General features: G+C 31.9%; 4 protein-coding genes and 1 non-coding gene across 8 annotated transcripts; 1 reads left to right on the top strand and 4 right to left on the bottom strand.

Moving 5' to 3' along the window:
• The first annotated feature begins 7,657 nt into the window (after positions 1–7,657).
• LOC137929970 (dehydrogenase/reductase SDR family member 9) lies at positions 7,658–70,248 on the top strand. The gene is made up of 6 exons (XM_068773136.1): positions 7,658–7,892; positions 63,016–63,221; positions 65,394–65,619; positions 67,310–67,483; positions 68,421–68,655; positions 69,798–70,248. The coding sequence occupies exons 2-6, from the start codon at positions 63,051–63,053 to the stop codon at positions 70,018–70,020; spliced, it is 1,029 nt and encodes a 342-aa protein (XP_068629237.1). The 5' UTR covers positions 7,658–7,892; positions 63,016–63,050; the 3' UTR covers positions 70,021–70,248.
• On the bottom strand, positions 65,994–66,064 carry TRNAG-CCC (transfer RNA glycine (anticodon CCC)). Its single transcript has one exon. It is a non-coding gene; the product is annotated as a tRNA-Gly (tRNA).
• Positions 70,249–72,661: 2,413 nt separating the features above from the next.
• Positions 72,662–77,824, bottom strand: LOC137929319 (plancitoxin-1-like). Of its 2 annotated transcripts, none has more exons than XM_068772204.1 (6): positions 77,663–77,824; positions 76,371–76,530; positions 75,476–75,611; positions 74,222–74,420; positions 73,424–73,609; positions 72,662–72,923 (listed from the first exon to the last, which is right to left on the bottom strand). In XM_068772204.1, the coding sequence occupies exons 1-6, from the start codon at positions 77,815–77,817 to the stop codon at positions 72,662–72,664; spliced, it is 1,098 nt and encodes a 365-aa protein (XP_068628305.1). In that variant the 5' UTR covers positions 77,818–77,824. The 2 variants fall into 2 exon arrangements, with proteins under 2 accessions (XP_068628305.1, XP_068628315.1); XM_068772214.1 differs by having other exon boundaries at positions 74,222–74,417.
• Positions 77,825–78,998: 1,174 nt separating this feature from the next.
• On the bottom strand, positions 78,999–86,192 carry LOC137929305 (deoxyribonuclease-2-alpha-like). 2 transcript variants are annotated; one of them, XM_068772184.1, is made up of 8 exons: positions 85,854–86,192; positions 85,044–85,218; positions 84,793–84,898; positions 84,193–84,408; positions 82,983–83,208; positions 81,520–81,702; positions 80,688–80,850; positions 78,999–79,934 (listed from the first exon to the last, which is right to left on the bottom strand). In XM_068772184.1, the coding sequence occupies exons 1-8, from the start codon at positions 85,952–85,954 to the stop codon at positions 79,833–79,835; spliced, it is 1,272 nt and encodes a 423-aa protein (XP_068628285.1). In that variant the 5' UTR covers positions 85,955–86,192; the 3' UTR covers positions 78,999–79,832. The 2 variants fall into 2 exon arrangements, with proteins under 2 accessions (XP_068628285.1, XP_068628293.1); XM_068772192.1 differs by having other exon boundaries at positions 85,971–86,192.
• A 1,431-nt stretch (positions 86,193–87,623) lies between these two features.
• LOC137928923 (probable methylmalonate-semialdehyde/malonate-semialdehyde dehydrogenase [acylating], mitochondrial) lies at positions 87,624–93,863 on the bottom strand. 2 transcript variants are annotated; one of them, XM_068771936.1, is made up of 10 exons: positions 93,756–93,863; positions 93,139–93,275; positions 92,086–92,196; positions 91,051–91,157; positions 90,391–90,504; positions 90,111–90,277; positions 89,708–89,828; positions 89,003–89,152; positions 88,774–88,914; positions 87,624–88,272 (listed from the first exon to the last, which is right to left on the bottom strand). In XM_068771936.1, exons 1-10 carry the CDS (start codon positions 93,777–93,779, stop codon positions 87,788–87,790), a joined length of 1,557 nt encoding a protein of 518 aa, XP_068628037.1. In that variant the 5' UTR covers positions 93,780–93,863; the 3' UTR covers positions 87,624–87,787. The 2 variants fall into 2 exon arrangements, with proteins under 2 accessions (XP_068628037.1, XP_068628031.1); XM_068771930.1 differs by lacking the exon at positions 93,756–93,863 and adding an exon at positions 93,476–93,549.
• Positions 93,864–120,256: the final 26,393 nt, after the last annotated feature.

Here is a 120,256-nt window from a genome sequence, read left to right as displayed (position 1 = left end):
GGTGGCTTTGGGATATCCCAAAAATACAGATCAGTTTTTCGGGGAAAGCTTTCCGAAGCAAATTTATCATCGCTTTGACCGTATGTCTAGCACCATACTGTCGGAACCACATGTATGGTGAGTACGATGAATAAGCTAGCAGGGTCGGCAAAAAGGTTTCCATAATCTTGCGTCAATAATTCTCACTACTGACATACGTGGCTGTACCTCCAACATTTCCGAAAAAAAAGTGGTGTGATTATCCCATTCGTGGTTAAGGCATACCAAACCTCTTTTCCATTTCAAAAGTAGTGGATTTTCACGTAAAATGTTAAAAGTTTTGAGAAGAAAAAGCTTAATTTTATTTTTCTCATTTTACTTTTTTTTTTTGAAAAGCTAATCATGATTTAGAAATGGGACAATGTCTAAATAAACTCTTACTGTAAAAGGTGTCATTTCGAAAATGTTTATCCAGACAACGTTTTCTACTGCACCCTATTTTCTACTCTCTTCGTAGATCCATGTAATTTTTTTTCTTATTATCCTAATATATAATATATCCGGCGATGCATCCTTTCTTTTCGCCGTCTTTCGTTTCTACATCACATGGTATTGAATCACTTTCATGGATTTCAATGTAATATATAAAATATATAAAGATAACATAGTTTTTGTTTACAACCAAAAAGATTTTAATGAAATGATAGAAATAGATTTCTTTATTTATAAAGTCTAAATTAAGAAGTCCACCTATTTTAACTTGATGTTCATTTGTACAGTTTTATATTTAATAAACTTATTGAATATTGTTGGTAAAATTAACTATAACTTAATAATCTGATAAACTCATTAAAAAAATTAAGCCATTACGTCGGAAAACCTCTCAAATACACCTTAAATACGTGAATAATAATTTTAATGGATTATTTCAGTACTAATTGGATTTAAAGAGTTTTGGAGAAATATTGCTATAAATTTTTTATTAACAGGGTTTTGTCAAATTTAGATCATAGTTTACTCTCTTTTCAAGTGAGGTAAGTGTTTTAGTGTGATGGACAATAATTATCAAAGCTGACAAACAATAAGGCCGTCATGCTTATTGTATGGTAAATATTGTTTTACCAAACAATAAGAAATACCAAATATGTACACGTAATCATCTGCCTAATTTCAGGGCGTATTAGAATCACAATAACATCGTTTGCATGCGAGATTGATAGATAGCAAATAATTATTACCTTTTAATCGCCTTATTTACTAATTGTTTTTTTTTTAAAGAATCTTTATCAGAGTTGGGCGAAGACCATGTTGAGTCGAGTACTATGATTTAAATTATATATAAAAAAACTAAAAAAATTAGAAAACGTTACATTCCACTGTAAGTGTCATATTATATGTCTATTATTCATACGAAAATGAAAAAAAACACGGTTGCTAAGTGAGGGGATACCGTCTTTTTCCTTTAACCTTTCCTGTCATATTTTTACTGATGATAGAAGTATTTTGCCAAAAGTAGTATCTATATTAAATCCAACAACAAAAATATAAATGAAATCAATTCAAAGCGCTGGTGTACTAAATTTTTTCTCATTTTTCCGATGCTTAATGTGGCTATAAATACCGCTATAATTAAAAATAAACAAATTTTACTTTTGAATTTACAGTCTGTCATTTTTATATGATTGTACATTTTGTTTTCTTATATTCGCGTATAAAGTGTAACGTAGGCATTTTCCGACTTTATTGATGATTTGGTGTTAGCTTTGAAGGAGTGTCCAAGTCATATTTTGCGAAACAGGTATCAAACCTTGAGAATGCAGTAGAATCACTTAAAAACACCATATTCAATAACCAAGAATAGTCCTTTTAGCAAGACGGCGCTGTCTCATAAAATTAGATCCACCCAATTACGGTAAGAAACGAACGTTCCAGACTTTATCAGAGCCGAAGACTGGCCTTCATCTAGTCCTGACTAAATTCACTGAATTATGATATATGGTCAGTTCTAGAGTATAAGCCTTGATATTAACGCCATGACAATTTTGAGTCTTTAAAACACTTGACATTGAAAGATTTTCTCAGAGAAATGGTATCATTGCTGTTTATAACTGGCCGTTTAAAGGACTGTATTAATTATATTAAAACTATTAAATTTATTTACATGATATTAAATATATAATTTGAACTAAATGTTACTAAGTACATATAAAGTATTGTACAGAAATATTTTGATCAGTATATTACCATTCTAACTAAATTCGTTTTGCAATAAGTACTCGAAATATAATACAATGAAACGTTTCGGTTAGAGCATTAAAACAAACGATGAACAATGCTTCGCACGAGCGTGTCGTGTAAAAATAAATGCTTGTAGCAGAAGTCTATAAAGCAGTTTTAGCGTCCGTTTTACTGTTACCTTAATTTAAGTTTACATTTTACGGCAGCTAAAGCGCCCCTTGCTAATATTATCAATGTCAAGTGAATTAGTATCACATAAATCCGGTTTCCATAAGAGTCTTACAATATTTAATAGATTTATAATAGGGTGTTTAACATTTAAACAGCCATTTATTTACTTTACAGTTCTAATCTTTATAGATCTAATCGCGTTTACTTCTTTTATACCGTGTTTTTATTACACAGATTCACAATCACTTATTAGGATTTGAATTAGTTTTATATCAATCTTATTATCTATTGAACTCATATAGATATTTACTATTTGATGAATGTTGTATATTTTTAAATAATCTAGTAAAATAAATTTTACCTATTTCTGAAACAAATTATCTAAATTAAAAATATAAGCTATGCTAAATTTTTTTTTACACTATGTGGGCGACGAAATTGCTTAATGCAGGCAACGGTAATTGTGCGATCTCTGGAGGAGGCCTATCACTTGCAATGAGCGTCTATTGAGTGTCAAAAATTAATTAATTAATTATTTCTTTATTTATATTTCCTCCAAAAAAATCCAGAAGATTAAATAATAATTACATGTTCTTTTAAATTTTATTTATCTATTACATTTGTTAAAGCAATCTTGATGTTAGTAAACCATTTTAATGCACCAATATTTATGTTTACCCATCCGGTAATAATACTGTCATCGTCTGATGGAGATTCATAATATAGTAAAGGGACTAGCAAGTTTTTATGCATCCATGTATTGACATATATTTAATCGTTGTATGGTCTAATTTTAAAGGCTGTAGAGTTTTTAAACATTATTACCTATAAAACTCTATCGTTTATTTCGATGTAATATAGTAACGATGGCATTACATATATTTTATTAAAAAAATTAATTACCGCGTATATCTTAAGCAATTGATTTTTAAAAAATGACGCTAAAATTTCGTCTATTGCAATGGCCATACATGGGTAAATAGATTAGCTAAGAGCTATTTCCATATGTTACATTATTTTTTTTCTAGCTTCTGGCAGTCCACAGATATATATTCCAGTGATAGATATTCGACAATATTTATTTTTAATACGTATTAATTCGAATTTAAACACCGCTTTTTCTTGCTATATTATCATTGGCTTATTTATTATTTTTGGACCTGTTTAATTTTAGACAGTGTGTATCAATTAATAATTAACAGAAAATGCACTACAAAGTTTATACACCTACTTGTATTAGTCACTCGGTGTAGGCATTTTACATAATAATTTGTAATTTTTTACTATACTGTAGACTGTAGTATAATTGTTATTGTTTTTGAAAACATATATCGACATTCAATAACCTAATCTCCCGCTCAACCTTGCTTCTTAGACCACAACCAATAGCGTGCTTCGCTTGATATATTATCAGTATCCGATTTGCATGGTGTATGTCGAAGGCACGAACTAACGGACCCCATATTGGAATAACGCTATTTGACGTTAAGTAACTGTTGTTGACGTTTTACGATCCATTGAATATACAAAACGATTATTATTTGTAATTTTTTTGCCGCACACATACACAGTTAAAAACTTCTTTTTATGATGGAATAAAAAATAATTACAAGAGTATAAATGCTATATCTATTTTATGACTATAAAAATATAAAGTTACATAAATGCTTGCTAAACAAGCCCAATAGATCGATACATCTGTAGCTGGTAATCTCAAAATCATTTATATTTACTGCAAAATCATTACAACATTTGAACATTAATAGATATTAAAAAAATAGTAAATAATTTCAATTTAGGTAAAAATCACTGTTTTCCATTTATCACCATCATCGCCATAACAGCTTATAGTTGCCTACTGAAAGGAATAGACGTCCCTGGAGGATTCCCTTAATGACCGCAACTGCGCTGTCTTCATCCATCGACTTTCCGCGAGCGTTATCTCTCATAAAAAAAAAATTGTGCAATAATTTGTTGCTTTACGTAATCTACATTTCTTTTTCATGAAAATAAACTTAACAACGAAGACATTCTCGGCCAATTAACATTTGTGACGTGCAGAGATAATGAAGTCAGTAGGAAAAATATCAGAAAATAATACAATTAAAAAAATATGTACATAAGTATATGTAGTATAAGTACGAAAGACGAACTAATAAAAAATAAAATAAATTATATAATAATAATATAAGTAAACTTGTAATATGGACAAGATTTTCCAATTGTTATGATGATTCCGGCAGCCTGTCAAGCAACAACAATCGAACTTTCGCTTTGTGTGCGTTCTCTGTCATTCGCAATGACTATTTTATAATTTTTCTTATTTATTTAATAGTACTTAAACGGTGGTAATTCGCTCGTTCATCACCTTTGTTTAGTTTTACTGTGACATATATGGACTAAGTCCGTTTAGTAAATCTTCGCTTGATGGCACGCAGCCAAGTTAAAGGCTCGGAATGGGGTGTAAAAGAAGTGAAGTCGCATTTATGGCACTTCATAAGTTGTACAAAACGTTTGCTTAAATATTTAACAGGCGACAGTTGTGGTACAACCAATAATATTATTATCAATAAGAGTTTTTTCCAAAGGTTTGTACTCTGCTAAAATATCTCAAATGAGAGAGTTGTTTGCAATGTACATAATAACCGCAACACGAATAACTAGACCACACCAAGGGCTCGCAAAGATGAATCTTCTTAACTGATGAAAAAGGTTTTCACTTTAAGTAGTCATATCTAACTTGTATGATGGTAGAAGAAAAGATGACGAATCACCTACAAACCACTATTCTGGTATTTTGGAACTTGCCGTCGATCCATTTACTCAAATATTATTTTCCAATAGACCTTCAAATTTTCAGCAAGATATAATCCTAGCAAAGAGGTCCGCATTTCTTGTTAAAGAATTATTATTGTGGTTTATCGCCTCCGAATGTTGGCTTTCAAAATATCTCAATCGTAAACCACTGGACTACCAACTTTAGACAGTTTTATTGGAATACAAATGCCTGACCAAAGCCAAACCACAATATTGCGACTTTAAGGGTGTCAGCGTTAGCTTTGATCTCAATGGAAACGTGCGTATGGTGATAGACAAGTGGCCAGATCGATTGAAGATTTGAAGCGATAAGGATCATTAAATAAGTCGCGGAGGTATTTACAAAAATTTAAAATTAAGTATTTCATTTTGTTTATTTTTGTTAGAGTAAGATTATTAATATAAGATATAAATTAATTATATACATTATGATTATTTTACATGTTTGTTAATAAGAGTTAGTCTTCGTTATTTGTTCGTCTTTTTATATCTTCGTTATATCTCTCAAAGGCGAAATTAATGACTAGATTAGATCTAGGTCGCAAAAAGTATTTGTAATGGATCAGGCAAACGATCGATTCGTGGTACAGCTTCTTATGGCACCCTTAAAAAGGAATGCTGAATGCAAATCGAGGAATTAGCAAGCGCGGTCTTTCCCCAACTGCCCGCACTGGAACGCACGAGAAAGCCCTCGAGCGTAACTAAGCTATACAGGGGTCAAATCAGTCAGTCATAAGTTGACAAAAAAAGTGCAAAAGATTGACAGTGTTTAGGTCAGATTAATTGCACGTCTATCTCTACGGTTGTTCATAAATAAACAACAAGACATACATAAACAAACATACGCACCAACAACCACACACACACACGCATAATTTTCGCATAATGCTTTCGTAGGCATAAGAAGCTGAAAACCAATGCTGGCTACCATAATCTGAACCTCCTGAGAAGAGGTGTCCTTTTGTCTTTGTGATATCCCGTACAATTGAATAATCTGTTTTTATATGTGCATTATATTTCATTATTTATTAATTGTCATTTTGTGGCATGACTAACCCAGTCACCCTTTTGCTACCAAAAATGTAAATACGTAACCAAGTGAGTTTTTAGATATTACGAAATTGCTTACAAAGTTCATTCACTGTAGACACTTTCTAATACATCATCATTACATAAACATGGTAGGTTGGCTTTTTTCACTTAAATTACTAATTGAATTGCATTTCACACAGGCACTTACCATTTTTATTTTTATCTGACCACTAGGTTTGAGTATAAAAAAGTGTGACGAGACTAAATTATTTGTTATTGATTGAGTGGATAAATAATATGTGGTTTTCGTATCTTTTTCGCAATGAATTATTTGGAGATATACCTTACCTTAAAAGACAAAAGTGAATAATAATAGGCAACATAAATATTTTTAGTTCGGTACAGTTCGGGTATAAGTCTATGTAAGAATAGGCCTCCCTGAAAGATCTCCTCTGTGACTGGACTTGTGTTGCCTGCATCCTGCAAACGACCTTGATTATGTCGTCGGTCCCCCTAGCTTTATTCATACTCACTAGTATACTTTTCCACACTGAAATGAAACTATTGAAATTTTATTTTCTGGTAAAAGAGAATTACTATAAGTATTTATACACGCCACTAATACGTATATCCTGCTAATGTTTCACCCGGCCTAGCCCGGTGTGAAAATGGTAAGAATAAAATGCATTTTCAGTAAGACATTTATCGTTTAAAAAAAAAGAAATATATAATATAATATTAAACGATTGGTAATTTCATTTGCAATTGAAGGTTTACAGATATAGAACAAATATTTGTTAATTTAATCATAATAATTATAATAACACTATGTAAAATTCTAAATTTTAATCAATATTTTAAATATATGAAATTCAATTATTGTTTACTAGGAATATCTAAAAAAAATATTTAACACAATGGTGATTTTAACGATTTAATAATTAATAGTTATTACAGTAACAATATAATTACTACGACACCTGAATTTATTTTTCATTTATTTATTTATAAAGACATAACAAACAAATGGTTTTAATAAACACTATTGCGTGTTATAAGCAATTAAAATTCTGATTTAAATGTGTAAAACATTCCGAATATTTATAATATAATAACGACAAGAAATTTGTAAATTTTATATTTTAACAAATTTTTAACTTTTCTTTTGTGGACATCAAACCGGAGTTTTTGCTTTGTATTAATATACAAATTAAAATCAACATTTTGTTTAATTACAAAAATACTTTCAAAAACTTTCTGATCACTTTTTGCTCAATCCCGAATTCCAGTTTTTATATAGGGAAAATAAACCAAAGTCTGAGGTTGTAGCTCTGCATTCCAAACAAACTATAAGGCGTGCTGTATATTCCTTCGCTTCACGATTCCGATTCGGAGAATCTCGAGTTAGTTCGAAAGTAGACGTACGTCTGTTTGGACGTGTCTCAGCGCGTTGTAAAGTACTTGCGCAGTCTTCGACAACGGTGGCAAGCATTTTCAAATCGAATAACGTCTCTAAAATAATTTGTCCTAATACTTTGACAGTTGACACGGAAGTGCGCCAGTGCTAATTGAATTTAGAATCGCTTCGACTTGTGTATCCGACGGAACTGAACACCGTAAACTTTTTGGAAGGCGACATTTGGATTGTTGACAAAGTAAGTTTATTGACAGGAAGGAGGATACATTATCCGCCTTTTAAGTGTGCAGAGAAGAAATATCATCGTAAAGTAACCCATAGTTTTTATGTTTGTTATGAAATAGTATTTCAAACAAGGAAAAGGACGTAAATATCAATCATCTGCATTCAATCTTACATAAACAAAATTTAAACCAGAGGTGAACTAATAAACCGTTAAAAGTAAAAAATGTATATGAACGTGCCTGTCTATTTGCTTTTGAATTACGTATTTTTTCATCCAACTTTGTAACATTCCTCTTGAACATACATTATTTCAGAAACAAATAATGATGGCCGAAGAATGATAATCATTATTTTAAATTATAAGTTATAAATAATGATAAGCGAAGATTAGTTATCATTATATTATTTTCAGTAAAGGCTTCGTGAAAAGTAAGGTTTCTTAATTACAAAAGCAATCCGTACAGCGGAAACTCAATTATTCTTTTTTGTATCGATGTGCCTATTATCAGTTGATTTATTGTGATTCTTCTGCATGTCTTTTCTCGGCACATTCGTACCGTAAAGAATTATGCGAATATGATTTCCAGAAGCATTTTCACCCACATTCCCGCAGCAGTTTTGCATGAGGATTAAACGTGTTTACAGAACGATTTCTCGCGGGCCGCGGTTGCCAATCGGCCTACATGCGGTTTGTGTGTACAAGTGTGAAAATTTAACTGGAAAATTGTATAGATAGAATTGAGTTTTAATGTACTGAACAAATTGCAATGTATGCCGCCGGTTTGATTTAAAGAACTTTTTATGACTTTGTGTTTATAATTTTTTCTTAATGTACAATTTAAACCGAAGGTTGTGATAGTAAGTAGTCCAGGTGGACCTCCAGATGTTTACGGAAGACTCGACGGGAGTTCACAATTCGTTAGCGGAGTTTACAAGAATTTATCTGCTTTCAGTAGCAAAGAACACAAATGTTGACTTTATATCAATGAAGGCAGGTAATTTAAGACCCTCAACGTTTTTGTAACTTCTAAAAACTTAAATATTTCATATTCAGTAGCTGCACGAGGTACACCGAAACCAGTTAAAGTTTTAAAGTGCTATATGGGAAAAAAATCTGAGAACCTCTGGTTAAAAAAACTTCTCTTAGTTTCTGTATTAATTGTAGTGTTATGATTAAAACTTAATACTTAATAAACTAATTTTAATACTTATTTAAGTCTAAAAGTGAAACGCCCACGCGCCAACGTAGTATGTTTTACGATATATCTGTTGTAAAATTTCAGCGGAAGGTCTTATTAAGTGGCTTTTCGTTTGTCATTATATAAAGATGTCTCGCCGGATTTAACAGGTCATTGACCTCTAGTCTTTATGATATTCATCTCACAATCTTATCAATTCAAAACTAGTGAAAATGTATATTAGTGTAATATTAACATACAATTATTATTATCATAGTTACGTTGTAGCTTAGTAATTATTGATGTAGTTTTATATCATAAAGTGAAAATTCTTAATGCGATTAATTTCATTATGCTGCATTATTATTAGTTCTCTGCATTATTTCGGTTTTAATAAATTTAATTTAACCAAAATCTTTTTAAATTTTCATTTGGCCATTAATTACAATATGGGAATAGAGCATAAAAATAATTTTTTAAATACCTTAAAATAAAGGCAGTATTACACAAATTTTATAACGTAAAATATATTCTGCCGGTATCTTTAAGTGAAACGCCGCTTACGTTCGTTTCGTCTTAATGATAAAAATCAAAACAACGTATTAAAAAAACAAGTTGAGAAATGTTACAGTAACTCACGCACAGTCCGTACGCATTTGTGGTTAAGAAACTCATACTTTTACACAATTACGTATAATAATAATTATACACTTTCATATGTGTTATTATTTTATTACTACACATTATTGATTCGTAATGATACATTATAAGCAAAGTGTAGTAAGACCTGATACACTCATATATCGGCCGAGTATTATCGATATCTGTTAAAATATGCAATGAATCGTGTGTAATTATTACTGAATTTCCAAATTAACTTAAGGAGTGAATTAAGAATTATAGAACTAATGTAACGTTCTATTCTATGCCTCAGGGGTAAGTGGGAAGGTTATATCTTTTTAGTCACACAAACAACATTTGAAAAAAAATTGTATTAATAGCTTCACCGGACTTATAGAGGTTAGTTTAGGATCGGACTCCTGAGAGAGACGTCGACGCGATTGTTTATCGAAATATATTTAGCTTCCTCTTTTGGAGGTGTCTAAGTGAGCCGAACGACTTGGTAGCTGCTATCGGAAAGATATTGTTTTACAGGCGATATTGCATATTCACTGTTATGCACTTGTATTATTTAACACAAGCTGAACGCCGGGCGTACCTTAGCTCACTTTTTTTCTTTAAAAATAAAAATAATAATTATTTAACATTAAAATATACTTCTTTACTCAGAAATAATAATTGTACGTGCAGTTTTCCAAAGAAAAAATTAAAAAAGTGTGATCCGCTATGTTGAATTGCGTAATAGCATCGTCATGAATGTAATAATTTAAATAGGAAATACTGTCATCCGGTGTAAGGTTTGCAGTGGAAGCTTTTCTAATTGCTTATGCATTACTCTTTCTATTTACATTTTTCGCTTGTTTAAAGAAATTCGTACTTTTTAGGTTTTCGTATATGTTTAAAAAATGTTATTTACAAATGTATTTAAGGTCGTTCTAAATAAATACTAAAATATTCAAACGGATTTAAGTCTTCTAATATTATATAAATTAAACGATATTGTATTAAATTTTGTAATTTAAAAAAAAGGATTCTTTTTTGTCATGCTAAAGTTAATGGAATGTTGAAGTAGGCTTCTTTTGCCCGAATGTCTGTATTAATATTATCGTGATGTTTATTTCTGCGCTTCTAGAATTCTGCTAATAAAAGCACTACTAAGTTCGCTTAGCAGTGAAATCACTTAATTTGAAGCAAATCAATGGGCAAGATGATTGTAGTCCTTATTATAATTTCAGTCATAAGACTTCCACCGCGGACTAAGGGCTCTCCCCTTGCCCCCCCCCCCACTCTCCTTTTCCAATAGGACCGGTTGAAAGCGGCCGAACATAAATAAATTAAAAACTGTGCTCGTCAAGCGTGTCGACACATTCCCCGTGTATGATAGATTGTGGTGATCGTAAATATTTGCAAAGAAATTTAAATGCGCCTTTACATACGGCCTTTTTTAAATACATTAATTATTTTTACATACAATTCAAAATGGTATTGTCTACTTCACTATCAGTTATAAGTTAATTAATAATAAATTTATCCGTAATAGTTCCTATATTATTACGCTGCTTAGTATTAATTCTATGTTTTATTTCTTCTTCCCAGCATTTTTCATTTCCGATGACTCGATTCATATTTTTTTTCATTCACTTCACTCGGTCTTGTTTGTCTTTGTGTGAGAGACCGCTAGTTTCCATGTCTTTCGATACAGCTCTAACCAACGGCAGCTTTGCTTTTCATCCGTGTAGTTTACTGGTTAAGTCAAAGTTAAATGTCTGTGCTTATGTACTAGGGTGCCCTTCTTTTGATCGATCCGTACCATCGCAGCCGGTTTTCTAAGAGCTTGATACATCGTACATGCCGAAGCTACAACACATGTACTCGTTTCGGACTCGTTTACTCCGCACATCCATTTGAGCCTTTTTATCAAAGCTACTTGCATGGTTGTCCCATGTTTCTGCGTCCGGGCCTAATTCTCTCTTTCCCATACGAAGACAGGACGTATTATACTCTCTTGTAATGAATATACGCTAGTCGCAAATTACTCAGGCAACTTCACACCAATTACACCATCCGACAGATACACAACGCTCTATGTTAATGATTACTAGATTTCCTGGTCAATGCAGTCATTCCTCGATTATTCTGGATTAATCAATAATTTAAAATTATCTCTCTATTTCATAAAAGGTGGCCTATACTTGGCATAATTTTGACGACTTGTCAACAAACGACTATTGAATCGGTTTGACTTCATACATTTTTGTTTTTGTGACCTCCACAATAAATATCAATTTGAATAAAAATCGCAATGCGTGTCAACGCATCGTTAGCTCGTTAATACTAACTTATAAGAAGTTTTTTTTTTATCATTAATTGCTTTCGGTTAATACAATGTAGTGAAATTATTTAATAATGGCAATTGGTATTAACTACGTTTTCGTTTCGCCATTTATGTTGTAGGAAAAATATCTATCAAATTACGCTACAAAAGCGTAACTAAACAGTACATTCTCCTAAGAGTAAAATTACGTGAGCGAAAGGCAATCGTTACATGTCAGTATATAATAAAAAAATAGTGTACCCGAGCCAGATACTAATTATAATATTAAATTAGAAAAAAAATAATTATAATTGGACCAAGAGAGCGGTTATCAAATTAATTAAAGCAAAGCACGGTAAGATTTTGCTTTCTGTACATAATTAGTCGCGTTTATGTCGACGAGGTATATTTAGTGAGTAGCGGCCCAATAGCTTACAGAAAGTGGTTTCCAATTAAGTTATGCGGAACGTACTCGTCATGCGGAATGTACGCGAGCGCTGTATATTATTAGCTATTTGTTTAGGTATTGACATAACTGTATTAGGCATTGTTCTAGTTCAGGTCTCGGCAACCTGCGGCACTTTGGATGTGAAGCTGCAACTCTAGTTCCATATACAATTATATTATAATAATATGAAATAAAGCGATGTTTTACATGAATATAATAAATTCAAAGTAAGAAGGCACCTTGAACATTACGAGTAGTGTTTAAAATTTAAAGCAAATTGTGATCTAAATATATCCAACATTTCTTAAGCCTGTGTTGTAAGTAAATCTTTAATTGTCTTCACTATTTACTTAAATAGTAAGAGATTATTTATTAAAACTATATGTATGTTGTCTAATTTAATTTTAAAAATACTACATGTATACGGATAAATAGATTATTTTCATCAAAATACAAAATAATAATATAATTTATTCGAAATTTCTCTAGTCCTTTAAAAATATTGAAAATTTGAAAATTGTAATTTTGACTCTTCCTACTCCAAAGCTTACTGACCCAAGTTCTAGTTCCTAATTTTTATCGAGTACCTTTATTTTGAATAATTTTAAATCACAATATGGCCAGTCCAATCCAAGCCAATTTTCATCCAATCCCATCTTAGCCAGTGAATTTACTGATATAATAACAATTACATTGTTAGTTAAAAGTTGAGAATAGGGCTAATGCCCTCAACTCTCAACCTATAACTATAACATATGTAATCATATGATGTTTAAGGCTACAAAAAAACTGTAATTTTAAAATGACGACTGTATGTGCTATGCTGCATTAGGTGTACGGTAAGTGGTTTTCAATGTTGTCGAGGATTTAACATACTATTGCTGGAGGCCTGAGTCATGTTCCTGTTTATGTTGCCGTTATTATTATACTAATATGCTAGTTTAACTAGCCACAGACATAATTAAATTCTGTTTGTTTAGAAGACCCAGGTTCGACCGGGAAAAATTCTTAGAAATTAGTTGCTGCCATTGTAACCGTTACTATAGTAAATGAAAAAATATATTTTAAACATTGTTGGAATTCATGACAACTCGGGCCATTTTGCTAAAAAATGTATACAGCGATCATCGCGTGATACGTAATAATATAAGCTAGGCGTTAAAAACAATGACTCAAACAACTCTATAAAATTCAATGTTAAATAAAATACAGTAAATTTCGCACGCAATTCCACGTGAAAACATTTTAAAACATTTTTGCGGCTACAACAGCGACAAATTGCAACTCGATCCAACCGAGGCAATTCAGAACGTGACCGTATATATCGCGGTACAGTCGAGTGGAAGCACTTGACGTTCATTACAAGCTTATTCCCACTTCATTATGTTGTGACTCGGTTGTATATCGTATAAACATGACCTCAGAGAGCCATACTTACAACTGACAAATTTATAGTGTATTGTCTGTGCACAAATCCAGAGTTTATAACTCGATGAGATCACACAACTAGCACGTGTTGTAGTAGCTATAATTAAATGATTTTGATATAAGTTCCTTGTTTTACTTTGGTTTCGAATTTCAAATTCTTGTTAACATTTCCTTTCGATATTTACGAAAGATAAGGTTAATCATTTAATTTTATCAATTATCTAACGCTAACTGCTTTTATTGTGTTATGCTCTCGCGAAGTAATTTTAATACCGTATTTTTAACTTATCAAATATAAAACCGGGGATGTGCAGCTAAATGAAATTATGAATACTTTACTTTTCAGCATTAATTAAGGTAATTACCTGAATTCATGAATAAGAAATCATAACTTTAACAAAAACAAATAATTAAAATAATTGCATTCTTCCAAATATTTTGATAAAAACATACTTTTCATCAAGTTTCATCATTATAATTAGCTTAATAAAATGTTTATTTAGACAGTTACTGCATAACCTTACGAGTTATTTTCGTAATTAATTATAACAGTTTGTTACTGAAAGGGTACCATACAAATAAGGTATCTAACTGGTGCTGAACAGTAATCAATTATTTACATAGTTATTTTTACACAAATAAAAATTAATAATAGATATGAATCCATAATTAAAAACGAATCATCTAATGTGGTAATCGCAAAACTTGAAAACTACTCACGACAATTAGTCGAGACTTTTTATTTTGGCCATCTAATTTTTTTTATGTTTTAAATAATGAATAATAAAAAAGTTCTTTTCCCAATCAAACTACAGGCGTTTTAGAATGTAATGCAATAAAAAATATCGTGCACCATGAAGATTTATGTATTATTACATTATTACTAAATTCCGGCAGTATACGAATAACATAATTTATTTTTAAATGTATTTTTAATTTATTATAAAGACATTCAATTATTAAATGAAGCGATCACTTCAAAATATGATTTTTTAATGAGAGGTCAATAACTTTTAACAGTACGAAGTCTGTCGTTGAGGTTATAAATATAAAAAAGAATATTTAAACGACTTGAAACTATTAATTTGATTTAGTCAAATATAAGAAAATAGAAAGAAAAGACATATTTTTTAACTTTATCCACAGAAGTAGTTGAAATACTGAGTAAAATTGGAGACCGTCGCAGGCCGTCGCCAGTAAGCAAACATTTTAATCATCAGGCAAGCATTTCGCAAGTCAACATCAATCCGCACCGGCTTGTAAGTTAACACGGCAATATCTTACGTAAATACAGATTTCCTACCACTCCTATTACGTAAACATGTAATTAAACTCACATTGCCTTGGGGAGCTTCAAAACTCGACTGCTAATTAATTGTTAGATCCTAAAGTGAGCTTGTTTGAAAATATGATTAATTGTAATAAAGTATTATAGCACTATGAATATTAAATAAAATGTCACACCATCTAGTAAAGTTTCTTTTAATATTAATATCACTATTTGTTTTATCCACCAGCCTTCTATTTATGTAGTAAATATTTTGCGAAAACTAATCATGTTTTTATCTTTATTAAGAATGTGTATAATAAGCTTAGGATCTTAATAAGTTTTTGTTACAAGATATAATTTCCATCTTAAATATTTTGTAACCTTTATTATGTTATAGTATTGAGTTTAATGTTGAAATATATTGTAGATTATATTATTAAAATTCCATAGAGCGTACGTCTTCCGTTATCAAAAGATTGGTGGTCTCACAATCTGTGAAAAAAATCGACTCAATCTGTGGTTTCCGAGAAAGTCTTCAACCACAGTAACGGCCAAGATTAAAACTCAATCCAGCTCAGCTATTACCTAGTGGAGTAGCCACGATAACGGTGGGAGTGCTAAAAATCTCCAGCGGTCGCTAAATTTTACGTTCAGTTTTCGCTAATAGTTGCTTCGATATTTTGCAAATCGGAACACACGCTTCTATTTAATGACAAAAACATGGTCACAAAACAGAAAAACATTGTCACTATCGTGATATTTGCTTAGATTACTAAAAGTAATATTCATGGTAGGTTCTTAGAAAATAGTAAACTATAAATTTGGTACGCTGTAATCATAGTGAACCTTTGTATAGCAAAAATCGTAATTTATAAAACGCTTGCAGGCACGGCGTATACTCATCTCAATCTACAAAACTGTGACTTATTGATTTTATTTCGAAAATAGGTGATTTGTAGACCGTATTATTCAGTAGTAATGGAATCAGCCACGTTCCGGCCTTATTTCACCATAACGAGTACTTGTATTACTTCAAGTCATAGACCGGCTTCTAACACTTTTTATCGTGTGGACCGTAATACCTTAACAGGATATACATACTTACATGTTTTTTACACGTAAACATAATTTGTTTATAAGTATTTATTAACTGGTCCTATTGGATATTTATGGGGTGCGCCTATGTATATCAGTGGACGTACAACGGCTGAAATCATGACAATAAAGATGACTTAAGATTTACTATTTTTATATACAACTAGTCATTGAGGTTTTTTAGAATATAAACAAAACTTCCATGTAAATATACGCGTGAGTATTAAAGCCCCAACTAAATATAAATATAATGCATAATGGTCACATTAAATTAATACAGATGACTTTACTCTTTGTTGTTTTATATTATTAAATTTCATAAGGATACACAATGTTATAATGTCAATAGCGATGTGGATAATAACATTATCTCGCACTTAAAGTAACATGTTTCACTGAATTATCTGTCTGTTCGGGCTTTTCTGCCTTTTCCACTTCATTACTCTCTTCGGAGAAAATTAAACGTGAACGCTTTATAACCGTGTGTAAGTCAGACGTAAACTATGCTCGTACGAACAAACGTACAAACTTCATGAGAATTTAAACAGTTAATTCTGTTATATTGCTACGACTTTGTTAATTACGAAACATACAACTTTAACGAGTAAAAAAATTAACGATTGCATTATAATTACATTTTGTGACAACTTAAACGACTATTGTTGTTTAAATGCAATGTTGTCTATTTAATTTGCAAATTTGATTTTAAATACAATTGACTTTAAATTGCCTAATTATGTCATCTTGGGTTCAAAGTTCAAGATCAAACATTCATGTGAATGAACCACAAAGACGCCGTGCGAAACTGCGATTAAAGAGATGACTTCAGCGATAAAAAACAATATCAAGGCCACGGATCTTTTGTCTATAGCGCTACTCGCTTGACGAATTTGTTTGATGTCGATTTAGAAAGTACAGTATACTACTATACTGTATTTAGTAATACTGGTTTTTGTAAGCGTTTATACAGTGCGGAAGTTTTTGTATGATAATGAGTAGCCGTTAGCTAAGTAGCGGTTATGACTTATTTTTTAACGGGGAAAACTAGTCTTGCTGATGATTGTATTTGTGGCGTCTGATAATACGTACAAGCTTTAAAATAGTTACTTTATATTTGTACTCACTAAAGAACCTAAATATACATGTATTTTTAAAAGTTAACGAATGACTAACACAATGCATTTAGAAAACATAAAATTTACATTTGAAATGTTGTGTTTAGTGTTAATTGTTATAATTTTTCCAGTTTGATATAGACATCTTTTTAGGTGTAAGCCTCTTCCAATTGATTTAATATAACCCTGCCTTTTCCAAACGGTCTTTTCGCGTAATTTCAAGAATATTCCACCTTCTACCCGTCACTATTGTTATTACCTCTGATCTTTTATTTTTATCCATTCATTTATACAGCCCATCGACAATTCAATATCAGAGCTTGGGTGAGAGCGTCGTAAATGTTAGCAATGAATCTCACGTCTCAATTTCTGATTTTCTGTTCGGTTCACTTTATCCCGGCTATGTTCCTCGCTCCCGGTGCGTACCCTACGTTTAATTTTATCGGCGATAGATCATATTTGGTAACCATAGAGACTGGGTAGCATGCATAAAAGTTGTGCTATCGAAGTAGAAATAAAAATGTCAAGTGTGCTTAAAAGTTTTTTAAAGTAAATAAATTTCATTTGACCTGAATTATCCTCAAAACTAATTACCTCTATTAAGCAAAATCTACAAACGATTGTAAAACCGAATTATTTTTTCATTATTAATTTATTTCAAAAACTAACACACTTTATTATTTTTAAACAAATTGCCAAGTAAAACATATAAGAATACGATGCTATAACAGAAGCGATTAATCTTCAAACATTGGAGCAATATACTTCTGTTAGTAAACGAGAAAGCGGAAAAGTTGGCATTTTCCGCGCGTCAGAGACTACGGCGATTTCTGGACGTGATGTTATTATTGTAGGTTTGCCATGTCATATCAATATCAAGGACATTCCGATTAAAATATATAAAGTATTGTATTTAATATTTTTCAATTTATTATTAGATTATAAACGTTCCTCTCCGAAAAATCATTCTTAAAAATAAAATATTTTATTAAATTTAAAATAGTAATATCTATTTTATAGTATAATAATATTTATTAGTCATATATTTTAACTAGATCCAGAGATTTAGTTTTTCTGCCTATTAAATTAACATAAAATTATCCATCGTTTTGTCAACAATTGGATATTAAATTGATTACTGCGAAATATTTGCGGTTAAGTTATTGGCGAATAGTAGCAATACAGATTTACTGTAACTTTGAAAGTTTTCAACCTTATATTGAATATTGTAATACCATTCCTATAAAATGATTTTTATATTAATTGGTAACCCTACAAAGCGATCTAATTATATGACAATTCGCAGCCCCGTAGCGACCGCATCAAGAGATGATGTCAATTGCTTTTTTAGGAGGAAGTATTGAGGTAAATAGCGCATTTCGCTGTTTGTGTTGTTTGCGCCTATCAAAATATCAAATCTCTCTATGAAAAGCTGTTTTGTTCTTTTAAAGATTTCCTTTGAAGTCAATTTTCATTTCATTGATAATTATAAGTCTCAGACATTTTTTGCTAAGCGAAATCATTAGTCATTAATTTCATATTTCATTGGACATTAGGCGATACTATATTTTTCGTTACTCTTAAATAGTACATACAATTTAATGAGTATTTTATATTAAATAAAATCGTTTCACGCTCCGGAAATAATTAAGGATGTTATTTTGTACGTATGAAACAAGAATATAACCTTTAAACAACGATTAAGCAAAAATTATTGCTAATGGTATTAAACTACACATACACAATGTTATAATGTCAAGCTATACATCTACACTAAATGACTATCTGTATATTTCATAAAATACCTGTATTTTTTACTATGCACTAACTCAGTTTACTTTTAGCTTATTGACCTAAACCCTTTAGAAGTAACTACATAAGGTTCGAAGGCTTAATCAGCATCTTCGACTCGAGCGATTGCATAATTACATCAGTCTACAAACCCGCCAAACTTTTAGGCGGCTAAGGAAAACGTCTTTTAGAATACTTGCGCGTAATGACCGGCAAGAGGAGACTTCCGCTTGGGCTGCCACTGGATACGCATTTAGTATTCCGAGAGGGCCGAACTATTCGACCAATTGATAAAATCGGATTAAAATTTTCTTTTTTCTATTCTGAAATTACGAGTATTCCATCATTGTTCCAGTTTAAAAAAATTCGTAATTGTGATCGTCTTTTCAGCCGGATGATGTCCAGGGCTGGACGTAGGCCATCCTCATAGATTTTCATAGAGATCCGTGGTTTTACTTTAAGGGACTAATGGCTATCTATACTGTGCGCTATGTGGAATGCCCACTGCTACTTCAAAGCGCTACTACTACTTGCCATTTCGCTGGCTACGTGGGTAATTTTCTTTTTTCTACGGTTCTCTTCTTTCCTGAACCTCAAATAATTCATTTTACAGTAATTGGGAAACATATTCAAAATTTCAAATGTATAACAAATATTTGCTTTAAAATACTATAATATTACATGACATTATTGTAATATATGAAAACTTTATAAATAAAAGAAATAAGCACAAAATTAAAAAAAAGCTTAATCAATTTGGTTATTTTTAAATTTCATTAAGACACGACAAAATTTGATGAAAAGGAAAAACATAATGATTCCGCGGAAAACAGCGAAAACAATGCTTTTCCTTTTATACAAATCAAAGAGTAAATTAAAATATTAGATGAAAAATCGAAATCAAAAATGGCGCTTTAGAATTATATCAAAAAAATATAGTTTACTAAAATGATAATGAAATTTCAATCGCATTATTAAAATATCACCGTGTATGAAATAGAAAACTAATTTTAGGAAGTAAACCATTGTTAGTTATTAAGACATTAAATCAACATATAAAGTGATCACACTTAAATATGTCTCTTTTATTCATTTATTCTATTGGTCTATAACAGGCAAGACATTTTTCAAAGTATGAAGTCTGTAAAGGCAGTTAGTTTTTACTACAACTATTCGGTTTGTAAATCTTTGAAACCGAGCAACGTGTTCTATTGATTATACGGAATCCGCCGCCAGTGCAATTTCTTTAGCGATCACTTTAAAAATAAAAGCACGACCCGAGGAATGGAAGAGACAAACTGCCGGGCTTCTCGTTATACGTGACCGCAATGAATATAAAGTAAGTACACGCAGCACTTAACGTCCGTACAGCGTAGTCTGCACTACGATGAATAGTAAAAAGGCTGTTTAAACATGGACTTTGAATGTGTAGTTTCGTATAGCACACGTAACACACCTCACTACCGTTTATATATGGATGATATTTAAAAATAAATCTTATTTATTTTAGAAACTTGTGGACGGGCATATTGCTTGACGACATGTGATTTATTATCACAAGTGTCTTTAGGAAAAAAAAAATAGAAATAAAATATTAACTGTTGCTTCTCAATAGGTGTAAGTAAACATACTATTTGTCCACAAAAACATTATCTATTTAGCCAGGAATTATGATATACATAATATGAATACTGAAAATGTGGTGCAGGAGATGAAAACTCAGATCCCATTGGCGGACCGAAACTTTCGATCGCCAAAGAACTAATAAATGTAAATACGAATTTTCAAGTTCTTTGGACATGTCATCCGTAATGAGAACTCAATGGAACGTTTGGTGGTGCAAAGCAAAGTGGAAGAAAGCGATCTCGTGGATACTCTCTTACGGATAGATTTTATTAAAACTGCTACTAAAAATTCAATAAGTAAATGCTCTCACTCCACCAAGCACCGACATGCATGGCGGGAGCAGCGGGGATACCAGAACCGACCGGGTATGCCCACGACCACTTTGAGGAGGAAGAAGAAATACTAGTAGCTAAACAAAATTTATGAACCAAGGACTCTATTACTAAATAAAAAAAAATTGTTAATGACTCAATAAAAGATAGGCACACCTTGAGAATCATGTGTTCACCTCCAGACTATTTTAATATTAATTCGATGTTTCAGTCCCTCGACCCCTACTGTAAGGTATAGCCCTCGCCCATAGATATCTATGGAGGCATATATTATAATCGCCGCGTTTGGCAGGCGGGTTGACGGTAGCAGTGTGACATTATGGTACGGAGAAGACGCTGTATTGTCTATCTTCTGGAAACACGTGTGAGCAATGGATATATAATTAATGTATAAAATGTGAATTCTGAAAAATTGTATCCCGGGAATCGAGCCCGCGACCTACGATCATAAGTCTTCGTCCTCTATCGCTAGGCTACCACAGCGCGAATGTTAATGAAATGTGTTATATTACATTCTTTATAAAAACGCATAGTCGTAGTTTCCTTCGCTTGTTCTTCTCGGCTTTGAATCATTTATTATTCGAACAAGTAGACCCATCTTTACTTCAATAAAAGATGTAATTTATCATATGCTGAATAAAGATTTTTTGAATTTAAATTTGACCTTATTTGAAATTGAAATTTTGCATCCAAACAAAATAAAATCCTAAGCTACATTATGAAACAAATGATGAAATGAATGTATCGAAAAATAATTTACATAAATATTACAATTATTATAAGATAATGAATTTCGTATTTTAGAAAATCCCAATAATATACTATTTATTTAATAAATGTAACTGTGTAGATGTTTCTTCCAAATATTTTGATAAGAAATAAAAAAACAGTATATAATAAGATGGATATAGTGTATAATAAACTCGCTCTTTAGCAACCCGATAAGTTTATTAAGTTATTAAGTTTATTCTTTTCTCAGATACGTATTAAACTAAAGATGTGCGTTGCTTCGCCTACGTTCGTTCTCTATGCACTAGTGATTAATATTCCAGTGAGTCATCTACTGTTATCATCCGGTTTAAATCATTACTAAAGTTTTAATTGCAATGTAGGTATTAATTTATTTGCTATAAGCATGGTTAGGTTAAGAAAATAAAATTCATTAGATTTATCGAATTGAAAGATAACTGTTTTTTTGAATTGCATCGCCTGATTTTGCTGCCAAAAAGCGGTGGGCAAGCTTTGGAAAAACTGGTCGCTAGGGCAATCAAATTTACGTGAGCGCGTTGAATTTAGAATTGTATAAGCTTTTCAGTTTTTGTTTTTGTTTGTTTGATTAAATGCATAAATTTGTTAGAATAAAATAGAAATGCCTCTTAATGTCTCTTTTAATTTAGGCGATTATTGGTCATTGTAATAAAACTATTTCTTACGATTTATATGGCTTAGCTTTATGTTAATTTTTCTGAAGTTTTACTGAGGACTGAAGATAGCAGACTGTTGGACATCCGTTTGTCATAGATACGTAAGACCACAAAATCTATGAAATTTTGAGGTACCTCAGAAAACTATGACTTCTTGACATCTAGCTTCTTTCGTATTAATCCATAAATTATTTTTTTTCCAACTGTCTCCTATGCTTTATTTGTTCTTTAAAATGAAGATATTATTAACAGGGCATTTGTCAGTCGATAAATAAGCAGACAGAGACTCAAAATATAATGATTCAATATGTAAGCAACTTAAGAAGTAAGTTACATCAACATATGTAAGTATATAATAGTATCGTTTTCATCCTAAATAAATATTTTAATGATGAATATTAAGACTTTCTCTTGCTTAAAAAATTACAATATTCAATGTGCTGTGAATGTTATTATTTTTTTAAAATATTACACAAGAAAGTTTTTATGCAATATCGCAGTTATACTTAATATATGTAGCAGATATTATAAATTAATTTAATGTAGGTACAGTAAAGTCGAATTAAGAATGATTCGTATATAAACGAAAGCAACGGACATTGTCTAGCAAATTGGCAAGTTGAATTAGGAGTAAGCTGGCATTGCAGATCCTATGGGTTCTTGAGTGGTGACCACGGACTGGCAAGCGTAGCGTACGACGTCCACCTACAAGATGGACAGACGACATTGTTAAGGTCGACATTCCAACCAGTCCCGTTGGAAATGTCTGGGAGAGGCTTATTTACAACAGTCTTACGGCTTAACTAATAAATTATGACAGTCAAAACGCTACATATGAATAGGTACACCGATTTTAATAATAAAATATTTACTTGGAAGGACAACAATTTATTTACCATTTTTTGGCAATAATATCACATAATTTACAGTTAAATATGGAAAGCACGTACAATGTATCTTTGAATATTTTTAGATAATTGAAAATTCCAAAGACAATTAAAAGGTGACCGGTATAATGTGTTGACGGGCGCGGTGGCGTCATGCTGTCGTGTACCTGAGAAACGACCTTGACTCACCCGTTACGCTCCGAAGGTCGGAGGTGTTGGAATTTTTTCGTAGTTTATTTTTTCTCGGACATTAATCGTGTGAATTATTTCCTTTATTTTGTAATGTAAACATCGTGAAAAATAAAAATACGCGAAGTACTTAGAAAGGTTTCAACTTTGGACTCAATGAAAAAATTTAATTTCTGTCTACACTGATACCAACTTTAAAAACGTGGTATTAGGACTTTTTTATAGTTTCATTTCAGATCCTAGACGCCCGTTGTATTAGGCATAATGCATAGGCCTCCTCCAAATATATCTATAGGGTTGGCGATCGCATTTGGAGTTATGGTACGCAGTGGTCGCTGTTGCCTATTCTCTGGAAACTCAGTTTCTGTGTCAATACATAGGATTACCATTGCTCAGAAACTGAGTTTCTTCAGTGAAATTATCACACAAATTGTGAACTATGAACTGTGCAATGCATTTTGAATATATAGCATTATAAATAATAACTATGGATTTTATTTTCGATGTAGTATCAAAATACAATATTTTTCCGAAACATTTATTAAACATACAACATACCTAAGTATTAGAGCAAATCATTCCCAATGTTGATCATGACTAAAAAATAGATATGGTCGTTTGTTAATTACGTAATAATAATCCTTTATAAATGAATTAGTATTGTAGAAGAAAACGGCTGATTATTTCATGATGAACAAAAGTCATTCAAATGCAAAAACTCACTCGTAATTCTACTTTAAATCAAATATGACAGACAATACTTAGCCAACGCCATGCTATTAACATATGATAAATAGTCTATCAATATCGCAACTATACAAAAATGTGCAATCATTTCATAATGAAGTCAGACTGAATACCGAGCGAATGCGAAAATATTTCTGAATTATTTATTGCAAGCCGGTTTGTATCATTGCGTGTAAATAAAAACATTTTTAAAAGTACTGGTATCATTAAATTAGGGAAACAATATATTATCACTACAGTAAATTTATTTCAACATTATTGTTGCATAGTTTACGTAATAAATGTTAAAGTTTTTACATAGCCTTGGTCATGCTATTATGTTATAAATGTAAATTCGAAGTTGATGTAATAATTTAAAGTAACCGTTATGCAGTTTTGATGCATAAAAACACACTAGCAGAAGAAACACTATGATTATCGAGGAATAAATCACTGTTTGCGATAAGACAGCGCTTTGTACTTTTTTTCTTTTCTTTTTTGCCTTGTTGATGTAATAAATACTTATTAAATAAACAAATAAAATGAGTAATTGCACATTTGTTTTGTTTCTTATGTGTTATTAATAGCAAATATAAAGTGATATCTAATATTTGGTTAAGAAACATATATGTTTTCTAATCCACAACAATTGAATATATAAAAGTTTTATTATCTTGTACGTTATTTAATAACAAGTATTGCGTGCTTAACCCGGCGGAAGCTACATGCTTTTAAGTAATATACCGTGATTTGCTTTACTGTAACTATTTGACTAATTGTTTACGTATTCCGATTAATGTTAATGACTGTAAAACATTTTAAATTAAAGTTTTTCAATAATAATTTAATATTAATGATAAAGAACTTTAGTAGTACTAACTCTAAATGAAAGAACGATAAATTACAGATTTTTTATTTATGTTTTAATTATAAGAAAAACATCATTTTTAAGCTCCTTAGGATACCAAGATTATTTAAATTAATAATGGTACTTAAAGAAGAAAATTTAAATTACATAAAACGAATGTAAAAATATATATTGAAGATAATCATTCTTGAAATAAAGGTGATTATTATTCTCAATCAAGAATTAGAAGTATAGGTAACTCAACGGTAAAGGACTGGGATTTGCGATAGGAGGTCGTGGGTTTGACTCCTGGGATATAATCTTATATAAATCACGTTGTATGCATGAATTGTATAGGATTGCCACTGCTTACAAACAAGTTTCCAGAGAATCTTCTGTGTATCATAATGCTACACCGCGATTGCCAACCCGCCTGCTAAGCATAGCGATTACGGTATATCCCTCCAACTGATATCTTCAGGGGAGGTTTATGCCTTGCAGTGGACATCTATAGGCCGAAACGAACGATATATAAGTTAATTTATATGAAAATAATTAAAATTGTAATGATTATTCATTATCTTTGATTTATTATAACGTTATACATGTATAGTATATTTCCAATTTCTTGATGTATGCGTTAGCTATTCAATCTTTTTTGTATCACTCCAGATAGGAATTATTAAAAACTATATGTCTAATTCCAATCAGTTACTGATGTTATTTACTAACAGAGTTATATTTAGCTGATTATCTGTTGGATACTTCTAGTTGTAAAAGCAGTTACCCTTTATACATAAAAAAAAACCATTCTTCCAATTTAGAGCATAACACGAGCCAGGGAGACGGCTATGATCGATATTTTTCTACGAGATAGAATTAGGAATGTAGAAAAATGTAAACGAATCAAAATAACCGTCAGCACAGAGGATTGATAATTAAAATAGTAATGGGCAGGCCACATAGCCCACATTACAGATGCCCGCTCGGGCATTAAGATTCTGGAGCGGAGACCACAAAATGGAAGAAGAACGTCTACCCACGAGGTGAAAAGACGACCTGTTAAAGTCGTCAGAAGGCACTGGAAGCAGGCCGCTTTCAACTGATGCTGTTAGAAATCTATAAGAGAAGCCAATATCCAGTCATTGACACCCTACGGCTGAAACAATGATGATGACGAAGATGAAAGCAAAAGAGTTACGTTGTTCCAAAAAAATAAAATAATATTAAAATAAAACGAATTAATGCGTATGCAACAAAACAGTTCTTTGACACTTCTAAAACGAATCATTTTTGATCGGTCACATTAGTTCCGTCCTACTAAAAAAGACTGTCCCAATTTGAGGTCATAGTTTTTAATTTTCTTTTATTCGCATACCCATGTTTTAAATTTATTTTATCGCAATTTTTGTTAATCAAACATTATTTCTAATTTAAAATAACATCAAAAAAGTGAAATAGATAAAAGATTCTCCCAATCGATAAAAATTCACGCTAGTTACAGAATTTCTTAGAATTACTGGCAGACACGCTCCGTAAATTTTAATGAACGCCCGCATTACAGCGTAAGAATTACGAAATGAAGATGTGTGAAAGATACTGCGTAATGCCGAATTAGTTATGTAGTTCGATTATACACGTAAACGCGTTAGGCTCAAGTCAAGAGATCTGAGCTTGATAGCTTGTAAGTGGAGATGAAACGATACCGCTGAAGTAATAATATTTTAATTAGATACTATATTAATAAAATTCAAAATATCTATATGTAAGTTGACATTTGCACACACTTTTGAATCATCGATTATTTCAACATTATAAGTAGTAAGAGTAGCTGTTGAGAAGAGCCGGCGAGAAACTTATTTGATGCTCTTTTTAAAATAAATATAACAATGTTTGATATACATTATAATATCAACGAGTCAATAAACCAAGTTACATTTATTTCGATTTACTTAAAACTCTCGTATGTTATCAGATTTATTTAAAATGATTCTTCTAATTTTATTTTTACAATTAAAAAAAGGAAGGTTTAGGAAATGTTGTGGAACTGTATTATATATGCACACCCTCAGACCCATAAAGGGTTTGTTAACTATTTGAAGACAAAATTTAGGCGTTACCAGTTTATTTTTATTTATTGTATTTTTATACATAGATCGTAAAATATTGATGTTTACTCGCATCGAAACTTTTTTAGTAAATTTTGAATAAAATAAATATAAATTATATCAAATATTTGTTTTAGCTATGCTCCCCATAAATATTAGTTTATTTTATATTATTTATTATAAATATAATTTTATTTTATAATGTGGTTAAATGTTAAATTAAATAAATAAATAATTTAAAGTTTGCTTGTTAGACGATTTCTGGATGTAACAGTCACTGTTATGACATCGTTGGAAAAAAGTCTTCCGCAAGGTACAGAGGTAACGACAAAACCAAAAACCGATTTTAAACAATCTCTTAAAAATACGATGCAATTATGTAAGTATCGATCAAGATCAAAAGACGATAGAAAAAGTATTTGGTATGATAAGGAAAGTATCGAGAAAGTACTTGTGTTGTTTAATCTATATTTGTAAGTCATCTATATCGACCAATTTAAGTGCCACATGTTCTTTAATCACATTAAATTGACTACAGTAACTAACCATAGTAATTATTGTGGCCCATTGACTGGTAAACTGATTAAAGAATCAAGCGGCATTTAAACTTAAAATTAACCTTCGAGTACCTTACCGTAGAATGAGACCAATGTCACATAAAGTAACTATCGTAAATAATAATTAATTTAAATTTATCCATTGCATAAAACGATACGTCAAATTGTTGCATTATCACACATAAATTACTTAGATGTTGTAACAAAACCTAATGTTTAACAATATATTCGATGTTATAGTAAATTGTTTCTTCACGAAACCGGTAATTGTAACGTTATTATATATGTATTATGCAAATAACCAGCAATAACATTCAGGTATAACACTCAATGCATTTGGTTGTAACATTACGTAAAAATAAAACATAAAAGTATTCTAATCTATTGATTTTCATGTATTTAAATGCTCCTTGATATTAATGTCTTCTGAACATTGTGATAATAACGTTACGATGATTACTTCTACCAATGTCTAATTATAGTAAAAATTTAACTAGCGTGTTAAACTGCCGCTCTCTCGTTTTAACTTAATTAACACAAGGTTAAGTGTAGATTGGTTTCGCCATGTCTTTCTACATTTAACATATTAAATATTTAAGATTGCGTTGCATCTTTCAAAACGTCAGTATTTACATATAATTTCTCGCAAACAATATAAAACTCTAACTCGAATCGGTTAATATTTTATGGAATATAATATTTTATTATCAAGTATAATGGAGAAAGTGCAACAATTTTGTTTGTAAACACGGTGTGTCCGTCAATAAAGACTGACCCACATTGCCGACTGTACATTACTTCGAACCCTATTGCTATTCACAGATCACTTTATAATATATCCTATGTATTCTTATTACGAAGCCAGATTTTCAAGTTTATTCAATTATATTAATATATTTGTTGTCAATAGCAGTTGTTGTTTTTTTATACTTTGCCTTAATAACCAAATGATTAACATTTTATTTAATGAAAATTGTAACTTCGTCATCTAATGGTTGATTTAATTTACGCGTATAACACATTTTTCATTACTTGTGATACAGACTATTCGGTATATACGTAACTGGTTTTCCAATTATTTCATTATGATATTTTTATTGTTTAATTTATTAGAATTATAATAGACATATCTAATAACTAATACATTATTACGCAATTGCAAACAGAATAATTTTGTAATAAGTTCAAATTGCTATTTTTATATTTGTTATAGACCAAAGCTGTTCATCTTTGGTATTTATAGGTTTATCGAGTTTAAGGTGACTGAGCGCTAAAGGATCTAAAAAGATTTAGTATTTTCTTATTATTATGTTAGGGAGTTATAATAATACTTATCTTTACTTGGTATGAAGATACAGAACCATGTTTTAGGACTCCATCAGGAACCTCGACTGTGGCTAAATTATTACCTTTATCGTGGTAGGCCGTAAGTGTTTTATGCTACTTAGATAGATAAAATGTAGTAACTGGATGCTATATAACACAGCTTGGGCTGTCAATTGAAACTCGTTTTGCTTTGAATCGGAGGTACGCATAAGGGGCGAAATTCGACTTAATCGGTAATTATAATTTGTCTTACATTGATATATTTATGAGTTTGCAAAAGTAAATTATAATTTTACGTTGTTAAAATTTTATTTAGTTAATTAAACTTCTTTTCTAAAACCATAATAATTTGGCTTTTGTTTCTTATTACTACTGCAATGATATACGCTTAACGTGTTACGAAATACGAGCTTTATTAAGGATGAATCCATTCGCAATACTCATGCACTGATACAAATCATTGTGCAAATGTTACGTTACAATTGAGTAATAAAGCAACTATTATTCTTAAACAGTATAACTATATAACAGTAACAAAAGTATAAATTTATAAACAAGCAGAACTTTAATACTCTCCCGTAATAATATAAACCGGTAAAAGTTGTACTATTTTTAGCAATCATGGTATTTACGTTAAAACAAGTCTAATTCTAGACATTTACCAGAGATTAGGTTTCTTGGTTTCTCTAGTCACTTTTCACTTATGGGGATTGTAGTCTCTTCTGACTCTCTCAACAAGCTGTCTCTATCAGTTGTTTTCCGATTACATTTCTGCAGTACCACGGACGCTTGAGGGTGGGGCAAAAGCTTGGGATGCTTTTAGCATTCCACTTAACGCTTTTATAATTCCGATAGACTGATCTTCATCTTGGTTAATTACTAGTACCAGGATAGCATTATTACCACTTCGGAAAGTGTTTGCGGGAGATAAAGTGGCAAAAGAAAGACCAGCAAGGCTTCTGTCGATAATAGTTTGTCGTTTTTGTACGAGCCAACATCTCTGACGGTAAGGGCTCTTTCTTGACTGGCTGCGAATTATATTATGTTTTACTTGACTTATTGTTTCCGCATTGTCCTTAAAGTCGATAGTATGTTTTGGTCTCATGACGATGTCTACTATAAAGGCCTAGGATGCCTTATTGTAGGGCCCCAACGAAAATACAAAGTACATTAAAAGAACTAATCAGTAGTTAAAGAGATAATAAAACATAACGTTTATATGATAAGTAAATTTAACCCTATAATTTATATCATTTACATTATTGTGGCGATTTTTGGGTACTCCTTTACCTAGCAGTGGGCGTCGGCTGATATGGAAGAATGAATGAATTTATATTATATCCTTTCATTACATGTATGTGATGGTCTGCCAGTGTCTCGCCGAATTTGAATAAGTTCGCGAACTTTAACATTACGATCTTTATAGGCTCGAACGCCTGTTACCTGTGTGAAGTTAGTGCTTCCTCTGTAACATCGTACTAAAGTAGGTCGTATCACATACCATCTGGAGAATGCCGTGATCTTATCACTTTGTGATATAAAAAGTATTAAGTTAATATATTAAAATTTTATTGTAAACTAGTATGATAAAAGCTTAAACTATATGCATTTTCTAGATGTAAAGACTCACTAATATTCGAAAATAAATGTAGTTTTACTTACGTAAAAAATCGTTTATTCTGGGAAAATTATTTTGACTCCCGTTTCACTCTTTACTTTGTGTCCTTATGTAGACTTTCAAAAATAACCAACACTCGTTATTAATAGGATTGGGGTACTACAAACGTTTTAGAAACTCTTTATACATGTGTATAAAAATACTTACATGAATTCATTAATTTTTGCCTATAAGAAAATGTTAGGACCATTATTCACGACGATATTCAATTCTCGTGACATTATAACCAGCTTCAAATCGTAGACTATTTAAAGATGACACGCCAGTTTACCTTGGCTGGCACTTTGCGGATTGTCACGACCTACCCAATCACTTTACGAATATTAAAGTTTATGTACTCAGTAGAACTCACTTGAAATCTGCATTATTTTATAAAATATCTGTTTAGCTTTTTCAAGAACATAATTGAATAATAACATAATCAAATATATATATTTTGTATTGAAAAATGCCTTTAATATTGCCTATATATTGTAGGCAATATTATAAGAAATAATACAAAACAAACAAAACATGTTTTGTTTCTAGGTACTGCTCATTTACAACTGTATTTTCTGTGGTACCGTGTACATCAATTTTTATACACCTTAATATCATAATGTTAAAAAAATACATGGATTGAATATATTAGTTTTTTTTTTTTTGGTTTGTAGTTAGTGTAGGTATGTAAGTTCAGTTAGTTGTTATATTCCTGTGACTGGACTTTCATTTCTGCTCATTAGCAGATTGGGGGACAGAGTGTAGACTGCGCTTAGCCTAGAACCTCTTTTAAAGTAGCGAAGCCCGGGGGAGCCCAGGCTCAGGCCACTATACTCTATTATTTCACTAGATCGAGAGACCGCTCAAATGTTATATCGCTTCGGCGGAGGCTCCATAGATTAACTAGAGAGGCTCAGGAAACCCCGAGAAGACCACAGCCTGGGCACCCGTCAATTATTCCCTTTTAACTAAGAGGGCTACTATTAGTGTATAAGCTTTATATTTTATTAAATTGTAACAACTGTCATCATTATCATCATCTTTCAGCCATAAGACGTCCACTGCTGGACATAGGCCTTGTAACAACTGTAGTATGCAGAACTTATTTTATGGAATCAAATAAAAATTATTATAAATTTTAATAGTCATTAATGGCCATCACATCTCGTTTTTTTATTTTATATTATTATTATATTTTATATTTATTTACTTTCAATTTATTTATGGATACCAATGAATATTAAAAGATTGCACAGAGACATATCTGCCGCCAATTCAACCCGTGTGAATAAAAGCATGTTTTCACACTGCAATCCAGTCTCTATCGCCGTTACTAGCTGTACAAAATGATAAACTTGACTTAGTACCTTTAATATTATTACCATAACCGACCTGTCAAGTATACACATTTGTGCTTCCTGCTTCTAGTTGTGCTTAGTGCTTTAGCATTGCTGTTTTAATCACTAGTTTACAATTTATAATACATTGTGTACTTGTACAACTATGTAAATTACTTTACAGAACTACCATTTTGTATTTCTTACAATGCATGGTGTTTTGAATAATATAATCACATAATACTTTGATCATCTCCGACACTACTGCAAAATCTTTTGATCTGGCCCGGAATATTGTTTTGAAACTTAATACATTTAACGGCCTGTAGCGCTTGGGCAGCAACTTCAGAAAAAAGTATGAGAAATATATTGTAGCATTTAGTAATAAACATGAATTATCCACATACATAAATTTTAACTGTATTTACCCCATAAGGGAAATTGTGTGTAATAAAAGGCTGTCGCATGACTAGCAGCTGAGAGTAGAAAGATTCGTATCAGATAGCGCGTAAACGCGTAAAAATAGATTGTAAACAAAACACTCTAGCAATAAAAATTATAATTAACAAAAAACTATATATGAAATTAATTCAACAGTATAAAATATCCATTATTGCTTTAATATTAACCTTTTAACTTAGACAAATATGCTTATTAGCTATAAGGAGTAGATAGACATCGTGATCGCCTCGAGACATAAATTCTAAACATTCCATGGATGTTCCTCGCGGGTGCCGGGTCCTTCGCGTTTTGGAACAAGGGGCCCGGTGCTCGGAGCTGTAAACCAGCGTAGCAGGTTGAGCGACTCCTTCTTGGCGTTCACCTTCACCGACCAAACTCTTCTCCCTGTTTAACCAAATTTTAAATGATTGAAAGTCCCTTGTACTTTGATAGGCCGTTCTAAAACTTATCTGTTATATTACATATTTATAACTTAATAAAGATTTCGCTGTAACATCATGTTAATTGTTTATTGCCGAACATTACACATACATAAGAATAAAAAATGTAGCCAACACTTGTCTAATTATCAAGTGAATACTGAATACAATATTTATCTTTAATTGCGCTATACATTGACCCCTTTAAAGCTTTTACAATTTTATTATTTTTAAATACATCACGCCTCTCTCTCTCTAGTTGTTATAGACTGACTAGTAAAGTAGACTGTCCATTAAATAACAATAAGTCGAGTCTATAATCACGTTGCATAAGTGTTGAATAAATCACGGCGCAATCATAATTATTGCAAGGCACCGAAATTACAATTCGAAGGGTGCGTCATGTGGCAAGAAATAACACCGCAACGGCCGACCTTGCTTCCGTACGTATAATTACGCGTCACGCTCTCCCACGAGCTTATTTCATAGCAGCTGTATTATAATGCGTTAAGATTACTGATGCTGTGATAACTTTTGCATCAATGATACCAATCTATATTTAAGAATAAAGTATAAGAGTTTCGATACTTTTATAAAAATCAATATCAATAAATCACATAAAAATTAGATGCTTTTTCACGCATATAAGTTATACGTATAGATTTGTTATAAGTGTAAAAAAAATGCTGACAATTAATGTATGGTGCACTCTGTTTAAAATTCAATTGTTTAAGAAATAATAGATAGCGAAATTATAATACAGTGAGAAAAGGCGTTTACAAAATCAAATTACTGCATATTGAAGTTAATTATTGTTTACAATCTGTCCCTACTATAAGTATGCCGATAATTAAAAAAAACGATTTGTACTACTAAATCACATTTAGAAATTATGATCAACTCTAATATACAAACCGCTACAAGATTTATAGAATATAGAAAATTATACTTTTATGATTTCTAGTACCATATTACACCTGGATCTTGAGTGAAGACCACTGATAGGCAAGTGCAGCGTAAAATGTATACCTACAAGGACGGATATCCTTGTTAAGGTCGTCCGTCTTTGTATACGTATTACGCAGTAAATGACGACGATATTGGCTAAAAAGAAATATTGACTCGCGGTCACCTACTTCGTTAAATTATTACTTATCAAAATATACTGTTTTTAACAATTTTTAATTACATTTGTAACCTGATTTCGAGAAACTAATGATATACTTCAATCAATAAACACAGATTATTATAAAAAACGGTAAAACATAATGATACAAAATTATCGACTGTTTTGCTATAAGAGGTTATCTTTAGATTTCACATCGACGTACTAGTCCTGCATATCACAGTCGCCCATTATGGTTTTTATTGCTCTAAGCAGTTTATGTTCCTCACTCACCTAAAATGGCGGCTAACGGACCGACCGGAATACACACCATTTAAGTATTTACTACTATTTTCGCTTAGTTTCACTTCGGTTTCCTATTATTTACGCATTAATCGTTAAAATTGTAGTTGGAAGATATAATAACTTTTGTGTTTAGTTTTTCTTTTTAATATAAGTATTTTATTTTTCAAATAAGCATGTGTATATTTCATCTGGTTCATAACCAACAAACTTATTCTTCATAATTACTTCCACCGTAAGACATCAACTACAGGAACTATGTCCTAAAGCCTATGTCTCGCCTAGAGAGCAGCCTCTTCCGACGACTTTAATAAGGTCGTCTGTCCATATCGTGAGTGGATGTCCTCCGCTGTGCTTGCCGGACTTATTAATGGTGTAAATATAGACAATTATTTCAATGTGGGAAATATTACATACATTTTTATAAAAATAATTATTATTTAATTTTAATATGCAATAACAATAACTAACTAATATTACGTACGTCTAAATGTCATATAATTTTAAAGTGATTATTTAAAAGAGCAAATAACATAAAAATTGTTATAATTAAATTAACTGTGTAATTATAGAAAACATTTTATAATATATAAAATAACTATAATCTTTATTTTATGCTGCAGAAGTTAATTGTTTCCGTAACTACAAAATTAAAATCAATCGTATCACTTGTAATGTAAATTAGAAATCATAAATTTTAATTACAAATACGATATTATTGGTTGAAGCGTTCGTCTGTTTTAATCATGATCCCTCTATTTAATGCTTTGTTCAATAGTTATTGTTATTTCATTGTAATAAATGTAGCGCACGTAACTGTTGCATCAATAGTATTTTGTTTATATAACATTGAATATGTTCATAATTTCTCAACATTTATTAGTTACATTGACAAATGTGCTTTGAATAACTTGTATACAAAATATTATATTGTAACGAACCTATTTTTTTAACTGTTAACGTAATTTTCATTTTGCGCAATATCCTTATTTTTATTGTAAGTAAATAGTTTTGTAGAAAGAATTCACTGCGAAGATTAAAGACGAACATTTATCTCTTTTATTGTTCCATGGTTGAATTCAAAACACACTTGTGAAATAATCTCTAAATGACGTCACTGTCAATCCGCAAAATCATTTATGTAACAGAAGTTTATGTTTAGACAGTTTTAAATTCAATGATTATTCATTCATTCCCTTTAAGGATTTTTTATATTAGCGTGGCTCAAACGAAAAATCTCTCACAGTGTCAAATATGAATGAACAATATGAAAGCGAACCTTGTTTCCCTTTTTTATTTTCATTAAAATTACTGTTTGTATTAATATTAATAATGTTAAATTAGTTTCAATAAATAATTAGAACAACAAATTTTGTTGATTCCCTTCAAAACTAAAAAGGGTTATTAGTTACAGTTGAGCCCCGCTAACGAAAGACTACCGATATTTACTTTTATTAATTACCAATACTCTAAAGATGTCATTCATAAGTATTAACATGCTATTACTAACTAAAATTGAAATATATTGGAATATTAAGATTTAGATAATCTTTGCTATGTGTTAATAATGTTTGCTTGTACCTCAATTTTAATGCTTTTTTTATATTTTAAAAGTCAATGACACGTAGTAATAAACGCCTTGTCCGCTTGTCGTATACTAAAGTACGCAAACTACTACGGTACTGCCTTCCGTCCCGTGCGCAGAGTGCTTTCGCGATAACAAAAATTGTACTTTCTAAACATTGTCAAACCGGCCACGCGCGAGTTCAACTAACGCAGGTGGTTCGTGAACGTGACCACATCAAATGATGTTAGCTTAAACCGACAGTTTCAAGATTGAAACTAGAATAGAAAACTCTTCCAGTTTTATTGGCTAGTTGAAAATTGAACAAGTATTTATTGATTAGAGAAAAAATGTTAAATTTTAAAGATTTAGAAGAAGATCCGTAGGCGAACGAAAGTTAGCAACATAGCCCAGCGGATTGGCAACTCGAAATGGCACATAATAGATGGCCGCTGATACCTAAAGGTTATGGAGGGTCTCTACTCAAACTAGCAAGTGCAACATAGGACGTCTGCAGGGTGGAAACATGGCCTTCCTATAACGATGGTCGGAAAACGCTTCCAATCGATCTTATTGGAAATCTTAGGAACGGGCCCCAGTCCAGCAGTATATGTCGTGTGGCTGAAATGATAATGATGATAAATTATTAACATATTCGATTTTGCGCTCGAATTTACGACTTGAACACAAAAGAAGTATGTAGTCGTTTAGTCAATATATAGTTTCTTTATACCAATCGTTGCTAATAATATCATTTATGTATCTTCAGTAACCATAACACAAGTTAATTCTAACCATGTACACGGGGATTAACAATTATTTTATCTATTCACGGTTATGCCAATTTATTTATAAAATCGAAATCAATGTCTTGACAATTATAATTATTAATATATTATTAAAAAATTATTACGTCACATCGCAGTGTGCACGACTTTCACTCATTATCAAAGTCGTTCAAACTGTATTCATAATAATTGTAACAGAAATTATTACATAAAAATAGCTGTTACAAAGATATTAGAATTTCGATATACTTGCGTCATGAGTAATTTTTATTTACATTTAAGTTGCTAAAATAACTTTACATCTCATGTAAACTATTGTGAACCTCATTGTGAATAAAAATTTACGACATCTCTGTTGATGCGATTGATTACAAACAACTGAATATTTTTTAATAATAATTCTGATAATGCTAACTCCGTCTTTACCTCTACGTAAAAGTCGTCTCCATAGAACTTCCAACGCAGAACGTATTAATTATTTACATTATAATAATGTTATCTACTCATTATAAACTTTATTTATTCGCCTATTTAAAAAAACGATATTCAGCAGCTGCTGTTAAATAATTAATTTAAATTTTGATTTACTTAATTAATTAATTGACGCAATATACCATATTTAAATTTCTTTTAATTTCACGCATTTTTAAAACTCGAATAATTTACCAATTGCATATCACTTAAGCCTTAACTGATTCATATTAAAAATATTAGCCATTTTAACTGGTATCCTATAAAATATTGACCATTAAAGTAAATCTAATCATCTGTATGCAGTCTATAAGAGTGAATAAGACACATTAACATTTACTCCATTGGGCACCTTTAAACATGTTTTTATGCCGCATATGCATGCATGCGTTTCTAATTAAAAGTGTGTACCATCTAAAAGGCAAAGGCGAATAGGTTGTGCAATATCTGCATACCATTTTTCTGGTGTACATTTTCTTTGATTTTTTGATTAATATATCGTAGTGAATTTTTGTATTAAATTTCAATTCAAATTGTAATGTTCCTAACGCTATAGAGCCTACTTCCATTATTATTTATTTTTTGGTCGTCCACTACTAGAGACAACTCTAAAATTAGAGGAGAAGAGGCTTATGCCTCCTTAATAGTTTTTCCAATAATGTCGGTTAGAAAGGACCTGCATGCAGCGTCTTCCGACGACCTTAAAGAGGTATTCTATCCTACTCATGGCGTGGACATCCTAGGCTGCGTTTGGCGTTCTGTAGTCTCCATTCCAGAAACTTAAGGACCAAGCATATGTATGTTCTGCGCGATATGACCTCTCCACTACTACGTCAACTTATCGACGCGCTAGGCTCTGATATTTTCATTGATTTATGAATCCCAACATTCCTTATTGGAGCTCGCTGACAAATTCCAAGTTAATCGGCAATTTTTTTTCCACTTATCTATTTTTTTATTTAATAATTATATGGTTATGTATTTTAAGACTTTACCAACCAGATCTTGTATCGCAGTTCTCAAGCAGTAACGACTATCTAAAAATACGAAATACTCAGTCTCTAACTGAAAATAAACGATGTAGTATAGGTTAATCTGTACAAAGCTTAGTATAGGTCGCATTGTTGGCACTCTTATAAATTTTCGCTAGTATTGAATAAAATCAAGTCAAAAATTAAAATCTCCTTTCATTTTAATATTACAATCGGATTATTAAAGTGTAATATATATATATACATATACATATATATATATATATATATGTGTGTATATATATATATATGTTTATATATATATGTATATATATATATATATATATATATATATTGTGGTAGTTTTTAAGACTACAAACACAGCCTTGTAAAACTGGTAACTAGCACAGTATTATTCTTTACATGCTACACGTTGGTTATTTACGTTGAGTTGAAATGTGTGACAGTCGACGGAATGTATGGGAGTGGCCGAAGGTAGGCAGGCTTTACGAAAGACAACTTTACATATGTAACGTATTTTTAACAAACATAAATCACGATCCACATCTGTGTATACATATATAAATGAGATTTTCATCTGTCTACTGACTCATCACGATATGTCCGGAAACTTAAGGCTTGGAGACTTGAAATTAGATAGGAATTTTTTCGCCCATTAGAGACCCATTAAAATCGTTTTATTTTAAAATGGAATTTACGAAATTACTCTTATAGGTAAAAAAACTTTGTATGCCGGCGTGGAAAAGTTACATATTACAAAAACTAATTATGTAGTTTTCATTTAACAATTATAGACAAACTAAACTTCATTTAATCAGATATCGTTGATCTGTAGTCTATATATATAATTCATTATTATCTATTAAGACGTCCAATGTGCGATGACTTACGGCAGCGAAACGTGATCTATCGTTTGAAGCCTGATTGGCAAGATAACAATCGCTCGACGAACCATGAAGAGGGCTATGCTTTGGATTTCTCTGTGCAATCGAATCTGAAATGAGGAGATTCGTAAACGAACAATAGTAACCGATGTAGTCCAGTGGATTGGCGGGTTAAATGGTCGGCTATATAGAGAGCTTAATTTTTTTGAACAAACACCACGGACCGGAAAACGCAGCAAATTATATACTAAAGTAGACAGAGGACCTTGATAAGGGACTCGGAGGGCGTTGAATACTTACCTTGATATAGCAGTGGATGTCCTATGGCTAAAATAATAATAAAATCATTACTAATATATATTTTGGCTAATGGCTTATTTTTTTGTATAAGATACTACATACTAGGCGGTCATTTGGTAGTAAAAGCTGCCTACATTCTAAGTTAAAGAGTTACTACACAGTAATTTACTTTTAAAATACAACAAAGTTTTGTTCATACTTTTCTGATAAATCACTTGTAATTAACATGTAAAGTTGTAATTTCATTTCAACTTCTGTTAATTTCATCCTATTTATTTCGAAACCATACGGTTCACCGACAGTAAAATAGAAATCAATGGAACGAGTTGTTATATATTAATTGTTCCTTAACATGTTAAGCTGAAACTAACATTTATACATTAGATATAATAATAAAAAGAATATGATTCTCAAGATCAAAGTTATATCGATGCTCGCCTTCCTGGTTCCAAAAACACATTTATTTTAACTGTAAATATTTTTGTATTATAATCATAACCAAAAAACTAAAGATTACAATGTGTAAACAAAATTTCTTGTAATATAGTAAATGTTAGTTCAGAAGCCAGTGCCTCACAAATTTTTGTACCAATTTTTTTTTAAAAAATTACGATAAATATTTATATAAAAAATAATGTTAAAATATGGAATAACAAACCCTGAAGTGAGCTCTATTTTACAATAGTAGGATTGGAAAAAACATTTTTATATCTTTTGCGGTGTTGAATTATTCTAAACATAAAACATTTTCACGATAGTTATAAGAATAATCCTTTCGTACGTTTTTAAAAGGCTACAAAGATATACAAGAATGATTACCCGGTATTTGAGCTCATGAAAGCGTAGTCAATAACACTTTGTGCTTCGATTTCTAGAGATTTCTTTAACCTTTTTCTGTATTTTCTGATATAAATATACTTAGTCAAAATTACAAGCAATAATTGATTCAAATATTTAAAATACATTAATACTAGAATATTCGTTGCGAAATTTGTACAACATTCTACATTAAAAGGATTTAAAAAAAAAAAAACAGAAAAAATACTTTTTATTCTGTAGTAATGTCGCATAGGGATTACTATATTTTTATTTAGATACAGTAACTGGCTTAAAAATATGTTTCAAGAATTAAGATATCACGCATTATATATGTATGTTAATTTATTTTATTGTTATGCTGCAAAAGAGTAACAAATTAAAGTTAATATTGTCCGGTGACACACGATGAGACAAATGGTTAAATACTATTTGATCAGAAACACCAAATCATAGTATAAATATTAATACAATACTGTATATCAAAATCTACATTTTTAAAACACTTTAAAAGTTCGATTGTCATAGTCAATCTCTGCATCAGTTTCTGAAATAAATCAATTACCCTTAAATTGCTTTTATCTATTTGCAGACATTTTATTTCAGAAGCGTATTTTCACTATAATCATAAATAGGCAAGAAAATTACACCCGGACGAAGTATTCCTTGTAAGTTTGTGTTTTTAATGGAGGAACTTATATTTAAAATCAGATTTAATATAGAAACTTATACGTATGACGACATGAAGATCAATTTAACAAATAAGTACAAAGATTAATAAATCTTTTACGTATTTTTAAATTTGCGTCAGGTGATTTGGAAGACGTTGAAATTTTGTAACGATTTTAAAGATATAATAATAAAACGTGATCTAATAATGGAACACAATAGGTATTTGTATCGAAAGTAATCATCAAATTACAATATCCAGACTCGTTTCCTCTCATTCTTCGTGCCCCACCCACACTTGGAGAGGACGATTACCTCAAGGTCAACGTTCTGAATAACCAAGTACTCTGGAGGACACTGTATTTATCACGTAAGGTTGGGTTAGGCTTTAAGATTTACTTTAAGTCAAATCGTTGACTTTACTTCTAGATTATTAATTTTTTAGGTATAAAGTCAACTATTTTACTTTCTATTTCCAAGTATCATAATATCATTCGTTGTGATTATACAAAAGTGAACACTATTTATATTATAATATGTACATAAAATTTTCTTAACCTATTAATCTTTAAAAATGGTAAAATATAACAAAATTAAGTTTTAATTTTTCAATTTCATATTATGTGAGAGGAGTGAAACAGGAAATACAGTAGGCAATCATATAATGGTTGTTCTTTTTCGATATAAATTTTCTTATAAATTAAATTGACGTCTAAGAGTCTAAATAAGAATTACAAATAAATCAACATTAAATTTTATTGTATAAATGTTATGTCGAACTTTTATCCGTTTATTAATAAATACTTTTTAACCCTTTATTGATTATTATCAAGTACAAACATCAAAAATAGCAAAAAATTTAAATATTTGCACAAATATATTCGAAACGTTGTTTCAGTTGTCTGATCTTTGCCATGTTAACAAAACAGACATTTCTCGCTCTATTTACATGTGCATTCCTTTTCTATTGGCAACGGTGTCGCAAGCGTAAAAACGAATCAATGATTAAATATTACAAAATTAATATTATTATTACACGTTTAATGCAAAATTCATTATTATTGCTATAATTTTTAACAGTGCTAAATTTTCTCAACAATGTTATTTTCTTAAAATTTTAATATTTAACAGACAATTTTTTTGAAACTGGACTAAGAGGATAGATGCCAGAAGAAATACAATAATACAATCATTATCATTTGCATTCATTGTAGCAAGAAGCCGGTGGTAAGCACTTTGTCGTCGTTGTGGTAATTTCAACCGTTAAACAAACTTACTAAAAAAATGTTATCTTATGTCAGTGAAGTGCACAAACGCAACGTGAGTGATTTTATAAAAGACAAGCTTTAAACTCCACGTCGTTTTGAATATAGTCTATACACTTTAAGTTATAATAAATAGAAAGAGTGTCATCAATTACTTATAAGCGTTATGCTTTGTAAAACAGTGCTACCGAAACCGCGTGGCGTGACAGGGGAGTTTCAACTGCTCCGTTCCGTCAGTCGTCCGCAAAGTTCGCGGCGGCGGTGCTCATGCGTTTTCTTCAGCCTTCACCTCGCCGCAATATTCTAAGGCACGGTACAGCAGTTTCGGTAACACTATAACTCGGTTCGTTATTAAATGTTATCGAAGTATTCAAATCTATATTTAAATATATATATAAGTACTAATATTGTCCGTTAATATTGACCAGATTGTTTTTTTACAAATATGGCATTAAATTTGTGATTTTCATTAAATAAATTATATAGATTACAATTACCAAATAATCTGTTTTATGGCTCCAAATTTTAATATAATGGTAGACTGAAGACGTGCGTACAAAATGAGAAAGCGCAAAATCTCAGGACCGTAGAATTTTTTTCTCAATACGAATCACCGTTTTTATATAAATTTTTACTACTGGTTTCATCGGCAAACTGCATAATTTCACGTTCATTAAAAAATACTATAAAACTGAAATTAATTATCAAAAAAAATTTACATCAACGCCAAAACAATCAGAAATCGATAATTGGTTCGTTTTAGTATAACACTTACCATTAAATAGCGAATTTGATAATATCCACATCTAAACAAATTGCTTAATTTACCGCTCGGAATAGCGATACGTTAATCAGCTTAATCTGAAACTATCAAAGTTAATTCGTTGGACACGTATAATAAAAAACCTCATTATTAATTTTATTTCCCCTTAAATTATTTTATTGTAATTGGTGTATATAATTTTTACATAATTAATAAGCTATATCTGCGAGTCATTGTGGAAGAAGGCGGCCAATAAAGCGTTATGTCTCATTGAGTGTAGGTGGCTCATTCGAGTGACCAATAGAAATCAAGTGGTCCTTCACTTTCGCGACTTTCACCGGGTCGACTGCGACGGAACACCGACGCACCTATTGCTCCAAACAAACAATAGAAGCTGTTACGACACCATCGCCATTCTCCCGTAATTTTCAATAATCAGTTTTTAACGTCGTATATTTTGATGAAAGACATCTCCCGCCCATTCAAAGAATTCACGGACATAAAAAACTTCCGGAGACACAGCAGATGTTGTCTGTTTAGTTTATGGCCGGCTCGTTTTTGTAGATCAACATTCTGAGCCGGTGATAGCTTACTACTTATAATGTTAAAATAATTGACAATTCAAAAGTACGTGTAAATGAATACTTTGATGAAGATATTTTGAAATTGAACTTGTAAAAGATACCCACGGAACCCGCCAATATGTATGCTATTTGAATTTCGAACCAAGCAACAACATATATTTGGCATGCATTAAAAGAAAAAATGTTATAATACAATAGCAATAATTATCTTACCACACTATGGACAAGCCATTGCAACATCTGATATATATTTTTTTTAATTTAGCCATAATACTTTAATTTTAACTTTATCAACGAAAGGGTAATTAAAAATTTAGAAAGACGTGTAATTATAAAAAAAGTTATGGCCAGTTAACACGAACAGAGATTAACTGTTTGGACTTTAGTTAATTGCATGACACTCAAAATATTTAGAGAAGGTAAGTGAATACAATTAACACTATTTTTCAACGTTGTGATGTAAATAATGATTCAGAAATTATGTACAATGCACAGCAAGTAATTTCACTTTCCATTTATGAATAAAAGTGCCTTTTACAATAATCTTTTAACAATAATTTAACTAAATATTTTAAATTTATTTACAGAGAGAGACTTAGTTTTCGGGAAGTCTAATAAAATATCAAATTTCTTCATCATAACCGAAATATATGCAATATAATTTATCTTGCTCATTTATTAGATGATAAAAATAAACATGTTCTTACAAATCGAAAACATTGTAAATAATAATGAATACGTTAAAGTATATTGCAGTTGCACGTCTTACATCATAGGACGTAGTTTGAAAGTGTGGTTGGCTGTCTGCGATCGGCAGATGTTAGTGACTCAACTTAGGTGTGTTAAAAAATCTTGTTAGAAGAGATTGGGTATTCAAATTCAAATATATACTTATGGTTATTGTTTTACTAATAACCAATGGAAGTTTTCCAATCACCCGTATAATGTGATAACTTTAAAATATGTTACATTAATTTTTTTTTCTATTATAATACGTCAGGCTAATAACTTCTCGTAGTACAAAGTCTGCAAGGACAGAGAATAAACATTACTTAATTTTAATATCCGAATTTTGAAAACGCTTTTTCTTACTATATTATCGTTACGATAATTATTATTTCTGAAACATTTGTTTTTTCGATAGGACATACATACATAAACAATAACTGATAATATGAGTTCACTCCTTTAAAACTCTTAAACATATTTTTAGCAGACCCGATTATTTTTAAATATACATTCCATTAATATTAAATAAGAAATTGATCTGTGCACGAGAAAAAAGTACAATGGAAAGAAGAACACGCAGTAGATGTTGTGCCGTTATAAAAAGAAGAAAAATATATGTATTTATAATAAAAATGGGTAGTAGTAGATGGCGACAAAAAAAGCACACAAAGAAAAATATATATGTATTTAATTATTTAACTAAGGGTAGTGGGCAGAAGGCCTGGTCTAATTTTGCACCGCAGTTCGGTACTCCCCTGATGGTGGTGGTAGGCAGCTGCACGATCTCCCAGGACTGGTCAGGCGGCAGCAAGTCGAGAGCAGGGAGCGCCGGTAGGTTGCAGTATGTGTCGGTTCCGGTGCACGGTGATATAATTCCAACGGTGTAAAACTTGCAGTGTAAAACTTGCAGTCTAAAACTTGTAGTATAAACTTTGCAGCATCAAAACTTGCAGTCTAAAGGTCGCAGTATAAAACTCGAAGCATTAAACTCGCACCTGTGAATTAATGTCACAGTTATGATATACATATATAAGAATATGTACATTTTGCTCCGCTGACAGTAAACCCGGAGATGGCTTGCGATGAAGTAAGGGCAGAAACCGAAAGCAGTTGATGTGATTGTTTACTGTCAGAACGGAGTTACAAAATGTAAAGCATGTAAAATAAAAATAGAAGAGATAAATAAATAAACAATTGGAAAGTAATAATGAATACATAATGATGGAACTATGGACACAGACAAAATGTTGAGCTCTAACTTATAGATAAATGCTACTTAATAATGATGTCTTTATAATATTTGTTCAACACTTACCCCTTTGGGGTGCGAGGCGATGTAAAGATTGTGGCGTGAACTAAATGATGCCCGGAGAATGAATAGGACCAAGGCGTGAATTTATAATGTAAATTCTAATTGGCCCCGGCGCGTATGAAGACACATAGCTGGTGAACGCAACCGACACAAAGAGTGTGCGTCGGTGCGTGAGACGACACCTAGCTAGTGAACGCGACCGAGGCCTGGATCCTTCTCCCGAGCACTGGTGTAAACTGCTGTGTGCTGGTGCGCGGGCGCATTGGAATTTTTGTTATAAAAACAAAGATCCGTTAAACCAATAGCATGCTCCCACGACCCCACGCCACTTGAGACGTACCGTTACCCGCTAAGGGTTGAACAATTTTTTGCTGTATTGAGATTTATGAGACGTTTCTCGTGATTATATTTTTTTGGTTAAAATTTTAACTAAGATTTATGGGACGTTAACTTGCAACGTTACAATGTAACGGTGTCAAAATATAAACATAATTGGCACAAAACGTAAAGATCTTCACCTAACGATTTAATATTATCAGTCCAACAATGAAATGATTTGGTGCTAAACAAGTGCTATTCAATAACAATGTCATCAATATTTGTTACGTTCATTATACTCTGTGTATCGCTTTTTTATATTTTTATTTCTTTATATTTACATAACCAGAACAAGTGACTACATTTATTTATAATTCTTAGTGCGCTGCTGTAACGAATGTTAAGTAATAGTTTACTTAAGCGATTCGATTAGTTAAAAAAATATTTTACACAAACAAGTTATGCCAGTCGACGGTGAGATATCACCGTCTTATTATGCGGCTTACTGGATTCATTCGCAATTTGAATACATTTCAAACAATTTTACATCATATAATTATTAATGAATAGGGTAATAAATTTCGTGTCTAGTTTATTCCGAGAAAGATTTAAAACTCACTAATATGGATAGCCTCCACATAGTCCGCTGATTATATAAATCCGAACTAAAATTCCGCCTTATCAAACGGTACCTTAGATATTCCACCAGATTTGAAGGTCGCCCAGCTCCTAAATTATTTAGCTGGACTGCGACTGAACCACTGAAATTAGCATTGCCCGAGTAAGTATACCCGAAAAAGCCCTAACAAGTCTCGATCAATTACTGCTAGTGGATTATCGGGAGAATTTCTAAAGCAACATTACTATAGTACGACCAAAACCGCTACGCTAATGTACGGTGCATTAAGTATGTGCGTGACAAGACGAAAGGGAGTATTGGCTACCCCGTTCCTTCAATCTGCCGGCACCTTCGCAGGAGCGGTACTCTTACTGTCTCTTTCTCGGCACTCACATTGCTGCGCTTTACTTATGAGCGATACAGTGGAATCTGTAGCAATATACCACTACGAAGTGTGTTACTGTGAAGTGTGAATAAGTAGCTAATAAAAAATCTTCTACCATTATCACCGCCACGTTATATATTGTCATCATGTTAAAACGCCCTGTGCTTGTTTTTTGTTGTATGATTTCATGCGCAAAAAAACTATTTATGCATAAGAAGCAACGAATTGACTACTAATTTTATACAAAGAATAATTAATTACGACTTAAAGTATTATCTAAATTTGTATTTTATGTTACACTAGACTTACAAAATTTTTATCCATAATTGTTACAGTTATAAATATTTGTTATGTAAAAGTATAATAACTATTAAAGCCTTAAATTAATAATACGAGTAACAATATCTTGTTAGTAACAAGAAGTGTATTTTAACTCCAAGTAACTTTATACGTCCACGAGTGAACACCAATTTAAAGTTCGCAGGAGAACTGTTTGTCTTGGCAAGTAACCTGCAAAGAGCGCACAACAAACTGAACCGTACACAAAGATCAACTGAACAACTATTTTCAATAAAACTTTCGTAGTTGTTGAGTTAAATCCATTTTAAAACAATTGCATTTAAACTTTTAATTGTCATAAAAAACATAAATAGAATTTAACATTTTAATACTGTTGACGATCGTTTTTATTCACAACATGTTTTCCGCAATCATGTAAATGTTTGCTGCAGACAATTTTACACGGTAATCTTTGGTCGGCGTATTAGTTGTAAACTTTCACGTAAGCATAACATCAGCCTATTGCGTAAAAATAAAAAGTTGTTCCCAAAACACAACCACTTTGGTTCTACTGTTGTGAAACAGCTTTTCGTTGGTTCAACAGTTGAGAGATCTTGTGAATTATGGCCCGAGGCGACAGATTTTGAGGACAGATGTTAAAAGTTGTAGTTCTATATCTATGTGTTAAGTTAATAGATGCAATCTTAATTTTATTACGGTTAGCTGACGAAACTGGATAATAGCCCTTGTCTAAATCGGAAACTAAAAAAATGTATGTTCCACATAACACTTTTCTCAGATGTTTAGCCCTAAGTTTAACCCTTAACACTTAACATATTAGTTCAAGCTTGGCGACTATTAAAACCTGTAACTAAAAGTGCATATAACACTAATCATTGATGAAGTTAGAAAAATATCGATAAAATTATAGTTTTAGAATATATAATTCCAAGTAGATGTCATAGGCCTCCAATTTCACATTAAATAAAACAATATATCACCATCATCACTCAAGCCTGTTTCCTGCCGATCCTAAGCCGCTTCAAAGATTTTCAGTAGGACCGATAAGAAGCGGTCTGCACTCGGCGTCTTCCGATGTCTTTAATTAGATCATCTGTCCATTTTGTAAGTACTATTAAAATAAAAAATAATAGTAGTATATTGTAATTAATTAGCATATTTTAGTAGTGTAACGTGAAAATTAGCTAATCGTAATATTCACATGAACAACAAAAAGTTGCTTAACAATTTGGCCTCTTAGTTAAGGACAACACGGTAGAAACGATATGTAATTACAACGAAGTGTCATACGCTCGAAAATATTTCGATACGTGCGTGATAGCGGCAATCGCAAACGCGTGGGCACTGGAACCATGCACCGTGCATATTAATAACTGACAAGCCGTCGATTCGTGTGTCCTAAGTGATAGGAGGAGGTTTTCACTTCGAATGAACAAAGAACTTTACCAATTTTGATTGGAAGCCTTCTAGATGAATAGGAATGAGAAATGTATGTCTGTCTACTTGAACACTAAAGTTTTAAATTAGGAGTTTCGCTGCGAGATCGAATCAGAAATTATGAGATCCGCTGACGAACTAAGATACCCGACTTTAGCTCTAAGCATTGTTTGTTGGAAGTGATAGTGGGCGGGCATATAACTCTTGCAACCGGCTTTCATTGTCGATCGAAAGGTACTCGTGAGGCAACCACGAGCCGGTAGACGTAGTGTGGCCGCTGGATGCGGGTAGCGAAGACATGTCGTACCTATCGTACTTATCTTTGGGGAAAATTAAGCCTTGAGTGGGTATCTATCTGCTGACTGATGATGATGAACACTAAAACTCTGTTAAACATTGTGAAATTCATGCAAATTAAGCGGAGAATATACTATTGTGAAAAAAATGTAATGTAAAAATTTCAAAAACTTCCTGAATAAAATGTCCAATGGTTCAATTTTTTTAAACGATATATCATAAAATAAATTGTTATTGTAATAGTTTCGTTAAGCACAGACTTACGTTTTTTTTATTTTAGCGTAGAAAAAACTGATTACTACTGGTAGGTATAAGAATAAAAATTCTCTGTTAACCACTGATTAAAAGCGGTAAATGACTTAAGTTAACTTAAGTTTTTAGGCTCGGATACGAACAACAAAAGAAACGAACCGTCGGCTGCGGACCTATTTTCGTAAATAAACGGATACTGTTTCCATTGTTTTGTTACTCGTTACAAATTAAGTGTATTTTGCTGTTAAAGGAAATACGTAATTAGTAGCGCATAAGTAAAAATGAAAAACAGCGTAGAAAGAAATTTTACTTAGTCTTACCAACCAATAGTGTATATTAATAGTATTTTATTTATGTAATAGACCCCTTTTAAAATGTAAATTTTAGTTTAAATTCCGGTAATATATCCTTGTAACTTCGTCTATAATTATACAAAGTTTATTATGTAATATTATTATTATTATTGTTAGAATTTTAATAATAATTAACCTTTTTTAATAATTCTTCATTCCTGCTACAAAATTCCATGGTAATAAGTTATAGAGAATGATTGGCTATAGATGCCTTAATGAATAAATGAATAGGTCATTTGCTGTAATTTGATGTACGGTAACCTTATCCGAAATTAAAAGGTTACGGAAATAATAACTAAATTAAGTAAGAAACAGCATTTTCAAAATTAGAATGACTACAGATTAAAATTAATTATTGTTTACTATCTGTATCTGCCGACTTTGTACTGCCAGAAGTTATTGACCTGTGGTTACATTTGTTTATTTTTTCAATTGAAATACCGTGTGATTGGTCACTTTATAGCAATTGATTGGAAATAGGTGTAAAAGTTTTAGCGTTTTTTGCTGAAAAATGAGTTATACATTCTCTCTTTAAAGCTTTTACATCTGTAACTAATCGTCCTGTATGTCTGTAACGAATTCTGAGACTGTTCAAAACTTTACACCATTCATGTACAAATTCCTATAACTTGTACTAGAGACGTAGGCTCGCTAGTATTAATCTTGGGCAACGGTAATTTGTCTCAAACGAAGCGGTCCGCAGCGCTCGGCGAGTCTGCAATAATTACACACGGCCGTGTAACGCCGACGATTGGTTATGCCTGTGCACTCTAGATACAGCTAACTACTGCCCATTTAATGGATTTCAGTCATGGATGTTTAAGTCTTTATTTTAACGTTCAATAACAATTAATCTGACAATTAACTTAATTTTCAAGGTTTAAAAATCAAGGATATTTATGAAACTACCGAATTATTTTTCTATTTTATAGTTTATAACGGAGCACGTGTTTTGATATTAATTTATTGATTCATTCACTTTTTGTTCAATTCCATCATTTATAGTAATGTTTGAGCCTGGCAATTGATTTGGCACGTCCGAAATATTAAATTAGAGTAATGAAAACCGCCTGTGTTTATAAATGATTAATATTTCGGACGAAATTTATTTATGACGTGCCAGATTAAATGTCAGGTACTAAACGTCAAGGAATATACCGAAAGAGCAGTATTTAAGAGAAACTAGTATTAAATTGACCTCCCCTGTAATTAAATTCCATCAAAAATAAAAAATAAAACATATAATATTATTGTTTTATAATACGTTATTGTTACAAAAACAACACTCGGCGAAAATAATGACGTATTGTGTAAGTGAATCAAAAAAACAATAAGACAAGCTATTTATATAACCTGAATATATATAATGAATATAGGAGAAAAAAAGAGTACTCTTGGTTAAAGTTACAATTTTGAACTTGATAAAACATGTACCTATTATTACGACAAATATTATTAAAATATCGCTTCATCTTCCTATGCCGTGCTAATTTTAAAGGACAATTACATTTATTTGCAAGATTCAACTAAAAGTTAAATTGCGTCTTTGCAGATATATTCAGTCTATATTTAAACATTTCAACGTTAAAAGAATTTCCTGTAAATTTTTTACCACAATTATAAATTATAGGTCACATTAGATAATGGTACAGAATGAATAGATCATTAATTTTTCTGACGCATTTCTAATTATTTATCATATCAATAGTGTACCTGTTCCACAATTAGTGTAGTACGTGTTCAAATGTAGCACGAGCAATTTTTAACATCTTACTGTTTGCGTCTCGGTCGCAGTTCCTTAAAGTTTTTATTAAAGATAAATTTCTTTTTAGATCTATTTTACAAGCCTCAATTTGTCAACTCGTTTGCTATAAGTATCTTAAATTCGCATCCCGATAGAGTTGAATATTAGAAACACATTATAACGAAATATTATTATGACATAAATTAAGCTACATTGTTATTTAGTTTCTAAAACGTGTCTATGTTCTAATTTTCTACTCATATATGTTATTTTTTATACCCATATTCATCCAAGTTATACATTTTTAAACTAACTTACATTTTATACTGCTACAGGAGTTTTTCACCATCCCTAAAACCATTAGGATAAAACACTGGAAACTTGATAAGGATATTTCTCCTTCTTTCTTCCTTTCTTCGTATAGAGGTCTGCAATGGAGTTTAAAAGGGCGTTCGCCTAACTGTAGTCTATAAAACATGGCCAGGATATCTCTATATTAAAAGTTTCCAAGAATAACATTGCCGGCTACGCGGAGCGGGCGGGCAATGTTATCAATGCATATAATATATAAATTCTGCGATATCAATAAAATTAATTATATACAGTTTATTTTCGTTTCGTTATTATTTTCATTTTTAGTTTATATTTTTATAAAGTTAGAAAAAGATATCGAACTACAAATTACTAAATCTAAATTACACAAACGACTCCTCTTCCTTCTCCACTTCCTTGGGTCGTATCCCTCACTATTCCGTCACCGGAACAATAGGTTGAAGGTGGCCACGAGACCGCAGGTCCATTCGATCTGGTCCGAACTACGCTTGATCGTTTTGCTTCGACTACTGTGAAGCCATACACATCGCCGAAGATTACCACAGATGGCGTAACATATCTGGCAACATGCTTTCCAAAAAGAGTCACAATCCACAGTAGATTTACGCCACATACTATGAAATAGATACAATATTTCTAAAAAATATGTTAGATAGGTATAAGTATAAAAGTCAACATCATAAAATCCAGGAGGACAGTACGATGCAACGGTCGCAAAGTTACGTTGTTAATTTTAGCGCATCACTATGTTCGTTTTACTGCGTTTTATTGCCTCGCTCGCATTGTGCTGATTAGCCAGCGCTTGCAGTCGGTTTAGCACTTTGCAGCGTGGTGGCACATCGCTAGTTCCTCATTACAGTCTGACGGTGAGTGCAGACTTTCACACGTATTACACAACACGCTCTGTTACAACTTCGCCTGCAACATGTTACGAATAAAAACAAAGTAAATTAATACAAATACTTTGTTTTTATATGGTTTCTTAAGCTTTGTAGTATATGAATTATATTTTTTTTTGTAAAGTTTTATCACTTTAAATATGATAAAGCATCAAGATAAAATTATTTATATTTAATTCATATATTGTTAGTTTTGAACGTTGTGTGTGATCTCGGACTTGGGATTATTTGTTGAGAAATAGATAACAAAGTCATTGCAATCAATCTTTATTTTGATATATGAATATTCAAATCACTTATAATCCTCACAAAAAAAAATTTATAAACTTTTTTTTGTGCGCTCAGGCGTTATAGTTTACAAATATCACAATTAGTTGTAATCCATTTTTAACTGTGCGTAACATAACTGTCTGTAAATCGATAGGAATTCGAATATGAAATAACTCAAGGAGTATTATTACAAGTGAATGTTCACGACATACGACACGCTCCTCGGTCAATGATCTCGTCTCGATCAAAATAAATGATTTCTGTCGCACCGGTCCATTTCAGAAACTGAAACAAAATAGAATAAATCAACCGTATTATGATTCAATTTATTACAAACTTAATTGTGTTACTTTAGGAACCATCTTGCAGTGTCCTTGATTTAAATTAAAATGATGTGATTTTTGTGGACTCATTTAAATATCATTATATTAATACTATAGTGTATATAACAAACGTTGGTAAATTTCATATTAAAGAGCAACTGTTAAGTTTCCGATTGGCTCTTCTCTGCACATGAACTATCTTCTTCGAGCTGGTGGATAATACTACTTAAATTAAAATAATTGATCGTTCCAAAGTGCGTGTAAAGTAAATTTAAATTTAAAGTAACTCTTATTTTAACACATATCTTTATAAGTGTAAAGGTTTTTATATTAGACACAGGTTAGATACTTAACTAAAAGGTTTGAGTATTTAAAGTATACTTATCAACTGCCATGCGATCGCATCGGTCAAAAATAGTGATAAAGCTTGCCGTTTAAGGAAAGGTGACAATACGGTGTCGCACGCGCTCCCGCTGATATATCTCACATAGATGTCGAGTTCTGATAGTAACCGGAAAATTGAGTCGTGATTGAAATCAAGAAGGAATATGTCAATCATAAATCAATCTGAATAATACTTAACTGATAAACAATCACTATTATTTATCCTTAAAATGTATTGCTTCCACTTTCTTGTCACATATGTACTACCTATATTTGGTGGACCGGAAGGTAATGTCGTTTCTGTCGTCATATTTTCTAAAAAAAACTTATTGACTTTTATCGTTCCGGCATTGAAAATTTGTAAACTAGATGGCAAAGGGTTGTTGATAACGTAGATAAATATATTGTTTATTAGAATTAAATGCCTGTTAAAATGTAATCGTGTGATTTTAACATAAGAAAGCGACATAACTTTTCGGTCCCCCTAATACATAGGTAGTAAGCATGTACATTGTTTCGTTATTTTCATACTGAAACATTTCTTTCTTAATAGCTCCTGGTTTGTTTGGCTATTATATTAATTGTTTACATTTGCAAATATTCAAAAAGTATCTATTTTTAAGTAACCTAAAATTTTATCCTAAAATCACAATTAATAACTTCAGTAGCACACACTCTATTTTAAACTGAAACGTGAAATCTGTGTCGAATGCCTAAATATTGGGCTACCGTAGTTTTAAATACATATGCTGGAGGAACGTAAACCGTGGAAAATTTAAAAGCTACGCGTGAATAAATAGGAATTGGTTTACCGTATTGACCTACATATTTGTACGTGCTGAAAATGAAGCGTTTACGAAAATAGTTTTTGTATGTCCAATACTGAACATGGGGTTCACTTAAAAGTTACAGCTTACAAGCTGTAACTTTTAAGTGTGTTTTTAAATTTGTAATGATTTAAAAGTCTAGTGAATCAATATCTCGTTACAGTCGCCATTAGCAATAGGTCATTGGTCCTCACGGGTAATCATATAACTAGTAAAACATCTCCGATCATACTAAATAGTAGAGTTGTTGGAATTTCTTCTGCCACTTCTTCTTCTATCGCTAACTCTTTCGAAGTGGTAATAGTATTATTATCGAAACAATCGCGACCTTGTCTTCGAATGTTAGGCGGATACTTCCGAAGAGTGTCACCTCAAGCCGAGGTCCTCTCGTGTTGCCTTGTCTTAGGCTAAGTGCCCTCTGCGTTCTGACTCCTCGACGCCCAAGCTTTCAATCTGTAAATGCCTTTTGGGCAACAGTAAGAGTCTGGACCATACCAAAAAAAATATTACATAGTATTGCAATAAATATTATTTAACAATCTCTATAATAACATAGACGTATATTAACATAGATAATGGAAGTTTATCTATGACAATCTCATAATTTACTATTACCGTTATTGCTTTTATGTGTTTTTGTGAGAGTGAATTAAATATATACAGACAGGCTTATCAATCTTAATACGTGCAGATGTACAAAAACGTGGGAGTGTCACTCGCGATGCAGATAACGAGGCGAGATCAAGGTCGTTGTACGAGATTTGTACATATCGTTGCTAATTAACTTATAATTGCTTTAAATTATAATTTCATCGAAGATATTTTAATAACACAATACTGTGTAATGCAGTTTTAAAATTTATCCAATGGCTTTTTACTGTTTAAGAGGACGTAGTCATAAAAAGAATTTCTAATTTATATTAATATTTTTTGTCTTTTGTAAAAGAGTTTTATCATTTTATTCAATGTAAACACTTTTTGTATTTTTTTTCCTTATGAATTTATGTTATTGAATACGAGTATAAGTAAAAGATGAATTAGTTGACCCATATTTTAGTAAAAAAAGTTATTTCGTCATAAAGATAGATAATGATAGATAGATTAGAAACTTTTACCAGAACACTTATTGACCGTTAACTTATTATCTATTTATTTTTTTGACTCTGCTTCACAAGGCATTATTGTTGTGGAGAAGTAGCAAGTAACTCCACAACAACACGTCTTATAATAAAGTTTAACACATATTTATACCTATACACTTTATCGGATATAGTCTAAATGAAATGAAAATAATTAGGCGACATCACAGCTAAGGATTATTATCATTTAAATATTCGTTTAATTAATAAAAAGCTTTTTTGGTCAATTTTTTTATATCATGATTTTTTTGAATTTTATTAATGGTAGTCCAATAATATTTTGCGGCGTTTTATTAAAAAAATATATATTTCCGATTATTACAAATGAATGAAAGACTTTGCAATCGAAACTTTTCACGGTGCCTTGTAAATACCTCACGGACGGCCCCTATTTTTAAATTTATTATAATTATTGTATATGTAAAAAATATTACTATACATTGGCAATATTATTTAAAAGATAATGGGACCATCATATCTTCTAATTTTTGAATATTGTGAGAAGATTGTTATTGAGTGTTAAAATAAGAAAACACTAAAATTGTAAGATAATTGGCGACTAAGTAACGTCCAAATCACGTACAACGACCTTGATCTCGCCTCGTTATCTGCGTTGCGAGTGCCACTCCCACGTTTTTGTTTATCTGCACGTATTAACAATGTGCACTATCGCGACGGTAATGATCTTAGTAAACAATTCAATAACTTACACCGCAAGAACATCGCTGTTGCACGTCATACTATAAGCAATCCTTTTTGTAACTTTATGATAAAACAAAATGATTATGATATAAAATATTAATTATTTATTTATTCTTCCAAATCAATTTTATCCCCTTCAAATTAATGTCTGTCCGATAAACTATACTTTTACCAGCGCTTTTTCCAATCTTGGAAACAGTCGGAATAGTCTGAGTCCGGCCTTCAAGACCTTCGATTCCATTTTTATCTCCTCTATCGTGTCAATACGGCGTCTCCGCATTGCCCTCTTGAGTTTACTGAATAGCCAGAAATCGCACTGAGCTAAAACAGGCGAAGACGGTGCATGCGAAACGATATGACGGGTTTGAAAAAATTGTAAGGTTTGACAGAAACACGCACAGAGCCAATTAAACTTTTTGACAAACAGACGCTTAACAAATGTTAAATACAGTCCTACCAACTAAGTAAAAAAAATGATCTACCTATCTGATGCACGGGAGTTTTTAAATTACAATTTAAGCTTAATTTTTTATCACAGTAGTATACAAATTCTTCTTTTAATACAGGTATACAGTAAGGTTTCTTTTATGCAGTGGATACGTTCTTAAGGAAAGCGCATATAAAAAATTCGCATTAAATAAACTACTAGCCTGGAAAAAGTTTACTTAAAATTAACTTAAAATCTCGTACAAAGATTGTAAAAATTAAAAGAAACAGGGTAATAAGTATTTCGAATATCTGAAACAAATTCATATAACATCTGAATAAAGTTGTATTCGAATTCATTTTGTTTCATTTTATTAAAAAGTAATATTGTTTTACATTTTTTAATTATTAACGCTATATGACGAATTGCTGTGAAGTGGTTTCAAATCACCTTCAACAACAGAAGAGACTGTCTTTGCAATAGATATTTGCGGTAAGGGCTATATATGTTCATAAACTTTATTCTCGTTATATGCGCTTTCTTTTCTGACAATTTGTTAGTTATTTTTAATTTGCGCTGATAATCTTACTATCTCTGTTACATCAATTTATACGTGGACTTACTTAAAAAACCTATATGTATGTTTCTCCAAAAAAATTCGGTAAAATAAAGATAATCAGCCTAAAAATAGACCTTACAGTATTTATTTAACTGTGTTTTTCAAATACACACACGTTGCAATAGCGGATTTGATGCAGTATATACATTCTCTATCCGTCAACCCAAGTTGGTGCAGAGATAACAAATAGCCAGGTTTGTAAATGTTACAGAAAACTTACTAATAATTTTTATATTTCTCTCGCTTTATTATAAACCTGTCAAAATTACTGCACAACCGGAATCATTTACTAAATATTTTTTTCCTGTCTGGAATCTGTTTTACTCATACAAAATGCCGGACGACACAAGACGAAAATATCAAAAATGTATCAATTATATTAGGTATAGTTTCTTACTTTTTTTTTAAATACCATATCTTGGAAAGTAAATTCAATATAACAATTTTATTTACATTAACATGTTACATTCTCCACGCTTTACAGGGTTGGGGTTTTAAATAGAGTATTCGGATAAATTATGTCAATTTAAAAAAAAATATAAATTTATTATATTTCAAGTGACTTCATGATTTAAATTCGTTATAAATTTATATCATTGAATATAAGTATTTACGTTGCGAAAGCGAATAAGAGATAAATTTCCAAGTGATCAGAGCAGAATAATTCACGACAACAGAATTGTTACTTACGAATATCAGCTTTTATGCGCTTTGTACGACCGAGAGGGCCGTGACTCGTAAACAAGCAATAAACCCTACATCAAAGACGACACAGGGATATAAACTATTAGCTCAATAAACTTCAGTACAAAAATAGGGTATCACATAGTTGACGAATAGAAATGGTAATTGAGCCATGACGGCTCGAAAAAAGAAGTTATCTAATAGTCTGTAGTTTAGTTATATACGAGTATATAATGCATTCGCTATAATATTTGAATACAATGAATTATTATTCTTCGTCGCTCTATAAACTTCCGGTAACTAAGTAATTGTTTCTAATAAGAAAGTCAAATTCACAATGATCAGTTGAAGGAATACTTCCGAACGTTGCAGCAAACGGAATATGCATTACCTATATTTTAAAATTAAATATTCTTAAAATTAAAAAGTTTTAAACACAACTTCAGAATTTATATGATTTCAATCATTAATAGTTGTTTAAAAAGAAATGTGTTTCTTAATTGAACGTAACTGTAACAGTTATTCGCAACGAAGCGTTATAAAATAAACCGGTCTAAATTATTGCACAACCCGAAACATTCACGGTACATTATTTTCCCGCCTGGAATCTGCTTTAGCTATGCCAAATGTCAGACGGCACAACACGAACAGATGGTACTTCTTATCATTAACAAAAGCAAAAATGTAAAACTAATAAGTAAGACAATCTTTTTTTAATTACATACATCGTCATTACCATCATTTCAGCCATTTTATTCGTCCACAGCTGGACATGGGTCTCCCGAATACAGGGCGTATGTCAAAATCTCGTAATAAATATTGTTAAAAATATTTAATGAGCAATATTTTTGTTTAACTTTGTTTATTAATGCCATTAATTAAAATAATGTATTAAAAATAAATAAATACAACCCTTTTAAAAGTAAAATTTAGTAAAAATTAGATTAAAACAATCTGTACCAAAATCCTAGCATGTGTAGCATTATTAAAGAACATTTTCGTTTTAGCTTTACATTTTGATTTAAACATTTATTTACTCGGAAACATGTCTTTTTCAGCAAACACTATCGAAAAATCCAGAGTTCAAATTAGTAACAACAATATGAATGTTAATGTAAAAGTAAAAAGGACTTTCTCGCTGTGATAATATCAATTACGGCAAAAACATTTATCCATTCGACGACCATTAACTTGCTGCGGTTTTATGGGAATCATAAATGTCTTTTATTGTGAAACTGAACCAAGAGTTCTTTTATTATGCTAAAAAATAAGAAATAAATATTACAATTGAACAATGTCAACGTTTGTAGAGATTTATGTTTTATACTTTGAGTCTGAACTGGGAACATTCAAAAGTGAGACCGCTTATTATGTAATTACGGGCACATGTACACAACAAGCCTTTATTGTAAATATTTATACTTTTCATTTGGTGCTACTAACTACAGGCTAGTTACACAGTTTTACCGTCGTCGTCGTCGTTTCAGTCCATAGATCAATAGATCTATAGGGATATATCATAATCGCTTGGCAGCAAGGTTGGCAATCGCAATGGTATTTTGGCACCCAGAAGATTTTGTGACCCATGCTCTAGAAACTTGCTTATGAACAGTAGCAATCCCATATATGCAACTACATGCAAAGTGTAAATTATATAAGATTGTATACCGGATTGTATACCGGAAACGAACCCGCGACCTACGATTGCAAGTCTCAGTCTTCTATGCTGGGCTACCATTTGCTTGTTTTATACAATTTAAATTTTACAAAATGTCGACATTTTCACATTTGTTTCTGAAAATTTCGCTGGACGTCGGCCGCTTCCATCCAGGTCTGTGGGATATCTTTGCTATGATGATGATGATAATGTGTAAAAATCTAAAAGGAGCAAATCTAAAATAGATGCCTATCTAGTTTAAATATCATATTATAATTTTAATTCGAATAGTTTGCAAGTCGAAATAGTGATAAATGATGAATAGTAATTTCCGAGAATGATTTTATTCTTTTAAAGTTATTTTATGATATTTTTATTATTCATTTTGTCATATTTATAAAATCGAAATCCGTAGTCCAGAAGCAGAAATAGTAATAGTAGTTCCCCAGTAAATGCAATCGCTTTCATTTGGGCAAAATGAATTGTGCGGAACCCATAAAGAATAGTTAGTTTTTTTAAATAAATTAAGACAGATGAAAAATATAATAAAAATATTAAAACTAATGAATGTTGCTAAAGTTATGGTCGTAATTCTATAATTATTTGAATACAGTATATGTCCTATTATCATAATTTGCTCAATGTCCCTGTCAAATTTAAAAAAAGAATTTAAGGAAGTATTCTATGCCGATATGAAATTTTTTTGGCACTTGAATTTCGTTAGAAAAATACTGACAATAATTTTTCATCATTTCATACTAATAGACGTTTGAATAAAATGATTCCCCTGTCGAGGTGTTAACTAATATCATAGTAAAACTAAGAAACGTTGGCTTATTTTAAGAAGGCTCAGAAATTCAGATAAATAATGATAGCACCCATAACTTTTTGGCCAAGGTCTCCATATTATCATGGAAATAGGTTAAATCACGTTTCTCAACAGGCGCTTAACTGTCGAGGCCACTTGTTGACAATAACGCCCCAAGTGTATTCAAGGAAGGTACCTGTATATTATGAAATACTTATTCACGCTACCCAGGTAAGTAATGTGTGGGTAAAACGAATGTAAAATAATTATAGCTGGTAAACACTTCAATCCACAATAGAAAAAAAACCTACACAATTACCTATCGTATTGAATTTATATAATCAACTATTATATATAACTATTTAGTTCTATTGTCTAATCGTATTTAATTACAATTTTTTTATAATTAACTTGAATAATGTGATGATGTGAATGATCAATTTAATATTATTGTATGTCAGTGAGTGTTTATTTTCTCTCATATAATGTATTTTACACTTTATCAATTAATGTTTTCAGAAAATATAAATATATAACATAATGATATATATAACATAATGATGATATAGTATGAAAGAGCATTTCCTAAATTTGCGTTACTTTGTTTTAATTTTTTTTTAACTGTCTCAGCAGAGGTTGTTCTGCCAGAAAGTATTGGTCTGCCTTTTCCAATAAAAAAAATAATGAAACTTAATTATATCTTAGTGATCAATCTATAGTAGTATATTTATCAATATCTTAGTGATCAATGTAAATCGATGTAAAAGCTTTAAATCTTTTTGTTGACACAGACAATATATAATTTGAAACGTTGCAAAAACTACTAAAGTTATAATAATAAACTCCAATAATTTCAAAGCAACTTCTTTTTTATTTCAATACCACTTTTAGAACCGACCAATTTTATTCACTCGAAAAACTCGACAATAAAAGACCCTAGAACGTTTCAATACAACTTAATACACGGGAATGTTTAACAAAAGAATAATAGATGTTTGGACGTTAAACGACATGCTTGTGCAAGTATTCTAAGCATTGTGTATGTACGGAAAATCTTATAAACAGGGTCGGATTTAACTTAGTACAAAATATAAAAAATTAGTGGAAATTTATATGTCTAGTGTCATCACGATTGAACATGTTAATTTTAGCCGTAATTTGCCTACTGCGAGACATAGGCTTCACCAGAGTTTTTTAATAGGACCTGTTGAAAGCAACCTGTATCCAGCATCTTTCAGCGACCCTTTTTGGCTTTCTGTCCGCCTTGTTAGACGGCCATAGCTGCCTTTGCCACACCGTGGTCGCCAAACCTCAATGGTGTAGAGTAAAAAAAAAACAACAGATTGTTTAAAACATCACAAAACAACGTAACAGTAATTCGATATGTATTCGTTTTGTTAAGAATGCATTACTTGGAATATTTAATACTTCCAATCCGTCTCTGGTTGCAAGCTGCGAGTTTACGCGGGCGCCGCGTGGGAGATAAATCGCCGGAACCAATGCTTAAACAACAAGACACGATCGTCATTGTTCACTATTGTGTATCAACTGCATCCGTAGTGGACAATTGCAAACAAATATTCTTGGTGATTTGCTACCGAGCTACCTTAATGTATGTTACTTCCTCAAAAGTTTAGGTAACTAACAGTTTCGCACAGAAAACATTATTGAAAATATTAAACGATGTAACAATAATTCAGTAGTAACAATAATAAAGGTTTTTTCAACAAGAACTTTTGTTTTCAAATCAAACAACAAGATTTCTCTCTTTTAATCACGTTTGGGCATTGTGGGCGTTTTTTTGGAACGAAATGTAAAATTTAAATATCGTCTGGCCCCTTATAGATAATATATAATTTAGCCGCACAGCCTTTTTAGACTTTAGAAACTTTTTGGTATTATGTTGTCAATATTATGCATATATTATTGGGGATAATAGAAATGCTTATTCACGTTTTTGTGGCAAAGAACTAACAGTAGAATTTCATGCAATAATGAGATTGGAAATCTTAGTTATGAATATTTTATCAATTTCATGGATCGAAGCATATAATGACGCGGCACGGTACTGATAAAACCACACGTAAGTGACATACATATCTCTTGAGAAACGAAGTTGTGAAAAAGAACACCATTTATCTTAATATAAAGGGTAAAAAACGAGTAATTTGTTTTATCACTTCGCTCACTTAGATCGATATTTTTTGTGAAACTAACAAAATAAATTAAGCGTTTCTCTAATGTACATCTGCATTGATTATTTTGTTCATACATGACAAGGTTATTTTAATACTACACTGAGTAAACTTGAAATTATTGATTTTATTATACTCTAGTACATAATATGCACCTTTTTCCTATAATACGGGTATCACTATAACGAAAGTACGAAATCTTCACTATAATTAATTTAACGTAGATTGTTCGTGTCTTGTTTAATTAATATTTAAAGAGTTGTTTAATACTGTTTTTCTGATTTTTCGCTTTCTTAACGTTTAGATATAAGCTAGCATAATTATGCAATATGTACGCTGCGATATGCGATATTTAACTTTGTACAGTATTACACGAACTTAATATAAGCTTATATTATAGGCTTATTTAGAATAAATAAATCAACATAATTTTAAATCAATTCTTCTTCTTCTACATTTCAGAAGCAGTTCATAGAATGCTCGCAGAGTGAGGGACAATGGACTCTCTGACGTGGCTCTCGCTGGGCCTGCAATTGGCTGCGCTCTGCTGTATCGTGGGCGCACTGCTGTTGTACTTGCTGCGAAAAGTGCGCGTCGCTGAAGTGCTGCCAACCGACAGCGCAAAGACTGTACTGGTGACGTCCGTGGACACCGCACTAGGCTTGCAGGTCATTTCTTTTCTCCATGACGCATCATCCTAAACGATCTTAGTGCTAATTAGCTTTCCAGTCCGGTCTCCTGACCGGGTCCCGTGGCAGACTACAAACCTAATTACGCTAAAAAGGTCTTTGCTTAACGCCTTCAGTGCCTTGTCATCTAAAACCCGGTAAATCTGTAAATACCAACTTGAAAAGTGCATTTGTCAATCACAAAATACATTGAAATTCTTTCCTCAAAGGCATTTTTCCCGTGACTTCCAGGTCTGCTGAAGCTAAGGATGAGAAGCTCTATATTCGTCCTTTCTCTCTCACTAGGTTTTTATTGCGACTTTAATTTTAAATATTCTTACAATTTATCTCTGTCAAACAGCAACTCCTGAAATTTTACAACCGTGTCAAGAATGGTTCTTCAAATTGCATCCAAACTCATAAATCCAAGTAATATGTTGCAAAAATATAACAATTTCTACAAAGCAATTGTCAAACTGTGTAAAATGCTGTTCTCTCGCTTCACGCAATTACATTGCTAGATAACATTAAATAATGTTTTCGTAGTTGTGTAATGTCTCGCAATCATAGAACAAAACCCGTGGGTTGAAAGCGAATTAGCTGTCATAATGAAAGTGTCTATGCTTTTCTACAAATCTTATCAAACCGATTTAATAAATTTATAGTAACTTTAATACAAGCTTTGTTGTCAAAGTTATATTTATTTTGTGAAAACTATACATTTATATTGAATAATTACTTTCAAGAATTATCATTTTAACCGTAGGATATCCAGTGCAGGTCATGGGCCTACCCTAGTGTTTTCCAATAGAATCTGTTGGAAGCAGCCTTCATCCAGCTTTTTCAAGCGACCGTACCATGGTCGTCTGCACACCTTGTATGTGAACAGTTAAAGCTTAAAAGCCAAGCAGTGATCTGTACGGCCTGCGTCCTGCTACTTCAACTGAAACCGCTGGCACATAGCCCAGTTAGATTAACTTTCGATTTCTTTATTTCATTCCAAATTCGATCTCGGAAAATACCCGAGCGCATCCCTATGTAGGAGACATAGTCTTGAGTAATAGTGAGCTTGTTAATGAGACCAGGAGAGAATTTACACTTATAAGCGTGAACACCTTACTACTACTAATGAATGAATTTACGATTATTTTTCGTTTTTAGTCAATATAAAAAATAGCCACGTAATGTAAAGAGAATTTATCACATTATTACTATTCGATTTTCAATAAAACTGTGGTTTTTATTTCTTAAAATTTCAAAGAGATATAAATTAAAAGAAGTAGAACTAGTTTTAACATTGTTAACTTAAATAAATACTGACCTAATCTCTGTGAAACCGCTTTGAAGCGATGTTATTAAGTTATTGTTACTAAAACATTAATGTAGGCGGCGACCTTGCAAATTTGCATGTAATTAAAGTCTTCTTTCGCCTAACATTAAAAGCGTATAAGCGCTTAATATTTTTTTGATTATTTCTTAATGTTTATGTATTTTTATTTTTTCATGTACCTTTTCTTTTTTAAACGCTTTTAACGTATTTATCTGTAAATAATTTTCTTCTTACTTGCTTCTATGAGATAATCGATAAGTGAACTTATTGAAAAAGCAGTATGCAGACAATGATTTTTGAAATATCTTAGAACATATTGATAAAAAGTAAAAAACTCGTAAATTAATAATTTATTCTAGAATAATTGTTATCTACTAATTTTATAAAAAAGATTAAGGTATGTAGGTAAATAGATTTAATGTTGATCTGCTTTTTTCACAGATATTTATGGTTTTTCTTAACCTAGTGCGTGTTTATTTATTTATAAACCCTTTTTTTACACCAAAATACCAACGTTTTGGTTTTCTGTCAACAAACTGTAGTAACAACAACAAACTGTAAAATTGTTATTAGTCGGATTTTTTATTGTTTTAGATTTGTAAATAACATTGTATATTTTGTTGGCAATCCATAATAATTAAATTTAAATTAAATGAGGTTACTCTGAAAAGCCGCGACAAAATCTGTGCGAAATGCCTCTAGTCATGGAAAGAAATGCCAAGATACTAAAAAAGCCACAACTGATCGATGTAAGAAAACGCGACTAGTTTAAGAATGTCTTTCATGGCCAGAGATGTATGGATGTTTTTATTTTAAGCATACGAGTTATACTTCTGTTGCAGATAGCGACATATCTGAGCGATCGTGGTTGGCGCGTGATAGCTGGATGCCGCTCTGGGGGTCTGGGCGCTCGTCTCGCTGACTCTTGGCTCCAAGCCCACGTGGCAGCCACCCCTGAAGATCAGCCCCCGCCGCGGCTGGCAACGCTCGAGCTCGATGTGGCCCGGGAAGATCTACTAGAGGAAGCTGCTAGAGCCACTGCACAGCATCTGCCGGCTGGAGAACATGGTGAGATATAATGCCATCAATGCCGTTTCGTTTTACATCGTTTAACAATTTCATGTTACTTTAAAAATTATATTGTAATAATTCTTTAATAAAATCTTCAACATTTAGTTTATAAACTAAAAACACATGTGCGAATATTACGTTTTACAAAATATAGTGTTTGTTACTGATAACTTAAAATAAAATTTAATAAAAAAGCGCTTTTATATATATATATTATATATTATAAGACTCAAATTATTTATTTATGAATATAACAAAAATCTTACAAGAAATATGATTTTTGAAACAGAATCAAATCTTTCAGAATATCACTTTTTGGAAAAAATCTAAAATATTTAAAATGTAGAAATGTGTATTCTGCAAAATGACATTGCACTGCCCGGGAATCGAACCCGGGTCGCAAGAATGGGAATCTTGCATGATACCACTACACCAGCAGTGCTCGAGGACACTGTGTAATTTAAAAGATATGTATCAAATTAATTAGTCTTTAAATGTTATTTTTTGTAAAACAATTTAGAGTTTAATTTAATAAAATACAATCATAACAATATAAAAAAAAGGAAACCGCCTTATATATAACTCTATTCGCAAAGTTTATTAAATGTATGAAACAAATAAGCGCCATCTATCGGACTACCTGCTACAAAGAAAATTCTAACATTTTTATGCAAAACTACTCAATGTTGTAATCAGTTAATACATGCTGCTAATAATAGATGGCGCTAAACTTAATCAGATTTTTACTTAAATTAAAATGTTTGCTATAAATTTGCAAATTAAAACAGACGCTGACAGACAGGAGTCACATATCAAAGGTCAGATCTATCAATTATCAATCGAATATAATAAATGTTAATTTTCCTCGAATTTTTGACTTTTAGTTCCTCACAACGAATATTAAAATGTAGGACCTGTAAATGCTTACATAGTAACGTCACCGCAGTAAAAAAACTTTTTAAAAACCAAGTAGTTAATCAAATTTGTGTAGCAAATGGACCGACCGATGTTCTGATAAGAACTCTTGGTTAAAAATTTAAATGTGCATCTTGTTCGGTATTTAGCAAATCAAAATGAGTATATTTGCGTATTTGAAATTTGCGCTTTATTGCCGCATTAGTTCAACTTCAACTGCAGTGACGAAAGTCCCGCGCTGTATGCAAGAATAAGGTTGTTTTTGGTTCCCTGAGATATGTTTTGAAAGAAATTGGTGCCCCGGCGGTTGTTTCTCCATACAAAATTTATTAAATATCATTTATTAAAATTTAAAAACTTATATATGAAAAATAGTAATAGAGAAACAGTAAATATTACGGATAATAAACTCGTAACTCCCAAATTTCGTCTAGAAAAAGTTAAAAAAAGTCGTTCATGGGTTTGAATGTACACAAATATAGCACACCTAATAATAAGTAATACACCTACAAAATAAAACGTTATTATTATTGAACAAGTCTTATTATATACTGCATAGCATTCGAGTTTTAAGATATTCGAAATGTGTGGAACTTGGTTTGTTGACTTATTTACATGATTCTAAAGTATTCATCGAATATTGTTTTTGACTATTGATTTTCTAGCCGACTCTTCTCAGCAGAGCCGGTGGTACCTTCTTGTTCAGTTCGTTTTTACTATAGTGCTTGGAGACACCAACTTGAATAACGATATTCTAAATTTGAATTTGCAGGGGTGTGGGCGGTGATCAACACAGCAGGCAGCAGTGGGCGCGGAGGTGCGGCCTGCTGGGAGGCGGCTCTGCGCACCAACGTGCTGGGCGCCTTGCGCGTTGCGAGGTCTTTCGCGCCGCTGCTAGCCGCTGCCGCCGCTGACCACCCACACGCCGGACGCCTCTTTTACATCGGTAAGCTTTTTATCGCTATCCCATAATTACAATCAGTCACTCGGATACTTTCGAATCAAAGTAATGTCATCATCCCATTCCTACATAAAACAAAAAAATGCTAAATATTAATGTGCTTCAGAAAACCATTGTAGCTATAGTCCGTTCGCGTTAAAGTGCTGTGTAATCCTCATTGTTCGCAGCTTCGTCCCGTAACCAAACAAATATTAGAAAGTTAAGTTTACAGTAACTAGTTAAAGGCAAAGATTCAAACGCAACGCCATTTTGTTTGATGTCTTTTTAATATCTTTTAAGAAATGAATTGGTGCCGTTGATGTAGAAATTTTGGGACTACTGATCCAAAAAATGCGATACTCCAACAGGTTGAAATATGAAAGGTCACTTTTTCAAAAATGGCGTCCAATTTGTTCACAAACTGGCGACCAGAGCGAAATTCATCTTTGACACTAAAATTCCTAGATGGAAAACGGTAAACCACGTTTAAGTTATTAAATCAAGTCCATAAAATTTCGCCGGGACTTGCGTTGTAGTTTTACCAAATTTCTTCATGAGATTCACCCATTTTAACAAAAAGAAAAACAAACGGGAATTAAGTGAGAACAAAATTTTACTAACTTTTGTCTTTTCTTAAAATGTAATCTTTCTTAATGTCATCAAAACTAGCAAGATAAAAAAGTACAGTCAGAGAGGTATTATTTCAAGTTTGTGCACACTATGTGGGGAAAAACTTGTTCCCCGACTTAATATTTTCAAAGCCTGTTAACCACCACCATTGTAATGACCAAAGCGCATCGTTAACCAACGGCTTTGCACGTATGTCATACTGTATTACACATCCAGATAAAATATTCGCCTCAGCGAACAAATGATGTTTTGTGAATTCATAAAAGTATACCGATTTTAATTATTAATATGCAAATTTGTTGTCATATTAAAGGATTAACATCGGACACGGCATGCGAGTACTTGTCTCGGGGGGGTTCGGTAGCGGCGAGCGAAGGCTCCGCGGCTGCTGCGGCGGCGCGCTGGGGCACTTGGGGCGCAGCCCGAGCGTTGAGAGCATCTCTACGGGCGCGCGCCCTGCACGTCGTGCTACTACACACGCCTGACCTCTCCGCAGCCGAGATATATGCCCCGCCTGTACAGCTCACTGCCCCAAGCCAACCAACTAGGTAGTGCACTCAAAACTATCATCATTTCTGCTGTATCTGTGTATCTGTATTATTTACAAACGATTTCTATTACGATCTTTGAAGCAGTTTGCATCCTGCGATTACCTTAACGCATCATCTGCTGGACTATGTAGTTTACTTTCCTTCATGAATTCCACCTACCGATTTTCTCTTTCTTTATTAGTTCTCGTAGAGAAATGACTCTTATAACAACCGTGAACTTACCAATTCCCAAAATTGTTAGTCAATTTATTGTTTAGTTTGATAGAAATTAGTACCACTTAAAATAAAGCTATAAGAATTTGAAATGTTTGTTAATCGAGAAAGAACCCATAACAAACTGCCCCGTTTGTTTGTAATCCTTTTTAAAATCGTCTTTAATACAGTAAATAATGACAATTGTTTCAAAACCTGTATTGCTACTTAACAAAAACTAATAACGTTTAATTATTTTAATAATTTATTTGATGAACTGTTAAAATTTATTGCCTGATAATTATGAATTATTATAAGGCAGCTTATTGTAAAAGCTTACACAGGTGTTTGTAAAGGATTTACTAGTTTTAGGGAACCTAGATGAAGGTGTATTTAAGATTTTCTTTATTTATAATCCTATATATTACCTTGTGTACATTGCTATTTTACATTTATCTTTATACATGTAGACATAGACAACATTTTACTATGTGTGTTATAATTTTTACTACTCCCAACTTTTATCTCTAAGTCTTTTGGTCTCACATTTCAATTAGACTGTATCTCTTCTGCAGTTCAAAAAAAAATATATATATATAATCGTTATTCTGTTCATTTCTCCATTTATAGTTAGCTATTGTTAGTTTACCGGTTTTCATTTGACAGAGCTTCAATAATCAGTCTTTTCTCTTTTATGTATCTTCTCTTTAAATTACACTTACACTGTTTACCAGATGTTAAGCTGTCTTTTCGAAAACGAAAAACATTCGAAAAAATATCTTATGCGGCGTAATGTTGAATCGGAATGACAATATCATAAATCTATGTTGTATGACCATAAAAAGAGCTAGGTAATCTATTTGTTACATGTATTATAATAACTAGAGCCAAATAGGTTTAAGTGAAACGAAAATAACATATTATTAAAGATTTTTTAATGCTTCCAGTCGACCCGATACTCCTAGCTCCGAGGTCAGTGCGACAACAGCAAGCTGCGCCGTCACCATGCCAGGAGAGGCAGCGGAGTACAGCGCTAAGGTACTGCCCACTGCAGCGCTTAAACTGTTGGAAGATGCTCTCACTTCTCCAGCGCCGAAGGATTCTTACTACTTGAAAGTGAAACACGACTCATGGTTTACAAGAATGCCCTCCTTGAGGGTTGGACATTGAGTAACAGTACAGGGTGTAGCTAGGAAAAGTCTATTTTAACCCTTAAATACATATTTTTGCCAATTTTTAAATGTCTCCAATTATTTGAAAAAGAAAATATTTCATCCCATTTCAAACGTACATAAAAAGTATAAGCAACATATCATGTGAGAAGAAATAGATATTTGAAATAAATTTGTTATAAAAATTGCGATTCTTTATACTTTTTAAAAAAAATTTCAAAACACGCATTTAAGAGTTAACTTTGGTTTCTAAGATATCCCTATAATTTTTTTATAAAATGATTAAAATTATCACCAACTTAAAATGAAATCTATTTCATAAATATCTTTAAAATAAAAACTAGAAATTTGCTTACTGATCTCTCTGCAAGGATGAATCTACAATATTTTTCCCGCAGTTATTGTAAATTGTCATTTACTTTACTATGATTTCATAAAAATTAAACATTTGTTTAAAAAAAATTGTAGCTACGCCCTCTATCACAATCTCCATCTCTCCCACTCTTTTGTTTCCTATTGTACTCGTACCTTTGCAAGAAAGTGAAATATTTTGAATGTATATACGCACAAATTCAACCATAGAATGCACCTAAACATATAGTCTAAATATTTTTAGATGGTTTATCGGACAACTAATGTAATTAAAATTACGGTCCAAAATTATTTTTAAACGGTTTGTTAGCAGTAAATAATAAATGTGTAGGTACACTTATCCAAAGAAATTTTATTTTATTTTGCTTAGAATATCCAGATATATTAAAAGTGGATTAGTACGGCAAATATTTATATACTCATTTGTGTTATTGCTCTGTATATCAACTTTTAAAGCTATTTTTTATCTTTTCTATCGACCCACTGATCCCTCGTTAGTCGAGGCACGTGGACAGTGGATGTATTGTGCCAAATAATAAAGGTACTAACAAATAACTAATCTAGACATCGAAAACACTTATAAATGTTGTCATATCTCAAATATTTGGTAGTACCTTTCTCTACGATTTTGTTTCACGAATGCGGATGGACATATATTGTCACTTCACAACGAAGAAAATATTATTTTTTGTTTGTTTTATAAACAGTAGCACACGAGCGTATGCCGTGCCAATTTCATACAAATTTTATCAATAATCGGTGACAAAGTATGTCCGAGAAAACAGTAAATTAAACTTGATTTAGGTGTAAATCTTGTTTAGCCTTATTACATTTTACATCTAACTAATCGCAGAATTTGTATGTCTGTTCGTTGATAGTGGTGAAATGTAAAGATATCGTGTCACAATTATAATATGTAAATAATTTTTGTTTTGTATATTAAACCATATCATTAAACATTAAAGTGGTTTCTATTTCAAAATCCTTTTGTATTATTAAATTTGAAAGAAAATAATTTATTGATAAATCATGATTTTATTCCTCTCATTAATATCTATCCTTTTGAAAATAGTCTTTTTTATTTATTTGGGAAACAGAAAACATAATAAAATTTGTAATTATTTGCATATACGTCATTCAAATAGGTTCCACAAGTTAAAAAATCTCGTAAACAACAAAAGGTTGTGCGGCCTGTATACGCACCAGAACATATTATTTAATATTTTTTTAAAAAATGATTACATTCAAAGAAAATATTTAAAACATTTTTTCTAAATTTAGAAAGGTGAAAAATGTTAACAGAATCAGTAACAACTGACGTTAATAATAATAATAATGCCCACATATTCTTTACACTGGGCGTAAAGTACATGCCTGGGAATGAAAAAACTAGATTAAGCTTACAAACAATTATTCTGCCGTGTCAAATACAATGCAGTGAGCCCAAGATATTAATAAAACTTGGATGGGCAGCGTTCAGAAAGCTCGTCCTTAAATACTGCAATGTCTGAAGGGGATGGTCTTTGACCAGTATGTGTTACCAGTGATGACGTATATATCTGAGTTGTGATCGTTTACAATGGGTTTTTCCGAAAAGGCTCAAGGTCACCAAAAGACCGAGGCAAAAGAGCAACGAGGAGGGATGCGCTCGCGGCTCCGATGCGATATCAAATAAAGGAAATTCACGGAATAATCAAGGTCACAACGTAGCTCGATAAATTGCTCGTCTGAATTGGCAGTGGGCGAGGCACATCGCTCGTGCCATTGACGGCCGTTTGGCCAAAAGGTTAACGAATGGCAACTACAAGCAGGTAGACGCTGCGTGCGTAAGCCCCCCGCTAGGTGAACCGATAACATAGTCAAGGGAAGTCGCTGTATGTGGCAGCGTAAAGCCGGTTATCATGGAGTGGTGAATCGATAAATTTGATGCCTGTCACTAAACTCGGGAGTAATTTTTTTTTGTATATTTTCTATAACGTTCAGGGAAGTTTATTTAGGAACACTTTTCAAAAAACAGACTCTCACTTTACAAGGAGCAATGTATGCGAACCCCGTTTCCAAGCTCAATCCCGCTAAAGCTAAAATGCCCAAACCCAGCATCATGCAATACCATATCAATACAAGCATTCCGTATGTAACAGTCCTGCAGTTTGTTTCATACAAGAGTGTTTCATTTCAATTAGAGAACTTCTCTACTTTAAAGTTTACGAGTCAAACATTTAACGAATTGCAAAATCGGATTCATAATTCAGTAAACGGAAAGAAAATTAACACTCAGGTTCTTTTATTTTTAAATTATCAAACGTCAACCATATATTGTAGTCATCTACGCAAGTGATGAGACCGCCCTTATCGTCATCTTCCTCCTTGTCCAAGCTACTGGTACAGGTCCAGTACTGCGGCGGCAATACCTTTAACTCTTGCCACGGTGCGGCCGTACTCACTGCGAACTTTGACCGATCGGTCTTGTTGCTGACATAGAGCACCGAATCTTTCAGTTTCAGTGATATTGTTTCAATATTTCGCACGCTGTATAAAAAATAATACATAAAAATTTTCGCGTTGACTCGGAATCCATGTTTGTTTTAATCATGACAATGATTACCCATCATTTACAGTGACCACTTGTAAACGTCATAACGAATATCAGAAGACCGCAGTTTGATATAAAATAGCCACTTTTACAATTTCTTTGATTTTATTTACATGTAAATGAAAAATGATATTTGCATGACATAAAAAATGTAAATGTCACCAGCTCAATAAATTCTCGATCTAAAGTCAACTCTGTAAAACAGAGATTATAATTGATTCGAGCAGAGACTGTATTTGTTATTAGCCTAAAACTAAGTCAACCTCATGAATAAATGTGCAGTCAATTAAAAACCAAATTTTGTTGACCATACTGTTGCCACAACACGTTTCTATAATAAATACATTTCTATGCTGCAGTATATCACATAGCAACAAGAATTGTTCAAATAAAAAAAATATGAAAAAACGAAGAACTTATACATAAACAGGCAAACCTGTATCTTCCATTACAAACTGAAGTTTGGTGTCTATTGCTTGTCGGACTGTATACATCCATAACAAGGTTCTTTGAGGCTGCAAAATTATCGTACAAAGGGTCACCGCTTCTGGGTGGACGTGCTATAATCTCCACAACTAATGAATCTGCACTCGTCAGAAAGTTGACTTTTTTCGTTACCAAACTGTAAAGAATTACATATAGGTTTTGTGATACAACTAATTAATGACAATTTATGACTCCTAGAAATATTTGAGTGTATATTATGGAAGATAGGGTCAGGTACAGTAAGTTGAAATTGCAGTGGGTAGGCCACATACTGTGCAGGACAGATGTCCGGTTGGGCTTTTAGGTTCTGACATGTAGACCACGGACTTGCAATCCCGACGTGGACAGAGAACACACAAGATGAACAGCCTTGTTAAGTTAAACAAAAACTGCTGGATGCAGGCCGCTTCCAACCTGTCCTAGGGGAAGTCTATATCCAAAAGCGAACGTTCTACAGCTGTCCACTTTAAAACCTTCAGGCATCAGTGACCATCTATTCTGTACGCTTTTTGCGCCCGTCCAGTAAAGGACACTTCTACTTGCAAATCCGCTGTGATTTGGCAGTTACATTTATTCTTATACAGATCTCCTCATGCCTGATTTGGTAGTCATCTAATCATAACATACTGGTCATAGCATTGTAATTTGGAAAAAAGATTTCGACAGTTTTAGAGTTTACTTATTTCATCAGACATTTTTTTGTAATTTAATACAGCACACAAATAATTTCTATCTCCTTGATACATACTTCCCAGGTTTTTTTGGTTCTGCGAAATTCCATCTGGGCAGCAGACCGTCCATCTTTTTTGGCGTTTTGACATAAGTAAACTTTGGCGCCACCGTATATAGAACGGATGCAATTTCATTGATTGCTATTAAATCAACAGACAGGCACATCAGTAAATGACCATTGGCCCTCTCGTTGTCCGGGAATGAATGCCGATCTTCTGTTTTCAAGCATGGAATTAATAAAAACATAGAAAATCTAAAAAAATTAGATACAAATATTTTTATTACAAAAAAGAGTGTTGTACTCAATATGGTTATTGAAAATACCCTTGTATACCTCTTTATCTAGTTTTCGCCTTGTCTTGACAGGGTAATTAAAAAGTAGTGGCCTGATTGGACAGTGAAACTAAGACAGATTTACATGGCAAACAGTGGTATAAGGTTAACACTAGATAGCGGCTACAGGTGAGCTTCTTTGGAGACAAGTTGGTAGGCAGAAGAAAGCATTTATGAGAATGGCGGAGCAAAAGACCAAACCCACTGTGAAAACTTGTAATTAAAATAGAGAATTTAGAGAAGACCGTAGCCAGTGTGAGATTAAAAAGCCGAAAAAATTTAATAGAGTAAATTGCATTACACTTTCCGGCGCAACTTTCTTATTGGTATAAATAACAAAAGTCATTTAGCTCCTCCAAGACGGGATCGCGAATATATGCAAAAGGTACATACCTTTTGTCATGTCGTGGTTTAAGTGTAAAGTGACAAAGAAAGATTATAGAGTAGTTTAAGCGAGTATAAAATCGACCTACATATCGTCCTAGACGCTGTAAACAAAAGCATGAAAAGAAATTTTTCTACGTAAAATAAAAATTTAATTGCTTTCGTTATAAGATTGGTTCATTAATAATAATAGTGTTTTAATAGAAAAGCACGTTCATGTGACAGGTGGACGTATTGCTAAACTCGTAGTATACTCGAGTATATATACGTTCTCGAGAGCGTCACGTTGGATATCCGCCCACGGAAAACGCCGGATTCCAACCAGTCTGATAAAGATCTCTGGGGAAACTGCGGTAGTAATCAATGTAGGTCGTAACCTTAGAATAGCCTTAGAATTAACTACCGTAATATTAACGATAATGATGATGCTCGACGGAATAAAATAAATTAAACACAATAAAATAAATAAAAAAAGCGTAGAATTCGCAGACTTATGTACCATGAAATTTGTTTAAGATTTTAATATAAATAAAATACTTTATTCATATCTGACCATCCAGGTTAATTAATCCGGGAACGGTATGTCCAATCCAAACTCCGCCCACTTCATCAGCCATTAGCACGCCGTGGGCATCAGACGACTTGCGATCTTCATATATAGCTACAGCTAAGTAATCCACGTATGTAGGCTAAAATAACACCTTTACATAAAATTTGTTAGATCACCTCAGTAATGAAACATCTGCGAAATGTATCACTTCCGCTGCGCACTATTGAGAAAACGAATCATTTGACGTGAAAGTTATCTTGGCTGTTGAAGTATATCATGTTTTCCTACATGAGGTAATTCCTCATACTCATTCATACTCCGTGCTTGCGCCGTAATTACATCTCCTCAAAAATCGTCTTTCATCGTTATATGTTAGGGCATTAAGACCGCTCTTGCACACTCCCGCTAAAAAGGGACGCCTACGCAGCCCTGTCTCGAGTAAAACGAATTTGTCACTTTTGTTCTTGGCATCTTCGTCTATCACGTGCAACGATTCACCAAATTTGTTACCCAGAGGCCAAAGGGATCATTAGACTTGATTCATGTGTTCCACTTAGCTTCACCGAGTTTGATCTGGGCTCTCGCAAAGATAACAACGATGACCGGTCTTGCGCTACCCGCATCCAGCAACTTGCCGCGACCTTACTTAAGTCATTGATTCACCTGGTGAGGGCGTGCCCTCGCCGCGTCTACCAACTCGTTGTCACCACGCGAGAACCTTACGGCTGCAGCCACCGTCTGTTTAAACGAGCGATGTTCTCCGTTCACTTCAGACGCCCAATTCTTCGAGCTAGGTCAGTCACCGTAATTCTTATACTGATCTCTTCATTTCTCATAATAAGGATTGAATACTCATGACTAATTAACGACTTAAAATAGAAGCAAACAATACCCTCACCCTATATATAGGGGACAGCGTGTGTTGTAACATAGAATTGGAAGTAATATATTTGTCGGAGGGTTGCCATCGACCCGCGTTGCCTGAGGTGATGTAGGTGAAATTTCGACCCAGTTCTAAGTACGGCGCAACATCAGTCGGGGGCTTGTATATATACCACCTGTTTATAAAATATATCAAATGAAAAGACATCGTTTTCTTTTTTTCAAATCTGTTAACAGTTCTACATGATTGCTTACATATAATATTCAAAAAACCTTTTATATAGCATCTGTCTGTACCAACACAGGCTTTAATTATCCCATAGAATGTGCACTGTATTATTATCTAATTGCTAAAACGCCGGATCTTGAAATTTATTGGTATAACGCTATGGAAACTCCGAAAAGAAGCAATAAAAGATTTGCTGGGTAAAGTTGACAAATTTTTGATTATTTTTTATAAAAAATTTTCTGTATATAATTTAAATTTAACATTTTGAATTAAATATATAAATAAAATTTGATTTAGCCCCTTTTCTTGCATATTTGCTATTTTATAGCATAAATTTTGTGAATTACACACCTTAAATAAACACCAGCTTTGTGTACCTATATATATAAATATATGTGTATATATAAATATATATTATATATATGTATATATATATATATCGCTTTTTCATTTTAATGGAATTTCTTCTTGTGTGTTTTCAAATAAATACGTTGATCTGTACTATAACGGTGAATATATCGTAGTACTCTATTACATCAAATATATTCGACTCTGGGAATATTGTAAAATTGATTATGAAGGTTAGTTAAAAATACCAACATAATTAATAAAGCATTTAGCCTTTTAGTCTTAGCCATCGAATACCGCCTCACCCGAATTCTAATCCAACAACTATATATATAAAAAAACAACTATATAATTTCTATCGTAGTGTTACTGAAACCGCAGCGCTTCAGATATTCGTGTCGTATTTCGGTCAGCCCGCTGTCAACGGCGGCGCTTATGCTCTTTTTTCCTCTGCCCCCACCTCGCCGCGCTTTATACTACTGTATACTATTTATGCTTAATACTACTGTAGTATTTAATGGTATTTAATGTTTAATGGTTTACTTAATGTTGAGTGGTTTAACGGTGGCAGTTGTGTAGTTCGCATTGTTTGCCGCATGCGCATTTATCAGCGGGCTGGCGGGCGGTGCATTTTGTTGCACGACTACCACCGCATGTGCGGAAGTGGCTAAATATTGGTCCTTTTCTTACTACTGTAGTAGACTAACCATCATAGAAATATAAACAGTTACCATTCAACAGGTTTATTTTCATTGTCTCGGCAATGAAGATTTAAATAATTCCAACCGCGAACACGATCAGAATAGCAAAAAATGTTATTGTACAACACCATTTCAAGAATTAATATGCAAAATTTTGGCTGAAAGTAATGCCACACGACAAACATCGCCTCAAATCACTAGCTGCTGAACTGAAATTTTACGATACTTCATAATAATTGTTTGAATTTAACGATGCAGTGTTACGTATACAGAATATACAGTTCACTATATATTTCAATTGTTTACTGTACTGTAGTAACGCATCTGAGACGCCGTCGTTTTGTAGACCCTATAAGAGGACACAAGTTAAACCAGAGAACTATAGAGAGGGCTATGCTTATGTTAAGAACTTCGGTGCTAAATTGAATCAGGAATGAGGTCTGTCGCTGTCTGTCGCTTGTGCAACTGACAGAAGTTTCTTTTATTGCGCCCATTTTAGGACTTCTCATTTCCTCTGTAATATGTGAGTTAGGGACACACCACGACACAACCCGGGAAAATAGTTTTTTCCATTTCACTTTCTTCTTTCATCCTTCACAATCTCTGTCTTTCTCCAAATTCAAATCGTCTCTCATGCATCACCTTTCTTTCTTCATATTCGTTCCTAGTTCACAGTTTGCTAGTTTATCTCAGTTTATACTTAATTTTTCGATTTATGTTTGTTGTAATTTTTATATATAGTTTTATTTTTATAAAATCATGGCTGTTTTATTATCTTTTCTTATTTACTAAACCTATACAACTTAAAATGAATAAATAAAAAACCTTTGGGTTCAATCGCATTTACTGAATTTTGAAAGCAACTTCATCTAAAACTAGCGTAATATCTCCGAAAGTTTTCGCATATTATAATACGTCGCATATTTAACAGCCCTTTTGTAAACGTGTAAAAGATATAATCGTCGTGAACGTCAATAGTTGTAAAAAATATTAAGATACGTTTACACGTAGCTTGTTTTTATAAGTAGCAATATCTAATTTATACAATGAAATCTAAAATTCGTTATCTAATTCACCGTCAGTTACTTTATTTTTCACATTATATAAAATTTAAACAATTAAAACAGCAAATAAAATTGAAAATGTCATCATCGTCATCTGCTATAGGACGGCAATAATTTAAGGAAAAATAATTATTAGTTATAATTAGATAAGACATTTTGCTAAAGCGTGCACAAGTAATTATTATTTTTTTATATTTTAATTAATAGTTTCATACTTTAATAATTAAAAAAATTGTTAATGAATAAAAAATGTATTATTAATAAATATATATTTTGGTATTTTTCTTTTCATATATACAAAATAGTATTGTATAGAACCCTGAAAAGATATTACGAAAAAGAAAAATTGCAAAATTTAAACGAAATAAAAAAAATAAGTCTCATATTCTTTAAAATATAAATAACACCTGAAGAACAACAATGTTAAATACATATCAACCATCCAAGACATTTCTTACTTAGTCATAAATAATAAAAGTAAAAAGTGTTTACAAATTACAAAAATGTCGCAGCGTCGAAAGTTAAATGATTACAAAATACCGTCGTAATATAAGCAATACCAACAATATTCGCGACACAAACAAACAGCGAAACACTGGAAACTAAACCGTAACTTATTGTACTAACACTAGACCATTAGTTCCCAAAGTGGTCCAGGTGGACCCCCTGGCGTTCACATAAGACTCGACATCGTTTACTATGGTATGACAAAAATGGAGCTTCATAATTCGTAAGCGGGAATCCATGAAAAATTATCTGCCTTCGATAGTAAAGAACTGAAATGTTGGCTTGACTTCAACTATAAATGTAGACAATTTCAGTTCAGCTATATTAATTGTAAAAACTTGCATATTCCACATACTGGAGAGCTGTCGAAACACAATTTTCATAATTAGATCTAAACTTCATATTTTCTGTCGACTTTTGGTAATATGGTAGAAATGTATGGGGGGGGGGGTCCACCGGTACCAGCTAAATTTTGAAAGTGGTCTATGAGAAAAGCGTGGGAACCTCTGCACTAGACCATTACACTTTTAACTTGAACTGATTGGCAACAGAGATATTTACACTAACACTTAGTAAAGAGCGACGAGGCAATTAGTCCTTAATGTTATATGCACATTTTTACTTAGATACTAGTTACATGTTTGAACGGATTCGATGAGATGCGCGAAGTTACCCCACAGAATGGGGCCCGAGGTACACACAGTGCCACCGCCCCGGGACTCCTGCGGCAACTGAAACAACGGCGAACGTTTATGTTACGACCTGCACCAATTTTAAATTCAAAATACCTTTTATTCGAGTACGCAATCGGCTCGTAAATCTAATCTGCTGAGAAGTACCTGCCGATGAGCTCTTATATCTATTGCACAGACGGTCCAAAGCACTACAACTATTACTTAGCAAGCGTTTAGCACACCGACACAAAGGCGTCCAGAAGAGCCAACCCTTGGCTTGGTCGGTAGTTATTGCATGGTATCACTCCAGAATGTCTTAGCGATGGTTGGCTGACACAAGAAACTGTGACAACGCTTCTATCCGTAGCATTCATGAAAAACACTCCATATTGTTGGCCACTACGCCCACAAAACTTTTTTAAGTTAAATTATTCCTGCGATTTTAGTTCAAACGCCAGCGGTTATATAGTCACTGCCCTTGTGTTTAAATCAAAGTTTTTTTTAATGGTATCTGTACACACAATATACACCACATAGATCATACCTGGCTTTAATTTTTCTCACCATTAAGAATGAATAAATACGTGCACGAGTGGTCTCTCACCGCTTCTCGCTAAATACATTTAGTACACACACACGCACACTCAGATATATATATATATATATATGTGTATATATATATATAAATGTGTGTGTGTGTGTACTAAAAAATGGATTGTCGTTCTCTGTAATTTACGAGCCGACTCTAGTCAAAAGGACTTTTGTTTCCAACATTATACTTGTAAAATAACAAAGTGATTGGACGCGCACCGCCCTGTTGATGTCTCCAACGCAGACCCAATAGTCTGCTACCTTCGTGTCTTGGCTGTTGTGCATCTTGTGCGCCACGGCAACCGCCCACTTCGAGTGGTCGTTGTGCGACGTGAACGACATCTTCGCGATCGGGAACTTCAGCCGCTCGATGTTCCGCACTCTACAAAACGAAAACACATGAAAGGGGCCGTTCATAAAATACGTCACCTGAATTTTTCTGCACCTCTTCCCGACGGACATAATAAAGCTAGACTCTAGCCCCGAAAATAATGAAAAATCATTCGATAATCTAATTTTTTGATTGATCATCCATGTTTAATGATAACGAGATTTAAATAAATAAATGAATTTGAAGTAAACATAAATAAAGAAATTGGGTGATTGTCTTGCTGCCTTAGTACCCTCCCTCCACCTTTTGCAGCGATCTTGTTGAATATCTAATGAAAACTTCTTCAATCTAATCACCGCGTACTTTTACAAGCCATAAGAAGTTGGATTAATTATAAATTAACTCTTTTGATGTTATTCATGGCATAGACACTTATCAATTAAGACTAATGGAATATAAAAAAGAGCTTTTCCAAGATCAGAACGCATTTGGAACCCTCGTAGCTTTCTTTTAATCCGTACGATAGTATTGGAAACCTAAGGGATAAGGCCTATGTCTGGCAGTGGATATCCTACGGCTGAAATAATTACGATGATGCTATTAATTTGATTCTAATTTCCTTTAGATTGGAAACATTCTTTTCATGACATACGCAAGTAATAAAAATTGATTATTCTTTATATAGTAAAATATTTTATACAAATTAAAATAATAGCTCACTGAAAGTTTCTTGTGCACTCAGAATCCAGTGTTCCTGGGCCGTTCGTCCACGACTCGACAAGGAGGTCGGACTGCAACACCTCTGCCACTAATCCACTATACAGATCGTCATTAAACATGGCACTCTTTGCGAATGACAAGAACTTCCGACCAACTAGTGTTTCAAAACTTTCTATGTGATACCTAAAATGATATAGCTTTATGTAACTTACTGTATATGTAATTAATGTCATTTAGACGACAGATAACGCCGCAGTGACATTTTGGCGACGGACTACAGGTTTTACGTATTTATTTTCTTTACCTAGCTTGCAGTAATGGCCAAGTGTCTTTATGCAGGTGTGGGGGGACAGGTCACTGAGGCCGCATAGGCTAAAACCTCTTTTAAGGTAGCAAAACTTGATGGCTACCTAGAGAGCTGCGTTTCCGGTAAGCTACTAGTTTCACAGAGGGATTGGGAGGCAGCTGAGCGAATAGTTCGCTTAGGCTGTCGCTCTATGAAGTGACAAGGCGCTCAAGAGTCCCCAAGAGGAGAGCTCGTCTTGTGCCGTCACGAAAACAAAACTTGGTTTTTGCATCAATAACAGTTGTAAGCAATATATAGTCTTTATAATACACAACAAATATGGCTGTTTGGCAACTGGCTCATTTTCCTTGTCAACGAAGAAGTAAAAAATACGTACAAGAATTTTTCACTGCCAACTATACAAGTTATACCGAAGATACTTTTTTATTGATACATTTACTCTGCTGACATTTTAAACATACCTACGTACAAGCGAGTTGTTCGTTTTTTTAGTAACTTGATGATATTTGTCAACACGGAAGATAAAACAACAATAAAAATATTACCAATTGTATTTATGAAGAGTGAAACTTAGAAATATTAAAAATGTAAGTCAATATTTACTAAATATCACTCTAGTCTCATGTCTACAAAGGCATTGATATATCAGAATATCAAAATGTGTTTGGTTGTACGTATTAAAGCGGGAAGAATAAATAGCCCATTTGTCGGCAAAATTCCTTTAAAGCTTTTTTATCTGTTTCCGATCACTTTCCGATACATTAACTTTTTTTATTAAAATACAACATATAGTAAACATTTTTTTTTAATCTGAATTTTGAAAAGGCTCTTCCTTACTATATTATCATTGCGTTGTCATTTCTGGGTACTGTGGTCAATTCATTAATTGACAACAAATGACAACGGTACACATCCCTTTAAAGATTTTACATATTTTAAAATGTCACTTTGGTCTTGTATCTGTTTCCGAATGCATTGGTACAGGCGCTGAACCGTCTACTAAATAATAAACATTGAACATAATCAATCAACATGTATATTACATTATGACTAAGTAAATAGTAATTTAATTTGAAAACAATATGATTCAACAAATGCAATGTTATGTTTTGATCCATGTGATATAAATACAGCTGTTACTAATGGGGTGACTCACCAGGGCGACGCATCTATTGTTTTGTTATGAACCACGTCAACTAAGTTAGGAAGCTCACTGTCGAAGTCCTGAGGCATGTGGTAGTACACGATCATGGGTTCGTTGTATTTTAGTTGGGTTGCGATCTGATTCAGCGTCGAGGTTTGAACGGAGACGCATAAAAACGACTGTCCGTACTTTGTTCCCGTTGTTGGATAATTATATGAAGACACGTTAAGGCCGTGAACTAAAAAAAATTTGATTATTAACGAATTAACCGTAACAATCACCTAGAGGCTGTTCATAAAACACGATCGTTCTAAAAGTAGGGGATCGTTAAAATGCGATCGAAGGTTAATTGCGGCGATGGGGTTGATTTAAAAAAAAAAAACGTGGCAATCACCGATAAGATACTTCAATACGATTATTTTTTCATAGATCTGGACAGTAAAGAAATCATTAATTAGTTTTTGATTTCACATATTTATTTATTTAACTTTCGTTATGATTAATAAATCTTATTTTTGTTTGATTATCCATTATTGTCAGAGAGGACAATTATTCTGGCGAAAGGGAAGAGTTCTTTAAAATAGTATAATTTCAGGTAGCGTATTGTATGAACAGCCCCTAATTCAAAAAAGTTATGTAAATATCGCGAATTATGCTCTTATTTTAGGACATTAAAAATGATTTTGTTTAATAGACAATTGTAACTTTATTTTAAAATTAAAATTGGTAACACCGCATGTAAGCAATTTGCCTCTGAAATTTGATGTTATTTAATTAGGTAATTTTACTTTAGCCGAACACAAGCGAAAAATTGTACATAATCTGCATAAACGAAAAGCGAACATTGTTTTGAAATTTGTACAAAAAAATGACTTAAAATGGATAAGGGATGGATTTAGGTTTGTTGTTAGTTGATAACATTTGCGCCAGTAGGACACAAGTACCTACAATTCCAAGTTACGAAGATAAATATATAAAAAGGTATGATCAAGTATGCTGGGTTAATGTTTTTACAAAATGTTTTTGATTTATCTTTATGAGCAGGTTTCATGTTCAATAAAACATATAACAATAGCAAAAAAAGAGGTAACGTTATCCTTTTTTTTTGGGTAAAGAAAATATAAATTTGTGTATTAAAAATGAAAGCATAATTAGTATAGCAAACGAAAATAAAAAGACTTCAACTTGTCCATGATGGATAAAAAAAAGTGTTTATACTCACTATCAGGCAGTGGTGGAAACCTTGGTACGGAATGCACCAACCAAAGTGCAGTGAACTTATCACCTAATATGACACCTTTTGTATGACCACTCTCCACTCTCGACTTCATAAATTTGGAATGCATTTTACACATCTCAGCCAAATCATAATCATCATAGTATTTATCCCCGAGTTTGAATTTCTTGAACTTTTTTACACCTGCTTGATTCATTTGACCTTTAAAAACAAAATTTGTTATTCATCTATGTCTTAATACAATTTTAAAATTTTTACCTATGTACTGACTTATGACAGTATCTTAGGAACCATAAGACTTAGTCTTTAAATTTGATAGTAAATATTTCTTTCTTTAAGTAGAGTTCAGCATAGAATGGATTTTACAACAAAAATAATGCAAAATGTTGAGAGTTCATTAAGTTGTTAAGCAAGCAGGGAATAACTAGTTATAATATAAAAGAGTATAGACATTGTTGCAGCATTTTATAAATTTTATAAATTACATTTATTTCTAGAATTGCTTTCAGGAGGTAATTACAAGTAATTACTTAAGAAATTGAATATATATAAATTTCAAAAATTACAAATAAATTTGTTACATACCTCTTTTACTCTTTGAGTACATCTCTGCCACAGATTGAAGGATATCTGGCTGATGTTCAGTGGCAGGAGGCTGATCATTATATACCAAAGAAATTATATTTCTATCCTGTAAATATAAATATATTTAATCTTTTATAAGTAAAAAAAAATCTCTATCTAATTTTGTAGACAGAAAATATTTTATGTGCATAACAGAAACAAAGAATTCGATATTAAAATTATGAATCTTATTAATGGAACCCATTTATTACTTGATATAGAGGCATCAAAGTTTTCCCAACCATGGAACGAGAGTCACTGATTGCTAAATCTGACATAATCCATCCTCCTCTTAGTTTGGATGGAGTAAGGTACATATATGCTACACCCCTTCTCACCAAAGGATTCAAGTGATTTTTCTCCCGAGGTAGTTTGTACACATAAAACCTGTAATTAATTATGCCATAAATTCAAAATTAAAATCTTATTTATTATGTATCAAAGCATCTTATATACAATCATATTTTATAAGAAAAAATTAAGAAATTCATACACATCATAAAATATAGCATTTCAAAAGATCAGTGTTTGTAGATTAAAAACTTTTAACCATTATTTTAATTTATATCTTAAAGAATTTAAATATCTTATTTCATAAAATAAAACATTTCACCTTCACTGAGTTGAGGCACTGTAATTTTCTTTAAAAATAATCTACAAATTAGAAGGTGTTTAAAGCCTATTTATAGGACTAAGCATAATTTAATATCTTCTATTATTTTAATTTATAATAAAATTTCCCATAACCTACTTTGTTGGGTTGGGTTTCTATTAAACATAAATAGTTTCTATTATTTTACCTAACGCATATTAGAAAAACCTAAAGTATAACTAGGCTGGTAATAAAATTATTAGTCATAAGAATATTGTTTCATAGAATACTTAATTATAATTTTTGTGAACACTAACAAAAGAAACAATAAAATCATGTTTTACAAATTTAAATACATTTAAATAACAATGATATGTAAAATCATGTTTATTGTTATCAAATATAGAGCAATAAACTTCAAGGAACTTACCAATCGACAGGTTCTCCCCGTTCATTTCGGCACTGAGGTGTCAAGCTAATGCACTCTGACAATATTAATGAAAAAAGCACCAAAAGCGTAAAGTCGTGCATCGCGAGACGTGTTTACCTCATGAAGGATTCCCGCGAAGTAATAGGAGACTCAGGAAGTTCGCATTAGAGTTGTTTATGATGTCATGCAATTTGAACATAGAATGTATCTACAAAGACTGCAAACAATAATTTGTTTACAAAACATTGTCAAATTATTTCCTTTCATTTATACAAATTGAGGTGACGACTCGCTTCGAAACTCATTAATGAATCGTTCCATATTTGTGTATGAATTTGACTTTGTTTTTGTTTACTAATTCAAATGACAAATGTCAAAAAGAAAATATTCCGATTCATAACGTAACAAAAAATTATATCTGTTATAGAAATATAAATAATATATTATTTAGACATAATTGAAACAATTATTTATCCAATTAAAGAAACTTTTTTTTTGTATTTACAAGTCTATTCCATTTATTATATTATATTATATATTTATTATATTATTACATCTACTCTTGGTGAAATATTTGAAACGTTATTATAAATAATTTGTGTTTACAATACCAACAATATTTTTATTTTTATCGTAATTCTATTTGATTTTTACAAAATGTAAAAGTAACTCTTTTTACACTATAAATGTTAAAAATAATCTTTTCATTGTTACAAGATTATTTTACATTTCTGCTGTTTGAATAATTTGCTAACAGGTTATAAAATGACAAAATATATATCTATAAATATAAAATATCAATTTACTATCGTGTTAGACTTTCTTGTAAACACGGCAACATTAGCTGAATAAATTATTTAATGTAGCCTCTTTTAAGGTCAAATTTATCACTCTAACAAAATATGCACGACGTAGTTCATACTTAAAATAAATTTACTACTTGTCATCGTTTGATTCGGTTCTATTGAAAATCCAAATACATTTTTTATCTTTTTTTTCTATTTGAAACGTTCTTTAAGAGATATGTATATCAAATAGACAATTATTTTTTTATTGCATGATACATACTGGGAACGGGATATACGTTTGACGTGATGTGTATACTGTTAGCCGTTAAGCTTTGTACATCTTCGTCGAAACAAGTCCGTGAACCATAAAAATAAAAGAGTACACTAAATTTTACTTTCTGTAGCCAACGAAGTCTCCTTACTTGACTGTTGGGTTTTTACTCTATTATTTCGGAAATTTTAGGGAGCTAATTTTATAAAGATACAACTTATATAAATATGCGCCAATTACAAGCTTCCAAGTTTGTGTAAACTCAAAATAGATTGTGTCTGGCAGCACTTATTCCCTTCCTGAAAAATTGGTAAAATATTCCATAGTTTCCACATATCTACTAAAATATCTTTTTATGTTATTTTTCTTAAACATTCGCTAGATTTTAGCATGTCAATTAATACTAATATTTCCTATACTACTTTACCTTTGCAACAATATCGTGTATATTAATTTGGTTGAATTTTTTTCCTATCCCTTTTTTAAAAAAGTGCTCTTTAAACTGCACGAATCTTCCTTCTATAATTTATAAACTTGTCATGGAGAAAATGTAATAAAAATGTTCAAAAATTTTTGTCCAGAGGTATAAAACAGCTGCAATTAGCATTTGCGGGAATTGTTGTATTGTATATGCAATATCTGCAGTTAGTACTTAGATCTTGAATGTCTAGGATGAATTGGAAATACTTACAGGGGTGCATAGACTTAAAATAGAGATTATCAATGATTTATTGAAAACAAAAATTAATAGTACATGTAAAAGCATAAATGATAACAATGTAAAATAACAAGAGCTAAAATGTAGACATAATTTGAATAAAATTTAGATACAAAAATAAATGCTATGTAACATTTTTGCTTATACTAATTTTTATTTATTGTTGGGTGGGCATAGAAACAGCAGCTTTAGCGTGTGACACATCACTTTGTCTCCAAAAGGATACTACAGTTTTTAATTCGGTATAGAAATCGATTCCCTGCTTACCACAAAAGTGATTGGTACCAAGGAAACTACCTCGTGTACCAGTAAAGGAAAACATGGATAGAGGCACTGGTATAGGTACATTAATTCCAACTTGACCAACGTCAATTTCGGAAGAAAACTTTCTTGCCGTAGCTCCATTAGTGGTAAAAATAGCAGTTCCATTGCCATAAGGATTAGCATTGATCATTTGAATAGCTTCATCTAAAGTGTCTACAAATAGACAAATTAAAACAGGGCCAAATATTTCTTCCTTGTAGCATTCCATATTGGGTTTTACATCAGTCAGAATTGTAGGCCCAACGAAATTACCCTTTTCAAATCCTGCAACTTTGATACCACGTCCATCAAGAACTAATTTAGCACCTTCTTTGACACCTGAAAATATTTTAATATGATTGTAAGAAATAATCTGCATTTAGCAAAACCTGCTGATTGATATTAATAATTGCATCCAGTATTTTATAATATTAAATTTTATTTGTATTTTATAAGTTGATTTTTATTTTATCGCGTATTTATATGATATTGCATTGATTTAAAAATTTATCATCATCATCATCTCAGCTGATAAACGCCCACTTATAGATGCCTCCCAAAGATCGACACGATGACCGATCTTACGCTGCCCACATCTATCGACTTTACGCGACTTTAATTATGTGGTCGATCCTAGAAGAGGGCCTACCCCCTCCGCATCTAAATGTCTTGATCGTCACACAAGAATATTTCGGCCCCTATAGCCGTCGGTTGCACGAGCGATGTGCCCCACACACTGCCGTTTGACGAGGAATTCTTCGGGCTTTATCGGTGCCTTTATAAATTTTTTTTCAGATCTTTTTTCTTAAATATTTAAAAATCAACTATTATTATATTTACCTGATTCGATAAGTCTAATTATTCGTTGTTTGGCTTTAACAGAGATAACGGGTCCAACATCTGTGCCTGGTACATGGCCAGCATTAACTTTGAGGGCTTCAGCTCGATTTATGAGGTCTGGTATCCATTCTTTAGCTTCCCCTAGGAATAACCAAATATGAATATATATGATTATTTGTACATTATTCAAAAATCATAAATAGTACATAAACATTTATCCAAGACGTACCAACAAATACAGCAGTGCTTAGGGCCATACAACGTTGTCCGGCCGCGCCAAATGCAGCCCCCGCTAGCTGGTTTAGTGTGTGTTCCTTATTTGCATCCGGCATAATGACGCCGTGGTTTTTGGCGCCCATATTGCTTTGAATCCTTTTACCTAAAATAAAAAATTAAAGATACAGATATTTTCTTAACATAAGATATAAGTAACACATCTAAATGTTTATTAAAACACAGGTAAATAAGACAGGAATTGCACGTCTGAAGTGGCAGTGGTTGTGGTACATCGCTGTTACATCCGATGGCTCTTGGGGCCAAAAGGTAAAAGTTCTCAAGTGGCAGCCAGGAGCCAGTAGGCGTGGCGGTGGTAGGTAGTTAAGGTTGCGGGATGTCGCTGAATGCAGGCAGCGTAGCTTTGAAGGAGGTATAAGCTTAGCAGTGAGCGTCTATCGGGTGAAAAGAAAAAGAAAAAAGACTCGACATGAATCAAAGGCAGACTTCGAATTCGACAAAAAGTTAAGAATATTACACTAATTTTGATTACAAGACAAAATTATTTACCACTGTCTCCAAGTAAAAACAATTTGTTTAAATATTCCTTAACTGTGTAATTGAACTTGACCAGCAAGTACTAATTCCAAGTTAGTACATAAATTAAATTTTAATGTTTATTATACATAATTAAGTAACAAAATGTAATAATAAACAATACCAGCAGCGGAACCCCTGGTGTAAATATGTTTTCCAGCTCCATCACCACCAACAAACGACACAGCTTTTATATCAGGATGGTCACAGAAGAAGTTAACTGGATCATGTGTTCCATGGACGACCTGAAATTTTTTTTTTCTTAAATACATAAATGTTACAAAATCATTTCATTTAGAGAGTTTGAAGCAAATGTTATTTTTAAGTAGTATATGTTTAAAATAAGAAATTAATGTTTTTACAAATATATGTAAAAAATTTCCTATATATTAAATAATTCTTAGACAGATACTTTTAATACTCATATTTATACTAATAATTAAAAACACTGTTTACATGTACATTTATTACGAAATGCAGTCAGGAGAATAGGTTTGAATTTTAAAGGAAAATAATTATAAACAAACGTTGACAATCCCTGGAGGAGCACCAGCTTCTTGCAAGAGTTCCATCATAAGCAAAGTGGCCCCAGGGTCTTGTTCTGAGGGTTTAATAAGACAAGTATTGCCTGTCACTATTGCAGGAGGGAACATCCATAGTGGTATCATCACTGGAAAGTTAAATGCTGCAACACCTACAAAAACATGGACATACATATTATTCACAATTAAAAATTTGACCTTTATAGCTGTGGAATTTAATTTGTAGTATTAAATGTTTTTTTTTATGTATCAACCTCTTATTTACCTGCAACAACACCAAGAGGCACTTTGTAGCTGTGTGTATCCATATCCTTAGCGATATTTTGAATGCAGTCACCCAGTTGTAAAGATGTAATGCTGCAGCAGTGCTCCACAGATTCTGTAACAATTTATTTAATAGATAAAAGAAAATATTACTAGAACAGTCATAACTTGGCCAATGATTGAACATAATAATTTGATCAAAAAACAATGATCCACATGCATTCACAATCCTGAGCTTTTAACAATAAACAATCAAAGTAATTATCATTAGAGATTTATTCCATTTATTTTAAATGCTGTTTGTGCATTGTATCATGTTGCAAAAATAATAAATCATTAATATTTTAAATAATAGTTGAATGTTATCAAAATCTTTCAAAAGTTGATAAGATATCTACAGTATTGGTCAAAACATAAACAAATGATTAAAAATATCTAAACAGGTTTTTAGTTGCAATAAGCAATAAAATTTACAATAAGAGAACTGTAAATTTAACTTTCAATATTATTTTTTGAAAAACTAGATATTAGGTACTATTCATTACTTATGAATTAGGTACAACTTATTTTCTTTTTATAATAAGTTTTCCTGAATTTTACATACTTCACATTATTATTAATAGTACCATTAAAATGTTAGTAAAATATGACATAAGCTTACGAATTCCTCGGAGAACATCTCCTTCAGCATCAGCGGTGGTCTTCCCTTGTTCCTCTGTTATCTTTGCAGCCAATTTGCTGTGGTTTTCGCGCAGCAAGCGTGCAAATCTGGAATGTAATCCATATTGATCTTGAGGACATTAAAATTTAGGTCATTTGTTGCCTTTGAAGGAGACTTGGAGACTTCAATTTTTTTTCGAATGTTTCAAAAATTTTAGTAGATAAAAAATACTAATAGAAACTGGTTGTGAAACATCCAATTTTATTTTTAATACTAGAAACTGGAGACAAGCAAGATAATAAACTGAGAGAATGTGATATAGTTTACATTAAAAAATGCTTTATTATAAAATTTAGAATAGCAAACATTAAAAATAATATTTATACATTCCAACAGGCTTTCGAAATGTCAAAACATTTATATAATGTATTTCATTATATCAATATATTGACGGTTTTTACCTTTAAATACATGTTAATACATATTACTATTGGTAACAATTACCTCCATACATATTTACAATATATATGGTTTTAAGTATTACATTTATTGAGAAAAACATGGTTTTTCATGTTACAAATCTTTGTCACATTAACACCAGTGTAATATTATTCCAAGGCATATTTGTATTTGTCTCTAATATAATCTTTAATACAATAATGTGCTTATTTCATTAATCTTTCTTTAACATAAGCTTTAAATGTTTCATAAATAAATGTAAAGTGGTTACTTTTTCTGTTCAACAAATATCCCAAAGAACATAAGCCCAGCAGAGTAAAGGCTACAAAATAGTACATGGTAATCAATATAAAGATAACAATACTTCATTAAATAGCAGTGGTGGAATATGGAAGCACAGAGTCCACAGAAGCTGTCAAATCCCTTACCCAATACCCTTCAAAAATAGTAGTAGACACATTTAAATGGCAAATGCAGAAATATACCATTAATACAGCTGTCCACCAATTTCTGTATATTACTAACCTTTGTGTAAAATTTAGAAATAGAATCTTAGAAAGAAATAAGGAAACTTACTTGAACATAAGCTGTTGGCGTGTCATAATAGTACTTTGACTCCATGATTTATAAGCTTTTTTCGCTGCTTGTAATGCTGAATTAAGTTCGTCTTGAGTTGTTTCTGGTACTCTAAAACAGGTTGTTTTTATTTAAAGAGATTATAACACATTTTCTGTGTTTGTACATTTTATGCAAACAGAAAATGTGTTATAAATAAAATGATTATAACAAAGTGAAATTTAAGGGTCACTGACCAAATTTCGGAAAAATGTCGTGTCATACTAATAATTAGAATAAAACGATAAAGTTGCCAAATAATAAAACTACATTTTACATTTTTTTGTGTCACATTTTTTTCATAGTATACAATGCTTGTTACTAGTTTATACCATGCGTGGAAGAGCTGTGATATATTTATAGATTTTTCTGTAGTAACATTTGTGAGAAAGTAATTTAATTTCCCGTTTTCCTCCAACATTATCTCTTATGGATGTGAATATTAAATACTAGATGATAACATCATTTCAAGTACATTTAAGATAAATGTAAATTTAGTTTGTTAAAGATAACCAGTATTACATTGACAATAACATAATTTGGCAATGTTTAACTTTCTTAGGCATTAATCTTCTAGTTATAAAAAAGCTGTGTATAAACCTTATATCACCAAATTAAATTTCTATTAAATAATACAATAGAACATATTTCAACTTTATGCTTGTTAATAAAATAGTCCAACATATAAATACTCAGAATGTGCTTTGGAAACCGGGAAAATAAAGAGTTACAGCAGATCAAATTAGAATATAATAATATATAGCTTTAAAAAACAAACTTTTAGTAAAAATTAAGATCATGGCATAAAGGTATATAAAGAGTATAAATTGTTTAGTAATCATTTCAATATAGAGTGCTGTAATACGTTTTAAAAGAATTAAACTTATTTCATTCTTTTCAGTGTACATATCAATAGATGTTAATAGATATTATAACTACAGGTCTAAAGCAACACAGATTTAAAGAAAAAAACAATGTTCTCTAATTGTGACTATACATTGTTTTTTACATTACCTGCCTATTATTTCATTTGTGGCTGGGTTTGTTAGCTCAATCCAATTGCTAGCCTTTGATTCAACAAACTGACCATCAATGTATAACTTCGTGCTTGGTGCCACACTACTGTAGCTTTTACGAAGGACTCGCTGAGACTGAAAAAAGCATGAACATTCTTTAACTAGGTTAAGTAAATTAAAAGTAAATAGTTTAATTACAATAGTTAAATAATTTTCACTAGGATCATTGCTTAAAACATTATATAGGAAAAGTTATATTGATCATGAAAAGCATTAAAAATTGAAACTAAGTGCAAAGAGTGTCTATACATAAGTACTATAGTAAATAATATTACAAAACGTCCTATGTGAATTATTGAAAGATACATGACGAAATTTGTGAGACAAATATTCAACTGCGCAACCACAATCCACTAGTCAACTATGAATAATGTAAATAGTTTAAATACCAAATTAAGTGAATGATGTATGAAGTCTTTCTTTGTTTGACGCGGGTAACGCAATTTCAATATATCGATAACCGGTTTAAGCAAAAACCTGAATGTATAAACTTGGAAATCAAATTTGATTTACTTCGTGATTAAAGTAACACAGATAAAACGCACTATTACTTACTTCATAACGCAGTAATTTCAACATTGTGTTAGCTATGATTATTTTATAATATTCGAGAACGAAACATAGGGCAGTTATCGAGTGGGTGTGAGAACTAACCACGCTAACTGAAGTGATTAAAATACAAATGAGGAGTTCTGACCTTCAAATGATAAAATTATTCAGATCCGGCGGCCGTCGTCGACTTGACTGTTTTTAATAACTTTCGTACTGATAACGCTCCGTTTCATCAGTTTCGTAATACATTTAAAAGTTCAACAAACATAGAATAAGAAGAGTATAAAAGTGTGTATATAGATTAAGAAATATTTTAGTTTTATTTAACATATCATGAGAAGATCCATAAATAAAATTGGAAAATTTAATTGTTTTAATGTCACAATGCACATTACTGACATGTAACACTGTAAATCACTATTAAATTTTTTATCATTTATTTATTAAAAAAAGGTAGTATGTTTTCATATAATAATGAAAAGAATAGGTTGTTCACCTCCGAAAAATAGAACGATTTTTTCATTAGCAATGTGAACTGACTATAAGATCGATATGTTACAAACAATGAACAACTCTTTAAATGAAAACGACGTTAATCTTTAATAATAAAATCATTAATAGTATTTTACCGATTCTTCGCGAATTAATGCCGGAGATTTAAAATCTAATAAAAAAACATGTGTTATGCATGTTTATGGTACTAATTAATTGCAAATCTTTATATAATCTTACTAATTAATAAAATACACACATATTTAAAAAAAACTTTTTAGAAATAAATTCAATATTATTTAATATTAATTGTCTTGTGTGATGGTAGATGGCACTTTCAAAGCAATTTTAGATATATGTATTTCAAAGTATTAAATATTAAGTTGAAGAAAGACTTTCCTTTCAATACTGTTTAGGTGTATATCACAACTGTGTTGGGGTTTCAGAACAGCGTAGCAGTGAAATTTCCTTCTCATGTCTTAAGGTGACGAGCGAAGATGTTTTATAAAAGAAAACCTTGTGCAATGCAACTGATGTGGGCGATAACGTTAACCTTATCATGCTTGGGACAGGCATGTTACAGAGTCGGTAAATGAGTTTTTCGTATTAATTTTTTTAATTACTCATTTTCTTTCCTTTCTTTACATTTCCTCTTGTACTTTCACAAAATCTACTTTTTCTCACTCACATACCTTCTTCTATGTCTCGCCTCTCTTCCCTCATCTACATACCCAGATCACAGTATTACTTATCACAGTTTCATTATTCATTTGTTTACATTATTTACAGATTGAACATTTTTACCAATTTTTCATTTTTAAATTTTAAAAATTACTTTCACATTTTTAACTTATTTTTTGGTACAAGCACCATTTCTGCTTTTTTGTCTACAATTTATTTTGCCGTTAGAGGCTTCTTATCTTACTTCCTATTTCCTCGGAGTTTTAATCAACTCCTTATCCCATTTTTATATACTTTATCGTAGTTCTGAGTATTATTAATATTTATTGTAGACTGCGCCACTATACTGTAGAATTATAAATATTGGGCGCAGATGGTTGTCGCCCATAAGGAAGGCGATGCTACTTTCTTCTATCCTCTTTCCAATCTCAATCTCCATCTCGGCGTCAGAGCGGATCATCAATTGTTTGTCATTGTCATCTCTTTAAGAAAGCTGAAAGAAAATAAAAAAATATGTATGTATAGCTGAAATAATACATTAGGTAAGCAGAATAGTTCATAAACACTTCCTTCAGAGGCTTTAATCACTGTTAATTAAGTCGGTCTAATACTTTTGTAATACTATCTTTTTTTGGTAACGAATGACTTCGTTTAAACTTATTTTAAATTAAAATTAAATTAAGTTTTAGTTGAGCGTATTACCTATGCCAATATTTCTTCAAAGAACTGATTAAAGTCAGTGAAACATGACGATTTATTATTCATATTTAATAATAGATATACTTTTAAAATTCATTGCAGTCTATGTATATGTACCATTTGTGTAATAATAATAAAATCGTTATTGCCCTTTGTGCTCATAGTAAGTTAAGACATCATCTATATTTGATTAATCTTTTATTTGATGGGATTATTACTTATATAAAAAATTAAAGTTCTCGTCGTAATTCGCGCCTTGGATTATTTCAATACGACCCACATCCGGTGGGGTTGTTGAAAGCGGGTTACAAAGAACTCGTTGATATATTAAACACTGTTTGTACTGTGTTGATAAGCTAACACTTGATCAAACAAGCGCTCTGGTGATGGTATATCTCATAATAATGAAACGCTGTTCTTCTTCGCGAAGTAATGATACATAGATGTGACTATGACACTTCATAGTGATGAGTATATCTGCTCAATATCAATACAACATAACTATCATTTACAACAAGGTTTATAGTTTTTAGTCCGATTTGATAAAGTAATTAATGATACTAGACTGATATTTGTCATCAAGAGGTTCTTTATATTAATTGTGTGAAACACTGGAATTCTTTTTTACGGTTAAAACTTTTTTATTTCTTGTGTCTCAGTTAATTGTTAATCAGCTTAAGGTCCCTGCTGTTAGCCAACGATAAAAAACATTGTTATCAAAAACAAAACATTGTATCAGTTTGATATATCTTAGAACAAAAATCCCAAGCGACCCGTCTTGCAAACTCTCGCACTGGGCTCGTTGGGGCAACAAGTCTAGTACCGCCTCTATAAGAGCGAAGTTTTTAATAACAGTGGTTATGTTACGCAGCTAATATTTTTTCTAACGAATATAACAACAACTATTAATAGCATTTTCGTGACTTTTTTTATTTTTCGTGTTATTTTTTATATTTAATACTGGGTTCAACAAACTACAGAAATATTCAATTAGCTTGAACATAAATAAATTACTTAAATCGTAGTTCAATGACAACATTAGAAATAAGTAATAAAACACCACAATAAAATCTATATAAAAAAAGAACAATTTGTAAATGTAGCACCATCCATTTTTGTGTAAAAAAATGTTTTTTTCCGATGACGATATTTAAAAATGTATGTAACATTTTATGGTGTTTTTAATTATAAATGTTACACATTAGAAATGATTTGCCTGTAAAAATCCTCCACCATCACTTATTTTTGTTCTCCGAATTGAGAGTCCTGAGAAAATTTCTATCCATACCTGTAAATTATACAATACTTTGTAAGTGGTTACGTTGAATATATTCTTTTAAATAATTGCAGATCAATATATTCAGATGAACTTTTCTGATACTACAAGAATAGTACGTAAACAAAGTAATTAGTGATGAATAAGTACTAATTAATTGACAGTTACTCATTAAAAATAGTCAATAAAGTTAGTTAATAAAATCAAGATTTTTTAAAGACTTTTCTAGCACAAAATCAATTTATCAGCTTAGATACTGTAATGGAAAAACGCAGCACGAATGAACGCGCCCAAGGTTAATGACACTTGGTTACAAATAGTCATTTGACGTCCCTCACTGTTGACCATTTTCATTAGTGGTTTAATTTTAAAATTTACGCTTTAAACTATATGCTGAGAAATACATGAAATATAAGGGCACTGCTAATTATTTTAATTTAACATTGACATATAAACGATAGCGACTATTGAAGTTACCGAGTGTTGTGACATTAAGTAGTCTTATTTTAGAAAATCAAAGATAAAATATTAGATAATTTGATTGCTATACTGATTATACATTTATATTTAATTGAAGACTTAAGGCAGTAGCACCAAGTGAGTAATCTAAATACATAAGAGATTTCAATTTATGTACGGAGTCATCAAGGAATTTATTTAAGCATAAGGCCGAGTACAGGTTAGCTAGGATTTTGTGTTGAGTTTTCTAATTTATACTCGCAAGGAGTTTGATGAGTTACCTATAAAAGATAGCTGTAATAGGTTTAAAACATGGCCAAAATATTTTGTGGCATGTAAAAAATTACAAAGAACGTGTTTTAAAAATTTACACCCACAAAAGAAAAGACAGTGCTGGCTTGAGGCGTGCGGGGGACAGCTAGTTTAATATAAGCAAGTTCCAACAAGAAACAATTGCGCACAAAAGTTGGTTTTACATTATGCCAGTACTGATGAGTAAGCAATACACGTTACTTTTGTCACGTACCTCGGCCGGTGCGGTCGTGTCAAATAATTAAATGCTCACCTTATACTGAAATGCGTGAAAACAAGAACGCTACTTGTGCATACGCAAAGGTTGCCTGATAAGGAGGTCGTTGACCGCACTATCGGTCACATGAAGCAATCTGCTGTAGAAAATGACTTATGCATATACAAATAATCGTATGCTCAAGTTTAAATGTTATGGAGTAAACAGAGACAATCCATTACATTGCAAAATAAAAAAAATAGTGAGACGATTTCAATATAAAATATATTATACGAGAATTGTAAAAATAAACCTCGTAAGCTTTTGTTAACTTTTTTATGTGAAGAAGTGTTATTACCACCAGCCAGTTTGTGTTATAAGTCAAATATAAAATATTTAGAGATATTAATAACGCAACTTATATGATTCCATGGTTTAAAAAATATTGCTGTATTAATTCGCAGCTTTTGATTAATTTCGCCGACTAATGTTACTTATTTCAGATTTTATCTCTCTTATATTGATGGCTGTAGTTGAAAGTGCATGTTCGGTTTTGCTTTATACAATTTATTAGAGTTATTTTGCAATGAAAATCAATGTGAAACTTCTACTATAGAACTATTCTAGATTAGGACTTATTAAAGAAGTTTTATTTTGTGTTTATGTTTCTTTTAATTCCCAAATAAATACTAATTTTATCTATAAATTTAAATAATATAATACGCAATTTACAATTAAGTTATTACATTTCTTTACGTAGTTCGAAAGTAGTAGTTATGTGGTTTACACTTTAATAAATATTTAGGTTTATTTTTGTTACTTTTGCTCCGTTTTATTTACTAGATTTTTATAAATACTAAATGAGTCAACATTTATACATCGATGATGTGACGCCTCGTTGTCTCGCTTGATATCAATTATTTATATATGAAATAATGTTTCTCGGTTTTTGAAGAATTTCAGTCCAAACAACAAAAGAATACTTTGAGCTCTTAAAGAAATCTAGATAAATATTGAAATGAACGGCCATGTCTGTTGCTAAGCGAGAACCGCTTGACTAATTTGGCTACTTTTTTTTTCATTTATACGTTGTTAAGTAAATTCTTAAGGAGAGAAATAAAATAAAAACATTGTGAAGAAAATAGTTAAAACACTTTTCTTTTCTGTTACAAAATAAATACATTAAATTACGCACAACACTTGTCCATTGCTGTCAAACAATTGATGTCGATTAAAACCATAAACAGGGATGTTAGTAACTAATGTGATGAAACAAAATAAGGTAGCGTAACATAATGCATGCAGTTAAAATCACATTATTACAAAAGCGTTCTAGTGTTTGAAATAAATGTTTATTATCTATACATTAAATTAATAAATAAAGTGATCACTCTAAAAAGTGTTTTATTTATTGAATTTTTATTAGACTAGATTAATAATAATTCAATATGAAATTGGCTGTGTGGTTCGGAATAGCGTGTATTTAACAGCGAATACGTATAATCGTTTCGTAATATTCTTCACATCTGCAACACGATTAGAGGCAGATGTATGACAGCCGCTTGAGACTAGTATCGAATAATCAAGCTTTGCAAATGCCGAATCCAAATTATCCTGATGAAGAGTTTTATTAACCTTTATTAATTATATAATTTTGTGAGTTGGTGCAGGATGTAATTTTTCTTCCTTTTTTTTAATAGACAAAAGCAGTTCAAATTTTTAACGTGACAGAGCGCTAAAAGCATTTAGTCTAGATCTCTTTGCATCGACAACGTTAAATCATTTATTTTACACGATAACCTAACGTGGTGTCTCACTTTGGGTCTAATTGGTAAGCTCACAATAGGACGAAGAGACACGGAGAGTCATATTTTCCGGATTTCTCTGTAAGATCGCATCAGAAATGTGAGAGATATGTAGACGAACGTAATCGACAAAGACCAGCGGATTAGCGAGTTAAAATGGCAGGTAGGCAAATGGTTGCTGGGACCTCAAGGTTCTGGAGAGGAGTATGGACCAGCAAGTGCAGCGTAGCACCTCCACCAACAAAGTTGGCAGATAACTTTGAGAAGGTCCTCAGAAGACTGGACTGCTTCCTACCGGCTTTATTGGAAATCTGTGAGAGACGCCTATGTTCAGTTATAGTCGTCCGATTGATGAAATGATGATGATGAAAACGTTGTATATTTGAAACATATAAGGATTCCAAATAATAGTGAGCAAATAATAATGTCGGAAGGTTTTCGGACAAGTTTTACCCGTTACAGTAGTTCGTCAATTGACCATGTGCTTGGAATTTTTTTAATGCTATAAGTAATACAGGGAGTCAATTACTTTACACTATGTAATCGTCAGTACTCGATTTCCATACATAAGATGGTATCTAATTACCTCAGTAATTTCATTTATCACAGACGCATTCTAAATAGAACCTTACGTTCATACTTAATTAAAATTGTTTGTCTTAGTTTATATAAATTATATGATGGCCGACAAATTCCAAAAGAGATATTGAGTCGCTTATAATTTATGTTATATATAACATATGTTAATGATTACGTCAATATTGTTGTCCTCCACTTTTATAACTGACGTGCAGAATTGTTTTAATCAGAGCTTACTTCTTAATCACTACTTTTATTTTCAGAGAATCAGTGCTTTAGATAGTAGGTACGTCGAGGAAGCGGATAAGAGGGAACGCAGAGGCCGTTGCCTGCATAGATAATACGTTTTCAGGCATAATTACCGCTAATGAAATCGACTTATCCAACAAAAGCATCTCGCAATTAGCGTGCGCGGTATCAAAACACAATCTCTACGCAGCAACATGACGTACTCTATTTCAGGACCGGGTCGACGACCATTGTATCGCTCATTTAGCTATAAACAAAGTTTATCGAACGCACTCACAACAATACAATAGAATGGCGACAATAAAACCGCCTACAATAACCGCGAGGCAGTTTTCCAAGCGATTTTAGAGTAGTTATTCACTATACGGAGCTTTAATGCCAACGTGGTATGCGAGTGAACCAGAACAACTGTTTGTAAACATCTCTACGTAATCGTATCGCTTTAAAATTGTCTAGACAACGTTTTACAATTGTTTTAGCCTAAATGAAATTACCAATAAGACAATAATGATGTATGTAAATAACGCAGCGAAGAATTTATTTTAATCTTATATTCATACACTTATATAATTTTGTACAAAATATGGTTTAGATTATTTAAAAATAGATTAAGTAGAAACAATTAGCTCAAACAATTACCTATTCTATCATGATAAATGCTTTCTATTTATTAGGATATTAAATAACAAACGACGAATAATTAAGACAGTAAAATTAAGAATAATATTGAATGATATTAAGAGCTACAATTAAAGTAATTTTAAATTGGAATAAAAAATTAAGCAAGAAAAATGTATATAAAAATCTACCTAAAATTAATCTAATCTAAAATTTATTTCCTAGAAGCATACGAACTGGAGTAAGGCCTATGTAAAATAATGATTAGAACAAGAAAGTGAGGAAAAATGTTAGTAAAAATATACTGACGGTTTGACGCTTTGACCGCTTTCGGATAAAGGTATAGTGACTCAAGAAAAAATCCAAAATATGAAAAATATGTAAACTAAACTGAATTAGAATTTATATTAAGACTGAACGTTGAAATTATTAAGTAAAGTGAGTGAGCCTGATTTATGTACGAATGCAGCTGAACAGACGCCAAATGTCTGTTTCTCTTTAGTCACTTCAATAAATGTCTTCAAATACTTAAGTCCATTAATTTATGATAAATTACATTTATTTTTACTTTGGTAGTATTCTGAATTTATTTTCAACCACTGTGTCGCTGTCTAATTATTAACATGGATTTGTTTTGAAGGCAGAATGACAGTTAAAGAAAGACGTGTATAAAATTCGTATTATTACATTATACACAATGTCCTATTTATCACTATAAATAGAGTGATTGATAACAGGTGTAAATTCTTTAAAGAGGTGAATATATAGCTTATTTGTTAGCAAAAAGCTTTAAAGCTATTACACAGAATTCCAGTCGACCTTTATTAAGTGATTGCTCTGAAATAAGGTACATTGATTATTTTTTTCTATTGCAATGTGACAGGCCAATAACTTTTGTCAGTACAGAGTTAATTGGGTCCTATAGTCGACAGTAAATATATTCCTATGTAATGATCCGAAATTTGAAAATGTTTTACTACAATATCAAAACGTTATTAATTAATTCTGAATTCATTAATATTTGGATAGAATGTACCATACATTGACCCATCATTCAACCTTTTAATGCTTTTATGTCTATAACCAATCACCCTGTGCACAAAAGGATCACAGATGTCTTGTTTTTACAGCGAAGTGATGATGCTTACACTGTTTTACTTCTTCTTAGTTTCATGATTATAAAATTACTTAAAGATTAAAAATCCGCAACCTCTAAGTTTGACGAAGCTGCAAAATCCAGAAAGAAACCAAGGGAAAGAGGAGTAAAAAATGAATTTTGGACAGCAAGCAAATTTTGTTTGCACGATTACTTAACATCGAATAAACGTATCATTATTATTATAATCGTTTAATAATATAATTTATAATATAAAGTAATAACTTGCAAGGAATATCGAGAACACTGCAAGATATGTCACCATGGCCAGTAAGTAGCTGATACGTTTTGGCAAATTGAAGTGGGCAAGCCTCATAGCGACCAAAACGGATAGATACTGATGGCTTATGGTTCCGGAATAGAGACAACGGACCAGCAAGCGCAGCAAAGGTCGCCCGTCTATCCACAAAGCTGCCAGTCAATCTCTTAGCATAGCCGAATTACGCTGGATTTAAGCCGCTTCCAACAGGTCCTATTGTAAGGCTATGGAGGAGGCAGGTCCAGTGAACGTCCTTAGGCTGAAAAGATGGCGATGATGATGACTATTGCTGTACAAGCGAAAAGTTTCATTTTCAATTCTAAATGTTTAGATAACTTTTGGAATTGTTTTTAACATAATTGAATCTAAATTTAATACAGTACATTATTTTATACTAATACGATAATTCCCATATTAGACATTTAATGACACTTACTGCTCTTGTTGAGTTAAATATAATTATCACTATATTCGAAAAAAAAAAACATATTGTCTGTTACTAGTTAGGACTGATGCTATGTTTTGAGTAAAATCATATCAAATTCATTGGCACACTAATTTAAGATATTTTCAAGCAAAGAACCTTTCAGATAACCCTATAATTCATCCACAGTCAATAGATGGCTGTGAGTTCACGAAGTTGTTAAAGTAAATACGCAACACTTGTGTAAACAAATACTGCCCTCGATTTGTCAGTCCGAGCCACCGTATTTGAGGAAAATGTAAACGAATGTAATTTAATATTATGATTATTATAATAATAATTTCAATACTAATTTTCGCGCACGAGTTAATGATGACGGAAATAAATATTCACGAGACGGCTTGTCGAGAAATATAGTATATTTATTTATTACATATAGGTAAGGTACAAAAAATATACGTTATATAACTTTATATTAATTTCATATAACAAAATACAAAATTAAATATGTTTGCCTATTGTAGGCGTACGTAGGCAATTGTTATGCTAGCTTAAACGTTAGTAGCAGAAAATAACAGACAACAATATTAAATGGCCCTCTCAATTAAACTTTGTAGTGAATTTGCGTGGCTGATCACTCTTCCTATGAAAATAGACTTGCGTCACAATAATGGCAACATTATAAGGTGAACATAAATACATATATGTATGCCTTAATTTCGCTTATCGAAACTAAATTAATTAATAGAAAATTAGACTCGCATTCCAGGCAACAATTTGTGCGTTATGAAAGTTTTTTGAGTGTTAGTGTAGGCAACAATTATTCTTCGAGTATCCCAGTATGTCTAGGCTCCTGTTAAAAGTTTAACAATAATGTTCTTTTAAAATTTAAACATAAACACAATTCAGATACAAGTTTAATATCATAATAATTACGATAAACATATTAGTTTCACTTTAAAAACACTAAAATATTTAAAATATTATATTTGTACAAGCTTTTATATTATGAATACTTTTCCGTAAGAACAACTTATATAGTAAATTGGTTGATATGCAACCGAGACGTTGTCATGAATGTTCAAAAGGAATAATGGTGTATGATGCGTCAGTATAAAGTGCTTTCTTCAAATATGAATCTGATGAAGTTACACAGGTGCTGTACTGGCTTGTTTGATTACTGCATACCGGTCGGCTCCTAATGTCGCGACATGTTTGTCCACTATAAACAACTTTACAGGAGCTATGACATCCCCATGACTTTGTATAGGAAGTAAAATGAGTACAAATTATGGAATGGCGATATACATTATAGTTTAAAAAACATACAAGGTGTTTATAGGTGTAAAAGCTTTAAAGGAATGTGTAGCTTATTTAACAGCAAAAAACTTATATTATTTCCTATTATATGCAGCGATCATTATGTATTATGTATTATTTTCAATTGGAATTCGACAAGACAATAACTTTTGCTTTTTTTTAGCAGAAAGTCTGCAGGGACATAGTAAACATTAATAATTTTTAATAAAGGTAGCTATCCGAAATTTTAATACGCTTTAATATTTCAGAAACCATTGATTTTTGTATAGTGTTTTTTAAGGTCGCCGGAAGTCGCTGAATGGTGGTAGCGAGGGACCGGTTATCGTGGTGATCTTAAGTGGAAGCCTATACCTTGCAGTGGGCGTCCATCGGTTGATCGAACGAAAAAGAAACATTAATTGACTGCAAATGAGCTAAATATTCGCTTCTTCAAGGCTTTTATCCAATAACCTTATAAAATTACGCTTGTAATTTTTGATATGGTTAGAACAAATGCATATTTTTATAACAAAACTATATATAAAACAGTCAGGATTTTAATCCATACCTTGCGGCAATGACCACCAAAGGAGAAAACTATCATTACTCACAAGCAACACGCCCAAGTGCAAGATATAAAGCTTACGGTATAAATGCTACATGTATGAAGATAGTAAATAGATAAATAAATAAATTGAACACTAAAGCAATAAATTTACGATAAAACTAACACCGCATTAATGAATAACCACAGGCCTGTAAAATCAATATCGCATATGGCAATACTAATCTCTAAGAGCATACACGTAGAATGTTTCAAGGATATTACGTTCAATTTTACAGTGCTCCAAAAAGTTAATTGATTAAAATTTTGTACTATCAAATTAGGTTTTAATAAATAAATATTTCTTGGTCTTGTGAAACAAACCTATATTTATTTAAACACATTTCATACAATGTGTAATGGCAAGCCCAATGTCGAAGGCATTTTCTTCTCGTTTACCATTTAGGTACAGAGATCAATCAATAGTAGGTGACATAAGAAAATGATTATAAAAGAAAACTAAAAAATTAAATTATTGAACATGTAATTAATATGTTTATTTTCTAACATTTTTACAGTTTGTGTATATGTATTTATTAATTTATTATTGATAACATATGTACAGATATATATTTTTATTTATTTCATACTGTCAGATGGAAAAACAAGCAATATCATGGCAATAATTCCACATTAATAAATAAAGTAACTGGCTAGTGGTTAAATAGTATAGTTGATCACAATGTCATCAACGGTCCAAAATCGCAGCTCATGAAATTTTACGCGCCTCTGTTAAACATTGCGCATATATGTGTGGTATATAATAATGATAATGCATTTACAAGTAGGTAACTTCAGATATTTCGCATCTGTACAGAGACGAATAAAAATGAAGTCATTAAATATAATGTACTTGCTGATATATAATTTGGAAATTAAATCGCCAACACAACTAGTAATCACATTACATATTATGCATGAAATGTAATGTAACTTCCAGACAGAGAGGCGATCCGTCGTTTCAAGTTCGCGACGTTGTCTTTCTTTTTTCCGAACAAGTTTTTACACTACAATCGGTTTGATATACAGTTCTTATGAATAAAAATGATTCATACGGTTTTGTGTTATAACAAGCTCGAACATATTTCTGAGTAATTTATAATATTCGTAGGTAGATTACTACGCATGCAAGTAATTTTGTGTGGATTAAATTTAAATCAACAAATCATCCAACAGACGCCCACTGCAACTTCCAAATGAACGGCCTTCACCAAATTCCCGGAACCTTAACCATGTCGTTAATCCACCTAGTGGGGGGAGCTACCCACTCCGTGACCACCGGCTCGTGGTCACCACTCGAAAACCTTTTAGCCCCAACGGTCATTGGCAGCACGAGCGTGGACCCCGCCCCGCATTAAATGCTTACCGAGAATTATCACTAAATAACGTTCTACTTAAGTCTGCTATTCAGAGCGAAATATTTTTAAGTGTTTTTAGTAATGTTTACAAAAATTCTTTCATTCGAAAATCATTTTATTTTTTTAATATATTAGTTTCTTCACTGTTACATAATGGAATTGACCTAACATGTTGTTGCTCAAACATCGTTTACAGGTGTTACAGCAATGTTGGAAAATAACGTTTTGTTGTGTAAATGAATAGTCACGACCAGAAAGTTTTCTTTATCAAAAACCGTTTACCGTCGCTATGTTTTTTTTGTTTATTGAAGAATAAAGGCAAACCTACTCCTGCGTGATTTTAACAGTTAATCAAGGCATTATAAAAATGTTTATTAATGTACTATCTCAACACTATACTACTATTATGAAAAGGTATTTTCCTTTCGGAGTCAGATGAAAATAAATATTTTAAAATTAATTTATAGTAAATATTATAAAAACAAAATATTTTTATTCATTGGTTTAATGCCTATAAAAGCGATTAAATACAAATATAACTTTTCTATTCAATACACCGCCAGGCAATCGAAATTTTCATTGCGGTCCATTTTTTCCATATTTTCTCTCTAAGATTATTAAAAAAAAAACATTGGACGAATCGTCCCTGAATTTTGCGATTAGCAATACATTTGGGGATATATTTTTATTTATTTTATACAAGCTTAATATAGTACAAATATGTGTAAGAGCTTCTCATAGTAGCGATCAATTCGCTGCAGTGGGATTTCATAATAGGATAAAGCGAATTGCGGTCCGCGACACAATTACCAGCATCATTATATGACACTGGAACAATTTACTGATTACGTTCATTATTGCGTATACTTGTTATGTCTAAGCAATTGCGTGTTGGCACAGAAAGGTTACAGACGCTCCAAGAGATTTACTTAAATTCTCAGAATGAGTTAAAACATGTTATTTTATCCGGGTGCACTACATAGGAGATTGTGCAGGTAATAGATAATTAAAAACAAATAAATCTTAAATAATGATAGCATTGCAATAGTCGAAGTGTTTTGTTCTACATCGATTTAAATGCACAACGTTAACCATTTTCTGTTGAGGAAACAGAAATGTCATCCAGTATGCTCGTAGTATTAAACCTTGTTCAGTATGAGTAACAATATTTATTTATTTCGTTTTCAGAAATAATTCAAGGCTTATTATAATTATAAAGTATTTTACTGTAATTATGTGTTCAAATAAATTGAATCGATTTTTCACACATCATGAGTAAATCGCGGTACTTAGATTACACAAAATAGGATATTTATGTGTAATTGCGAACGTTGTGCTTAGTTTTGAGTAGATTGCCGCGGTATCAGATAACGCCTTATGTGGGTTACTACCGATAATCGACCGGCCTCGCTAATAATACTAAACACTGTCTGTATTAGTCCGAAATAAATTTTATACATTCATAAATAAACTACTTGTTTATATTACATCTGAATATAACGTAAAATCCAAACAAACTTGGTTAAACAAAAATTTTCTTTTTATTTTCAACGAAGCTTAAATTTATTTCAAAGAAAATGTGCAAAATAACCACAGAAGTAAGATTAACTAAACTCACCACCGCAGTTAAACCTCAATTAACTTAAATGAATCATTTCCATTGACGTCTTTAATATTCTAGTCATTTAATACACTATTTTAAAGAGGTAGTTAGCATATCGTTAGTTTAAAAAGATATTATGTTTATACAAAATTTAAAATATACTTAATATACAATATTGAAAACAAAAATTTACTACAATCATCACGAAGATGATCTAGGAAATCTTTTCTACAGTAAGATAATATGCAATACCTTACCCAAAGGTAGCAAAAGATTTGGTTTAATCGATTTAAAAAGTTTTTTCTTACTTTAGCCTACCCCAAAGATCGCCACGACGACCGGTCCTGTGTCCTGTGTCCTGTCCGGCCCGCATCCAGCGACTTGCTATGTCGTACGAATGCATTATAATAACAATGTTTTTTAAAGATTTAATAAAATAAATACTTTGATAATTACATTCGGTAATATAAATACCAGTTAACGGTCATTACTTCATTTTAGCTTGTCGTTGTTAAAACATTATTATACAATTTTTTTAAACGTCTCGTGGCCATTATTCTTAATTTAAAATCTCTCATAGAGTGATGAAAAGTTATTTATTGTCTAATAGAAAATTTGTTGAACACGTATTGAATAAAATTATTTAAATTAATTTAATTTTGTGTTTATCTATGGCATTGGCAATAACGTGGAGACTTATGTCGAGAATTGTCTAGTTTTTTATAATGAGAACGATTCTTCATAGATTTTATTATTTGCTCAAAATTTCAATTAAATTATCCGTCTATTATATTTAATATAGATGGTTAGGGCATAAAGTGTTTTTATATTGTTATAGGTGTAAAAGTTACATACAAGTGAAGGTATAATTCAATTGCTGACAATTAATGTATAATAGACTATACAGAAAGGAACGCTTACAGAAATAATATATAACGTAATGATAATATATTAAGAAAAAACATTTTCAAAATTCAGACTGCTACATACTAAAGTTAATTATAGTATATTCTCTATCCTTGCCGATTTTGTAATGCCAAAATTTATCGACCTGCCGCATTTTAATAAAAAAATAAATTAAAGTAACTTTTTTCAGAGTGGTCATTTTATACAGGTGATTGGAAATAGAAGTAAAAACTTTTATACCTGTAAAGTAATGACATTTTAAAAGACAAATTTATACATTAATGTAGATGTTGTCGTGAGTAATAATGTTAATACAAATAAATTATCAGGTTGTTGTACTGTCGCTACTCTTTCCGGAAATTCCAATCACAGCGCTTCTAAAGAATATCCAAGAAGATGAGTCAGCGCTGGGAGTGCGTAAGTGTAGACTGGCCGCGCTCGCGCTGCGGTCACCTCACCTCGAAACTGGTCTTGTGTTCATTAAACTTTTATTTTTAGTTCGTACACGCCACCTCTTTAACCAAACCACCTAAAATCGTTTACGCAATCGTTGTTTCTAATGATCATACCAGCAACTACTCTATTACTTATTAAGTTCACTACATTTCATCACAATATCGCTAAGTCTGTTGACAGTTTTCGATTATTTAATATCGTTTTTATTTTTATGTTCCAGATATATAATTGTATTACAAAAGTAGCTATAGGTTCAATCTAAAATACATTTCCAATGTAGAAAAATAATTTTTTGATGCTTAATTAAAAAAAATAGACACTTTTAAAGAGAAGTTTATGTGAAAATGAACAATGTAAGGCTTATTATATATTTTTTTAATCGTGGTGTATGGCTTCTTTTTCATATGTAAAAAATTAGGTAAAAGCATCTACTACCGCGGTAGTCAGTGCGTTGTTTACCGGTGATTAATTCACTAACAGCTGTTTTGACATTTAGTGCCCGTTGATTCGCTAGAAGATAACGCAAGTCCGAATTTGTCCGAAATATTATTGCTAAGGTATTCCTAATGAAATACGGTAATTGGCATCATTATAACTTATTTTGCTCGAAGCTTAAAGCATCCTAATACATACACAATTATGATTCTTTACTTGAACGATTCTTTATAATTTAACCCTTATTGTTTTTTGTATACCCGAAATAAAATATAACTTTTAATAAATAAGAAATTAACACGTAAAATATTATAGATATCACCTGACTTACCTGAGATGGAATAAAAGAATTTTATTCGTACATGCGTCCACTCACAATAAAACCTTAGCGCAGCGCTGTAGAATTTTAATTTTAAATAACGCCAATGATATTCTATGAATCATATGTATATGTAACCTCATTTATTACCGACCGTACCGAGCATTAACCGACTGACGCTTATCCCTGTTCGCGTCTGTACAGAGAAATAAAAAAAACATAGCGCCTGATGGAGGGTGCTTGATAACAAGTATGTGCGTTGTAATTTTAATTTGTTAAAGCGCCGGTCTCGTTTCTACATGCTACCATTTATTTAAGATTTTGTTTATATTCTGTTCAATGATCATTCAAGTTTTTTGAATTAAATTACGAATCCAGCATACAGTACCTCACTTACTAATTTATATCGGAAATTAAAAGAATAACTGAAAGAAAAGAATAACTTTGTGTGTGTGTTACAATTATGTTCGTTATAATTGTGTACGAATTCAGCTTATATTTTAATAAAAATGTGTAAACGTGAGCGTATAAATTTGCAGCATTTATACAATGTTCGTTTTTTTTAGATAAAAACTTACAGATAAGTATATGTTTAGAAGGGAAATAATCCAAGATATCGACAGTTTTGTAAACATGAAAGCAAAAGTTTTGCCATTCATAAGAATTATCGTAAAAATATAAACCTCATGTTTCTGTTAGATTTCGTGCGCTGTCAGCCTTGTGGAGTTGTTACATTATCGCCGATCCGAATATATAATAAAGGCCATCTGTATACGGTATAAGGTAGTGTTTGGTTCTAGAAACCTTTGAATCTAAGTATAGTATATTTTTTTGTTTTGAAATTGTTGTATTGCAGAATCCGTGTAAACAAGGCGGCAGAGGTTTAAGGTAGTTAAAATAGAGGCCACGTTGAGGAGCCTGGGTTTGGACTGCTACATACTACGGTTTCACTGGGTTTTGAGACAGAAAACCTCTTTGCCAGTAATATTTACACACCGCCGCTATGCGATGCCGATTTAAGCTTTTTAGAGGTCCTTTGACAAAGGATTAAAAATCTACACGTTGGCATTAGTAAAGTTATTTTGAATAATTGTAAGCAAGTATTTGAAGAACTGCTGTTTATTTCATTAAAAGTAATTATGTTCTTAAAAACCACCAAAAATTAATAGTCGAAAACTATGTTTAACGTCATAATGTCGACCAAAACATCGCAGCAAGCGACATGTTTTAATTGTGTATTGCTCAGGCCATAGTTCGCCAGAAATATTTAAAAAAATATACGATAGAAAATAAGTTTTCACAATTTATCATTACATTTCCTTATATTATATATATATTTTTTTAAAAAAACTGTGTAATTTGATGATAATGTATAATGTTATCAAAGTGGGATAATAAAGAATAAAATAAATTTTAAAGTTATTGTGTGTGCAAGTCATAATTGTCATTAATTTAACAGCTCACTGAAAAGAGTTGGCTATGCATAAACCGTGCTTCGTATGGTTTTTAAGTAATAGTCGATTGATTTGCATTTCAACTAGTAATCAGGTCGCAGTTACGAGAAATGTTTCTGTTACGGTGCGGCAACGTGATAAGTAAGGAGTGGTGCTATGTGAACGGGTGAGTTATTGTCGAGTAAAAATAAGTGCAAAGTTCTCACAGTAAGGCTTCGCCGGGCTGCGAACCGGGCGGTAGTGTTACGTAAAGCCTACGTATCTTTATGAGCCTTTGTTTCGATTACGGCCAAGCGTATTGCAGAAGTACTGTTCCTAACAAAGATGCTTACGAACTGCAATTGTTATATAAAATTGTTACTAAAATTCAATTTATAACTAGTTCTCCCGGTCCTTTCCGTGAAGTTAATAATAATGTGTGTGTTATTGTTCACGCGCACACTCGCACACACCCACAGACGCACATATATATATCTAAATACTAGCTGTGTTCTGTTAATAAGTTAAAAGAAAAAAATATTAAAAAGAGTTTCTTTCGTGTTTCTGATTAAAATGTACTTGTCACGCTTGTCGTCTGAAATCAGGGGAATATTTGTTGCCGCAACTCTAGTCATCATCATAATTAAGATATAATTATGAAATGCCAATACAATTAATTTTACACGAAGTTTGTTATATATTATATAATCATTATAAAATCATGCATAAAACTTTATCGAATATGTTTTAAGCGGAATCAAAATTATCTTTATTTCGTTTAAAAGTTGACAACAATATATCCAGTCAGAAATGGCTGGATGAGAATACAAAAAACAGAAACTATTAGATGGTTTTAGGTCATCTAATAGGTTTTGCTAGCTTGAAGAATTGCTCTTCTGAAGTGGAAATGAGCTGGGCACAACGTTCGTGCAACCGATGACCGTGGCGATCTTTAGGGCAGCTCTATGCCTTTCAGTGCGCGTCCATCGGCTGAAAAATGAAGAAGAAGTAAAGACACTCATCATATGTAACTGAGTGCGCAAATGTCTATACAAATGAAGCGAACTGTGTTAATAATCAATTGAGTGTGCGATTGTACGTGCGTTGGCAGTAAAAATTATACTGCCGTCACCCGGTAGCGGTCAGTCGACGATATGGCGTTACTAGACCGTATGTAGTACGCCAATGTTATATACAAGGCGTGTTTCAGATCATAATCGGTTAATGCCATTTAATTTGTTTCTGGATTACGTCCAGGCAATAATTTACTTAAAATCATTGTTCCTATTAAACACGTAACAATAAACTTATGAATCATTTCAACTTCAATTTACATTTGTGCGTAACATTGTGTGAGCTCTTTTAAATTACTTACCGTTATCGGATTTCATTCTTTATAAAATACTAAATTATAATTGTATGAAAAATATTTAATTTTCAAGTATTATATATCTATCCAAAATTACCGAGTAATGGTAGGCCAGTGGTATGAAATGTAAATTACAATTGTAGGTTACAGGTTCGATTCCCGAGATACAATCTTGTATAATTCACACTTTGTGCATTAATTAATTGTTGCTGCTCACAAATAAGTTTTCACAGGATGGGCAGCTGTGTCCTCTGCGTACCATAATACCACTCAGTGACCGACAATCCGCCTATCAAACGTGGCGAATACGGTATAACTCCCATAGTTATCGTTACAGTAGGCCTTTATGAGCTGAAGCGACGATCTAAACCTTTCTAGACCTTTCCATGAAACATTCCTCCAAATATAGGGTGTAATATGAAAAAAATATTTCTTTAATCATACATATGAGTTGAGAAGTGAACATGTTTCATATGCTTAAAAATTGATAATTTATAAATTTACTCTGTATCATTAATTGAACTAAAAATGAATTTAGTGAAAGAGAAAATGTGGATTAAAATATGATATCATTTTAAAGATTTTCAAATTACACAAAAATTGTATGTGGAACAACCTTTACACTTAACACAGCGTTTTAATTGGTAATAGAGAAAAAAAAGCCAACAGAAGTATCTTCGTATGCGGTCGTAGATAAAGCCGAACGAGGGTCTTCTATAAAGGTTAAAAATTCTCTTATCGATGCTCTACCCTTCGGCTAATCCCGTGGATACACACGGAAAGACCGGTTCCGCAGCGATCCAATGAAAATTTTGTGATTTCCTTTTTTTACAGTAATCCTTGAGACGTGACTTTATGAAATCGCCGAGGTAGGAAGCGGATGCTTCACCTCGCCTCCCTGTTTATGCCTTTATAAACAACGTGCCTAAAAATCTACGTACAGTATACCAAATTTCTTCTATGAGATATAATATAAACTTTTGTTACCACATTTTTCTTCGCTGTTCTTAAATCTACATTTGTTAATTTTAAAACAAAACATTTAAAGTACATATCAGTTCAATCGGAAAAAAAGCTTTTGTTATTTAATTCATATAGGTAAAACTCTGTTATTTTTTTACGTGAACATTGTCCTGTATAAATAATTTATTCCTATATAAAGTCTTTTTATAGTCAGTCTACTAAGACGGGCAGCGTTCGGGAATCTTCGAAACATCTTCAAAATATCACGTTCAAAATATCGCAATTGTTCGGAGCTTCGCTGCGATATTGGATCAGAAATGAGAAGATACACAAAAAAATCAAGGTCACGTGGTGACCTTTGGCTAAGATCTATGCATTGCAATGGGAGTTTATAGGCTAATACGATCAAAGTGACGATAAATGTCCTTTTCATACATGTATAATAACCGTAAGACAAAGTTCATGTTAATTGTGAAATTTTCGAGGTAGTATAGCAAAAGTTATATACCCATGTCTTAGAAACGTAATTCCGGAAAAAAAGACTTTTTCCGTTCCTGGCCCCACCCAATACCTTGTCCTCAGCCTTCGAAATTAAAGTGTTAGTAATACTACGACGCGCGGGGCATCTTACGCGTTATCTAATCGCTATTGGCTTAACAAATATTAGATAACCGTCGCCCTTATCACACCCATCCAGCAGCAATTATTATTATCACAGAACAAATATTAAGTATTTACTTTCTACATGATATGTGTCGTCTGCGCCACGACTTTACTAACCATGAATATGGAACTGCTAAGTTCGACGTACTCGAGTTAACATAAATAAGAATAAAACTTTGTAAAATAAAATAATTTACGTTTTTTTCGCTAGTCATCGACAGCGAAGCGCAACGCTTTTGCAATCGACGGTCGTAGGGGCGAAAGTTTCTCTAGTGGTCACCACGAGTCGGTAGAAGCGGTGTGAGTAGGTGGACTGATAACATAGCAGCCGGAATTCGCTGCACGGGCAGTGAAGGCCGTTCATTGTGGCGATCTTTGTGGCAAGCCTATAACTTGCAGTGGGCGTCTGTCGGCTGACATGACGATGATGATGAATTTTTACTGATTATTAGAAGTCAATAATAGAACTTGTTAAACCTTTCTTTGACTAAAATAACTCTTTACAATCTTTTAGTATACTTTTAAATCATTTACAAAAGAAGAAACGAAACAATAAATTTTTATCCATTCACAAACTAAGTAAGATGGAATTTGAATGAGTTATACATATATTTATCTAAATTATTTAATACAGTTATTGACACATGGATACGGTTAATAATTTTAGGTACATATCAGGAATTTAAATAATGATATATTTTTATATTCATACTTTTAAAAATTTTTGCTGGAAAGAAAGTCATTTGCATAGAGCTTTTACTTTCAAATAACTTCTAATTATATTCCAGATGTTTAAACTATAAAAATGAATATGTTAATATATAAATAAATAGTAAAATAAATCAACTGACTTAGCCCAGCGGACTGCCAAGTTGAGCAGGCCACATACCGCATACAATATATAGCCGTCTAAGTTTTAAGTTTCTGGAGCTGTCGGCAAACGCTGAGTGCAAGCCGCTTTCAACTGGTCTTCCAACTTATCCAACGTACTACGGCTGAAATAATGATGATAATAATGAACCTGTTTACGTATTATTTTTGTCGGTGAATGTAAACATAGAAATAAAGCTATTTCCGTAAGCTCTCATAACTTGGACCAACAAAAATGAGTGTTTAATAAGCGTGAATGTTGAATAATTTTTTTACAATCAACTATCTGTAGCTGGTTCTCGTGTTTTTATAAATTCTCTAACCCCTTGTTTATTTTTATTTACAAGATCTTGTTGTATAAGTATTTGTATTGATAGTAATCTATTGACAAATTTTAAACGAGTGCAAGCGTGAATTATGAAAAATATTGTTTGACAAATTTTTGAACAATAAAAATATTGGAAACGTAATTGTTTTTTAGTGTGTGAAGTTATAACATTTTTGGCTGGTTCTGTCCTGTTCTCATTGCACATAGGAAAGGGTGTGAATGGTTTTTGACTACTTTGGCCATGCGTTTTAGTAGTATTTATTTTTAGTTTAGTTTTAGTATGCACAAAACACGTAAAATCACAAAAATTTTAAGTTTCATAAAACGTTCCATATTTTTTACGAGTACTCACTGATGTAGAAAAGAAGGCATTATTACAATATATCAGTAAATACAGATTATTCATTATTTGACGATTCCAAAAAATAATTTGTGAGATAGTAGAACAATAAAAAGATTTTTTTTATTCAAAAAACTTTAGGAAATTAAATAAAACAATTTTTCTGAAATGTTTCTTTGCGGAAGTTAATGAAATTGTTTGCTTCGGTATCACGTTTAAATTGTCCTTATGATCTTAAACACGAATGTACGAGTTTTCCTTATTGATTTAAGATAGCGGAAATAATATTATACTTCCGTTAAATAGTGGAAATAAAAATGTTAACGTGGAAATAAAATGATCCTTTAAAAATACTGCATAGAAACGGCTTATAATAGATTTTAGGTAAGAGCATTATACGTGTTTTGAAGGTGGTCGTGGAAAACTACCACTGCGTATTTCTTCCAATAAAAAAGCCAGTAATTATGTACATTTTTCGTGTAGTGAAGAGACTATTTACAATATATGTAATACGACAAATCTGGCTGCGAAAATATAGCTATTTGGCAGTGTTCAAATTTAAAACGCCGTTTAATTGAAATAAGAAATCATATTACCAGAAAAAATCATTTAAATAAAAAGTTTTTAGGACCAAAGTAGCCACTGAATTATTACAAGGAGCGTTTTCACTCAAAAGCTATCGACTCTATTTCAGTTAGAAATATATATAAGTATATGAATTGGATACGGCAAAAGATAATCGTATTTGTGCATGACTCCACTACTAGTAAACATAGCAGTTTGTGTTTATTTTCTACAAGAATTTAAATGCATTCAATATAAAGAGCGCTAAAGCAAGAGAAGTCACAAATTTTAAGATAATCTTCGTCGACATATAGTATAGGATATACCCTGCTCTTGTAGCTTAACAGAGAAATTTTGATGTTTAATATGTATTACAGTTCCTGAAAAACATGTATTTAATATAAAGAAGAGAATAAATATTGCTTTCGTAAATTTATTTTGATAAATTGCTAACAAAATTTGTAAAAATAAATGCAAAAATAGTTCCTTTTTAACAGTAGACGCTGTTTTAAATTTTAAAAAGTATTTTTGTGCAAATGCAAATTTCGTAGAGGTACAAAGTTATATGCACTTTTAAAAAGTACATGATAAGGTAAAAATTTTTTTCTTGTTAATATTTACAGGTAATAAATAGCAAGACCAAATTTCCCCTGCAAAGGTGAATTATAAAAACTTCTTTTGCTTATAGCTGCAATCGTTTTCACGCTCAATGTATATTAATCGCCGTTATATTTTGGCTTATCGATCACCAGTAATCGTACAATGGCTTTGATTAAAGTACTCGCTCGCATCACGCCACCTATGGTCGCTTACGTCTTATTTTGTACCGATTACGCTGAGCTCAAGATATCTTACAAAACATTGTTTAATCTGATCTAGCAAATTATTTTATAAAGAGAAGTATCAAAAAGTAAATTGGAAATAAACTTCATTATAGTTTTTATGTAAATTTTTATATGGCTTATACTGAATGTCGCAAATAAGATTGTAGAGTTCCTTTATTACTACTCGCTATCTACCGCTCCAAAAGCCCGCACTGCCTTTTGTAGGCGTAATTTCATGGACATGCCAAAAAATACTCAAGTAAAAAATATGCAAGTTTTATACATATGGAATATAGTTTAAATATCTGCATTTTTATGATAAAACCTCTACTTCTAGATAGGAATACTTACTCCTAAGTTTCAAGACTCTAAGCCTTAAGGTTTCAGAGATATGGTGATGAGTCCGAACATACGCGTAATTCTCTTATATAATAAGTTAAGAAGTTAGTTTCGATGTTTTATATGGAAATTCAAGACACAGTTTTTCAGTTTATTTTAATTTAATATGTAATATGCAGGTGTTATTAAATTTGATGACTTTTCGTCGTCTTGTAGTGACAAGATGCTGGTACTGCAGAAATTTTAGGTTTTTCTGATAAAAAAAACACGATTATTACTCGTAGTTTTGGCCAGATATCTTGATGTAAACCTAACATTGACTAAAGAATTTTGATATTACTGAAACAGGTGGAAAACTCTCGAAACAAGGTTAGAACTATATGGTGGATGTGTTACTCTATGACTATCAATCCAGGAATCTGTCAATGCCACTACAGCAATCAGAGAGCTCCCATCGTTAAACAAAACAAAATAAATCTATTCGTTTCCTTGTCTCTAAATTTAAATTCATTCCGTTGTATGGAAATGTTATAATCCTTATTAGTTATAATTTAATAGAATTGTTAATATTATATGATTCATTCCATTCATACAATACACTATAACTTTAATGGGTATGGCGTTTGCATCGGATCATACAAAATTAAAGCCGACATGCAATACTAAAGGCCAAATAATCAATTCGTAGTACGCTTACTAGTATGGCGTCAAATTCCTGTTCCCGGGGCTGAGTCGGCGGCTCTGGTAACCGAACACCCAGATAAGAGCGGCCTTGACTGCATGACAAAACTTCGTATACACTCAGTACGACCCACGACATATATAACACAACTAGTCTGACCCTTATCGCTGTTCAATAAGGTCTAATTTATTAAGCAATTTTGACAAGTGATTTAAACATGTCAGCACGTGAATATAAAACGGATGTTATAAGATGCGATCCGTAAAATTAAATAATCAACGTGTTTGTTTAAAAACGGTCTAAGATTACTAACATTCAGCACTGATAGGATTCAAATTCAAACATTTTTGTTTTTACAAACGCCAGACCTTTCAATCACATAAACAAAGGAGAGTATTATTTGCTAACAATATAATATTTCTAATTAATAAATAAATTTTTTTGTACACACCAATTATTATTGGGGTAGCCAATAGTGGGTAACCATCTCAAATATTAAAGCGATTTAATCGCTTTAAAAACGTTTATTTCATGCGATGTAAAACTACATGGAGATCCGTTATTAAATTTCAGTTAAACAAGTTTTTTATACATAACGTCTGTTAAAAATCTTTCTGCATGTACGGACACAAATGTAACTTTTATGTGTACTTAGATTACTAAGGATTTTAAAATAATATAAAGACTTATGCTAATAATAAATGATCATGTTTTAAACTTCGACATGTTTTTTTTATTGCAAGCGATACTCGCTCCGACGGTTTCGTAACCAACTGATAAAATGTTAACTCTTAAGAGAACAGACTCAGAAGTGGGATCGATATAGTTTTGGCAATACTGTTTTTGTTCCGACTGTACCACTGTTGGGGGTCATTCGTCGTCAACTCATCACTTATTTTACTTCTTACATTCATTTGTTGTTAGCGTATGAAAAAAATGTTGATGTTCTTGTTGAGATTGACTGTAGACAGCAGGCTGACCAGATTTTGAGCCGTGCAGGCCGCTTCTCAATCGATCCTATTAAAAATTTTAGGAGAGGCCTAGTCCAATAGCGACGTCCTACAATTGAAATGATGAGGATATCAATGAACAATATGTTACATTATAATTTAATTTGTAACTATGCTAGTAATATTACGTACATGGAACAACAATTATAAGTATTCACTTGCTTTATTTTTGTATTAAAATAAATAAAATTGATTGAACCTATTTTGCTAACGGTACGGATTTATTTCTTAGAATTTCATTTGTAAACCAAGTATCGTTCCTGTGGTGGTCAGATTATGTCATCAATTCACCTGTCCCGTTTATTTCGGTTGAAAGTTATTCAGTGTTCAAGCATTCCTTTTCGTGTGGGTCATATTGTTTTTACAACGTTTTTAACAATTAGGTAATACACACAAGTCCTGTACAATATTATTGTCATAACTGCTCTGACTGTCCAATGTTTTATAATTACAACGAGTCGACCAGCTAGATTACCATCATTACAACTGCAGGACGTCCTCAGCAAGACATGTCTTCTTCATATATTTCTAATAGGACCAGAAAGGCGACGACATAAACAAGGGCAGACGACAGACTTTGTGAGCGTATCTCCTACGCTGCACTTGCCAACTAATGGTCTCCACCATGGTGAATAGTAAATATTTGCAATTAACAAGAATTTACCATTAAACAGTTTCAAATTAACAATAAACTCCTCACGATAAGTGTTTATTTTATTGTGGTAGAATGTTATTAATTCTTCGTCTTTTGTCATAATTATATGCTATAGGATTTGATACATAATTTTTTTATTAAGACGTATAATTTGCAGCTATCTGTGCAAAACCCGCAACTTTTGTGATCATGATTAAGCAAACCTTTTTCTCAAATGAGGCGTATAGCCTTCATTTTATTTAAGTCGTTTTATTATCAATATCATCATGACGATAACCT

Source organism: Battus philenor, unplaced genomic scaffold (assembly GCF_028537555.1).
Source record: "Battus philenor isolate CCGP_79_NKW_IND1 unplaced genomic scaffold, ilBatPhil1.0.hap1 SCAF_11, whole genome shotgun sequence".
Lineage (NCBI taxonomy): Eukaryota > Metazoa > Arthropoda > Insecta > Lepidoptera > Papilionidae > Battus > Battus philenor.
The sequence above is the reverse complement of the archived record's forward strand: the minus strand, read 5'-3'. Positions and strand labels throughout refer to the sequence as shown.

What these genes read in the sequence shown, in the direction of transcription:
- LOC137929305 (XM_068772184.1), bottom strand. Translation starts at nt 85,954, where the DNA reads ATGCACGACTTTACGCTTTTGGTGCTTTTTTCATTAATATTGTCAGAG. An exon ending in CGGGGAGAACCTGTCGATTG is followed by an intron (nt 85,219 to 85,853) that starts GTAAGTTCCTTG and finishes AATTAATTACAG; the next exon opens with GTTTTATGTGTACAAACTAC. An exon ending in GTACTCAAAGAGTAAAAGAG is followed by an intron (nt 84,409 to 84,792) that starts GTATGTAACAAA and finishes TTGTTTTTAAAG; the next exon opens with GTCAAATGAATCAAGCAGGT.
- LOC137929319 (XM_068772204.1), bottom strand. Translation starts at nt 77,817, where the DNA reads ATGTTTGTCGTGTGGCATTACTTTCAGCCAAAATTTTGCATATTAATT. An exon ending in GAAAATAAACCTGTTGAATG is followed by an intron (nt 76,531 to 77,662) that starts GTAACTGTTTAT and finishes TTTTATAAACAG; the next exon opens with GTGGTATATATACAAGCCCC. An exon ending in CGGATTAATTAACCTGGATG is followed by an intron (nt 74,421 to 75,475) that starts GTCAGATATGAA and finishes GCTTGAAAACAG; the next exon opens with AAGATCGGCATTCATTCCCG.
- LOC137929970 (XM_068773136.1), top strand. Translation starts at nt 63,051, where the DNA reads ATGGACTCTCTGACGTGGCTCTCGCTGGGCCTGCAATTGGCTGCGCTC. An exon ending in ACACCGCACTAGGCTTGCAG is followed by an intron (nt 63,222 to 65,393) that starts GTCATTTCTTTT and finishes CTTCTGTTGCAG; the next exon opens with ATAGCGACATATCTGAGCGA. An exon ending in CGGACGCCTCTTTTACATCG is followed by an intron (nt 67,484 to 68,420) that starts GTAAGCTTTTTA and finishes GTCATATTAAAG; the next exon opens with GATTAACATCGGACACGGCA.
- LOC137928923 (XM_068771930.1), bottom strand. Translation starts at nt 93,508, where the DNA reads ATGTATCTTTCAATAATTCACATAGGACGTTTT. An exon ending in CGCCAACAGCTTATGTTCAA is followed by an intron (nt 91,158 to 92,085) that starts GTAAGTTTCCTT and finishes ATTACATTCCAG; the next exon opens with ATTTGCACGCTTGCTGCGCG. An exon ending in CACCAGGGGTTCCGCTGCTG is followed by an intron (nt 89,153 to 89,707) that starts GTATTGTTTATT and finishes TTTTTATTTTAG; the next exon opens with GTAAAAGGATTCAAAGCAAT.